The 116,353-nt window shown below is 40.8% G+C and overlaps 4 protein-coding genes across 11 annotated transcripts; 2 read left to right on the top strand and 2 right to left on the bottom strand.

The window, feature by feature from the left end:
* Nucleotides 1-477: 477 nt before the first annotated feature.
* Nucleotides 478-49,807, top strand: myo1ea (myosin IEa). Of its 2 annotated transcripts, XM_069174137.1 has the most exons (29): nucleotides 478-760; nucleotides 15,768-15,911; nucleotides 16,938-17,027; nucleotides 17,856-17,950; nucleotides 22,324-22,411; nucleotides 23,964-24,053; nucleotides 25,114-25,245; nucleotides 25,537-25,671; nucleotides 25,956-26,088; nucleotides 29,413-29,609; nucleotides 29,729-29,809; nucleotides 30,354-30,440; nucleotides 30,526-30,609; nucleotides 32,294-32,461; nucleotides 33,487-33,572; nucleotides 36,194-36,275; nucleotides 36,511-36,617; nucleotides 37,828-37,926; nucleotides 38,177-38,321; nucleotides 40,805-40,919; nucleotides 41,012-41,181; nucleotides 41,288-41,433; nucleotides 42,907-43,053; nucleotides 43,160-43,317; nucleotides 43,857-43,946; nucleotides 44,034-44,238; nucleotides 45,545-45,580; nucleotides 46,589-46,758; nucleotides 46,837-49,807. In XM_069174137.1, the coding sequence occupies exons 1-29, from the start codon at nucleotides 758-760 to the stop codon at nucleotides 46,911-46,913; spliced, it is 3,360 nt and encodes a 1,119-aa protein (XP_069030238.1). In that variant the 5' UTR covers nucleotides 478-757; the 3' UTR covers nucleotides 46,914-49,807. The 2 variants fall into 2 exon arrangements, with proteins under 2 accessions (XP_069030238.1, XP_069030239.1); XM_069174138.1 differs by lacking the exon at nucleotides 45,545-45,580.
* Nucleotides 49,808-50,479: 672 nt separating this feature from the next.
* Nucleotides 50,480-78,073, bottom strand: rnf111 (ring finger protein 111). 5 transcript variants are annotated; one of them, XM_069173736.1, is made up of 16 exons: nucleotides 77,991-78,065; nucleotides 77,613-77,675; nucleotides 73,107-74,066; nucleotides 69,295-69,427; nucleotides 61,478-61,632; nucleotides 59,604-59,798; nucleotides 59,041-59,405; nucleotides 58,208-58,451; nucleotides 56,782-57,145; nucleotides 56,563-56,688; nucleotides 56,277-56,394; nucleotides 55,668-55,748; nucleotides 54,562-54,657; nucleotides 54,192-54,278; nucleotides 53,689-53,792; nucleotides 50,480-52,031 (listed from the first exon to the last, which is right to left on the bottom strand). In XM_069173736.1, the coding sequence occupies exons 3-16, from the start codon at nucleotides 73,987-73,989 to the stop codon at nucleotides 51,914-51,916; spliced, it is 3,069 nt and encodes a 1,022-aa protein (XP_069029837.1). In that variant the 5' UTR covers nucleotides 73,990-74,066; nucleotides 77,613-77,675; nucleotides 77,991-78,065; the 3' UTR covers nucleotides 50,480-51,913. The 5 variants fall into 5 exon arrangements, with proteins under 5 accessions (XP_069029837.1, XP_069029838.1, XP_069029836.1 ...); XM_069173737.1 differs by lacking the exon at nucleotides 77,613-77,675 and having other exon boundaries at nucleotides 77,991-78,073; XM_069173735.1 differs by having other exon boundaries at nucleotides 77,613-78,065.
* Nucleotides 78,074-79,727: 1,654 nt separating this feature from the next.
* Nucleotides 79,728-91,624, top strand: sltm (SAFB-like, transcription modulator). Of its 2 annotated transcripts, none has more exons than XM_069174602.1 (20): nucleotides 79,728-79,872; nucleotides 81,015-81,102; nucleotides 81,211-81,266; nucleotides 81,970-81,997; nucleotides 83,349-84,063; nucleotides 84,660-84,703; nucleotides 84,848-84,957; nucleotides 85,054-85,203; nucleotides 85,321-85,433; nucleotides 85,513-85,664; nucleotides 85,769-85,869; nucleotides 85,978-86,034; nucleotides 86,145-86,299; nucleotides 86,404-86,584; nucleotides 87,832-87,956; nucleotides 88,603-88,776; nucleotides 88,969-89,271; nucleotides 89,376-89,514; nucleotides 89,936-90,090; nucleotides 90,181-91,624. In XM_069174602.1, the coding sequence occupies exons 1-20, from the start codon at nucleotides 79,738-79,740 to the stop codon at nucleotides 90,290-90,292; spliced, it is 3,093 nt and encodes a 1,030-aa protein (XP_069030703.1). In that variant the 5' UTR covers nucleotides 79,728-79,737; the 3' UTR covers nucleotides 90,293-91,624. The 2 variants fall into 2 exon arrangements, with proteins under 2 accessions (XP_069030703.1, XP_069030702.1); XM_069174601.1 differs by having other exon boundaries at nucleotides 88,960-89,271.
* Nucleotides 91,625-93,403: 1,779 nt separating this feature from the next.
* mindy2 (MINDY lysine 48 deubiquitinase 2) lies at nucleotides 93,404-111,636 on the bottom strand. 2 transcript variants are annotated; one of them, XM_069174603.1, is made up of 9 exons: nucleotides 110,649-111,636; nucleotides 110,201-110,258; nucleotides 107,006-107,070; nucleotides 101,192-101,350; nucleotides 100,542-100,644; nucleotides 99,179-99,321; nucleotides 98,075-98,248; nucleotides 96,758-96,946; nucleotides 93,404-96,202 (listed from the first exon to the last, which is right to left on the bottom strand). In XM_069174603.1, exons 1-9 carry the CDS (start codon nucleotides 111,558-111,560, stop codon nucleotides 96,014-96,016), a joined length of 1,992 nt encoding a protein of 663 aa, XP_069030704.1. In that variant the 5' UTR covers nucleotides 111,561-111,636; the 3' UTR covers nucleotides 93,404-96,013. The 2 variants fall into 2 exon arrangements, with proteins under 2 accessions (XP_069030704.1, XP_069030706.1); XM_069174605.1 differs by having other exon boundaries at nucleotides 93,404-96,199.
* Nucleotides 111,637-116,353: the final 4,717 nt, after the last annotated feature.

Raw genomic sequence — 116,353 nt, 5'->3', positions numbered from 1 at the left:
TTAGACTACAAAGCAGTATATAAAGTACAAAAAAAAGTTTCTCACATGAATGCATCAGTGATTATTGTCGAATAATATACTTTATTTTAAAATCTGCATGATGAACACTTTTATCTTGCTTTTATTACTCACTTTGTTGAACTGTTATTGTATAATATAAGAGATAATAAATAAGAGTACTGAGGACATATTGCACCACTGACAAATTCACATCCCCCAGGATGTGTTTGGGCTGTCAGTACTGGCCGTGGCAGCTCGGGTTTCTAAATGACTAACGCTGAAATATTTTTGTCCTCTGGTGTTTGTTGTTAGGAAGTGCTACAGCTGCGCATGCCCAGTGGTTTCGCTCCCAGTAAGTCATGAATATTTAAGTAGTGTCCGCGTTCAGCGTCCTTTGATTGGACCCTCGGGCTCAGTTTCCTGTGTTATGTTTGAGACTCAGTTTTCGAGGGCACTGCTCGCTCTGTAAATTCCCATCCAGCCCGCTGTTTGATCACTGCTCCGCTGCTGTCAGTGTCGGACTCATATCTGACTGCACAATGGACGGAGGGCACCGCTGACGAGCCGCATCCATGCTGTCCGGAGTTTATCGGGGATATCTTCTGTAAACTTGGATTTTCTTTTTCTCCTCTGGTTTTGGGTAAACAAGCAGACTTCTTTTGTTTTTGGACGTAGTGTGGACTTCACTGAGGTTCGCACTAGTACAGGATCTCCGGGAACACGACAGAGAAAGCTGCGACTGTTGTGAGGGCACAGGATGGTAAGTGATGTGTACGCTGGCTCAGATGTGATGGCACCATTTGTTTTCTATAATTATTATTATTCAAATATTTACCACAGGGTCGCTTTTATAATCGGGGGTCTGTGAGAAAACCCATGTAGCCTAATCAATATGTTATGAACAATATTTTGTTGAAATAGTCCCGGAATTAAAAGGTTTTTTTTATTTTTTATTTATTCGTTTTAAGGTTATTCTTGTGAAACTCAAGTCCAAAAGTTTCCATACTTTTACTTGTCGGGTTCCTTTATTGTTGCCTTAAGGAAAAAATAATTTGAGATACATTTTGGGTGATTTTTATCCATGTTTCTCACTAATATGAAGTAGGAACAATTACAAACAATCTCCTTCTCGCCTTCTGTGTGTCACTGTTATTCCGACAGACATAAGCTTTGTATGAGCTGTAGTGAAGGTAATTATTAAGCACTGACCCTGAGCAGTTGAATTTGACACCCGGAGATTTAATGTCACTTAAAAACATGAGTCAGATTATTGAAAACCAGTTGTTCTTGGAAGAAGAGGCAGCCAGGGAGCTGTCAGGTGGAGTATGTGCATACTGTTATGTGTGCAGCTTGTTGTGTGTCCGTGCATTTCACAAAGACAGGTTTTTCCTGGCGTCTGCATGCCATCCGAGCAGTAGACACACCTAGAGCTACAGAGGAGGTTGAATGGCGTCACCTTTTAGATTTTGACAACAATTCAAGAACTATCCTCTAAGGAAGAATTCCGACTTTGGCCGTAGAACACAATAATACAGCTGTGATACCGTTTTTAGCCCAATCTCCCTTCACTGTTAATTAATGCATCCTGCTTAACTGAAGGTGGTGTAATGTCACTCAAGACAACACAAAATAGAAGTTTGTTTGGGCTTATGTGAAGAAAAGTCCTTTAAATGAACTGAATAAGTGAACACCATTCAAACTAACCACTTCATCACGTGTCTGCAGTATGTCTCGTGCATTTCAAGACACCTGTTGCTTTGTTCACATCCACAGAAACTGTCTATATAAAACAGGAAGGACTGAAAGCAGTTGTCATTCTCCCATCCCATTGAACCTGTAGGTCAGGTTGCATCCAGAAAGACCAAAAGGTTGCATAATATGCATTCTTTCATGAATGGCTTTATGTTGATTTTAATGAGTGATGACAAATGGATACTATAGAACAAATACTCAGCCATGACATTAGTTATGAATTTAATGATGCTGAGGGACAGAAAAGGAAATTTGCCAAAGAACTTTTACGATTTCAAAATAAATGAAAAGCTGTTGTTGGTTTTGTCTTTGCAGTGGAGGTTAAGGAGAGCGTCAGCTCATGTAGACGGTAGGAGAGAGAAAATAGTCTGACTGTCATCCTAACTGTCTGGAATAGCAGACATCGTTTGCTGGTTCCTCCTCTGCCAGATGCGGAATAGCAAGTCGCTATGACAGCAGATGGTTTGCATTAGTTTCTCCAACAGGGAGGTGCGTACTCCCTTCAGCTTGGAGCTGGCGCTCCATTTTCATACCCATCTCACTGCTGTAGAGATTTGCTCTGGAATTCAAACCGTGTCTCTGAAAACAGGACGAACACCCGTTCTGTGGACCTGGGGAACTCGTTAGGCTTGTCGCTGTGGCTCAGTACGCTCACACACTCCTCTTGATCAGTTCCATACGTCTTTGTTACGAAGCCGCAGTGATGTTTTCACTGCTTTGCTGTTTGTGATGATGGATGTCATGAGTGTTGACTTATTTGACCATTGCACTTGTTGTAAATCCTTCTGGATGAGAGGAGCTTATAAATGTGTTAAACACATTGTAAATTCAAGTTGTCAAGTTTTTAAACTTGTCACTTAACCGTGCATTTGTCTGATTTTAAACTGTTTTTTGTATTTTCAGTGGAAATGTAACTTATTCACCACTTTTATTATTTCATCTTTCAGTTAATTGCAAGCAGATGTTTTTTTTTTGTTGTTGTTGTTTTTTTTTGTTTTTTTTACTGTTTATGGTTTTGTTGCACATTAGCACATTAAGTATTCATGCAACAAAAAGCCTTAGTAGTCTTCGGCTGATGGATGTCACACATTCAATTATTGACTCCGTCACTTACACTAATCTTGTGAATGGCCAAAATATCTTTTATTTTTCTTAAACTCAATTATGTAGCAATGCATCTGCCTTCTGTGAAACATTTTAAGGTTGAAAGTGAGTTTGACGGTGACTTACAAAAAGCATATTTTTATATCTATGTTCTAATTGTTTCTTAATGAAATCTAGTATTCTTGCAAAACTTGAACCCTGGAAGTTGTGAAGTGAGGACCACCCAGCAGTTTTATTTTCTTCCTTGGGACTTGGCTTGTTTACTGTGTTCCCTGAGCAGAGTGTGATACCCCTCCTGTGTCCAGAAGTCCTGTGCAGCTGCGTAGTTTGCCTCAACCTTGTTTTCCAAATAAAAAACAACCATGAAAGCTCGTTCAACATTATTGTCATTCATTACACAGCTGTAATATTTTCTTGAGTCATCATGGGGTCTAAATCTTAATTAGATTTAATGAAGTATTATGACAGTAATACCATTTTTAGTTATGCTCTTGGCATGGCATAGTCATGTGGTCAGTCCACCACTGTGTTCCTGACTGAAATATCAATAAGTATTTGATGAATTGCCGTTGAATTTGGAAAAGGTTTCCATGGTGCACAGAGTGTGATTCCTCTCGATTACAAGTATCCTCTGATTTTTCCACCAGCATTGCCTCTAAGATTAAAATTTGTGGGTTTTAAATTTAATGTCTCAACTATTCTGGATTAATTGACATAAAATTTGTTACACAAACTCTTTTCTGTGTCGGGATGAATTGTAATCTCTTTGGTGATCCCTGAACTTTGCCATAATCAAGTCAAAATTATAGTGTCCAATTTGGTTTATTAAGAAATTAAAAACGAGTAAAATTTCCATCAACTTCAGCTGTAATTTTTCTGTCTTGGTAATTAGAAAAATCTTTGCCATGCTAAAGCGAGATGATCACTGTAAACACTGATATCATCTAAAGTCAGTGTGCCAGTCCACCACTAAGACCTCACTGACCCTCTGGCATGACTACACTCTTCACATTTGAATGTAGACATTCAATTCTCTTTGTATTTGAGTTTCTCCTCTACATGTTTAAAGTTTCTGTTGAAATTATTGTGCTGTGGCCATGAAGAGTTGATGATTTACCTTTGGCATCTTATACTGAACATCATTGTCTCAAACATTTGAAAGAGCTGGAGGGCTTTAACCAAATTGTTTTGCTCAGCTGTTATTAGATCATTCTTTCCAGCATGAACAGACCCTTCTTTTACTTTAAAGGGTTAATAAAGTAAAGGATAAATGAACTTTGTAAATGCTCTTATCCATGTCAACATAATCCTGTAAGCACATATCAGTGTAATGTCCTTTGAAGCTCGTTTAGGTTAATTTCCCTGTTCTTACATTTTGAACCAAGCCACGACTGATCATGGCTGCATATTTGCATGTATGACTTCCTTCATTGTGGCCCGGGAACAAGGTCGGGGTCATGAGGCTGTGTTCCAGTTATCTGCTCTGATAGCATCCCATTGTCATTTTCCAGGCAGTGTCCAGCCTCTGAGTCAGTGGCTGGCTTCTAACTGTCCAGTGGAAACTTAATTTGTCTTAATGCTGTCAGATGAAGTAGGTTTGGCTTGTTGATTTCTATTGTTTAACCTCACTTCCTCTGTAGCTGTACTGGCACAGGAAAATCAAAATGCCGGCTTTAATCCAAAGAAGGATTTGTGATTTCATGGATGACCTCACAAGAAGCTGTATTATAATGCTTCAACTTTTTCTTGAAGCTCTGCTGAACTAAAAAAAAATGTTTTTAAATCCACCATCATTTAAAAAGCAACCTTTAAGGAGAGCTGTAAGGCATTTACATGACTAACTTACAATGATATTCACAACATATCACTTTGTATATTTTTAGGTAACAAACACGTGGGAAAATCCACAGAATTCAAAAGAAACAAGAGCTGAGTCAAAGCTTTTAAAAGGCTTGTCAGCTGTTGAATGGAAGACATGAACTAACTGGTGGAAACAAAGTCAGAATTAGCTGGTTTGAGGTAGTTGTCTTTTCTGGCATGTCTCTCATGGCAGAGCTGAGTCATTGCATTTCTCACTGGGGAATCATGCAGTGACTCAAGTGTCAAAATAGTATCGACTTGAACCCAATGATCATCCATTAGGTATTGTACTGCAACAGTTCATTAATGTAGGGGATATTCCAAAATGATCAACTAATTCCCAATCAGTTTAGAGTATTATTATTTATTGGACAACACATCAACTGGCTGGCGACTGTATATTATACAGTAGTTATAAATACAGAGTAAGAGCATTGCAATGCTGTCATGTAACCCCTTCTATTTGTATGAGAACAATATCACTCGCAGGCCAAACAAATATTGATTTGGACATTATCACTGTTGTGTTTGGCTGCTTCGTCAGTAACATCAGCGATCTGACAGGAGCCGTTCACTTGCAGCAGCTGGGGTCACTACATTTAAATGAATGAAGAGGAAATAAATACATTTCTATCTACATATTTTATGTTATTCATTTGATTAAAAAGCAGACATTTTCTGCAGTTTTGGGCAAATTCATCTTTCTTTAGGAAAAAGCAGTATGCTTGATGAACCAGTGCTGGCTGGTGCTCTCATTACCACACTTCAGTTACTTTCTAAGCTATCAGTGCATGAATTGAAACGCTGAGTCATTCATTTAGCTACATTATTAATGTGTTTACTTTAGTGGAGACAATATCTCTCATTTATCCTATGCATGCACCACATGCAATAAATCTTCAGCAGAAAACGCTAATGACCAGTCTGAAATATGCCATCCAAAGCTTTTTGTTTAGTTTCAGTTACTGCAAGAAAACAATATTGTTGACAACAATCATGCTGTTATATCACAGTTCTGTTTGTTCTCTTTGTAGAACAAACATGGTGAAGAGAAAGCTCAGGGCTGACCATGTCTGACCTTGAGCGACTTTTTTCACGGTGGCATGATGAACCTTTTACCACATGTTCGCCTTTCAGACTGTAGCAACACAGTACACAAGATCCAAACAGCTTTGGCATGCAGTGAAAGAATTCCTATAATTCAGTGTGTTTTTTAGAGATGTACTTCTGTTTTCTAACAACTGAAGTTAATTTCAAGTTTATCTAAAGGAGAGATATGTACCAAAAACAGAAACATTAGGCCTGCGGTAACACTGCTCTGATTCAGCTGGAAGCTCTCTTGGAGACATTGACTAAAGTGATTTGCTTCTCTCCGGGCACCTGTTTGATAGAGTGAGTTGCAACTGTATCTTCTTCGTGTTAGTACGTGTTAGAGAATATTTGTCATGTACAGTATGTATTGTTTTGAGGTGTTATTGTAGTCAAAAACAAACTGCTATTTGATACAATGAAAGCCATGTTTGATGAATTGCTGAAAAAAGCCAATTTAAAAGATTTCTTCTTTAAATGCCAGACTGACTCTTTTTCAGCTCAATATATTTGTCAAAACTCAAATGTTATAAGTTCAAGATTCTCCTCTTCTAAGAAGCTCTGCCAGGTTTATCTTCTGCTTTGTTGTAACACGGGGTTGACTGTCAAGCTTCAAGTTTCAGATTAAGAGTCTGGAGTTTGTGTTTTTACTTGTATCTGTATGTATTCAGTTAGGATAGATGCTGGTTTGGATATTACTGATTGAAACTTAAGATCAAGTTGTGGCACAAGGCATGGCTATGAATTAGTTTCCACTGCAGATAGTTTGTTTACGTTTAACCACTAATAAGGCTACTTGAAAAAGAAATCGCAGCACTTTCTGACATGTCTCTTGTCTAGGATTTCAGCCGAGTTCCACCCTAAACCACATGGTCTTTGATATTCTATTTTATTGGCACCCTTACTGCTGTTGTCATGTATTTATGAGACTGATTCAATTTGAGATGCTTAAAATCAGCAGCTAACATGTTTCCATAGTTTTATTGTACTTGGAAGAAGGAAAGTGCTGCCACTGAAAAGTTGGGACTTTGTGTAGCTCAGTTTGAGATGCATTAGAAGTCATACAGTATCTGTTTACACTTGATCATTATGTCCTTGTTCTGTGGGAGGTGCCGTGTTCTGTCCTGCCCTGCAGGCCCAGCATTGTAATGCCATCAAAACCAGCCACTGCTCATGTTTCCAAATCCTTGCAGAAAGATATATTTCTTGTATTATTCCCTTGCATGTGACCTCAAGCAGCTCAGATCCATAACAGCGTAAGAAATCATGGAAACTCAAGGCAGGCCTGTTAAGTTGCATTATTTATGTTGGTGTCCCAATTGCATCCAAGTGGCCGCTGTCATCTTTCAAGCTGTGAAGTGCAAAGATGACCCCACCATCTTCTGCTGCATGTGCAGGTGTGGATCATCTACAGAAAAACGTACATTCAGAATAACTCACATTTCCAAACATTTCATGTTTCCGCTGAATGCGCTATTCAGTGTGCCTGTATCTCCAAGCCTTTGCATTCACAGCAACTTATTATTACCACCATATACAAATAATTTCCAGGTCAGCTTTGATTGGAGAGGCAATACTTCACCAAACTCTCGTGAGTCTTGGCTTGTCTCGCTGCAGTGACTGCTTTGCTGCTCCTCTGTGTGTTTGGCAGTGACTCCAACAGAGGCTGCTGGCCTGGCTGTGATTTATAGCTTAAAGAGGAATGCCAAACATTTTAAGACTGAACAAATTGTTATATGTCTGTGTCCCAGTCCATGTGTTTGTATTTATACCACTTCTTCATTAAGTTAGATGTCAGAGACACTTAAATAAGCACTGTCACAGTGATGTCCGAGGCTTCTTCAAGTGAATGTGGAGCGATGAAGTGCTATAAGTTGGCATATAGCTATTCAACTTATGTTAACAGGTATGAACAAAAATTTAATTTTTTGTTGTTGGTTTTACTCACAATTTTCACATAATATTCTCTCAAAACAACCATCAAACACAAACACTTACAAAAAGAGACACAAAGGAATGACTGTCTCTAACTTCAAGCTGGGTTGCAGCTCATTTCAATAGTAAATATTGATTAACACCAGTCTCCCCCGTTTTCAGTTTAGAGTAAATTAACTTTTCCTCAAAGAATAAATTAACTCAGAGAAATGAAAGCTGGTTGCGTCAGTTTCGGTCTACACCTCAATCAGAGGTTGTTGACTTGGAGAGATATGCTTAAATCTGCTGTTATTTCCCAATAACATCCAATATTGATTCTAAACTGATGCTACAACAAACTGTCCATTGCTTTTATTTCAGTATTGCTATTCCACAAATTTACGATTTAACTTTTTCTGGCAATTCCCAGTTGAATCTCTAATGCTGGACAAAGCAGAGCGATGGATTTATGCTGTCAGTGATATTCAATAAGGAAAGTAAGATTACATTTTTTTTTTTTTAAAGTTAGCAGTTTATTCCCAAAGTGAATCATGTGAGGCTAGAGGCTTTATATTTCTCCATATAACCAGAACAGACGTTACGGACGTTTCGCCTCAGTCTGTTGGCAGGTGAAGTGACAGGTTGCCTCCTCTCATCCTTCTCTGTGTTGTGTCGAACCAACCGTGACTGCATGTTGGCCACAGCACTGCAAAATGTGGATTCACTACGAACAAACAAACATTTGTTAGTCTTTAACTCTTTGATCTGTAATGCAGCAGCAGAACCTGGATTTATCTTGGACAGCTACCAGACAAAATGAAAATCTATGTTTGTAATGTGTCTGTTTTTGTAAGTGTGTCTTTAGACTCTAAAGACACACTGGACACTCTAAAGTTTAGAGTGTCCAGACTTACAACCTTGTGAACAGTCTCAGTTTAGAGGGCGGGAGGCAGCAACAGTTTTCTGCTCTGTGTAATTCAGTGTGGATTTACTCTTTAATCAGGTTTCAGCCTCATCTGTACTTTTCAACTTCACTTTATGAGTGTGTGTGTTGTATACAGGACTCGGTGCGACCTTAATGAGCATCCATCCCTCAGATGTTCAGACCGGATCAGACTGTCTCACACTGTGGGTCATTGCTCCTCTGACACCACACACACTTTGCTGCGTCTACTGAGTGTATACCCTGTGTTTCATCATTGTTTATTTTCTGCCGCTACCTTGGAAAGGCCAGTGATCTCAGTCAGCAGTTTTACCCGCATCTGGCCCGATTACACACAGTGAGTGATTTTGGACAAAGTGCAAACGTAAGCAACAGAGACCAGGTGCAAATGCTGTTTAGAGAGTAATACCCCCTTAAGCTCTGTTTAGTTTAGATTAAACCAGATATGTTTTGGATCCTGACAAGAGATCTGGGAAAAACATCAACCCACACATTGCCAGCGTGAATGTGTGTTGGAGCTATTCCCTGACTTCTTTTGGTCCAGTTCCAGAGTGGACAGTCTTGGTAGCAGTACAGCCCTTCTAGTAGTTTGAAATAATATCCAGTAATAGTACTCGACAATTTAGTGACTCCCAACATTAATATCCAATGTTCAGTCTTCTTTGTTTTTGTATGTGTCAGACCTTGTACTGCTAATTATATCTACTGTATGTGTGCATGTACAGTTCTTTACAGCATACCATTTTCTGAAGCATTCTATAATGTGATGCTTCTGCACCTGTGACATTTCAGGAACTTTAGCAATTTCTGCAATGCCTCCAGAAAATGTCTTTAAATATGGCACAAACATTCACTTTGATTCAAGGCTGAACTGATTTGAATTTGGCAGTCAAAGGTCAAAGGTCATGGTGATTTTGTTTGTGGCCACAACTCAACCATTCATTTGAAAATTTGGACAAAACTTCACAGATATGTTTCATAGGATAAAAAAAATAAGTGATGACATTTTATATCCAAAAGGTCAAAGGTCAACTTGACTGTATCAACATAATGTTATTATGTTGTGTGGAAACACGTTTTCTGGCCATAATTCAACACCTTTACTCAGGAGCAGAAGGGTAGACTATGATAATATTTCACATTTGGTCAGATACTGAATTGGTGACACTAATCTTAACTTAACTTTACTTTGTCAAGCAAATTAAGTCAAGATTCAGTGTTCATTATGATAGACTGGATATCACAAGCAGTTCTTTGTGCATTGAATTTCAAACTGGACTGACATGAACTGCTGGCTGTAGCTGCCTTGAAGTCTGGAGATCACAAAAAATCCTTATGGTATACTTTGGAAAATGATTGCCAGTAGCATAAAGAATACATGATTTGCAGTTAGTGGGTTAAAACACACAAAACCACTAGTATGGTGCTTGAAGCCTGTTCAGCCTGCTTTCTGCACCAACACTAATATCTTTCTGTCAGAATATCATGTGTGCAGATTTGTTGGTGGTCACGCCACACTGTGATCTCCAGCAGGCATCAGGGAAGTACTGCAGTAATATCTCAGAACGGCCTCAGATGAGGTTGTAGCTGAAACTGAGCTGAGCATCTCATGACAAATGTATCTGCTGTGGACGAAAAAAGATCAGTGACCTGTTATTGATGTGATAACAAGTTTCCAGTCTGGTGTTTTCAGTTATGATGGGTAGGTGACCCTTTTCAACATTTGTACCACAGGTTGGGTCATTGATGATTTAAAAAAAAATGCCTTACTTGTTGCAGAGCCCATTAGAAACATTACAAAATGTTTGTCCAATTTATAAAATCCCTCTAGCTTCAGGTTACCAAAACAAAATTAATTCCATCGGCCCGGGAGTCTCTATGAAATCTCTTTGGACTCCATCATGACTGGAATTATCCTTAATTTGTGCTATAATTTGTGACATGTTTACCAAATTAACTTATTTGGGTCTTTTTGACTTCCCCATCAGGCTTTTCTTCCACAGTAATCCTTGTCCTGATAATAATGGACATCACACCTGAGTCACTGCTGCTGCTTTTTCTCAATCAAACCAAATACAAAGTTCTATCTCGTATGTGTATATGGTTAAAGGTGTTAGGTGTAGAGAGTCTTTATAATCACATTTTTTGAACATGATATTGTAAGGCAGCATTGACTTTAGAAATCAGGCCAAGTAAACTGGTACACAGCGGCACTGCTAATCTAATACCTGAGGGCTTATGAGATGTGGGGTCTCTCCTAAAGCAGTCTGCTTTCAGGCCAAAAGTCTTAAGTCATATCCACTAAAATGCTTTGGCCATTTTCCTGCAGTCACATTTAGTACGTGACCTACAGTATTAGTCCGCCTTGCAGCACTAAGAAGGCTGTTTTTAATCTAGATTTAGCTTCAGAGGCTTCAAAGAACATCCTGCAGTTTGTGCTTTACTTCATTAAAAATGCTTTTTCTAATCAGATGAAGACAACCAGGAGTGATTCTGTACAGAAACTCAACTGTTTTGTGGTATAACGGGCCTCCATATTTTACTTCTTAGTCATGTGCTTGTATCAAAGTTGCACCATTTCTCCAGACTTTCAGCACAGAGCGATAAACGACTATCGTTGCTTCTTATTTTAGAAGAGAGGAAAATGGCTTTGGTCTAGATTTGGCCCACAGGGCTGAGCAGAAACTTTATCCTAACACATGGTGGACTGTGTGTCAAACTCTGGCGTGGAAAAGGAAAATGGCACAGAAGGAAGAAATGAGGGGAAAAGTGCCGCTTATGATACTGAATCAAACCCAGCCATTTCCTGTACCCTGAGCCAGAGCTGCTCAGCACTCTCCATATATGGTAATGGTATTTGCATGGAGGGAAAGCCTGGGCTTATGGATCAGGACTGGTGTTGGAATTCTTTTGTATCCGCTTCTGGGAAAAGTTCTGGTTCCGTTTTGGTTTTGGATGATCTGATTGATTATATTTGATGAGAGGAAACTAAAATGCTGTCTTCTCTGGTTTTCTTCCTTTAAACAACTGTTGCTATATTATTGATAAAAATATCATTTAGATCCTCTTATCACCATGTTATCCTGTTGTCATATCTCATTTATTTACTGCATCTGTGTGTTGCTGTGCTCAGAGGGAAGTCTGCGGTTCCATGATGATGGTGTTGTTATGGCCACTATAGAATCCTCATTGTGTACCAGATGTCCCTTGTGTGTTTGTGTGTGTGTGTGTGTGTGTGTGTGTGTGTGTGTGTCTATATTTGCACACCACAGACCTACAATAACTCAGATTTCCTTTAATCTGAGCTCACAACAGTTTGTATAATAAAACCTATTTTAGGCAATCGTCAGAAAATATGTCCCATTATATTGGTTGTGCCTTGTTTCAAACCAAAACTTACATTTGTTGTGTAACCAGTGCAACATCTATACAATATGAAACTCCTCTTAAAAGCATTATTAAGGTTGTATTGAAATTATACATCACAGTGACTATAGCTTTAAAAAAATAAATACAGGAGTAAGGGAGCTGCTGATAACTCACTCTGTTATGCTTGTTTGATTACTGTGTCAGACACATGACAAGAAAGTTCAGAATTCTTTAAAACACTTATGTAAAGGGTAATGTCTGCATTAATATCTGCTCTTGGTACAAAGTATTACAACGCTTGTAGTTTTTTTTGTGTCTGGATTTAAACCAGTGGAACAGTTAAAATTTTTAGATCATTTCATGTTCATTAATTGTTTCTGATTGAAGACTTGGCACAGAACAGATCAATTTGTACAGGAAGTGACCGTTCAACCAAACAGCTCTACTGCAATCAACTGAGTATAATGACCCTGAACACCTGGCTGCTGTGCTGCTGAGTGGCCAGCAGCAGAGGAGTGTGATTGTTTCAGGCACCTCCCTGATGTCTTTGTGTGTATGCATGCAACCCTCCTCCCTTGTGCAACTCCTCCCTCAGTCCACTGCAGTAAGTCAGGATATTTTCTCAGTCCACTTGCCTCATTAAACAGAGCCTGAGTCAAAACAGATGAAACAATCCTCCAAATATTTGATATTTATTGTACCTCCTACGTCTCCAGCTTATTACCTCTCCCTTCTTGAATCGGCACGCTTTCATTCCAGACATAGCAGAGAAGTTAAATACAGCATGTTCAATTATTTTCATTTTGTGGTTGGGTCAGCACTCTCTCGCATCTGCTTCCCTGCTGAAGAAAAGTTTTTTTTTTTTTTATCTTTCAAACTACTACTTTTGATAGGTAGATGGTAGCCAAATTAATTCTAAAAAGAACATTTGAGTTTATCAGTATACAAAACATGAATACAGTAAAAGCTTCTTGGGCTGGTTCTGCACATTATTGAGTAATTTCAGATAAAGAAAGTCTGCGCGGAAGAATTAGCCTCACCGTGTTGGTAATAATGATACTGCATATCTGTATATATATATATGACTAGGTTATGGGCTTTTCTTGCAGGATAGTGCCCTAAAACATAGGGCCATGTAGGCTCATCATGTGCCTTGGTTCCCTCGAAATAAGGAATGAATGATAATGAATCTGCCCAGGAGGCATTGAGATCCAATAGCTCAGACCTCATTTGGAGGTGGACTGGGACGCATGTGGCCACATTTCTTTGACAGTGTGTACGCTAGCGTGTTGGACTTTGAAGGATCTCCTACCCAACTGGCATCCTTTGAATAAGTATAAGTACATAGTCAATAATACAGTCAACAATAAGAAGAAGCTAATTGAGTGGTTTTTTTTCATTGTCAAGCATCAGAGGGCCAGTAGGACTCCCTCCTTGTATTTGTAGAGCACTTATTGGAACAGTGTAGCGATTGTTCAGGTGTGCATCTGTCTTCTTCTTCTTCTTCTCAGCATAATAGTGAATTGTGACCAGGTGGAGCATTTTTGCCATCTACTCCTGTGTTATAGAGTCCTTATCTTCTAGCTGTGTGTCATTCAAAAGGTCCTTCCTTTAAATGTGTGCACTGGACTGAGTGCTTTAAGGACCCTGAGATTACATCTAATGCCTTGTTGAAAATGTTATGAATGACGGACTCTGTTCTTGGTAGACCTTTGAAGGATCACACTGGAACAGTCCTTTGTTGGATTTGGCGACGAAACATCATAGAAATGCAGCCTGCTAAAGAAGCATCCTTGAGATTAAGAAACATTCAACTGTTTTGGTTTCCTCTTCATCACTTTTCATTTTCACAAGTGAGACACATTCTAATGCTAAGTATAAGCTGACGTCCTAAAACTGTCCATTTGTGATCCGATCAGCCAAAAGATGCTTATGGCAGATGTGAACAGGGTCATAAAGAAGGCTGGTCCGAAGAAGTGGCTCAGGATCTACAGCTACAATGTTATAGTCCTTTCCCTTTTCCCTTTTGCCTGTAACTCTCTTGTTAAACATACTATTTGCTTTGTATAACACAGTATTGGATAATATTGAATGTGATATTTAATATTGTCATTCAGTGTGTCCATATTTTGATTCTACACTCTCCACTTGTCTATTCTGTATGAGAAAACACGAAGAAAAGGAATTTCTTTTGATGTTTCCCTATTTTCCCCTTTTAACAGAGTTTTCCCCTTTTTTCCAATGGGAGGAATTTAAGTGTTGGAACTGATACAGGTTTTAGAGCTCTGTAAGTTAAATTTGTGATTTTGTGTCAGAGAAGCTAAAATGACTTTAAAATAGATTTTTGGTGTGCTGCTTTGTGTTTTCCACCCCGGATGTTTGTTGCGTTGATTCCCCTGTTACTCTTTATGTCTGCCTTCTTCACAACAACTACTTAAACTCAGATGTTTAGATTCCCCCTGTAGGAAGTGTTTTTGTCCCTGAGAGTGACATCACCGTATCATCACTAATAAGGAAATAGGTCAGCATCTCTCTGCTGCATCCAAAAAACTGCAACACACCTTAATCTGTGTGATCTGAAGAATTAATCAAGCAACAATTTACTGCTTCCCTCCGAAGGGAAAACACCCGCTGAATTAGGCTGAAGGGCTGTTAACATTCCTCGCCATCTCCCGTGCTATAACCGAGTCTGTAAAGTGGTTTTAATTTTGCTGTTGTAAAGAATAAAGTCACCCTGGAGGATATTAAATGCTTCTGGCCCTCCTCCTTGACATAGTAATTTACAGTTAATTACTGAAAGCACAATGACTTTCCACTGCTTTATTTTGTGCTGTACTGTTACTTTGTGGTCTGTCATATCACCAGTTGCTAGTTTTGTTTCATTTAATGTAAACCAACTGTATTTACTGACTTCTATTCGTAGTTTTTGGTGTTTAAAGAGTGAACCTTTCCATTAACAACCATAGTATTCAGTGGAAACTATGTCTACATCTATACACTTTTGCTCCAAATATCTGGCTGTAGTAATATCACTGAGTGAGTGATTTATTTCCTCTGACTGTTGTTTAGATTGCAGCTCGGCTCCTTCCTCTCCCCATACTTCCCCACTAAAGAGGGAGGAAATCAAGAGTTAACTTGTGCATTAATGACTGTTCTGGATGCCCTTTGTAGATTTGAGTGGTTCTCCATCCAGGAGAAAGAGACTCACTCCTCACAACACATTGTGACCCTCGTCCACAGTAGCCAGACAATACTGACTCATAGCACATGATGAATGACCTCAGTTCTCCGGAGACTCGCTCAGCTAAAAGAAAAACAGGGTTGTCGGGAGAAACCAGAGTATTAGGATGTGGGCAAAAGTTAGGTCGGAGCATCTTTAACACTTGGACAAATAACACAAAGCACTTCTGGGAATCTGACCTTCCACTACTTCTAAGTAAACATGTCTCACCGTGTTGCTCGAATCAGAAAATGTGCCCACTTTGAGCTTTTTGTTGGAGTAATAATAACCGTTTTCCTCTCGGCTCTCATTTTGTCTGATTACCTCAGCAGTGTGATAAAACCACACTACCTCAGCCTTCTGAGTGTGCTTAAAAGCCACAGTTCATTTACTCTAGCAGGGCATTTGTGTGACCCTGATGTGAGACTCTCGATTTGTCCATGGCATCTCATTGTGTCTTTCTGAGTGAACTAACAATTGTACACTGTGTGTGTGTGTATGTGTGTTTTGTTGCAGGGGAGCCGGGGCCACTACCGGTACCACTGGCAGAGCCACAATGTCAAACACAGCGGAGTGGATGACATGGTGCTGCTCAGCAAGATCAATGAGGACGCCATCGTGGACAACCTCAAGAAAAGATACATGGATGACTACATCTTTGTATCCTTTGCTCACATTTGCAGTTCACAGCCCAGTGAGGAATAGCTGAGCCCGTCTCATCCCTGCTATTCCCAGAAGAGCTGAATGGTCATTCACTGTGACATATTAGCAGTGAGTAATAGGTCAGTGTTGGAAGGTGACACATTCCCCGAGAGTCGGCCATGAGCAGGGGGGAAAGGGCCTCTTTGTACGTACCCTCACCCAAAACTAAAACTCCTGCTCTTGCACCAAAGTCAGACTTAGTTATGTAGTTTTGTCTCACTGTGTTGCAAAATGTGAAAGAAAAGGTGTAAGCAGTAACGTATTACATAATGGAGAAATCAATTTAAATCAGAGCATTGCTGCTCTCTTGTAACTGTCTCAGGGATTTAAAATGATGTGCTCAGAAGAATCCTTTTCATACACTTTAACGCACAAATGCTTGATTCAGGTTTTTAAAGTGCAGCTGTGGCCACGCGCACACGTAAGCTGTTCATGACGTGAAATGAGATGAATGAATGAATGAATGAATAACGGCTTTGAGAAGAAATGCTGAATGTTCTCAAAGCAGCTCATTACATAAACTTCATCCACGCTCTGGCAGCGCTCGGGATTATGAAGTTCAGTAAATGCTGGCAGTTTTAGTTTCGACAGCTCTGAGTCAGGCCTTTGATTTTGGTCAATAAATAGCCGTAACTGTGAGGTCTCCCTGCCAAGGCTGTAGGTCACTGTGGGCCACCCACAATAGCAGCTTTATTTGCCTGAAGCGCCGTTTTGGCTTCAGTGCATAAAACCTCACAGTGTTACATGGCCGGTCTATTCTCTGTCATTTGTAAGCACTGGATACTTATTTAGGCTCAGGCCTGATCACCAAATACTGCACTGCTGCACTGTTGCACTCTCTTGACATCATGGCAGCCAAAGATGAAATCATTTCTGTCCTACACAGTTTTATTATTTCAAAGAGGTGATTGTAATGTGGTATTATTTGTTATTTACAGATGTATTTGTCTTACCTGTGTAATCTTTAACACATAATGTCAACAGACATACATCGGTCCTGTGCTCATTTCTGTCAACCCCTTCAAACAGATGCCGTACTTTGGGGATAAAGAAATTGAGATGTATCAAGGCGCAGTAAGTAGATCTTAGCTAATTTTAAAGGATGTGTGATACTTTAACTTATAAACAAACACATTTTAGAATCACTAATGTGTGATGGCAGTATCTGAGGGTTTAAAATGGTCACAGTCTGAAAGACAAAGGCTTTTGAAAGGAAATGGGTTAGATGCTGTGCAAACTTTCCAGCATACTAGTGCAGATGTTGCTGTCAGAAACTTGACTCTACCATTGAGGAAGCTTGGCAGCACCTTCACAGAACAGCCTGTTCAAGTCTGCCTCCTCTGTTGGCCGGCCTGTTGAGAGTGTTCTTCTCCTTAAGCCAGGAACACACTGAAAGGCTTTTAAAAGTCCGACAGACTGTGAAAACACTCAGCGTCACACATGCCAAATTTAACAGTTGACTTTTTCAGATTACATTTGTGCACGAGTGCACTGGGTTTTGTTTGCATAATTAGCTGATTCAAACTCCAGGGGAAAGTTCAGATTAGTTTCAGAAATTGTTTGTAGTAATCACAAAAGCACCACTTAACAAAAACATTATAAGAAGGCAAACGATAGTGACAGCAAAGGTGATTATTGATTAGAAAGCAAGTAGTTCTAATCATGTTTCAATGGTTTACATGTACTGGATCATCAACAGTGATTGAACATCCCCATAGAAAGTGGCAAATTTTCTTTTATGAGCAATTTATTGTTGGTTTTGGTCTTTTCATTAGATTTGTTTTCAATTTTAAAAGAAATTACAGTGTCACCAGACATGTAATTTATTTTTAGGATTCACTAGGACTCTGTTGCATTATATGAAAGCTGTTTGACCAATAACTTTCTTTTATTGACTCTCAGGCTCAGTATGAAAACCCTCCTCACATCTACGCTCTGGCAGATAACATGTACAGGAACATGATGATTGATCGTGAGAATCAATGTGTCATCATCAGGTAAGACTATGACATTCTTATCATTTCATTCTCTGCCTTCTTTGTGGCCATCAAATTATGTAACAGAACCTTTTGAAAGAGCAGCACTTTTTTAAATTAAATTCTCGCAATAATATGATTTAATAGGATTGTTTTGAAATTGATTGGTGATAAAAGTTGAAGTTTTAGCAACTTTCAGCTCTTTATTTCTGTGTTGAATGTCCCGGATGTGAGACAAAGGCAGGCGATAGTCATCTGTGCAACGTGATCTGTGAAACCAGAAAGCTAAACTTCTCCAGGCCATGATAATAAACGGGAGGAGAACAGACCGAACAGGTTCTACCACATCATTTAGCGCAGCTGACTGACTGACAGCAACGTGTTTCTTTGGTGTTTTTCCATCATGTTATTTTCAGCTTCAATGATGTGCAAATTAGGGAAAAAAACATTTCTAATGCCCAAACAGGAGAACAATGTGTATTTAACAGCTGGATCTGGCCTCTGTTAACTCAGGATGTGAGATAGAAACAACGCAGCTGTTACAGCGGCTATTTTTGAAGAACTTCCTAGTTTAAAAAATTTTTTAAAAAAAAGACCACCTGCATGATTTCTGTCTCAGACTCGCTTGCTGCCAGGATTTTTAGTGACATTTTCGGTGCTTTTACAGTCTGTTTTTGTTTGTTGTTGAATGTTTTGGAGCTACAAAGCTGCAGAGAGAAAAGTGTGGTGTCATGGTTGGGGCTTTATCCTATGCTGCAGTCATCTGAGCAGCGTGGTTACTATAGTGCTTACCTCATGATGAATGACCCCTGCTTCAGCACTTTCGTCCTGTTGTTTGGACAGCCAGCACTTGCTCATTCAGTTTCCAGCATAAAAGCTCTGAGGTGGATTTCATGATCGACTAAATCAGCAAACAAAAGCATGGAAGTGGTTTTTATGATGAACCAGGTCTCTGTAAACAAAGGTTGCTGTGAACTGCTGGCCACGCAGTGTGGTCAGCACCGGCCTGTGTTAACGCTTTTTCACATTTACTAAGAAAATGTGTGAAATGACGGCGAGAGAAATTCAGCATGAAGGGATTGAGCGGCAGTAAGTTTTCTTGCTAATCGGTCATCATGTGACTGGCTCTCTTTTGACATCTGGATCCAATATGAAAAGGCTGAATTGGAGCAGCAACAGTATGTCATTGATGTTATCAGATTGAGATTTCCAATTGAACTATTACATTGAATTCGGCTCGTGACATTTTTTTCCAAGACTTTTTTCATTGAAGAACCGCTCGCTTCACATCTGCTCCACCATAAATCACACCTGCTTTGTGAGAAATACATGACCTCTCAGATTTTTTGGCAGTTTTATACGATTTTGTGGCTTGAATTTCAGTCTTTCAGTCGACATGTCACAAGAGCAACAGCTCCTTAAAACTAATCCCACAAAAAGCAGACAGTTGAGTATTTGAGTCTTATTCCCATGATTGCTTTCTTTTATAAATAATTATCTGTGAGCTGATTTCCACACATGCCTGTGCCTTTCTTTTCACAGGTGCCACCAGAGCAAGTTGCTGCTATAATTAGACCAGTGTGAAAAATTAAAATTTAGGATGTTATTTACAGCGCCCGGCATCATACACTTAGGTGAACACTGTATTAAATTCAGGCTTTTTCATTCACATTAAATTTTACCTGCAATTTCCCGCCTAAATTAACCTGCTGTATTATGACCATTTGAAGCAGTCTTGTCATTGGGTGGCACATCATCGTACTTTTGACCTTCTGATAATGTCCCTTTGGTTTGAACATGTAAAACCTCCATTATATAAAAATAACTAGGTTTGCACATCAATCATCCACTTCTGTTTAAGGAATAAATCTATCCTGATGCAAGAAAAATAATGAAACAAGGCTCGATTATATATTTTTGTATAAATAAACAAAGGCCAACAACTACAGCCCATGTCGGTCTCACTATCTGTTCACTCACCAATTTTTATCTTGAATGTTTTTATTTTTATATAACAAAATGATCTTACCTGTGATCTGAATTGAAGAGTCCACTTCTGAATCTTTTAATCTTTTAAGCACATCTCATGGCCTTCGTTTAGTGACCGCGGATAGATTAGCTATCATCACATGACCAATTTATGGAACTTGTTATATGTAATAACACTTGGTCACATGGGGAGGGAGATGGTAACTGCTGTGTCTGTTGGAGTCACATGTGTGATGTGACCTCCTTGATTTGTCAACTGACTTTTGGTCAATGACTGTGACTCAAGCTAATTAACGAGAGCTGATGTTGTCACAGTTGCTACTTACCCCATTCATTCTGTCTTTTGTTCATGATGTAGCTGCACTTTTCTCCTTCCTCTCCAAGGAACTGAGGACAGCAACGACAGTTAGTTTAGGCTGAACGGACAATTGGTTGTGGTAGTTTGAAATGGCCCGCTTGGAAGCTCAGATATGGTATCATGATGAAGTGTCAGACACCTGAATCCCACTGGCTTCTGAGGCAGGTCAGCAAAGACTGAACTTCATCATGTATGTAAAATTAAAATATAAGGAAGTGAGGATAGCATATGGACTGAACACATGTGCTGCCAAACATATATTACAATAGATTACCCTCTTTGAAATCCCAGATGATATCAGTGTTCCTTAGACAATTCAAGCACACAACCAAAGATCATCAGACACAAAACCTCAGAAGTGTACAGACGTTATTCAATCACTAAATTGTTTAACCGAATGGTTGTGTATGATTAAAGTTTTTGACCTTAAAACACAAAGGCTCCGAAGCCTTGATTACATAAAGAAGTAGATGTTTTAAAGGCCCTGGGAACACAACACTCTCATATTATCACACAAGGAATGTTCTTGTACAGACTGCAACATACAACCACAACTAGTTCTGTGGGATTGCAGTAAACGCCTTATTAGATTCAAAACCACCCAAACTAAAACTCAGTGGTGACTGTGCATCTTTCCCACAGCTCAAGTCAGTAATCATTTATGAAAGTTAATATTTAAACCTCCCTGCCCCTGCAGTGCATTGGAGTAACTCTTGTCCTTGTTTGATTAATAAATGTCTGCGGAAGTTAACAATGCTTTCAGCATCTAAACTCCACAACAATGAGTCCTGCTCTTTTGGAGGCTCAAAATAGGACTCAAACTCCCGCTGCTGCTTATGCTGAAAATAAGTCTTCAGAGGGAAAACTTGCAGGAGAAACAATACTTTCAGAATGAGATCAGAAAGTGTATCTGACATTAAAAGTTACACTAAAAATGAGCTGATCAGCTTCTTGTTTACTTGACTCCTAGCCATGCAGTGATGAAGCCCAGACAATGCTGAGGGATCTGGTGCAGACCAGGAGGTATATAGGGGGATGGGTACAACCATATAGAGGCTGCTGTGTAGTAGAGTTGCTCCCATGACTTCCTCTGGCAGCCTCTAACAGTCTGCAGCTGTGTTTCTCAGAGTCTTTACGAATTTGACTCTACTTTAAGGCCCAGAAAGAAAAAACAGACTCCATCGTCATCTGCCGCCAAACCACATATGTTAAAATAAGTATGACCCTGGCAAAGTGAATGGCAAGGAGGAAAATAGACAAGTGTGGGGTGAGGAAAAGAGACCAGGGAAAAAAATATGTAAACAAAGCAGAATAAATGTTCTTACTACTGTAGCATTTATCTGCCCTGATGTGCTAGAGTCCGTCACTCAGCCTCTGAGTTGAAATGTGCTTCTAGTTGCACCAAACACAATTTGGTTGATACCGTAAACAGAGTTTATACAAACAAAATCTGCAGCTGGGACTTAACCTGTTTATTCAACAGATTCAGAGTGACTTGCTTTGGTGGAAACACACTCACACAAATGCAAACACTAACGCATACGTAAACCTCCAGGTTGGTAAACTGCAATAATCTTTACCCATTTTAAGTTAACATTAACTTCATGAATATGGTCACAAGTTTATTTAAATCAGGATTTTGATTATTTGTATGAAGAATTTGTTCAGTCCAGCCTGTAAGTATTTGCACAGTTGTATATCTTCTGTTTTTCAGGCTCCATGGTTTTGCAGTTTCAATTTCAAATGAAATTATGGATATTACATTAAAGTCTCTGTTTTTGTAACGAATGTCAGGATCAGTCGTGCAGAGAAGCTTTTTTGTAGCCCGGGCAAATAACAACTGTTGCTTTTTGAGACTGAAAATCCACATGCAGCTCTCATAACTTTCCGGTTCTCCCCACTGAATGGATAAAATATCATACAACAACACTGCATCTGCACACACATCTGAGCTGTGATCAGGTGTCCAATGCTGTCAGGTGCAGTTTTGTCTCAGAGGCTCTTATAGCATGCAAAACACGTGCTTAAGTTTTTATCTGTTTTTCAGTGGAGAGAGCGGAGCAGGCAAGACTGTGGCAGCCAAATATATCATGGGCTACATCTCCAGAGTGTCAGGGGGTGGACCCAGAGTACAGGTGAGAGGAGCTGCTTTTTCTCCATCAGGACAGTATGTAAAAGATGCATGAAATGCTTGAGATGCTTAAGTGTACAGATCGAATGATAACTCTCAGGGCCTTTTGTCTTCAAGAAAAATGAGCGTGTTTTGTAACAATTGCTGCATACATGCATGAAATCAACCTGTTACTACTTCATTCCTGCACTTATTCATTGCTCAGCCCCCCAATCCTTGTTTCACCATCCTCATCCTTTATACCCTATTATCAGCCCATCAGCAGCCTCTTATTCACCGAGCCCCCCTTCAGCCATCTGGCAGCTCCCCTAAACCAGCAGATGTCCAGTTCCTAAGCTCGATAAAGATCTAAAGTTTGATGAGAAAATGCTTGCACCATGATGGCAGTGGGATTTTTATATTTAATCCACACAGAACTGCTTCCACCAAGGCAACATTGGAAATCATTTTTTAATTTAACAGTGGAGCTGCTAGTCTGACTGGTTCAACTAAATTCCACATGTTATACCTATACAGCATTATTGTTTGTGTGTTCAGAGTTGCGAGTCACAGTATTAAAATCAAAAGCAAGCTATTAAAATTATTTACATGGTTCTCTTTGTTTAAACAAATGTGGCCGCTTCAATGGATACACACGCATATATAAGCATACTTAACAATTTGTCTCCTCCGCCTCTTCCAGCTCCGTGTTCAGCATCGCTCCTCATTCCCATTGTTCCCTTCAGCTTTGCACAAAGCATTCTTATGAAATGTGTGGACGGTGTGTGTTCACACATGTGTGAAAATAGTTTTGAACGGATAATAAATCCCTGCCACTCACATGTCTGTTTAGCTGTCTGAGAATTACCACTTTTTAATCATATCTGTTAATATTCATCAACAGTTATTCACAGTTATTTAAGTAAACATGTGTTTTAACATCTTGAGACCATGTTGGAAAAAGATAATAATGCTTGGCAGGGGCTGTCTCGGAGCAGTAAAATAACTGTACGGATGTCTGAGTGTGTAAAGTGCGGTGTGAATCTTTTCCTTTCATTCAGCACTAAGTTTAGGAACAACAAAAAATTCCCAGAAATACCGCATAACTTCTTGAAGGATATCTCTGTCTGCTGTGCAGATTTAAAACTCATGTGTTTCTGACACACACATGGCTCACTGGAAAGATAATGTCCTCCAGACTTTGTGTGTCTGTCTGTAGATGCACATATCTGTGTGTGTGTGTGTGTGTGTGTGTGTGTGTGTGTGTGTGTGTGTGTGTGTGTGTGTGTGTGTGTGTGTGTGTGTGTGTGAGAGAGAGAGAGAGTGAGTCAGTGTGTGTGAGAGTGTGAGAGTGTGTGAGTGTGTGTGTGTGTGTGTGTGTGTGTGTGTGAGTGTGTGTGTGTGAGTGTGTGTGAGTGAGTGAGTGAGTGTGTGTGTGAGTGAGTGAGTGCGTGCGTGGAAAGTTTCAGAGACATAGGCACCGTCCTGTCAGTGAGGGTGTGGAGTGTGTGGTGTCTCTACCTGCTGTCTATCGTAGCTATCGTAGCTAACAGCTCACTGCGTCTGTCTCCTCGCAGCACATCAAAGCCATCATCCTGCAGTCCAACCCGCTGCTGGAGGCCTTCGGCAACGCCAAGACCGTGAGGAACAACAACTCCAGCAGATTTGTAAGGATCTCTCAGTTGGCCTTTCCCCTTTTTGTGAATCAGAGTGCTAATACAGTGGCTCGACTCATAACTGGTTCTTGTTAAACTGAGAAAACATATGAAAGTCATTTTCAAAGATTTAAAAACAGAAGCAGAAAATTGAAAAGTGGTTTTGAAAATACTCCACATCTTTTTTTCTGTACTATCTTTGCATTCTAAAATAAGGCTAAACAACTTCAGGGTATTAAAACTTACAATGCAACTGTTCAGTTGTGCCACTCGCAGAAGACTACGAACCTCGAGGGCGAGTTACTGCGGGATCATTTGAGGACTCAACTTTTTTGTGGCACACCTTTGGCTCCAAGTCGAGAGTTTAGCAAACAAAAATTTACAGTAACGGCTTTTTTGTCTGTTTTCTGTTTTATTGCATGAGGCAGCAAACCTCATGTGTGTCCTGGTTAACCAGAAAGCACTGTAAGGACACACTGTAGAGAAAGACACACATGCACAACCACTGAGGCACGTCCTCTACCGCTTACCAAGAAACTTTGTCAGCAAGGACGTAAAAATGAAAGTGAGCTTGTTTTATTTTAGAAAATGTATTTCCTCAGAGTTTATTGGGTAAATGTTGAAGTTTGCATCCAAAGCAGATACTAAAAATATATTTTTAGATCCAGTTGTGGCCTGAGATTACTAGTTTTGGATAAATAGTGTCTCTGTTCAGCTTTGGCTCAACTTGACTGGAACAGATATTACATTGCAAGCTCTTTTGGAGACAACAGCAAGACAAAAAGCAGGATCAGATTTTTATATTTTTATAAATGTGTACATACACACACTCACTCACACACTCACTCACACTCTCACTCACTCACACACACACTCTCACACACACACACACACACACACACACACACACACACACACACACACACACACACACACACACACACACACACACACCATGAGCAACCCTTGAAGAGTCAGGTGTCAGTATTTTAGACCTTATTTCTCTGGCTTCTCAGCTTTATTGCAGCCAAGTTCAATACCTAAACAAAAAAAATGTGCTTTGATCCATCAGGGGAAATACTTTGAGATCCAGTTCAGCTCCGGTGGTGAACCAGATGGAGGGAAAATCTCCAACTTCCTTCTGGAGAAGTCACGTGTCGTCATGAGGAATCCTGGAGAAAGGAGTTTCCATATTTTTTATCAGGTGAGACTTATTTTCTGAGCTGAAGAGTGAATGGGACACATTTGACTCGTGAAAAGGGTCCGTGAGGGAATTTCAGGACACATTGGATTCAACGTGCCATTTGGCCGCAGGCAGAAGGTCAACCTGTTTTTATTGTGCACGGTTCCTGGAAAAAATTTGGTAGTTCAGTTAATTTCAATCACAGATGAGCACAGAAAATATATAAAAATAACACTACACATAAGAAATATTTATAAAAGCATATCTTTCCCAGTTGCGCACACAATCCGTCACGTGCTTTTTGCTCTACAGTTGATAGAAGGAGCCAGTGGAGAGCAGAAGAGCAGCCTGGGAATCACCAGCCTGGATTACTACACTTACCTCAATCAGTCTGGTTCCTACAAAGTAGACGACATCAATGACAAGAGTGACTTCCAGGAGACAATGGTAGGTCAGATTTCCTCTGTTTAACTGGCCGCAACACCCTCAGCGGTGTTTTGTGCGTCTGTGAATCTCATACCAGCCGATGTGGGTCACGGTCTTCTCTTTACATTCCTCTCTCTCCCCCAAGCAGTCCTCTTTTGTTTTCTTTTCAACAATCTCCTCCTGTTTTTGTTTACCAGCGAGACCGCAACAGGAGTAATTAGAGGACATGAGCGAGGTACCACAGGAGTGAGTAAACCCACACCGAGGCCCCAATTTAGCAGGATTTTCTCCCTCTGTTTCCCCAGCATGCTATGGATGTGATCGGCATCTCAGCGGGGGACCGCGCCATGGTGCTCCAGATTGTGGCCGGAGTCCTGCACCTGGGAAATATCAGTTTCAAGGAATCGGGCAACTACGCTGCTGTGGAGAGTGAAGAGTGTAAGTCGGCTCACAAGACAGATGAACGCTTCTGAGTTTTCTGTGATTCACACCGAAACACCAACATGGTCACGTTAAAACTTTTATGTATTTTGGGCTATTTTTAGTTTGCTGTTAAACATTCAGCTGGGAAGGACTGACAAAAATAGACCTTTTAGGACACATTTTTATTTGTGTTGGCAATTAATTCCTGCTGTCTCTGAGTGAAAACAAATCAGTTAAGTGAGCATGAAAGGGAAAGTTAAACTGTTTAATGTTCAACGCTCTGATAACCTTTCACTCCCCTTTCAAACGGTGATGTGGCTGTTCAGCTTGACAGAAATACCTTTGTAAGTTGTAGGTTATGGGAAGCAATTTTCAGGGAATTTAAAGCACATGGTATTCAAATAAATCAAGTATCAAGTTATATCCAAACAAGACTAAAAGCCTACAATTATGCAAGCAGCTGTAATTAAGATGGTCAGTGTTAGCTGAGCTGTGCACTAACATGTTAACACTCTTCCAATGCTAATGTTCATAGACAGTCTGTTTGTGATGCTGTGCTGCTAACGTCAGCCATTGATCCTACAGTTCATCTTCTGGGGATCATGAATGTCCGTACCAAATGTTGCGCTAATTCTTAGCTATCTTTAGATATCCTCCTTGATATTAACATCAACATTAGTGAGATTCATCATGAATGTCTCCACAAAATGACACAGACGTCCATCCAGAGGATGATGAGATATCTCAGTCTGAATTAAAGTGATTTATGACCATCATTGCCGCGCAAAGAGTCACATTCCTAAAAGATACCGTTAGCCTATAACAGTATTAAAGGGTGAAGGAGCTGATGTTCAGGTTGATGCCGGGCTGTGGCAAAGCTTTTCTTTCTGAATGTCTCTCCTCTCTTCAGTGTCCTGAGCTGCCCCTCTTGGGCTGGTTTTGGAGGAGATTTCTTTCTCACCACGTTCACTCCCTAAAGTTTTATTGTGTTAATGCAGGGCTGCAGCCAGCTATCTGGACTAATCCAGGCCATGCTGGATTACCAGGAAATGCTATTATTGCAGTTTTGGACGTATTTTGTCAGAGACCGAAATTACTTGGAAAAACACTTCTCCTCCTGTCTCAATTCTCTCTTTCCTCCTCCTGTTTCAGTTTCTCCTTTCCCCCTGTCTTCTTTCTCCTTTCTCCTTATTTCTCATGCTGTCTGCATGATGCAGATGAGAGTACAGTTCCCAGGGTACAAAGCCTTGGTTTGTTCTGTGCACACGTAACAGCGGTGCTTCATAATCTCTGCCTTTCCTGTTCCCCTCGCACATATTCAGCCATACTCCTAAAATTAAACTCCACCGACATTAATGCACACTCAGCAAGGAGAGTCGGCTCCTGGCGTTATACTGAAAGGAAAGGGGAGACAAAGAATTTGGACATTATTTGGTTGGTGACAACATTATTTGATCCAAACGATGACACGCTGTTTTTCAACAACCACCTTTCCTTGTTTCACTTTGAAATATAATGTGTTAATTAGTGAGCTGTAAAGGTGCCAGTAGGCAAGTTTTATTACCTCTGGGAAGAGCCAGGCTAACTGTTTCCCCCTGTTTCCAGTCTCTATGCTAAGCTAGACAGCTGCTTTTTGTTAACATGTAGCATATTCAGGTAATGTAGCATAGAGCATGTGTAGTGTATAAGAGTTTTAAAGGCGAGATGATCTTCCAGGAAAATCTCATTGTTCCTCATTTTCCAAACAATAGCAGGGTTCCCATGTTATCGTCACGTCTTTACTGCTTCAAGATTTGCCTCGGTTTCTTTTTACACTGCAAAACCTTGACCGAAGAACCCTGAAGCAGAAGCTAAGCAGAGTCAACATTGGAGACGGGAAATGTTGAGTGGCAGGGTCGTTGGTCCCGTCACATTTTACTGGAGTGAAGCAACATGCTCTACAAACCTGTGTCCTGACAACACTGCCGCCTTTTGCTCTCAATATCCACTGCTGCTTTGACTAACAAATTTCCTGCAGGAAAGCTTGTGCTTGTATGAGCATTGTTCTCAAAATTCCTGTTCACAATGTGTAAAAGCCTCCAGACCACAGTATACAATCCATACCTTTCCTGCCCAACACAAAGAATAACTTTTCTTCATGATTTAAGCAGGCGCATGGTCAGTCACACCCTAATGTCCCAAAAGGGGAGCTACTGCAGTGGTCTGATGCATTCCCAGACACAGTGAGTCTGGAGGCCTGAGAGCTATTTCCTTTTAGGGGAAGTGAGTCACAGTAATGAGGCAGGGAGGGGTCCTCAGGGGACAATATCAACGCCAGGTCGTGGCAAATGATCTGTAGCGTGTTAAATACTTTTTTAAAGATTTAGCCCTATTCTTCTATTTTGAAGTTCAAAGCTCTGAATTTTGTACAGAAGGTGCAGCTGTAGAGTCGCCACAGTTTTATGGCCTTACACCACAGTTACATTCATTGGGCTTATGAGTACAACCTTTTCAAATTCGTCAGATTCACTACTGATTGATAAGAATAACTGCAGTACAAAAGATAGATATAAGCCCTGGATTTGCTGCTGCGGTCTCTTGCTAAGGTCACATGAGGCTACCTTTCCAATGAGTCCAGTTCTGCATATTCATTTGCATACTTAGGTTCATAGAAATGTCTCTTGTATTTCAGAGCAGGACCTGTTACTAACGTTTTGCTTTGTTTCTTACTTTGTCATAACAGAGCAATAGCAGCCTAATACACCATAACAGTATGAAATACAACGATTATATTAATTTTATTAATCTGCTGTTTATTTTCTTGAGTAATAAGTAAATCAATAAAATGTCAGGAAATGGTAATTACAATTTCTTAGTGTTTTTGGTGATATCATCAAATGTGTTGTTTTATCAAACTCACTCCCAAATTCAAAGATATTCAATTTAAAATGATATAAGACAGAGAAAAGCAGCAAGTCATCCTACTTTTTGAAATTTTTGTGAAAAAAAAGCCTTTTAAGACTGACTCACTGATAAATACATTCATGGTCTGAGCTCTAAAAGAGGGCTTTAATGTCAGTGATTGCAAAAATACACATTTACACACTCAAAGTACCAAATTGCCAAACTGTTAGTGATGTTGGTGACATTATTATTGTTACATATTGCAACAAGCTGTTTTCTGTATTTAACTTCATGCCAAAGTATGTTCACTGTCCTGTGCTAACATCCAGTCATACATTTCTTATAATCAGTTTAGTCTGGACAAAAAACCAACAAACACAGATTGAGAGGAAAACAAACTTTTATAAAGTTACCTGCTTTTTCTTATTCGCTCCTTTCTCTCCTGTCTTTTCATAGTTTTAGCCTTTCCTGCGTTTCTGCTGGGAATTGACCAGAACCGTCTGAAGGAGAAACTGACGAGCCGAAAGATGGACAGTAAGTGGGGAAATGCAGTGGAGTCTATTGACGTGACGCTGAACGTGGAGCAGGCGTGTTACACGCGTGACGCTCTCTCCAAAGCCCTGCATTCACGTGTGTTTGACTACCTGGTCGAGGTGAGTTTACATATTTTGTCTTGCTTTAAAATTCATAAATATACAAAATTGCCAAAGATTGTAAAACTATGACAGCCTGTAATAAACATATTTGGGTAACAGTGATCCTTTGATTTCAGTCTATCAACAAAGCCATGGTGAAGGATCATCAGGAGTTAAATATCGGCGTATTGGACATTTATGGATTTGAAATTTTCCAAGTAAGTGTTTTTGGCGGGTTTGGAAGCTGACACATGGCTGCTGGAATTTTTATTCAGCAGCAACACATAAATTAGATTAACTGGTATTAACATTGAGCATTTAAACAGATTTAACACAAAGGATAACACTAATTCATAAAGTATGTGGATTAAGTCCCATCTCCTGATTGAGACAGCAGACTTCAACATGCTTTTCTAATCTGATTACTTGTTTGTTTTGTTTGTTTAATACGAGGTCCTGGACTTGTTGACAGGATTGAACAAACTAGATGGAAGTGTTTTTGTAATATTTGGTTTGCAAAGACCTCTGGATTCTGTATCTGCTCCTACAGCTTTATCTGTCTGTCAGATTAAAGGTTTTCCTTCTATAAACAATGTCGGAAAAGGTCAGCTTGGTGGCCGCAGGTCAATAGACAGGAAGATGCAAACCACCGTCACTTACAGTTCAGGTTGAACAAAGCCCACTGAGCTTACAGGATATCCGTACTCCACTGAAGATAGAGCTCATTAGTATGGATTTGATTAACTGTGTTGCTTTCATCAGAAAAATGGATTCGAACAGTTCTGCATCAACTTTGTGAATGAGAAGCTACAGCAGATATTCATTGAGCTGACTCTCAAGGCAGAGCAGGTAATGTTTCTCTCTTCTTTTTTTTAATTTTATTTCCTGCTCCTCTGGATGTTTTTTGTTCTGACTCTCTTTTCATGTCTTGTAGGAGGAGTATGTGCAGGAGGGCATCAAGTGGACTCAGATAGAGTACTTCAACAACAAGATCGTATGCGATCTCATCGAAAGCAAAGTAAATGACTTGATTTTATTATGTCATAAACAACATACAAAACACACAATTATTTCCAAAAAGAATTAGAAACAGAAGAAAATATACTGATTCAGACCATCACAGAAAATACATTAAAAAAGATTTTCTGAACAATATGACCAGACAGTCAATCAAACTTCTTTGAAATGAATTGGTATTATAAATTATTTATTTAATAACTGTTAGAAAAATCACTCAGAGGCTTGATTCAAAATCAAACACATCGGACATTTATTCTTGCAAGAAGGAGCAAAATACATGTACACTCAAAGAAGGATGTCCAGCATTGCTCAACGTCACTCCTCCGTAGGGCAGTGTGACAAACAGTTGACAGTCACCCCCATTCCCTTTGTATCTGCTTTTGTATGGTAATACTGAGTTGGTTGTAGGTCACAAGATAAGGACACAGGGGAGTCATAAATTAGATGTGGAAAGTAAAACAAAAGAAACGTTCTGGAGCCACTTGCAAATAAGATGAGAAACTTTCCGGAGCCACATGCAAATAAGAGGAATATATAGAAACTTTCTGGAGCCACATGAAAATAACATGAAACAATCTTATTTTCTTTCCATCAATAACAAACAGGCTAAAGGCTGAAAACATAAACCGGGATAAACGAGGATTAGATCAGTCATAATTTTTTCATGATAAACAGTTGTTGGTTTTATTTCCTAATATTGTAAACTGAGTTCCACAACTGCCTGCCAAGTTTCTGCTGTGTTGCCATGACTCGCAGCTTAATATCCTCCAACGTGCCGACATGTCTTTTAATTTGATTTATCTGTCCTACCGAGAGGTCTAATCCATGAAATCCACAACAAGGGCTTTAAAACAAGCCTCCATCTGAGAGGAGCGGGGGATCTGTATCGGTGCCTGTCAGTTCAGTTCTTCGGTTAATCCATTGACAAGTTCAAATGTGTCCTTTTAACACTGTTCTCTGAGACACTGTTTCCACTGTTTCTACTGTGGAGTCTGAAGTCCGCTGATCAGCTGTGGACATAATGGAGCCAAACAGGGCAGAGTGTGAGAGTCATGTTTAAGAAAGGCCGTGCTTAAGCAGCTCCACCGTTAGATTTAGATTTATATCATTTTTCAAATGCTTAGTTGATGTGGAAAAGTTTCTTCATGATCAGTTTTATATCACAAATATGATTTAATAAATGCAGTATGATTTATTATAGTAGCTGGAACCAACCTTTCTGTGATAATTCATCATGTCAAAAGCAAAATGGCTGCAAATAATCATTGTCATTATCAAATAATCAATTTTTGGATTATAAAATGTATGAAAACGTCCTTTTAATATGAAAATCAAACCCCTAAAACACCATGCAGATCCCAAAGCTATTCAATTGAGTCTTATAAAACAATCACACAACCAACAAGTGCTCATAAGTGCAGCTGTGAAGCTGAAACTAGTGATTTCTTCGCTTGCCTTTTATGCTTGATAAATGACTTAAAATGTTTGTTCATTTATCAAAGAGGTTGCTGAATAATTTTCTATATATTGACTTAATTGATTATGAGTTTCATCTCCAGTACCTCAATTGATCCTGCAGACCAAACAGAAAAAGATTAAAAAAAAAAAAAAAATTACATCGTCAGTCAATGTTTTAAACCCGGTGATGATATGACTGAGAGCTGTTTTCCCTGTGACCCCAGAATCCCCCCGGCATCATGAGCATCCTGGATGATGTGTGCGCCACCATGCACGCGGTGGGTGAGGGAGCCGACCAGACCATGCTGCAGAAGCTCCGAGTCCAGATCAACACCCATGAGCACTTCAACAGCTGGAACCAGGGCTTCATCATCCACCACTACGCGGGCAAGGTCAGCGCTGCACACATTTTCTGGGAGTTTATTCATCAGCTTGTTTTTGACAAACAGCATTCCTTTCTGCTCGAATTGGGAATCATCCATATCTCATAAACATAAACATTTATGGATATTAACAAAGAGAAAAACATCTCTTCTTACCAATGCTTCTATGCATTTTTCAACAAAACTGAAAGACTGCAACATTCAATATAAGGTTTGCAGCATCTCTGTGCACTTGTCTTTGCATGGTGTTGACTGTAAAAGAACATGTTACAGTCTTCAGTCAGCAGCTGACGGGTAACTTCTGGAAATAGAAACTTATTTAACGGTCCTTTTTTATGGTGTTGGTATAGGAGCTGTTCCTACCCACTTGTATGATCCGTCATAAATATCAGTTCTGCAGCTGGTGCTTTACTTCTGGAGTGTCTGTCGATATCTTTGTCCTTTAAGGATTTCCACTTCCACACTGACAGCGCTCGCTGCTGCACCTCCTGTCTCTCTTCTTTGGCTGGTTACGGCTGCAGCTCCCTCCGCACATGAAACAAGAACTAACAACGTCATACATGTTCATCAGCCTTCCTATTTTTTAACAATACAGTTAATTAGACATCCTTTTTTGCATTTATTTAGATTTTGGTGGTCTGGGTGGAGGTTGTCCCGTGTCATTCTCCAGATGTGTGGTGGCCTCAGCCTGGCACACATGCCACAAGCTTAATGAGCCGTGCCATAAAGACTTGAGGGGCTCCCATGACTGCGCTCAAAACATTCCTCCAGTCTCGGCCTACAGTAGAATAGAAATAACACGGTTTCATCTGTACACTTTTAAACTACTGATGCTTTTATAGGGACGCTAATCCGGAGGTGTAAAGTATTGGACCTGAAGCCCTTCATTTTTTTTCTGCCTATAAAATTCAAACCACTGGTCAAAATATCAGTTCCAGTTATTATTTTCACACAGGTGTCAAGTTCCATTTTTGTTGGTTGTGTTCTTTGATAATCATGACTCTTTAGAAATCCCTCGGTGTGCTTCCCTCCAGGTGTCCTACGACGCAGAGGGTTTCTGTGAGAGGAACCGAGACGTCCTTTTTACTGACCTCATTGAGTTGATGCAGAGCAGTGAAATGTAAGTAGCTCCTATTTGCAAATCATGTGATGAGGATTTCTATGGTGCGTACTTAAAGGGAGTCGTCTTTTGTGATGCGTATGTTTATAATTGAATACATCGAAATGAAGGCTTCAGACGCTCCAGTGCATCTGGGAACTGGTGGGACGTCGCAGAAGTGCGCAGGGCTCTGTTACGTTGTGCCCTCTGCCCCGAATCACGTCTGGCTGATGTCCCATTATGTGACTTTTTTTTGGGGGGGGCACCCAAGCTGCTCTTACAAAGCTCCTTGTGGGGCTGTGTGGTGGAGTCTGGCCCCCAGCGTTATGGTTTCTCAGGCTTTTTTTGTGTCAAAGTGGCCATCTGTGCAAACAGCCTGTATTGTCTGTGTAACCCCCGCAGGCCCCCTTTGTGTGCACGGTTTGTGAGGCGTGAAAGGAGGTTATGCCAAAGTCCCAATCAGACACGTGCTAAGAAATATGTACACCACTCAACATCGCATACAGACGCACAAACATATATATACACACACATTGATAAAAGAGTCTGGCGCAGTCATGCAAGGGCAGCATGAGGAGGAAGGAAGCCGCCTCATTCCTTTGAGCAGCAGCTCTGAATAGAGAAGAAAGGAATGAGCAGTATTGTCAGCTGGACAGTATTAGCAGACTCCTGGTGTATTTGTACACACGACCTGCTGGTCCTTTCTTCTGTGTCCAACGCTCGAGTCAGAAGTTTAAAACCAAACAAATATCAAAGTGGGAGAAAGCCAGAAAGGAGAAGACATCTAAAAGAAAAAAAAAAACAGCAACATGAAAAAGCACTTTGAAACAATAAAATAATAATCACTGAAGGTGGCGACTCGAGCAAGTTGAAATGCGCTGTAAGTCGAATGCTGAGCTGAAGTACGTGTCAGCTTTAGGTCAGGTCATTTTATGTGACTTTTCAAAGCAAACACAGCCAGCACAGTTCAGGTGGAGCCAAATACTTGAATGACGGATGTGCTGATCAGTGAAACGTAATTTTGGTAAATGGGTCAGACCTGAAGATTATGACTGTATTTTATTTTGATTTACCTGCATCAGATTATCTATAAAAGCCTTTTAAATGTGTAGCCTCTAAATAAACTGCTACATAAATAGGACATTTACTGCACAGCTGCTTAGAAAAACAACAAGATGCCATCATTCATTTTAATTAACAACAAAATAAAATGGTGACTTAATTTATTCTCTATGGAGAAGAGCTGAGCTGCTTCATCTAAAAGTGGGTGTAACACTTCTTTAATTCAGTAATGTGTGATCAGAGTAAAGAGGGTGTCTTAGTGAGTTTTGATGAGATGATTCATTATTTGATTGTCTTATTGTGGCTCAGTATGTAAGTGCAGATGCTTCAGATGTCACAATTTAAACAAACACAGTTCCCTTCTCCATATTATATCATGTTTGAAGAAAAAAATGAAAATTGATCTTGAGTGTGTGTGTTGCTGTAAATTAAATGTAGCTCAAAAGTACAAACTGTCCTTTGAAAGTAGATGCATGTCTCTTTACAGGAGAGAAATTTGATGATCTGGAAACTTCACAAACATCTGCTATCCTGAGCAGCAGTCAGACATCCTGCTGCAGGGATGACGTCATGAATCCACATCTACACATTAGAAGTTCAGGCTAGGTTAGGTCTTATTTGTTTAAACACAAATAAACTTGGGCCCACTAATTTTTGCTTAAGGGAGTGTAATTCAGCACAGGTTGATCACTTAATGTGTAGATATGAATAATTTGCTTTGACATCTAAATGGTCTCAAAGTGCTTTAACATGGCTTTCCCATTCACCCACTAATGAGACAGTTCACCATGCAAGGTGCTGCCATCAGGAGCACATTATCGGGAGGCAATTTAGGGTTCAGTGTCTTGCTCAAGGACACCTAGGCATGTGGACAGGAGGAGCTGGGGATTGAACCCACTCTACCGACTGAGCCACAGCCTCCCAGCTGCCATCTCCCTCCTGAATATCCACTCCACAAGTCAAAAGAAAACTGGCTCCATAATGACCCGCCCTAATAAATCCTGCAAGCTATCTACACTTCATAGAAAAAAAAATAATATCCCTTCAAGTGCAGAAAGATAAAGGAGGAAAACACCAGATGAAATGGGATCAATACTCTCAGGAAACACATGCGTATTGTTGACCTTTTTTAACATTCTTCCAATTTTCTCTCTTTTACGAGACAAAAGGTCAAAAGTCAATTGAAAGTAACTCAAAAAAATGTTCAAACCAAGCATTATGTCAAATAAAAGCATTCATGCCTCTCTGTGGCCTCGGGGAGATTTGCCTCACCGAAAGCTCTTTCCACAAGTACAGTACAGTACAGCACACACACACACACACACACACACACACACACACACACCTCTCTTGTTTTCCTAACCGCCCCCTCCTCAGACCGTCCTGAATGGTTCAGGAATTTAAACCGATGACCTTCGTAAAAGGTCCTCTGTTCTTTAATCATTAACTGCATTTTTGTTTTTGGTTGCCAGGGGAACCCAGTATTAACTTCAGGTCTCCAACACTTTTGTTTTTTTTGTTAATGCGAGGATGATACCCCTCAGTTCTCACTCAGTCTCCTCACCTTTGTTCTCTGATAGTGCCTTCATCAGGGCGCTGTTCCTGGAAAACCTCAATGCTGAGAAGAAAGGTCGACCCACAACTGCAGGCAGTAAAATAAAGGTGTGTTCAGTGAAGTGTTTGTGTGTGCTTGAGTTTGTGTGTGTGTGTGCGTGTATGTATCTTATCAGGGTCCCTGTGGGAAAAGACCAATGCTGAGATAATGTGTGTGTTTACTGTTCCGTGTGACCTTCAGCATTCCCAGCTGGAACAGAGGCCGGGATTCATTTTAGGTTTTCAGGACGTCATGGCTTGTCTCCTCCACGTTGTTGATGTTTGATCCAATTTCACCCTTCAGAAACAAGCCAATGATCTGGTGAGCACATTGATGAAGTGCACTCCACACTACATCCGTTGCATCAAACCGAATGAGACCAAGAAGCCCAGAGACTGGGAAGAGAGCCGGTAAGTCACTGATCCGCTGTGTCCGCTGTGCACGAGTCAAACAGTTCAAGACTAAGACCCATTCATCGAGTGGTTTCCTCCTCACAGGATTTACAACAGGCATTTAACAGCAGCAACGGCCAGTGACAAGGATTTACCTTTACATTCGCCACAATGATTTCTCCTTAAATCCTTGAAATAGCAGTTAACATGAAATGAAGAAAATTTGTAAATATTTTTATGATTCATAAAAAAGTATGAGATGATAGATAATGGATTGAAAAACTGAAATCTAACTCAAGAAGGGAATAAATGTTGCTGCTGGTGAAGGAGCTTGATCTGAAAAAACAGATAATAATGGCATTTTAGAACCATATTGAAAGTGTACAGAAGAAATATTCATGGAAATTGTTTATTAATTGATATAAGCTTTATTCTCGCTACTCACACTCCTGATAAAACAGAGAGAATAAATGTGGTTTGATATCCTATCAAATATCCATATCAAATCCATAACAACCCAAACCACAACAAACATTGCTGCCACTGATGCCTCATTCATGAGCAGCGGTATTACATCTTCACTTAATTCCAACATTTCCCAGCAGTTTGAAAGTTAGCTCATTGTTCTGATGGGTTCAGCATCCAGCCAATTTGTTTTTCTGTCCGTCTGAAGACGTGTTTGAGACATTTCCCCTTTCTTTATCCCTTTGTTTCATTTTTTTTCCCTGCCTGCAGGTTTTGGGCACTACATGTTCAGATTCAGAGTGATGTTGTATTGTTCAGAGCTTATGACCTTCCTGTTGTGAGCCCTGCGCAGGCTGACTCATTAATTAGCACCGGAACCACTGAGTTCACAGGAAGTGTGAGTGCGCTAAGTAGTGCTTCAGGTCTTTGTGTGAGGAAAACGTTAGCTAAACTGGCCGTTTTACATACAATGACCTGCAATCATCTCTTCCGCCAGTGAAGGGGATGCTTCATGAGCTGTTGGGGTGGTGAGGGGGGGATTTGAGTTGAGAGGTGATGAGAAAGGCAGTCATACTTAGCAATTATAATTTGAACACATTATGCGCATTAAATCAGGATATTTGTCACAGGTTTCTTCACACACAGTACATACAACACAAAAATATCATAGAGCAGAGAACAAAAACAAATTATGTACATCTGTACAGTGACACATTTTCCAGTTAATATCATATTGATGGTGAATCTTTTTTTTCTTCCTCAGAGTGAAGCACCAGGTGGAGTATCTGGGTCTGAAGGAAAACATCAGGGTGAGGCGTGCTGGCTACGCCTACCGCAGAGTCTTCAGGAAGTTCCTCAACAGGTATCCAGCCTCACACTCACAGAGCCGTCATGTTTGTTTCTCACTGGGATAGTGATGACACGACGGATCCACATTAGATTTGTTTCTCTGTCAATGTCATTAGAAAAGTCCGTGATTGTTCATTCAGTCATTGTTTTAGTGCCGTTGCTTTTAACTTGTGTTACATTATGAAAAAAAAACATCCAAACTCACACAACCTCCCTTTCCTTATGTAAAATACTTCATCACCGCTAAACCATTTGGTCCGCAGGTACGCCATCCTGACCAAAGAGTCCTGGCCAACGTGGCGAGGAGACGAGAAACAAGGCGTCCTTCATCTGTTACAGTCTGTCAACATGGACCAGGATCAGTTCCAGCTTGGTCGCACCAAGATCTTCGTTAAAGCCCCCGAGTCGGTGCGTCTCACCCCCGTCACATCTTCTGTTCTTTAGCTCGGTCAAAGGGCAAATCTTTATAATACGGCACTCTGTGAGAAACCTTCTGAGAAAATGAACTACAAGGCAAAAACTTTGAGGCCTGCAACTTGTGCCAATGTAAGTCTCACGTCACTTGTCAGAATGCAGCTGGGAAAGTCTGCTGTTAGCAGGGGGAAAACTGAACTCACCATTTTTACACTAAACACCATAAAAGGGCAGTAGTGTCCCAAATCATGCTCAAATCCTTGATGCAGGGGAGGAGATTGAACCCGACCCTTGTACCACGTCAGCAATGAGTCAACACTGCTCTGAAACTAAAACACAAGCGCAGGCTGTGGTTGCAGAGTTTGGGGGGACATCATAAAGGCTTGTCTTTTTCCACCATCGCTACTTTTTTTTTTTTCTTCATGGTCCTTATGAAAGCGGCACTTGTGCTCTCACTTATTAACATTTGTACACATCGTGCATGAACGAGCGTGCACGTGCACACACACGCACAGATGTATGTTTAGTGGCTCATACACAGGCATCTCAGTCTTAATCCAGACCTCACAGCTGATCCAGTATGTCTCTACTTATTTATTGCAGCCATGCACTGCCAGGAGCACACACACGCACGCACGCACGCACGCACGCACGCACGCACGCACACACACACACACACACACACACACACACACACACACAGCGGGACTGAGAGTCCAAGTCATTGAGGTGTGGTTATGAAACGTAAATATCACAGAGCAGAGCGTTGAAATGAGCTGCCAGGCTTCTCAAAACAAGCCTCTGTGTCTGATAAGACACTGACACCAGCTAATTAGTTGTATGACTGCAGTGTTTCTCTAGAGTTTGTTTGAATCCAGGCCAAATGTTGGAAACGTGATGATAGACGAGCTGATGGCTTACTGTCTTCAGTGCTAATGTGATAAATAATTATCATTACCGTCTTGGTTGGAAGTCAGATATTTGTTTGATAAAGATATTACGAAGTTTGAGGCTATTTTCTTTGACCGGCCACCGACTTTCCTACTTCAGCTGAACCAAAACATCACCTGCTGTTTGTTCTTGGGTTTGTCACATAGGAATTCAGTCACTCTTCCAGTGGAAACCACTGAAGCCTCAGTGATTTTGTGGTGTCGCTGTCTCAGTCGGTGACTCTACGCAGCTTCAGCCTTTGTGCATGAAGTTTGATCTGCTGTGTTGTGTCGTGGTCGTGTAAGTGGTTCGCTCCTCTTCCGTCACACTGATGCCAGGCCTGTTCCAGCGCTGGGCAGGATGTTTAGTCTGGCAGGGAGAGGGCACAGAGCGTGATTGCATGTCAAGAGGCCCAACAGGAAGTGACATAGACTGTTTGAGAAAACCGGTGGTCACAAAGTCAGACTTTACAACCAAAGAGTGAAATAATATTATTTTGAAAGTGTTGTAATTATTGTATAAATTACACAGAACCATATGGACTGAGTGGATAAGTGTTATACAGGATAAAAACATTTGCAATGTAATTCCAGTAAACCTAATAGCAAAATATCAATAAGATATCTTACATTAAAGGGCAGGTTTGCATTTTATTCCTCCCGTTCAAACTTATGGTGAAAAGTTCTCTTCCTAAAATATTCTGAATATAAAGTTCATGTGCAGTTAATATGACGCTTCAGCGGTTTGATTTAATGAAATAAAGCCAAAGGTCAAAGTTACTCTAATACAAAAAAATCCTTCTTTGCTCTTCTTTTCTTTTTTTTTGCTGCACAAAAACACAAACGGGGAATTTAGTAAAAAGTGACTTTAGAAAATACTTACTTGAGTTATCTAATTCGTAGTGTGGAATTAAAAGCTACACAGATGTTTGCACACAATGAGTTCTGTGGAATTTGTCACTTGCATTGAAATCACATTCAGGCAGGATATCTAAATGCCCTGTATGAACAAGAAGATTAATTTAAGTAACTGCTTTAATGTTTGTATGGCCACCTGACTATTGTTTTAAGACAGATTTGAAAAATTGTTTGTCGTGCTGTTAATCACATGGGATTCCCCGTTTCCAGGTTTATTTTAGTTCTACAGATGTGACGCAGCAAATGCAATGAAATTGATCAAATATTTCAAAAAGAGAAAATTAAACAAAGTGGCAAGAAAGCCATAAAATACAGGGCAGTGAAATAAAAAGGGTCCTCGTGTCCACTTTAGCTGTATGACTGTATCTATTCAAGTGCAAAACTATTTGATCACAACAATCCAAGCAGACAACAACACTGTCTGTGCCGTTGTTAGGAGGAAAACCTTCCTGCTTTCCCTGAAAAGTAATAAGACTGATGAGTAAAGTCGGCAGCGGAGGACTTCAGCTGTCCTCAGGCGTGTTCAGTACGTGCTGTCATTCCTTCCATTCAGTGTGTTTAGGTGTGTCTGTGTTTGGGCTTGTGCTCTGAGGTGTGTGTCGTGCTGAGTCTCTTTGTTTGTCCTCACAGCTCTTTCTGCTGGAAGAGACGAGGGAGCGCAAGTTTGACGGCTACGCCAGGACCATCCAAAAGGCCTGGAGGAAATATGTGGCCCGCAAGAAGTATGTTCAGATGAGGGAAGAAGGTGAGTGAAGTGACATTTCGCTGCTTCATTATCTACCTGCTCCTGTCTCCACATCTCACCCTCTCTCTCTCTCTCTCTCTGGGTTTGTTCAGCCTCTGACCTGCTGTTGAACCGCAAAGAGAGGCGGCGACACAGCCTGAACAGAAACTTTGTAGGTGACTACCTCGGTATGGACGACAGGCCGGAGCTGCGACAGTTTCTGGGCAAGAGAGAAAAGATCGACTTCGCAGACAAAATCACAAAATATGACCGACGCTTCAAGGTTGGTTTCTTCAGTGTGCAGCCTTTTTTTTTTGTTGTTGTTTTTTTGGGCTCAACAACGCACAAAACATTTATTATGTTGCGTGTTTTTTTTCTTCTATTTTTAGGGAATAAAGAGAGACTTGATCCTGACCCCAAAATCTGTGTACCTGATTGGAAGAGACAAGGTGAAACAGGGACCAGAGAAAGGGCAGGTGACAGAGGTGCTGAAGAGGAGGATTGATGTGGAGAAGATCCTGGCGTTGTCTCTCAGGTACAAACTGTCTGAGTACGCAGCTCCTTCAGACATCTCCATCCTTCATTATCTCCATCAGATACCGAAATAAAAATCCTTGTCAGTCCGCGGAGCTTAGCGCTTGTAGCTTTGTTTTACTCCTCCATGCAGCTGGAAAATAAAGTTCTTAGTTACTGTGTGAGTATTTTATTACTTAACATAGTTTAAATGGAGGCTCACGGTAGTTCAAGCAGGCACACAAGTCTTTGTTTTTTCACCACGAGGTCCTCATACAATGAACCAACAGATACAGTCCATATAAACAAATTTGAGGTTCACTCTATCCACAAGTCAACTTCAAGTGTTACTTCCTGCTGCTACAACCAAGATATTTTCACTTTGGTGTATTTCAGTAAGGAATACTCTTCCAGTATTTTCTCAGGTATGATCATTTAGGAGTGTCTCCAGCTCTCGGACACTCTCTGTCACGCTTCCACAGATCGGCTGTTTAGCCTCCTGCCAAACTAAACCGCATGTTATTGTTGCCACAAATGGTTACAACTTTGACGAGAGTGCCCCGACGACGTACAGTGGTGTAATTGTTTCATTGATATCTTATTCTTATCTCTGTGTTAAATGAGGCGCAACGTGTCGCCTGCCGGCCCAGGCTCCTTTGACAAAGAGACGCAAATGCCAACTTGGGACTCAACAAGTCAAATGAAAGAATAAAAGCTGACGCTCTGCTCTGATGAGTGCAGGCAGTTACCAGCAGTTTACCACTTGTTTTCCAAAACAAGACAATGGTTGAGGCTGAATGTCATGGAGGGGCTGACCATATAATCTAGACGCTGCGCTGCAGAAAAGTCATGAGTCTGCTTCAAAGCCACAGTCTGGATTTCCGATCACACAAGTTCTCATGTTCCTGTAAATGTCACACAAGGGACGCTGAAAACATGTGGAGTATATTAAAACTACTTGTATATGTTTGCGTGTGCAGGTCAGACTGAAAGCAGTTTTGTCAGAAACACGGACAGAATAAAGATCAGTTTAGGACAAATAAAAGAACAAAGTAAAAATAACTGACGGACTTGTGGGCCGTTTGTTGTTGATGTATAACTTGTTTCGGAGGTAGAGCTGTTGGTACAACATGTGCCGTATGAGTCGGTGGGGTAATACGGACCAGGTGGTGCAATGAGTGAAAGCAGGAGTTGTAAAAAGCTCATCAGAGAAGAAAACTCCACTTCACTCGGAGGAACAAAGTATCCTTGTGTGGGTTACGGGCACAAGCTGTCTTCCCTCTTCAGATGTGAGCTGCTTTGTGAGGCTCTCAATGCAAATGTGAAATCTGATTCTGACTCCCCATCTTAACTTCCTTCAAAGCACAACAGAGAGCAGATCAAGTGCCACTTCTCTGAGCTTACTCTTAGTGAGATTTGTTTCTTATCACATGTCATGTCAGACTTTTAAATGTCCTACAAGCCTCTTACTCAGCACTTTTTCATTTTTTTTCAGCACAATGCAGGATGATTTCATGATTCTGCATGAGCAGGAGTACGACAGCCTGCTGCAGTGTGTGTTTAAGACGGAGTTCATCAGCTTACTGGCCCGCAGGTTTGAGGAGAAAACTCAGAGGAAGCTACCACTCAAGTTTAATAACACGTAAGTAAACACAACATACTGTTGGAGATACAACAAACTAGACAAATAAATAACAATCGACTTAAAATTCAATCGACTTAAAATAATTGATTAATGTCATCGTCAGACTGGAGATGAAGTTGAAGAAGGAGAACTGGGGCTTCTTGAGCGGAGGCGGCTCCAGGCAGGTCATGTTTGTCCAGGGTCAGGGCGACATGCCTGTACTGAAGCCTTCGAGCAAATCTCTGCAGGTCAGCGTCGGGCCCGGCCTTCCCAAGAACACACGTGAGTATTAGCAGATGCAAAGTATGCAAGTGACCTGTTCTCACAATGAGCCATGATAAATATATCTGAGGTGGAGTCATGACTTTGACGTCATCAGACTCGACCAACACAATGAAAGCAGTCGATGACTCAGCATCCCAGTGTTCAAAATATACATTTATAATCTATACAAGCAGTGATTTCAGTGGCGCTTATTTTTATATTTTTGTGCACTTAAAATGTTATTTTTTAAGAAACATCTGTGTGGTATCATCATTTTAAAAATGATTAAGCATTCATGATTAAAAATTTTTTGAAGTCGTACTAACTATTACTCTTCTGGTTTTAATGTTTTAAAACAGCATCTACTTTGATAATAAACTCCCTCAAACACAATAGTTTTCTTTAAATATCAGCACCTTTACTTTTGACAAAAATGACTCTCAGCTGTAACGATTTACTGATTTATTGTTGTATATTACTTGTTAAGTTAATCTAAATGGCTTTGCTGTTTGTATGATGCGCTTATTCAATTTAATTTAATTTTGTTTCTCCTTTAGGCCCGACCAGGAAGAGCTTCAGTCAGAGTCGCTCCAGCATGTCCAGAACCCACCACAACATCCCATCACGAGCTGCACCGGGACCTCCAGGTACAACATTCACATCTCACAGTGTCCGAGCAGTTCGTCTTCTGTCCACGTCTAAGAACCGCTGATTCATATCATTCCTCTCTTTAGTTGCTCACCAGAACGGTGGCCTGAAAAACACCAACCACGTTGCCAATCAGAGGAACTCGCAGCATCACAGCCAGAGGCATCCGTCATCCAGCAATTCAACGCGCCCCTTCCTGCCCAGCAACATCAACCAGGTGAAGGAGCAAGGCAGCAGCCGGCAGCAGCCCAACCTGGACTGTCTTAGAGTACCGGATCAAGGAGCTGCAGGGTGAGAGACTGACCACAGACAGATCCAGAAACCCACACAGTCCAGGCAGGAAGAGACCAAACAACATGCACACACACACACAACATGTGATGGAAAAGGACAAATTGATCAGCTCTACATACTGCAGCAAATCATATCTGTTGGTTAGTTTCATTATGTAACCACAGTTCGTCTCTGTTAGGCAGTATGTTGTGATTTTAGAGACGGTAAACAGTTTTCTTCTAATCCAAGCAGGTGATTTCTTTAGACATTTTACATCTTAATGTTCTTTGTTGACAAATCACAGCTTGGTAAAAAAATCAAATCTGTCACATTAAAATCAGAAAATAAAAAGTGTGTGAGATCAGATGCTGATCTGTCATGAAGACAACAATAGAAACAAAGTTCCAATAAGCCCAGACCCTCTTTTCTGTTTCCTGTACAGTTCAGTTAAAAGATATGACTCATTTCACAACAATCAATTCATAGCTGACAAATGCTTCTCATTGTATTTGAACCTAATGTGACCCAACACTGTAGTACTGGGATTCAGTAATGCTGCGTTCATGAGCTGGGAAGTGGGAAAGTTCCAACCTTTGGGTGGGACAATACAACTGTTGAACTGGGGCTATCTGAGAAGGAAAGCAGGAGGTTTTTTTTAAAGCGCAGAGTAGGTTTGATGTCACTGACATGGCAGCGCTTATGGTGAAAGGAAAAGGTGTACTGGCTTCGAAAATAAGGTGAAATATCCAGACTTGATGAGCCGAGCTAGTTTGCTGCTGTTGTAAAAAAGGCAGGACATCAAAATGTGTAGATGTGCAGCGTATAAATAACACTGGGCTCCTCCTGAGCTCCATGTGGTCGCTGTGTTGCTTCATATTGTTTGTCACGTCTCTGTATTCTGACAGCCGAAATAGAGCAGATTTCCGAGGGGCGGTTGGGCTGCTTGTTTATTGTCATGTGAACTTATGTTGTCCTCAAACAGGAACTTTCTCAATTCCCAGCTGCCTGAACGCACAATTAGTCAAAGTCCTTTCAGAGGACGAGTCCCATCATTCTGTCCACTCTGTATTAATACATATATTATCTCACACACATCTGCTGAATACCTTATACATTATATAGGTTTTGTTTCCAAATGGTCGGACGCACATTTGCATCTATCAACAATATAGTGACCTGCCGACCTTCGTGAAGTGATAATTCAATCTCACCTCGCAGCACAGTTATAAACCTTTACATAGAAATGGACACCACTGACACACACTGATACACAAAGTTGTGTTGCTGTAATTTGACATAATTTGGATAATTTATTCTTTTGTAGCACTGGAGACAGACGGCCAGCGTCAAATGGAGGAATGTGAGTTGGAGTGTTTGCAGTGTTTTGGGTGGTGGTTCAGCAGCAGGGCACACTGATGCTTCTTCTCTTGTACATTTTAAAGTCCAAACTCCTGACTGTAGTACGCATCTAATATTTTATCTTCTGCTGCTGCTCAGTTACGCTGATATGAAAGGGGAATTTGTTTGCAGTTCCCTTTAGTTTGATCGATCTTTCATTCTGCAAAGAAAGATCCTTAAGAGTTCTCACGGTGAACGAATTCCTGCTGTGCAGCTTCTCCGTTGGTTCTTTTTTTTTTTTTTTTTTTTAAATGAAAGCTGCTTTCAGGAACACAGACATCACTGGAGGAAGTACATATTCAACATATTACATATGTATGAACTAACGACTACACTACCTGCTTACAGCTCACTGAAGTAATGCCATCAACTGTTCTGAATTATTTGATCCTCAGTTAGTCGAGTCGAGTTGAATAGTTGACTCTCATAGTCTTTTGTGTTGGTATTGTGTTTAAAGGACTAATTTGAAGGAGCTATTGACTTTATAAACAGTAAACGGCGTTTAACCAGTAAATGAATGTGCAGCATTATAAGTTGAGATCTAAAAGGCAAAGCTGACTCAGGATCAACCCTCTCTGCTCTGAAGGGCTTCACAAACACTGTTTAGTTTTGTATAGGATGTGCTAGATCACCATCTCGTTGCTGATTTATGAATATATGAATCTGTGGTCGCTGTCTGGTGAAAAACAAAAACTGTTTGTTTTCAGCTTGATTATAATATATCTACACAAAAATGAAACAATCTAAATACTCAAATTGAAACCGTGAGGTTTTCTTACCGTAAAACAGGATGGTGATCATGCATGTGCTTGTATTTTGGGATCTACTCTGAAACTGTTATATCCCATTAAAACCTTCAGTCTTTTGATTCACTGCAGCACAGAGAGCTCAATCTTTCAGTCAGGGTCTCCCTGAATGCATCTCACCGTGACAGTGGTGTGGTTTCTCTCTTTGTCTCATGACACCTCAGAGCCCACAGACCATCGGCCACCAGGCCTCCGCCGGGAGGAGGACGACCCAAGCCTGCACCCAAACCCAAACCCCAGGTGCCCCAGTGCAAAGCTTTGTACGCCTACGACGCTCAGGACACGGACGAGCTCAGCTTCAACGCTGACGACATCATCGACATCATCAAAGAGGGTAAAGCGCACAAAACATTTGTAGGCTTATTTTTCATCATTTTTATGGGCCACTGATTTAGTCGTATTTGTTGAGCAGATGCATCTGGATGGTGGACGGGCCGGCTCCGTGGAAAGCAGGGACTTTTCCCCAACAACTATGTCACCAAGATCTAGGAGCTGCCGGTTCACAGCACCAGGAGGCGAGCCTGCTGCGCCCCTGCCGACCCTCTCCGAGGACGGGACGGAGCTTCAAGTCAGAGAGAGATTGCACTGTCCTCCACTACTGCCTTCCAGTAAATGAATGTAACTCTCGGTTACACCACCAGACCAAAAGACCGTCAGGCTTTGAAGTGAGGCTCTTCTCCAAAGACAAGAAGACTGTTTGACCTCAGGGTCAGTTTTCCTCCACAGTCCCTTTGAGTAATGAACAAAACTATTTATTGTATTTATAGCTTTCCGTGTTCTCCTTGGTGTCATTTTACATCTTGCTAAAGGTTTGAGCTCAAACATTTTTGAAGCGTTGGAATGAAATCTGCTAAATCTGTGGGACTAGGCTGTTATTTTTTAACTCTCAACATATCAGTTTTAGATGAAGGTTTGATTGCTGAAGCAAACGTGGTTGTCTCGGTGTCAGAACTGAAGTGACTGCTGTTTTACCAGGAATATTTATTTTATGGTGTAAAACTGTAACTTCTTTCCACTCAGTAAATCACCACAGTGATTTTTTAATGATCTCAAATACCAAAGCAATACACACCATCAGTCTGTTTATTCAGGCAGTGCGGTAAAGTGGTGAATCACCTGGAAAACCACCTTCAGCTTTGTCTTGCTGTTGTTGTTTTTGTTCTCCTCTCACACCAGTATATTTTAGATTATGTATACTGTAACCGGAGCATGCTGTCTGTGGTGTATTAGCACTTTATTGGTACAGGTACTACCTTCGACACAGACATCGTCACCCGTTCACGCCACAGCCAGTAAGTCCAGTCTATGAAGGACCGATTGCCAAGCCTAGTTACTGAGAATAATTTGTTTACATGAAATGATAAAAAAAAAACAGGCATTTTATTTTAGATCTGATTCTGTATATGTGTTCAAATGTTAGAATTTAAATAACATTTTTTTTGTATTTTCTCTGAAGGATCTTAGTATGCTGTTTTTTTTTTCTCCCTGCTTTTGATACTCACAGGGCTGCTTTATTTCCAGCTCAGCTACAGCTACTTAATAACGGCTATCACGATGAGGGTGGACGGATTTTTGTTTTGTCAAGTGCAAAAGTTATTTTAGGTGAAAGAAATTTGTTGACTTTTTTTTCTTTTCATGGCACTACAATGGATTCCTTTTGCTTCTGCTCGACTGTTTCTGTTTGCACTGCTGTTGCATTACTTACACATTCCTTTTCTTTCTTTTTTTTTTTTTTTAAATCAAGTAACCACAATATGCTCCTGTCAGTAAAGACTGCTGGGACTTCTGTCTGACAACTTCTGCATCATCAAATACAGTTTGATCTTGGATGGTTTAAACATCCTTGTGCAATACACAACAGTAGGTGAGTCTTTTAATAAAGCATGTAATATTGCATATTTAACAGCTTTTTTTTGTTTTATTACCAGAGAACTCATTACATCTGATGTTAATGTTTATTACCATATTCACATGACATCAGGACTGCAGTGTAAGATTTTACTGAGATCTTTAGTTCAAAGTACTCCGACAGACACATTTTGACCCAATAAGTCAAATATTTTTTGGACTGAACGACGTCTTTTTTTTTCTACATTTGGTCATTTCATTTAACCGATGTTGGTCAAAGATATAGAAACAGTGCCACAAGGTGATTGTGTATGATAGAACTTTTAATAAGGGCTTTCTCTACATTGTCAGGAACAAAGTTCTGGTGAGAAAATCACTAAATTGTATTTTCGGGAATTTATACTATTCTTTATGTCTTGGGAGTAAATATGTCAAATTTAGGAACATTTTAGTCTAACATATAATACTATGGTACAAATATCCATATCAGTGTATATTGAAACGGTAAAATATTGACAATCTTGAGGACAAAAAGTAGAGAACATAATGTGAGTGTCCTCTGGTGATTGTTGGGATTGTCTTCGTCATTGTTTTAACTTAAACCTTGCTTGTTCTAGCTTTATGCTCCCACAATATTGGAGGCAAACATAGAAAGAGAGAATACATACCTTTCTCTCTTCTGATAAAGGAATTTTATTCCCATTGGACCAGACTAGGTATTATGATGGAAGACGTTTTTCCTGCCACAGCACAGGTGGAATTAATGAAGTTGACGAATGCTGTCACTCTCACAGCTCATCACATTTGAGTAGAAACTTTAATGTGTGCTTTTCCTAATCATGAAAAGTTCAAATGTCTACTGTGGAAAATCCATATAAAGCATCAGGTCCACCTGCATTATACAGTACAGACTGTAGTTGAGCGCACCATCATTTTCTGTGCTATATTACTGGCTTTTCACCGGCTGCTGCAGAGCAATAAATCCTCCTATGACATGCCACTGTGGTGTACCTGCAGCAGTGCAGGGAACCGTAAATCAAGATGAGATTTGCAGTCGTAATGGGACTTTGAACATCTCTCTACCCCAACCTGAAGCTACTCAACAGCTTTGCTCAACGTAATATACAAATAAGGTTTCAGCTGCAATCACATTAATTTGTAGGTTCGGTTTACGTGTTGGACTGTCTGGATAAAGAACACAATATACTCTAAATATTGTTTGTTTGTATTCATTCACTGACGTATCTTTGCTTAAAAGACTGTGGTACAACTCTTGTGATCTGTCTGGTGCTTCATGTCCACCTTGTGGCTACAGTTGGTACTGCACCTGGTCTTACTGTTGCTTTAAACTTCAGGATGTATTTAGTCTTATCTATTGAAAATCATTAACTTATATCCGGGGGTCATATCATATTGGGTCATATAAGAATAAATTGAGTCTTCTTAAGAAGACAGTGTTGCAAAAGAAAGAATCCTCCAAGTGTTACAATTGTTTTAGCAAAAATGCCAAATATATAAATTTTCTGCTTCTCAAATGTGAGAATTTGATGCATTTTTTTTCTTTATAAAAATGTAAACTCTATATATTTGGTTAATAGAAGAAATAGAAGAAGTAATCACTGTGTTGTAATCACTCAGCTCTGAGAATCCACACACTAGTAGTGGTGGAAGAAGTATTCAGATCCATCCATCCATCCATCATCCGTCATCAGGTGATTACTGGGAGAGCAAAGAACAAAAAACTTAAGTTCTGATCCACATATCTGTTTTCAGATTGTGGATTTTTTTCTTTTTGGGTCATTTTAACATTTAATGATGAAACTATGCGAGAGGTTTGGAAGTTAAAAATCACAGTTTGAAATGTGAACTCGACTGCACGCTGTTTTTTGTCAGATGTTGAAAAGGTTGGAAACCGCTGGTCATCTTTAACAATGTATTTTAAAAGATTGTTATGTTAGCCATTGTATCGAACCTTTATCTGAAAGTAGCTAATGGTAATAAATAATGTAGTGAAGTAGTAGTACAATATTTCCTTCTGAAATGTAGCATAAAGTAGCATCCAAAGGAAATACTCAAGTAAAGTGCAAGTACCTCAAAATCCTACTTAAGTACAGTACTTGAGTTAACGTACTTGGTTACGTTTCACCGCTGAACATCAGTATGAGCGCTTCGACAACATTCACCCAAAGAGGAAGGAAAGGACTCAATTAAGAGTTATCCAAGTTTATTAATATTATTTTTTAAAACTAATATAAATCCCACAGAATATGATCCTGGTGCCTTTAAGTCAATGAATGCATGGATACCTGCTTTAAGTACTGCATTTCAACACTCCATTCAAAATATGTTTTTTTGTTTCTTTTTTTAATGTTCATCAGAGTGGAAATACATGGCCTCGGCGCACTGTCATATTCACTACTACTCTTCTACCTTTTTCTCTCTCTTGTGCAAGTCTATGCGAGTGAGTTAGTCAACAGTATTAGTGTTTTTCTGTCCGCGGCAGCCAAAATGGACGCCGCTGCTCAACTACAGAGAGACAAAAGGGAGGGTGGCTAAAACGGTTTGAAGTGTGAGAACAAACAGTAAATATTGATCTGGAACTGAGCTGTGTATTTCCCTCTGAGCACGCGCGCACACACACAGGAAATAAAAAGTCAACGCCACTGCCAGTATCAAAATGACAAGTTGATCCCAGGTTGCAGGCTCGTGTGAAATTTCTTAAACACATGTGGACCTGAGATCCTCTGACAGAAACCGAGTTAAGCATCGCAGGCCTGTCTGCAAGGGAAGGAACCCCAACAAAAATGAAGAAAAGATTCACAGCAGGTCCCGACAATCGTTCAGTTTAGAAAGAACAGTCAAGAGAGGGACGCGACATTCTTTTTCTTGTTCTCTAAAATACATCAGATGGCGGTGACAACGGTGGTTTCGTCAAATGAAGGTGCTGGAGGGGGATGTGATCGTAGCAAAGCATGTGCATATTCTGGGAGTGAGGTGAACATCGGAGTTTATTTCCACTCTAGAAATACTGGGTGTGCACTAATACAGCAGCTGATCTGTTAACATATTTCCCTAGTTAGGAATGTTTTGATTTACTTAAAAAACATCTTTCACTAACAATCCACATCTTCTAAACATAAACTAATCAATACAATGATTGGTAAAATGAATCCTGCAATGTCTTTTTTTTTAAACTGGAGGTTGACATTCTATTCTAGTAAAGCAAGGCATTAGGTTTACAGAAATGCGTCTTTACTAGAGCAGCTATCCTCACCTGCAACTTGTTAGGCCGTGTTAAGCCCACGTTATATGTGCAAAGAAATGCATTGCAAGGAAACATGCAGAGAAAAACAAAAATGACACTTGAGGAAACAATCAAAAGCTACATAAAAGCTTTATAAATACAATAAAATCTTAAACCCTTAATGGAGAATTCTAGCTGTTGTAGTAATATGTGATAGCTGGCACTCTAGGCTCAATGCTTTTTTGTCAGGTGTTTTTTGTTAAGATTCATTTTCTCGTAGTAGAGCTGCGCAGGTAATTCATGCCATCTTTGGTTGACTGCAGTACTGAAGAGAAAATTAATATGATCTCAAAATAAATTTTCAACAAAAAGGGGTTGTTAGAAAAAAAAAACAGCATCAACTCTCAGCAGACAACTGCGCCTCAATGTCCACTCTGCAGATGGGGCACTTCTTATTGGTGAGGAGCCACTGATCCACACACAGCTGATGGAAGAGGTGCATACATGGTAGGCGTCTGCAGGGGAGACACAGCGAAGAGAGACATGAGGGGCTTTCACATGTAATTCAATTCATTTTTAATCCACCTGCATATACGGTGAGGCTGACTTCCAATCAGCAGTTACAGCGTGGTCCAGCTGCTCTGCTCTGCCTGCTTCTCTTTCACTAGTCGTTACTGTTGGTTCCCTCATTATCCCTGTTGTTCGAATAAAGAGGAAGTCTGGTTATATTGACAAATCGCATGAAAAAAGAAAATCAGCACTGAATTAATCCAATCTTTGAGTTTAGGGTTTATTCATCTGTATCACAGAGCTCCCACCAGCTACAGCTACCACAAACAAACACAAACACACTGGTGTTTGTTTTGAAATGATCCCACAAACATCGTCCTGCTGCTGTAAAAACTCACCAGCAAATACACCCGTTACTCCCGCTGAAGTAAAGTTTGATTAAAAGCCACACTGCTAACCTGTTTTAGGAAATTACTATTTGTAAAAATGAAACTATACGTTTGTGACCACATTTGTCTGATTCAGTCAGATCTAAGTGTTTTTCCTGGCATTGATTAAAAACTCAATTTATCAAAATTATGCATTTTATTCCAAGAAAAAAAAAAATCCCGACTCCTTAAAGTGGTTTAGTTTTGACTACATCTTTGTCTTCATTCAGTACGCTCGGATCTGTAAATATGCTGCAGCCCTCCCTCACTCAAACTCGCCAATGTGTAAACTCCACCCCAGAGGTTGATGGGATTGTGATGTATGAAACCCTCAATCTGAAAATTGAATCTGTTTTTTTTTTTAAAGGCTGTTAAGACTGTCACTGTAAAATGCAATGCTTAATGTAATGCACAGTCATGATGTTGATGGCTTATTTTGCTTACGATATGTCTTGTAATATATATTAAAAAAAAAACACCAAATGGAAAGTTAAAAAGTAGATTCTCATATGTGGGGGTCTTTGAGCCTTCAGTAGGAACCACTGGATTCAGGTCTGAGAGCCACAGACAAACAAATGGAGAGTTACAGTTAAAACACAACATTGTTGGTTTTAGTCTTTTCATGGGATTTGTAGACAATAAAACACAGAATACTTCCTGCTCCTTTGCTCCTTTTCTTTAAAAATGTCATTGAAGAGTCTTCAAACATTTAAACTCTTCATGTGATTTAGTTTTCATTTCCCGACTGTGAACAGACTGTTGTCCTCTGATCTTCATTCAAACGTTTCATTGAAATTGAATTCAAATTCAAGTGTAATTTATATACAACCTTCCTAAAATGCCTTCAGTTGATAACTTTAAATCTTCTTTTCTTTGTCTTTTAAAAAAAAAATTTTTTTTAATCTTTATTTATTAAAAAAAAAAAAATCGAGGTAAACATCAAACCTGACAAACATCTCCAACAGAGGGCAGAAAAATCCTCTTCAAAAACCTGAGTGAGTGCCAAAAAGCAGCTCCATGAGGCCGGTAATTTTAAGGCACTCTGGGATTTTCTGCTGATTACCCAAATCCTTTGGGTTAAAAAACAACAACAAACAACTCTCATGAGACGGCGGCAAAATAAAATAAGTACACCTGCCATCCCACCTGTCTGTGCTCACAGACACGCCCCTCAGCGTAATTGAACACACTCAAACCTGTGAGCAGCCCAACACCCAGGAGGGCAGACATTTACCTGACGTCCTCCCCCTCCTCCAGTATCGACAGGCAGATGGTGCATTTTTCTTCCGTGTCTTCATCTGCCCCCTCGTCTTCATCTTGCTTACCATGCAGCTTTCTCTGTTTGTGAGAAACATGTGGAAACATTTGATACGTGGCCTCGATCAGTGAAGCAGCAGATTTTTGTTTTTTTTTATCTTCCTATCAATTCACTCTCTGTTAAACTGCTCGACTAAAACATGTGGTAACATTACAAGTACATATTACATTTATTCCAAAATATAAATACTGCCCATAAAGAGGTTAACTAGAACAAACACTTCAACAACAAACTTTAAATTTGGGGACAGAGAGAATGGTCATTTTGTCCTGAAACAGAAAAACTTTCTATCTGCTGTCTCTACGCTAAACAAATCAAAGTTATTAGCCGAATTCCCAGGCCCCCAAGACTACTACTAACATCTACTGTACATGTGAGCAGAGACATGTTTCCAAATTGATTTGTTCATTATTTCTCACCGATTCTGGGGTTGCGTGCATATTTTTCCCAATAGAGGCCCAAGCTTCAGGTGTTAACTGTTGGTCAATGTCTCTCTCCAACACCTTCTGTATTGGGTGGCAGGGTGTTAGATTGCTCATTTAGATACATTTGGAAACCGCTAAGGAAACTTTTCCCCAACAAAATCTTCACAGCTGCAATCTCTGGTAAAAAGACACTACAGTATTTTCTAAATGTTGGCAAAACATCAGAACGTTTGAAATGAGCACAAAAGACCACTGCGCACTCTGTCCCAGAATAAACTGTAACAGACATGCACCAATATGTACAGCATCTTCAAATTGATCAAACAGTACAAACGAAGTGACACACACTCCGACAAGTTCTCACCTTCTTGTACTTGTGTGGGTAAGTGCACCTCTCTATGGTTCCCTGAGAGGCTCCTCGGTTCACAGTCCCCAGTCTTTCCTCTAAATGCAGCAGGTCCTGATGGAGGAGGTATTTAATAAAGACAGACATCAGACTGATACACACACGCCCTCTTTCTCTTGCTCTACATGAAACAGCAGTACACATGAGAACCTGGCTAAAGTTCACCTTTTCTCTCAATAAGGCCCACCAACACCAATGAAACCCTTTGACTCAATAGGTAATCTAAAATAACCTTGTTTCTTAAGATGTATTGATAGGATTAATATTTCAGTTGAGTCTATGGTTGCATGCAGGTGTGAATATACTGAAGGCAAAAAAAAAATAAATCTAAATCACTGCCCGTCTACTCGGCAGCATTAGGATTGGGATTACATAGTGACATTTAAACTGGTTAAGGAAATGGAGCAGGCACAGGCAAGTAGGGATGCAACTAACAATTAGTTCTTGATCGATTAATCTGATGATTATTTTCTTGATTAATTGATTAGATGTTTTTGTGAAAAATGTCGACCAGTGTTTCCCTAAACCGGAAGTGCAGCTTAAAATGTCTCATTCGGTCTACAAGGAGAAGATTTTCAGTTTATTATCATGGAGGACAAAAGAAATCAGAAAATATTCACTTTTAAGGAACTGGAATTAGAGAAATGACAACAATACATAGATTATTTAGTAGTTGGGAAATAACTTTCTGTCGATCAACTAATTGATTAATGAATTGATTGTTGCAGCTCTGCAATGAAATTCATGTCTGTCCAAAACAACTTTCACAGACGTGTTTTGGGAGCATCTTTGAAAATGCAAACCAGAGCTCAGCGGTCAAACCACCATCATCGGGGGGTAATGACCGACCTGCTCTGAATATAACTGAGCTGTGGCTGACCTGAGCTCTGCAACACATTAAACTGAGTGTGACGTGGTTAGAGTTGAAAACTCCCCAAAAAGCTGCTCAGTTAATACGCTTCTGTTGAGGGTTTTTTTTCTCTGAACATTTTGTTGAAATATTTGCTTGGTTTGTCTTCGGGCTTCTAAAAACACATTTCTGAACAAACAGAAACAGTCCTCACCTCATAGGTTCTTCCAAAGCCAGTCATTCTAGATGAGATGTACCTAATGTGCGGGTAGGTCACTTCAGATATGCCAGTGTGCTATGAGGAGGAAAGCAGAGCATGCACAGCACATCATGTTTAGTCCTGGGAAGCAGTGTACAGTTTCCTATGGTCTCACCAGAGGTTACCTATTATATGCTGTATGACAAACATCTGCAAACTCTCCGTTTCTCAGGACGAGGCGCATGTTGCCTGTAATCTATTTTCAAAACAAATCAGAAGGGCTTCTGAAAGAGTTCAAATGGTAAATATGTAACAATGACGGTCACCAGATGTAATAAAACTAATGAATTCTACAATAATTATATAATAACATCAGAAAACTGTTGACTACATGCGCGCTGGATGTGACTGAAGAATTCTGGATTTGTTGAGTGTGCACTTGAAATGCTCGATGAGCCACTATTAATTGCTAATGCATTATTCATGTGGTTCACTAAACCATCCTTGAAATAACGGATGTTATAAATAAGGGGCCAACACCATTAATCTCAGCCAGACTTCATTTAAAAGAGATTGGTTTTCACGTATGCTAATGGCTGCATGTGTGCTGAGGGTCTGTCTCACCATGAAGGGGATGGGGAAGTGGTGCAGTCTAGGGGGAGGGTGGTAGTGGGGCAGGTGGGAGTGCAGGTGCCCTGAAGGGAACGGTGCCACGGGTACTCCAGCCTCGATGCCAAGCTCCCTGTTGACAAACAATGAGGAGTCTTTATCACATCAATACTTTCCCTGATTGACCTGAAGATAGAACCGAGGAACTGCAGTCACATTAAACATTTACAAAATTGGATTTGCTGATATGAAACTTGGGTGGACTTGAGAAGAAAGGCGTCTTCGAGCTGCTGATACTCACCACGCTGTTCTCTGCTCCGGCTGGCGAGGATGGGAAGACATAGTTTGTGGCACATGGATGTGGTGACCGTGGCCGTAGTTGGGGTGCATTCTGTGGGGGTGCGGAGGCGGACGCTCATGTGCTCGTCTGCAAAGAAAAGGAAAATACAAGTTCCACAAAATGACGGTCTACAACTCTTATCTTTGACTCTAATCTGCATTGGATGGCGGCGGATCTCACGTGGGGTGCTGCATCATCCTGCGCCTCTGAACCTCCATCCGCTGCAGCATCTCGTGTTGATGGAGCCTCTGCACTGAAGCCCCCAGTGCCGGCATATGGTGCGGCAGGGTCTGGTGGTCGGTGGGAAGATGCTGGGCCAGCGGGGCACTTGAAGTCGAGAGGTGGTGGGTAGACAGGGGCGGGGGAGGGGCGGGGGGCACAGCATGACCCGCAGGGTGGGATGGCAGCGGTGGGTGAAAGGTGACAGTGTGGGGAATGACATAATCGCCTTGTGGAGGTGGCTGAGATGTAAGCTGGGGGTTCCCGTGGGAATGGGGACAGGCAGAAGAGGGCTGATGGTGCAGCGAACGTGTTAGAGAACCATCTGGGTTTGACAGAAGAGAAAAGGGGAAAAAGTAAGAGCAACATTGTTCAGCACAAAACAATAAGACAAGTCAAATGTTATATTCTCGTTCTTGTTAACAAGTCTCATGGAAAGGCTAAATCTGATCATGTTCGAGTGCGTCAGGACTTTCCAGCCTGCCGAGGACACAAGCCTATTCGTTCTTACTGAAGGTGTCATTTAAAAAAAAAAAAAAAAAATACATTGGTATACTCAAGAAACATGTCAACGACGCTGCTCATTGATGTGTTTTTAATAATTTCATTATGGTTTTGATTTCTTCTGCAGTAGGTTTTGGTCACAGATGTTTGTTTTATCAAGCTTTGGCTACACAAGAAATACTTGTTCCAAGGATCAATTTGGTTTTGGTGTTGATATGTCACCATTTCTTAAGAAAAGTCCAAATTGGAAATGTTTCTCACCTCAGGCATCAGTCAAATGTTGGCCGAAACGGTTCTTAATTTATACTTTATACCAGTGGACAAATACCTTTGTTCATCGAGTAACAGAAGATGCATTTGTAGCAGGATTTGTTTGTTCTTGTTAACATAAACATTGTATTTTGACAGGTTTCTGGCAAAAACAGAATTATTTGAGTTGTGAGTAATCATTTAAAAAATATTCCTATTTTGTTTTTAGTTCTTCTTGAGGCAGACTTCCTTGTCCGAGCAGCAGTGAAATGAGGAGTAGTGACAGGCAACAGAGAGCATAATCACCAGTGGCCACTGACTCTTACTACATTCCCACCAGGGAGCCTTGTCACACTCCATACTGAAATATTCTGAGTAGCAATTAACTTCTTCTGCCTGGTACATTTCCCTCAGCACTTGGCACATTAACCATCAGTCTCTGTTAATTACTATTAGCATTAGGTTTTAGGAGTGCATCTGTCTGCCAATTTTCTCTTGTACTATGGCACCAAAAATGAGTGAATTTTCCAACTACAGCTGCAGGCACTCAAAATTCAGATTTAAAACAACTTGGGGAAATGAAACCAATAGTGAATGTCTGATTTCCTGTGCTACATGACCGCAGTGTACTCACAAGATGGGTGCATGAAATGTCTGCATGGCTGGGGTTGTGTTTGTGGCTGAGCCACCATGGAGGAGCTGAATGAGTCCACCACAGCTGGCTGGCTGGTCCCAGGGGTTGCCTGGGAAACGTAAGCAGGAGGCCGTGAGGTGGAGCCGGGGCAGCACGGGTCAAAGGCCGAAGTGCTGCCATGAAAACTGGCCCCGTTTCCACTGCCCCGAACACTGCTGTTGCTCAGGTCCACTGGCAGAGTTTGCTGTGGGAGGAAGACAAACATGTGTGCAATGAAATCTACATGTATTTTTCTTCATAGAAAAAAGAAACTCCCGTCAGTAATTAGTGATGCATAGTGAAGATTTGACAAAGCAGAGGAGGAATTTAGCACTGAACTCATGCTTGCTATGAATCATAGCAAGACCATTCAAAATATGTTACTTCCTGTGTGAATGAAGTTTCTCACCTCATTCACACAGCATTCTATTTAAGGTTATAAACCGTGAAGGAATGTAATTACAACTTTTTCAGGTCAAGACGTGTGTGCCGTACTTCCAAATATCCGCCTGATAACCTCAATAAGTAAATAATCATCATGTGCTGAGAAAATAAAAGACTGTAACCTAAACAAACAGATGTCCCATCACCGTGACTGTGTTATTGCGTTTCAAAATAACATGTACCATGTCGACTATCTAGAGGATGCAAATGATGCAAAAATAATGACATTTAGATAGAGCTGTAATTTAATGGTCATGGAAATCGGGTTTATGTAGAAGCACTGGGTGCTGACATTACCCCACTTACAACAATGAATCCAAAAGTATTGTACAACTACAGTACGTGGATACCTGGTCATGGTAGTGGGCTGTGTTGCCGCTACTACCGCTGTTGCTGCTGCTGACAACAGCGCAGGGAGCGGGCAGAGCGCTGGGTCGCTCCACGTGGCAGCTCGGCTCCTGAAAGGGCACAGTGCCCGGGGGCTGCGGTGCTGGGTGGTGGACGTGGTGGAGAAAGTGGTGAGCGTTGCCGTGGCTGTGCTGAGAGCCACTGGTCTGGTGAGAGGACGACGCCTGCAAGCAGCTTGAATGAGAGTGGCTCAGGGACAGGTGACCAGGGGAGGGGCCTCCGCACGGGGAGTGTTGCTGACAGCAGGATGGGAGTCTGGGCATGGCTGTGCCTGCGTTTTCTCCTGCCAATCCTGGTCTGTTGTCATCTGATGAGGGTCAAGATATACGATTAGTCAATGAAAAAAAACAAATGAGATAGTAGGCTAGAATTTTGCATGGTTTAATGTGTAAACATGAATTAGCAGCTGAAAGGACGTGATCTCTGACCCACGCTGCCTCTGGGCAAGAGTTAAAAAAGGACTGGTCGACAGCAGCAGGTGACAGCATGCCATGTCCTGCCTTACCCTCTGTGGCTGTGCGAGCCGAGCCATTTGGCCTCTGTATGTGCATACTTTCAGGTATTGAACCTGGGCAGCTAGTGGAAGGGCCTGCGGCATCATTGAGCTCTGAGGTAGAGGCATGATGGGAAGATGATGACGAGGACGACCTGACTGTTTGAGGGTGAATACTGCCAGAGGTCGTTGGCACAACTGAGAGATCTGGGGAGAAAAAAAGAGCAGGTGATGTTTTAGAAAAGGCAAATTAATGACAAAAGTGCTCAGAGTGCTCTTTTTACAGAATCTATGCATTAAAAATGAGAAATAAAAGAGCACACAGCTGTTTGTAAAAAAAAGAAAAAAAAGAAGAGGTTTTCTTTCATTGACTCATTTCCGATAGATACGAGAATTACTAAAAAAAAACGTTTTGTTCTTTAAACATTTCAAAACAACATCTAAACTTATTACAAAGAGCAGTTTCTGTCACTGTGTCTGAGCCCAAATCTATCCGTGCTATTTATTAATTAAATTCCTTTTACGCTGTGTTGGCTTAAAAAATGAATTAAAAAAAACAAAAACACCTAGATGTATCAGCTCTGGTATCGACATGTAGTCTCTGTCTAGAAGCAGGATTTTCACAGTTCATATGACCACCTAAAATCCAACTTTACACTTTGTGTGCAAAAGAAGAATCCCACTGGAGCATGTGTGAGCAGCAGCAGAGTAGAGAAGCAGACCTTATTAGCATGCCAGTGTGTACACTTCATCTGCTTTTCATATTCACAAATTAATTTCCCCCCTTTCTCCTAAGAAATGCAAATACTCTAATGCTCAGCGCTCTACCGTGCTGCTATTCATCAAGGGCGTGGGCTGATCAGACTTACACAAGGCACTAATGGCTAAAATACATGGCTAATGTGAAAAGAAATGAGGTTAATATAAGTTAATGTTGATGGTTGATAGACAACAATACATAACTGAGGAGCCAATGAGAGTGAATATTTAAGGCATAATAATAACAACAAACCATGTTTATTTTACAAAATAATGTATCAAACTATTTATATCCATCTACATTTCAGAATCTCATTTTATGAAGGCTACGTCTCTTGCAAATGTTTACTTACTTGAGTCTTGCATAATGCTCTTGTCAGTGTTGTGATCATAATAACTAATGCAAGTTCATCCCGTATCTACAGTATTTGCAGAGATTGGCACGCAAGTTAACTTGAAGCTCTGCAACGACTCGGCAATTAAATCCAGGTTGAAAAGGACCCAAACAAAGCTCGATGTCGAGCACATGAAGCACAATCTTCAGATGAATTTTCTCACCTTGCATGAATGCGTGGATTATTTTTTAATACAATTCTATTCTACAATTCTATTCTATTTTTAATGTATGTCTACTGAAGGGATTGTATTTACTTTTTTCACTTCAAAAACAGACAAAATGTGCAATTTGCACTGGGATGTCCAAATTAGGAACGAGCGATGATTTTCAAATTTTCATTAAAGCATTGACAAATCTCAGTTTACACGACTATCTTGTTATAAAAAAAAATAAATGTTCTCTTGTTATTACAAGTGCCGAGTCGCAACGCATTACTACCACCAGAAGGTGGTGGTAATGTATCTTACAGCTGTTTGTCAACCACCATTAAGCAATAAAAGAAGAACATGCTACTACCAGGCTCAGGTACAAACAGCAGAAACATGCAAAGACAACTCCAACCGTCAAAAACCTTACGTGTAGAACTCCTTCAAAAAAATGAATGAATAATAGTTTTAATAATTATTTCCAGCGATGATTAAGTAGTATTTTTGCATAAAATGCCCATCCCTCGCCTGATCATTGGCATGCTGGTGTACAGAATAGTGATATTTTCTGGGTTCATCGTTACCATCTTCATCGACAGTGAGGTCCACCACCTCGCCAGCATTCTGACGCAGTGGCTGGATGACGGTGGAGAGCCTGTGACGTCCACGGGGCTCCTGAAGACGATTCTGGGAGCAACTATTAGCCCAAATCCTTCCAAGACCCCCCACTGAGCGTGACCTGCAGACACACAGACATTTAAAAGAAAACACCTGTTATAGCATACTGGAGTGCAGGACCACCAGGAATATTCTCAGCTCAGTGAAGCATTTGCTTCTTCAGAGCCAGATGCTCAAAGTTCATTTCCAGGACAGCAGCTGCTTGGACAAAAGCATGCTGGTGAGGAAGTAACAGCAGAGATGTGTGATAAAAGCAGTTAGATCTGGTCTTACTACACTGATTTGATTGCGTTCTCTAAAGACAGTGCATGGCAGGAGTATATTATCAAATGAGCAAACATACAAACATTTAAATTCCCTTGCACGCATCAGAAAGGCCTAATAAAAAGGTATGAGGAGTGAATACAATATAATCATGAAATGTTTAGATTGGCACACGCCTGTGATCAGGTATGTTTAAAGGGAATTAAGCCACCTGTGTGAAAACTTTGTCCGAAAATATAGCTTACTCTCTCAGGACTGCCATCACGGAGCATCCACATGCACCCCACCACTTCCATCTAAATCTTTCTTTTTTCCAAGCACCTTTCTTTTTCCTACATTTTGCTCAAATGCTCTGCACCTCTGTCGCCCTGCCTTTGGTCCTTTTTCTACTCTTCCTTTTAATTTTCTCTCTCAAAGCCTCCTGTCGCTCTACCCCTCTGCCTCTGAGACTGGAGTGAGAGGCCAGGGAATAGCCACATTTCCCTCCACGGTGCCGTAAAGCCAGGTGATCAGAGGGAGGAGGAATGAGCCCGAGGGACAGGAGACAAGAGGCTGCATGAGAGTGCCGTAAAGCTGGATACCATGGAGCTTTGTAGCGAGGGAATTTCACAACTGCTAAATGAGGGATTTTTTTTTTTTTTTTTTTTTTTTTTTAAACAGCAGCAGTGGGAACAGAGTATATCCAAGTGTCAATAGGAAAAATGCACTTCATAAAGGGTACAATAAAAGAAGTGATAGAAAACATGAATTGCATCTATTTCTGTCCTGCCTTAAAAGATGCTAAGTTTTTCTTTATGTATATATATATATAAAATACTATGTAATGTTAAGGACTGGTTCAATTATTGATAAATTCCTCATTATGCAGAATACTCATTTAAAGAGTCTGCTTTAATCAAATCCCCCAAAATGCAGAAAACTGCTGTTTGTGATAGGGAGGGGTGGGGGTGGGAGGTGGGGGTGGGTCCCATTAGCTCAGACTGTCTGCATCCACTTCAGTTTCCTGTGACACATTCTGCACAATACAAGTGGAAGAAGGGGACAAAGCTTATTAACTTTCAGACTGCACAAACCACTGAAGCAAACTTGTGTCCAATATACAAACACACAGATACACACACTCCCAACACTACACACACAGCAGTGAGGGTGATGTTGAGGAAGGTGGGGGGGGGGGGGGGGGGGGGGGGGTGCACAAGGTGTTTGTGTTGGGGTCTAATTGGACAGCCTCCCAGCTCTGGGTTGCTCCCAAGGAGCAGTATTTGCCACTGGGGATGAGTTCCTAATTAAGCAGACCTGGGATTATTTTGTAAATATCTGTTTACCACTGTGACCCCCCTGTGTGTGGGGAAGGGTTGGGAGGGGGGAGTGTTGGCAAAGAGGAAAACAGTATACCGTAAATATGAACACTATGGGAATGGACGGCTTGGCAAAGCTGCGGTTGTGCCAAGCAGAAGTGATATGAGCCAAATACCCCAGGGATCAGAAGGGAGCTGAGCTCTGTGCTAATGTGGAGGGAACTGCTGGGACTGATGCTATGGACAGCTAAGGCTGGGAGTTTGGGAATTACAGGGGAGGAGATCATACAAGGCAAGAACAGCAATGTGTACGAGTGGTAAACAATCTGAGGCGTCAAGCTTTGCAATGACAAAAGTATACAGTTTGTATTTGGTAATTTAGGATCTCTAACTCTTGGCACTAACACGTGGGACACACTGCCTGCATGGCGAGCGTGTGGCGGGTCGCTTGCATGTGTGCGTGTGTCTGCTGCAGTGCTGCAACTAGCAGTTTTATCCTCCTTACATTGAGTTTCCCTTTGATAATGGCCATAAGTAATCGAATGTTTGAGGTCTGAAAAGCCATAACAAATACAACGCAACGGAAAGCCTTTCACCTGTTAAATTATTGACACAATGGAATTAGAGCCTTCTGCTATAATTATACAGGACACATGTGATCACAGATCTTTTTCCATGTCTATTTTTGCTGGAAACCATGCACATCGCGTGTGAAAAACAGAAGTCGTGTCTATTGTCTAGATGAAGCCCTGCAGATGCGGAGCCAAACATGCATGTGACACAAGTATCTCATACAGGCTGTGTGGCCGCTCCAACCTGTTAATATGGGCGCCAAAATGAAAATCAAGATGTTCTATGAGTGCCACAACTTCCAGGAATCCTGAAGACAGAAATATAGTATGCAATGTATGTAAGCACAGAAAGTGTTATGATATCCATTCCCTCTCTGTGACCCTGCTAATATCCATGTCCTGAGCTGATCTGCAGAATGAGGACAGGGACTGATCAAGGCCTTTTTTGATTAATCCATGTCAGCGACATGATCCTTGTTTATTGTAACTCCCTGCGCTCTGGATAAAGCAGCTGCCAAATACAGCCCACGGTGCACTGTTGAAACACTGGAAACTTCTCACAACACACTGCTTTGCAAGTGAGTCAATTGTAGAGCCGCATGAACAAATAAATAACAGCCAGCAGTTCAAATCTGAGACAACTACACTGACAGCATGTCATTGAGCAATGGTTTGGGTTAAAAATAGGTGCTGCTATTGTTTTAAACCTGCATTTAAACATCCACATTTTGTACAAGGTAGAAATAAAACGAGGCTGTCCAAATCCTGTTCATGTTCGCTGCAGCAGTTACAGACTGACACTCTTCCATCCATAGATTTTATAGAAATGCTATTAGTCACTACGCAAAATACAAAAGGAAACCGTTGAAAGGAAAAACTATGATGCAGACTTCACTTTGTATGAATTATAAGCTATGTTCACTTCAGCAAAATAAGGATAATTCAGCTGAGACATGCATATTGAAGCTGGTTATAAGTAAATATGAAAGTGTACATGGGCAAAATTAAATGAATGGTATCAGAGGCAGCCAACTGACCGGTAAATGATAAGTACTTGATAAGGACACTCCTAAACATTACCAAAAAGGCCACGATACACTTCGTGTGTGGGTTTGTGTATGCAGACACACTGTGCCTATATTGATATGTAAACTTCATACAAATGCACATTCACAAACTGGACCACTGGCAGCGTTAACAAATATTTCATTGCTCATTGTGTTGGCCTTTGATTCTCCACCCTCCTGCTCCGATGCGGCCCATCCCCCCTTCAACAAGCCTCATCCCTACATTCTCTGGCGAGACAGGACATCTTTGAAAGTGAGGAAAACGGGCAGATTAGACAAGCTGTGACATTCCAAGGCACCAAGTATTCACCTCCACTAACTATGTTCAGATATTACTGATAGATGAATATGAAGTGGGTAGCAGGGGAGGAGAGATACAAAAAGGGGAAACAGATGGAGGTTAACACAGAGGCAGCGGTTTGTGAATGGAGATGCATAATCACCTACGTAGAAGAAATAGGACAGTACTGAGACAGGAAGTCATATGATGAGAATGAGGAAATAAGATTGTCAAAGGGGTGAGGAAAATGGAGGCGGCAGCACAGGATGACAATAGGATATGAAGCTTCTATAAAGGTATTGCTCTCACATTATCAATATTTAGCAGTTTCACTGTATTGTATAAAGCCATGGACTTTATTATTATTTCAATGAATTGTGCTGTACAGTTTGTTCAGGTGGATTTGTCACTAAATCTTTAGGGTTTACATTTCCTCAGTTGAGGTGGGGGGGAGTTACTGTTCGGATCAGTTCTGTACTGAACTAGTGGTCAGACATATCTCAGTGACTCAGGAAGTTTGTCAGACATCTTCTGCTTAAATCGTTCCATATCATGGAGATATCCATGAAGGATAGTTCATGAATAGTTGGAATATCATAAATTGAGAAGAAGAACTAAAAAAAACTAAATCTGAACTACCATTGTCAGGAGTTTTACAAAACTGTATACCTACTTCTTGCTAGTTTTGAAAGTACTACAGACTGTTTGTCAAAATAAATAAATAAAAATCCAGTCACGTGAAAGGCTTGAAGGTTGAAAAACACACAAAAAACAATATCTTGGAAAATGGGTTGCAGGAATGAAGAGTAAACATGATTTACAGTTTTATAAATCTGTAATAATAATCACCAAATGTATTTCATTTCCTGTGGCATTTGTTGATCATTTTTATTGGTAACATATGGTTTTAATATGTATGCCAGACAACAAAGTGACTTGCTCAAAGGGACTTTTTCTGTCCCCACCACTCAAGCCATTCACCGATGACACAGGCTAATTATGAACCTTTATTCAGACGATCAGTTAGCTTTACAGTATTTGTGATGCTTCTCCAAAGAGTTAAATAACAGAAGTGTTGCGCAGGTCCCCTTAGAGTGATGTGGTTTCATGGCTATAAACAAGTAGGCATGCAGCTCTGCTATGGCAACTTTCTCTGGGCAATGTAAGCAAAGCTATGGTATCAATGACCAGAGCAAATTAGATGAAGCTCTCCACCCCACCCAACAACTTATCTTTAAACACACAAAGTCAGCAGCCAGCATTTACCTCTTCTAGTTGTGTCCAAATGACTCCACCTACGTACACGCACTCTGGGCCTGATTTACTAAGATCTCAAATAAAAGGTACTAAATTGCGTGTTCCTTCCAAAAGTTTGCAAATTTTTGCACCCGTTTTGCGGGTGATTTACTGAGTAATTGCGTCATTGAAATCAGGTGCAAATCGCTGTATTTAAATGAGGTGTTTGGGTGTGTTAAAGTGATTCCAGCAATGGAAAACAGAGAACGACCATAAAATGAAAAGGACATCTGATCCCATTGAAATTAAGAAATATAAATATGACAAGAACAAAACGCTATATAGGAGATTATCAGCAAGAAAGTCAATACTGTGGGGAAAACAAAAAGGCAAAAAAAAAAAAAAAAGGCTTAATAATAAAATGTTGGCAAATAAAAGAGGAGGGACGGTGGATGAGATCCTCTAACAAACACGATCAGCAGGTCCAGATCTTTCTGTGATGAGCAGGTGAATTAGTTTCAGTGTCTCCTGAGTGCTCGTGAACCTGATGACACTACCTGTGAATTCTGCAGAACTCATTCAGGATGTGACAGCTCACCTGAATAACAGGACTGGTGGGATATCAAGCAGAGACACGCTGGAACGACCCAGAGGCAGCAAAATGCTGAGTTTTTGAATTGCTGGTATTTCGTGGCTTCTCCTTGCTGTTGGCTGTCAATCATCATTCAGATCATTCAATAACTCAGAAGTGTCATCGCTGGACAAGCGATATGTCTGAATAATGTTTGCGTCTCATCTCAAAAATGCTTAACGGGTGTAAAACCACGTTCTCTACGTATTCTTTGGTTTCCTGCGTCTCCTTCTCACCACAATAAAAGCAGCTGTCTCTCCTGATGTTCGTCTGATTAATATGTTTCTTTCAGTCCTACTAAAATACACATCAATCACTTCTCCTGTTTCTACTTCCAGGTTTAGTAAATATCATTGCGGGAGCTAAATTGTTCTATTTGAATGTCCCCTCTCAGTATTTTGCACCTTCAAGCAGAAACGCCCAATATTACATACACATGCAGGCAAACACGCAGAATGGACAACGTGTTAAATTACACATTTGAAAGACGCAATCCTCGCTGCACGTTGTTAGTAGATCAGCTTGGACATTTTTTTGCGGGCGGTTTGGAGTTTACACGTGATTTTACACATGCAGACCTTCAGTAAATCAGGCCCTAACACAGCTAATGGCCAAAGACAGGTTAAGGTCTTATTTAGGATGAGACATTTACATAGTCTTTAAATCCATAATATCAGTAGAGCCATTAATATAGGAATGATTATAACGGCACAACGTTGTGATCTATTATTGCTGTCTTACCCAGAAAATAAAAAATACAGTTTGCCTCCCATTCACCCAGTCACACATGCACTTACACACCAATGACGGCAGAGCTGCCATGCAAGGTGCTCGTCTGCCATCAAGAGCAACTTGGACTGCAGTGACTTGCCCAAGGACACTTTGGCATGTGGCTGGGAGGAAACGGGGATCAAACCACCAACCTTGTGATTAGTTGGCAACCCACTCGACCAAGTGAGCTACAGCCTGCACAGGACTGAGACAGCAGAAAGTACAAAGGCCTAAAACTAGTAGTTCCCCTGTTTGACAGTGAGCTACTCCAAAAAGACGAACAATGACAGTTGTCCCAGTGTATGATGTCACAAACATTTTCACATTGTAATATGATAGCTGCTTTAACTCTAAATATAATGTAAATGTTTAGCTCTAAAATGTATACTTTTGGTATCAAGGCCTCACACACTGAAAGGCTTAACAACCCGTTTCCTCCCTCATAATTCAAGTTAAGATATATACCAAAGAAGAGGTTTCATAACAGAAAATAATTCCAAATGGCCATATCTACTTTTTGAGCTCTTGCAGCAGCAGCATCCACTTCTCTACTGCATATCCAAATGGACCACTTCTTCCAAACTGATTGTTTTGTTGTTACTGCAGCATGCACTGCTTCTGTCTGTTGCTTGTTTGGGGGCACAATCTCCAGTGTGACAGGCTCACGAACACAATAAGCTCATAAACTGGTGCTCAATTAGAGGATGAGCGCTACTGACTAACATCCAAGTTTACATAGCGCACCACATGAAACGCTGACATTAGCAATGTGGCAACATATCAACTTATTATCTTATGAAAGCAAACAGACATAATATTATAGCAGTAAGCCACACACAAACAGAATAACTAATATGGCTTTCGAGTATAGGGAAAGCGGGTTCTTAGTCCTCTACAGAAAGAGGAAGAACACCACATGACCAATCATGCAAAAGTTACTGAGTTCTCCTCGGCCCCAGGCTCCAACAGACCCGACTATTCACAAGAGAAAATTGCTCTGAACAATTATGGAAATCAATAAAATTTCAGACACTTTTAGTCTGGCTGTTGATTGATTTATAGCTCTATAAATTAACTCCCTTATCAGTCTGCTGTTCTTTCATTTTTGTCCCACTGGAACTCCAAGCCAAGTTGGATTCAAGTTGGACTAAAAGCCATAAAACTTTATTGGGTCATTACAAAAGCATGTTGTGCTTTCCTTCCTAGAGATGTCACAATAACAGGAATTTGGTACTCAAACCGTTTTATATACAGTCTACTACGAGAATTGCAAGATTCTCAACACCAAATTTGATAACAAGTAAGAATATCAAATAAATGTATTTCAACAAGATCTACACGATCACCACAATTTCAATTTCAAGGTGGATGCTCACGATTAGCGTCACCACATGGTCACAGTCTCCCTTTCCATTTGATTCTTCCAAAATGTGTTTGAAAAGGACAAAAACAGTATTACATTCAAACCACATAATGGAAAATAGCATAATGTGCAGCCAGGGTCAAATTGATATTAGATCCTATTTTATTCCACACAACCTTAGGCCAAGTCATATCATCAGACACTTTATTTCACTGCTGAGGGAAAAAGCTGAGGTGCCTACCTGAAACCATCTCCGACCGTGACGATCTCCACCTCACTGTCCGTTGAGGTGACATTGATCTCCTCGCTTGCAGGGACAGCAGGAGCTGGAGCTGGAGATGCCTCAATCACCACCACGTCCTCATCCAGAGCACCTGAATAGACCAGTGGGAGTTAGTACCGTGCTAAAATACACCACACACGCAATCTGATAAGCCCAAGAAGGACTCACACTACCTTGAAGCAAACAGCAAACACATGCTGCAGCCTGCACTCAGATATGTTTACATATCTTTATTCAATTTTGACACTTAATTAACAAGGAGTCACATAAATTTAAGGTGACCCCTAGTATTAGAATTTGCTCGGTTTAATGCTGGGCAGAACTGAAAAGTCATTAGTGCTCAACCTTTCCACATCTTCCCTGTATTTGGTTACCTATGCAAAAGATGTCACTATCTCTGCTTGGACTAAATACCAATCCATTTGGATTCATCTGCAGAGGATTTTAGAGTGTATTAATGTCCCCTCTCATCAAACACAAGTAGCCCAGTTCATCATAGGCACTGCTAAAACAAGTTAGTCATTGCAAACTAATTTGAGACAAATGCATCATTCTCCTCAGCCTTCTTCATGCCTGTGCCATGGGGGGGGTAATGAGAGCAGTGCCTCCCGAAGTAGACTCTGCATTGTTAATAAATGAAAACACAGTTTGATCTATGGGTTTATGTTTCAGGGTTAAGTCTATGAAGTGGGGCAGATAATACACAGCATGCAGTCACAGACATTATAGGTTTATATGTGCTTACGGTCTCATGCCTGTTTCTAATTATTGTCACAATTTCTCTGTAAGTAAGAGTTGCTGAGTCATGCATCGGGTGCATGAGTCAAGCTTACAAATGGTTTCCCATAGGATTAAGCATTCCATGTAAATCTAATGCAAAAACCTCCATGGCATATAGCAGATGGCAACAATATCATCGTCATAGCACATAGCTGACATTGAGATATATTTGTTTTTTGTTACCAATGGGATGACTGAGAGGAAACCTTTTCCTAATGTAATCAATATGAGCACTGCTTTCACTTTATCTAGAATTGAGCAGAAAATCTAATCCACTGAAGTCTGTGGAAGCAAGTCAAAACATTTTAAAATAACTCAGACCAGACATCTTGAAGTAACTGGTACTTTACTTAAATTAGTGAGTAACAAAGCTTATTTGTGTAGTTTGTATGCAATGGGAGTATAGACTGGTTTTTTTTCACATCACAAAGTAACTTGCCATGCTAGTGAAGTCCATGATTCACCAGAGACATTTCTATTCTAACTGTCTCACGAGAGCTGCTGCTTAGCACCCTCGGCAAGTGTAGCTGCCTGGCACTCGGGTGAAGCCTTCATATAGTCACACAAACAACAACAGCTTTCAAGTTGGTAGACAAATGTAGCCAAAATGTGCACTGTTTAGCGAGGCAAGCAACACCAAGTATGACCAGTCCTAACATAAGTATATGTCAAAAACCGGAATGAAAATATTAAAAGGCCACGTGTGATCACTTTCTGAAGTCCAGCCAAGGCAGCTCCTTGATCAGCTGTAAGTATGAGGGCATGCAATATGCTTGAGAGTGAACAGCTGCTATCTATGATGCCACCAATTTAGTATGTCAATTGGTCACACTAAATTGGTCAGATGTGTGTTTAGGATTTAAAAAAAAAAAAAAAATCTAAAACAACGCAAGTGTAACATGCATTCAAAATAAATTTGGATGAGATATTAATATTGGTTTCCCCTCTTTCATATACTCAGTTGGCCTCATGTTAGAGGTGACATTAAACTGTTTCCTGCCTACATCACACCTACTCCAAACCTGGACATTTACAAAGCAGGTTTCATCACTTGCCTCGCTCTGTTGTAAACATGTGCCTTGTTTTTCCTCTGAGACCTACTGTTTTTATGCAAAGGCTCCTGCTCAACAGTGTCTGGGTTTTCTCCCACCTGCCTCTCACCACAGAGGCACAACAACTTACTTTCCATTCTCCCCGAGGGCCACAGCAGCAGAAATAATGCCGAGGCTGAATGAGAGAAACAACGAACCAAGGTAGAGGTTGGGCGTTTGAAGGGATCTGACTCTCACTCGCTGAGCATGAGAGCAGAAAGTTATGGTTGGAATTTAGAAATTGCATCAAGAGGGGACAGAGTTTTCCTTTAACTTTTGTCAGGTGCGGGACCCTGAAAAGCAGAGAGGAGTAGCTATTTTATCTATTAGAGGTGCCTCAGATTCTTATGCATGTTGCAACCTTGCTGAATTCAAAAACTGTAAAATGACTTATTACATTTTTCACCAACTTGTTTCCTTCCGCAGCAGACCAGAAAGATGGACTGAAACAAACCTGTAATAACTTGATCATACTTTAGTAAACAAGCATTAGTAGGGTTTTCTATTGTTCTTTGCCTACTTTAGCCATGCTGTGCCAAGCAGAGTCGGGAGGACATGCATTCCCACTACAGCCTCACAGTGGGGGCAAGCTGCGCTGCTGTGGTCCTTCTTGGTAGCATCACCAACCTGTCACGGTCTACAGCTAAACTTTTATATTAGTGCTGAAGACTCACGCAAAATCTGTTTGTAAAGTCTTTCAGTGCTCAGTACCGTTGAAGCTTCTACCTGAACCTCTGTGGTTTGGAGTTTAGTTGCACTCGTTCCTGTTTGTACAACAAGATGTGAGGCTGTTTGCTGCTCACCAATGTAGTTACCAAAACACTCACGCTGTGCATGTGCAGCTCAAACACCCCGGCTGACATAGTTTACAATCATCTCACTTCTGCTGTAGCCAATTAAATCCTGATTGTACAATGAAGGAAACATGTACCACACTGACAAGCGCTTTTGTGTTAAATGCTGTCATAGCAGAATGCACAACACAAGTTGACCTCTTCTCCAGCAGCAGCCTTTTCTGCTTTGCTTTTCAGTGCATGTTAATTGCACATTGCATCAACGTACTTCAAATAAAATATGTTAATTCATGCTGGAGTGCGTTATCTTGCAGCATTAGACATCCTGGTGCCTGTGAGCTTTTGAAGACATAATTTTTCCTTACTGTGATGGAACTTCTGTTATGTTATATTATATATATATATTATCCGTATATATAATATGTGGGATTTTCAGTTTAAAACATCGAAAAATACCAAAATTATCAAAAGAATGAGAAGAAATCGCGGTGGTGATGTTATGTAAAAGAGATCTATGTTTGTGTTGCAGACCTTTCTACCAAAATTATCATGCTAACCAGTAACCCCGGACCATACTGTCTGAGTTAGGGTTGGGTCGTGATTTTCACATTTTTGAACCAGGCATTCTGAGCTTGTTTGAACAGGTCAAACTGATCTTTTATCAGTTATTTAAAAAAGCAAAAGCAAACTTCTAACAGGCGGCAGAGAAAGAAAATGCTGAATTGAATCTAACCACTCATCGTGAGAGCTGGACTGAGGGCAGACTGGATGCTACGATGTCGCACAATTGTCACTTAACGTACAAAATGGTATCACAAGATGAGACCTACATATCCCAAAAACAATCACACAAATGACTGCCCACGCTGTGATGTAAATTTTACCTGCTGATGTTTATAAAAACCCATATTGTCTGAAAATAGTTAAATAAGGCCCACATGGACAAAAGCATCTCAAATTTTACTGAATTTTTCTGACTGTCCATTCGTAAAATAGACTATTCCGCTTTACAGCCTAAAACCTCACGCTGTAAAACAACACGTTAGGTACAATACAGAGATTACAATGCAAAGATAACTGTAACAGAGTGAGCGTTTGTAATTACCTGTAGCTGCAGCCGCACTGTTGGACTGGCTGCTGGTGCTGCTGACATCTACATACAGCTCATCTTCTGCCTCGGTGGAAGAGGGGGAGGACGAGTCACTGCTCAGCTCCTCGCTGGAACTACTGGTGCTATGGAGTAGAGCATACTTCCTACGTGCAATCACCTCACGTTTCTTCCTCTGCAGTAGTAGTCGCTCCTTTTGCTTCTGAGTCCGCTGACCTCCCCCAGGAGCCGTTTTCACAAAGCGCTTCCTATGCAGCGGCCGCCGGCTGCTCAGACATGGCCGCTTTAGCAGCACAGGCACAGGCTCAGCCTCAGACCGCACCCACTTATGAGAGCGATTCCCCCGAGTTCGACCCAAAACAGGGCGCAGGCCAACTCCAGTGGCTCCTCCTGTTGTCAGGGCAGGAGCCTTGTGTTGGCCCCCTGTTGCTCCAGCTTCCCCCTCGTCCTCTGAGCTGAGAGTGTCCGAGTCCCCAAATCGCAAGCTAGATGAGGGGGAGGAAGCACAGTCACTAAAAGAGGACTCGTGATTATGTTCATCCTCACTAGGGTGCTGTAAAAGTTCAACTCTGGGACGCTGAGGTGTCAGTGAACTCTCACTGATGTGGCCCTCCTTCAAAGAGCAGTCTGATGGCCCTGCCTGTTGGCCTTTTCTTTTCCTGCGCCCGGGGAGGCTCCGTTCTGAGTCTCTGTGTGTCCCTGTGTCCCTTAGGGGCCGATGCCTTGACTCACACAGGGTTTCAAAATCGCTACCTGCCTTTCCAATCACCTCCATGTTGTTAGGGAAGCTCTTGGCTGCCTCAATGGGCTCTGGGTTCACCAGTGGCTCCTTCAGGTGCTCCTGTCTGCTGGCGGCCTCAGATGGCACCTCACTCTTCATGGTGGCAGGTCTGTCCTCACAGGGCAAACACCAACTGCATTCGCATTAAGTCCTACGCCCACTGCATCTCGCAGAACCTGGAGAAAAGAAGAGAGGGAAGGAGTTACAGATGCACCATCCACTCAACAAAAAATAAAAAGCAAAAGAGCGTCCTCATCTAAATGTAGGTCTGAACTATGAACTAAAAATATTCTATGTTCTCATTCATTCATAAAATTAAATGCTGAAAATCTAAATGAAAAAGCAAGTCACCCACGGCCCATTGAAATATCAGAGATCAGGCCAGTTGCGATTATCAACTTCACTCAATAGACAAAATAAATAAGACAATGTGATCACATTTGTTTGATCAGACAGAGCTATTGAGCTGCTAAAGTGTGTTATAAATATAAATATATCTTAAAATCCAGGAGGCCATTAATATCACTACAAACAATATTTAAATTACCTTTACTAAAGCTAAATGTCTTTCTAAAACATTTAGCAGGGACAGAGGAAGCGGGAAACAAAAAGCATCAGACACTGTTCTCTTACAGCGGAGACCATGCTTTATCAAGGAAAGCCTATCGATGCAACCATGCAATCACAAAAACAACAACATAAATAACTATGAATCATTATACATATGCCTTCTTGTAGTAAATACAAGGCTATCTCAAAATGTAGCAAGAGAATTACAAGCAAACAGAAGTTTAACACCAAATTTGTTAGTATTTTACTGACCAATCAAAAACAAACAACACACCCAAACAATATTTCGTGGTGTTATGAGTAGAGCAATATGTTCATTCACTAAGTCATTTTGTTTGTTAGTACAAAATAAGACGGCGTTACCCGAGGCTGCTAAATAAAGAGAGAAAATAGATACCCACAGGCTGAGTCAAAAGTAATGGATGAGTCAAAGAGTGAATCAGACAAAATCAAAATGAGATCCTCAAGATTATATCCACCGTGAAAGAAAATCTCATGTTTATGCCATGAGTTTGAGAGAGTTGGAACTATGACTGCCAAGTATATTGCAAGAGAAAGAGACTCTTTAAGCAGTGGGAGACTTTTCACAGTGATGGAAGGTATCCCAGAACAACGCCAAATTCCACCATTTCTAAAAATTAGGCTACTTTGTAAATACAACCAAAAGTTTGTCTCCAAGTCTCCTCATGTACTTTCAGAGGCCACATGGCTGACTGCACCATTTCCCAGTCAACTGTGGTGTTTGCACTGACATGGATTATAACACTGGAGAACTTGTGCTTCCAAATTGGCAAGAAAGAAAAAGACTCAGTGCCATCAGCTGACAATAAAACTAGAAACTAGAACAATTTATGAATTTAGTTCTGATTGTAGAAAACCAAACATAAAGTAAATGACTTTCTTGCCAAATATATCACATATCCACTACTTGTATAGTGATGTAATTGCTATCAATGGTAAGATATCAGGATATCGCTGTGTGTTAGGAAACATTACCAGTATTTCAATGGAGTGTTATTCTTTTTTACCTGCAAATTACCCAGATTTGCAAAGGTATATACATAATACACCAAAGATCTGTAACACACCAGGTTTTGTATAACTGATAGTAATCCATTAAAAGATGCTTTGATCTTGGCCTACACCAATCAATATTTTCTTCTGTTCACAGTCAAGAATATATATGATTCCGAAATATTCCCAAACAGAAAGATTACAGTTGATCACTCTTAATAGGTTTGATCAACACTTTTGTCAATGTATCTATTGCAGATAGCACTTTACCACTAAGTAAGGGCATTGTATATATGCAGTAAATGCACTGGTTTCTAGCAAACCTTATGCGCTATATGCATGTGGTAATACCACCCACAGCAACGAGCCGACCACACTTATTGATATGATGAAACAAAATCATATAAAGCTATATCCACAGGGTACCTGGACCCTATCCAGCTGACATTGGGTCAATCACAAGGCCAAAGCAGAAGGACAACCATCCAAGCTCACATTCACAACTACAGCCAGTTCAGGATCTCCAATCAACAGCCGGAGTACCAGGTACTCAAACAGGCACAGGGAGAGCATGCCAACTCCACACAGAAAGGCCCCCAGCCAACCAGCAGGTTCAAACCCAGAACCTTATTGCTGTGAAGTGACAGTGCCACCCGAAAAACAAAATCCTGCTGCTATTATTTCAGTAAGTGATTTCAGAACATATTGCACCAACACTGTGTATGTGGCCATCTGGAAGTACAAGTGATGTAACACAACACGAGGAAAGAATACCAGTGTTGTGTTAGGTCCATCCATGTTGTTCACTGGGGACCACACAACTCATAACATTAAACAAAATGTGGATGTCCACTTCTGCTTATATGTCACTATAAAGACTCCGTCAAGATCGCCATGTCATTTAATCTGCATCAAATTTAAACTTCATATAAACAAAACCTGCCTGTAAAACATGGTGAAAATTAGATCATCCAACTACTGCATTTAGGATATTTTTAACATCTTCTATTTTGTCATTCCAGGTCAGTTGTTAGCAAATGTAAAAGTAATCATCTTTAATATACAGGATGAAGCTACAAAAACTACTGAAGAGGCCACCACCTCTCTGGCACTGTGAAAATGTAACACAACAGCATTCCTGATTGCATTATCTGCAGGCTATTTGTGTTGGACTGCATTATACATTTGTGCATGTTAATTTATGTTGCAGTGCTTTTCATTTACAAACAAAGAGATAGAGAAGGGGGGGGAATGCACCAAGCATTGCCATTGCATTCTTCATTCACTACCTATTTCACAACAGCATGCTGGGTGTCACTTGACCTGAAGATGGGACTTCTGTGAAAGAGGGACGCCGGCAGAGGTTCATGTTGCCATGGGGTGGTTTGCTCCCGAGTATGATGGAGCTTGTGGATTTGGTGAACTTAGCAATAACACATGCAACAAAGCTCTCTTTAGCCTTTATATACACCTCACTGATAAGAGAGGGTCCTTCAGATGCCACAGAAAGAGCTGCGCAATGACATGCATGAATTCAGGGGCCTCAGAGGGCAGCCCTGAAGGAACAAAAATCCAAAGCATCAAGGCTGAATGCAGATTTCTCTTTATGATAAAACAGAAAACGATCAGCAAGAGATAGTGCGTCTACTACCGGATTATCTCGTCTGAACTACTTATAAAGCAAAATATATGGTGTACCAGAAATGGCAACAGTAAAGCAGTTCAGGATGTACGACTGAGCCAGGAACTGATGAGCTCTAACGATACCCCGTGTACTTTCTGACTGGGAAACGACCACCAACCACTCAGATTAGGCAAGCAAAAAAAAAAAACCAACAACATACATTTATTTAGGTTGACAGTATCGAGCCTGAAACTGAGGCTAAGCATAGTTTCTACAACGTTTAACAATTACAATAAGCCCAGCTGCTGTCTGCCGGTGTCCCACAAACGCTGCTGAAGTGACTGAGGCCAGATAAAGTCAGGTTAAAAGATGAGCACTACATTAAAAAAAAAAAAAAAAAAAAAATCCAGAGCTGGTGATTATTCCGATAGAGAATCAAGAGAAACCAGACTGGACAGCTAGCCATGTAGCCTGACAAATACTCCAGACAGAAGACAACAAAGACAACACGTACCTGGGTCTAAGTCCGTTTTTCAAAATGTGTCACCGTCCTTTTTGTAACATACGAGGTCAAATCCTGTTGAACACAACGACAAACGTTGAAAACTGTCACTTATCTGAATGTCAACTAGGCAGGCCTACACAGAAATCGCGACCCGAGGACGGCAGTGGCTGCGATTGTGAAACTGACAACAGTCCGAGCTGAGCGGAGGCGAAGTCGACGGCAACGGGCCCTGGATGGCTACGAGCTAAGCTAAGGCTAGCTCCACTTCACTCATCAAATACTCGATTATATTCAGCCATTTTGACTCGCAAAGGAATCCTATCGACTTTCGAAAGGTATCACGCCCTCTCCGTTATCTCTCTATTTGACAAGGTAGAAATGTCTCACTATTGGCCCTCGACGAAGTTCCCATTCCTGCTTTCCGAGGCATCCACTGTTGTTTACCCAGCAGGTCGTCTGACTGTTGGCTGCCAACTGCTACAACACAGTCGATATTATTTGAGCCTCACGGGGGCGCCAGATCTCCGCCAGTTTTCAGCTTCTTTACGACAGTTTACGACTGCTTGACATAATCGCCTTTACTCTTCAAAGCAGTGGTAATGATAAAAAAAATAAAAAAAAAATGCTCAGTGTCACCTTGTTTTGAGTCAAGAAGAGATCATAAGAACCACTGTGTAGTTATAGGTTTGTACTCCTGTTACTGATCATTCTGTAAATCTGTGCATTATTATTTTGCACCTTCCTTAAATCCTCGATTTTAAATACCAGCACGCCCACTAGTGGATATGTTTGATAAACTCAAATAGAAGATTCTCAAAAAAAATTAATTGCAAAATTGATATCAGCAATGGAGTTATCTTAACAAGAATCCGCGGTGGACGTGAGAAACCCAATGAAAGGCAGACATCTCATTATCTATACTGGCACTGAGACGAATGAATAATCCCCCAAACTATAAATTATTCATAAATAACATACAATAACAATGCCTATCCAGACTGCAAGGAGTCATTATCTGAGATGAGGGTGATGGTCACTTTTGAATGGGTGAGATGCTGCTGCTGAAAATCGATGGTACCACCCATACACTGACTGTTTTTTACCCGCTATCATGAACATACTACAGAAACAAGTTAAATTGAAATTGCCTTCCTTCATGATAAATACAAGCACATAAGGTAATAATGTTGTACATAAAGAGTTCTAGTCCCACCTGCCTTTTGTTAAATGGTGTGAGGATAACTTCCTTAATGTATATCACAAACTAAGAAACTAATCATTGATTAAAAGTACTAACAAACCAAAAGCGAGCATTATACATTGTGTGAATGTTAAACTTCTAGACACATATAAGTATTTAGGAACAGTGTTCAAGTCTCAACACAGAGTCGGTTGTAAAGTGTTGACAACAAAGAACTCACTGTTAAAACTTAACTCTTTTTTTTGTCTGTGATACCATTAACGGCACTGCCAAACACTTTGGATGTGGTCCTCATGAATGTTTGTGTGTGCTGACTTTTGCTGGAACAATTATTATGCCAACTACAAATACAATGATATTTAATTAGCACATGAAAATTGACAAATTACACAACAAAATTGTTGATGTATTTATTTTGTAGAATATAAACTGGTGATGTCACAGTATGCTATGCAAATTCAGTTCTTGTTCAGTTTAAGTAAGATCGCCAAATTTAGGGCGGTGCATACTGAGTTTGGTGTGCATGTGAGATGTATCGCTCATGGTTAAGTGCAAAGTTATGGAATTAAAATGTAATTGTGTCTCTGGCATGTTACAGTGACAGCAAGTCTCTCAGTTTTGCCATTTATCAACCTGCTGCATTCTGCTATTTATTTTTTTTACCCATTAAATGACGTAAAGTTAGACAGTGAAGTGTCTCAGAATTAAATGAATGACATTTAAACGGAAATTTGAAATACAATTGGTTCCCGGAGCAGGTTATGGACATATTCTTTCTCTTCTATACAGTCACTGGCTCAGTAGGTGCCTTAACACTTGGTGGCGTTGCGATACAGTCTATGGTTGCGATTTATAACGACAACCACCAAAACCAACGAAGAAGAAGCTAAGCAAACAGACTGCGCACGCACACTCCAGTAATCTTGAGGTAAAATGGCGTCGGGTGCCATTTCAATGGAGTCCAAGAGGATATCAGAATTACGAGTTGTTGATCTAAAATCTGAGCTGAAACGAAGGAATTTGGACACCTCAGGTGTAAAGAGCGTTCTTCTTACAAGACTGAGACAGGTAATTTAAACAGCGCTAACTCGTGTGAAAATGGTGAATAAGCTGGGATACACGATGCAGAGTGGCTAATGCTAATGCTAACCAATGTTGTTTAAGATGTTCTTTTAGCGTAACAAGGCAGGTTTAAACTGGTCAATGGCTTAGTTTAGCGTTGGCTGTTAAACTGCACCGCGATGTAAATAGCTACACACATACACCGGTCGGAAAATAAGTAATGTTATTTACTCGGGCTTGAATGACTACCGAGAGAAAGTGACATTGTAATGTAACGCATTATTGAACATTCACCTTAAATCATGAGATGCGTCAAAACAAGACACGAAAAGCCTGCGTGTTTGTCTGTGCCTCCAAACGACATTTAAATGAGGCTTTCTGGACGCTTTGAAGCTTCACGATGTCAAAACTGTGGACCACTTGGCTGAGATGCTTATCTTGCAGTGTCAGATTGGGCTGATTGCACGTGACCGACATCAACTGCTGAGAAAGAGGTGTAGCTCTTATTGTTGGATGCGTGGAGGTCCGCTCACATGCTCATATTGTGAATTTAAATCAACGATGTCCTGCAATTTCTTCGATTCACAATTTTCACATTGCACCATGTTGCATTACGTATATGAATTTAGATTAAATGTTTTCATCTTATGAAGTCGTAAGTGTAGATGAATCAAATAATAGATATCGTTTAGCTTGATTGTCGATTTAGTCCAAATTTGGGAGTGAAAATGTTTTTTTTTTTTTTTTGAATGCAGTTTTTAAAAAACAACACTGTCCAAACATTTTGGATTGAAATTCTTCTGTTGTCTCAAAGAAATGCATGTTTCTATTCTGATCTTTAATCAACTTTTGCAAAATAAAACCATTAATCTTCTGTCCTAAAGTGCAATTTGTGTACCATCAGCAGTTGAAATAGAATCAGCAGTGTGTGACTTTAATTAGTGATAGCTCAGGCGTGCACATTATATGACACAGCAAAAACAACTTGCCCCTTTTTCTCAAGAGTGATGTGGTGAATTGTGGATCCATTACGCTGCTGCAAACGTGGCTAAGGTCCCAACTAACTGCATTCAATGATATTTTGATCATATCTAGCTCACATTGTGTGTGAACCAGTTTTTTTTCATTAAATAACTTTTTTTTTTTAGGCTATTGAGGATGAAGGTGGTGACCCGGAAAACATTCAAATCCAGCTTTCAACTGATGCATCAACTCGGAAAAGTGGAAAAGCCAAGGGTAATTTTGGTTTTAATTTCCTCTTGGAGTCAGGTTATCTAAGAAAGTTCACATGTTGTTCAAGTTTTTCATGCTGAATTTTCATTGTTTGTTTATTTAATCTTTTAGGGAAAAGAGTGGATTCAGATGTGGACACCACAGCAGAAGAAGATGTTTTGTCCAAGGTGACTGTGCCATGCGTTTCTGTTGACCACAGCTGTTGCGTCTTCGCTCTCTTTTGCGAAAATGTCTAGATATTAGTATATAGTATGGCATATGAAAAAAATCAGCAGTGACTTGTTTAAGTGTGTGCTTTAAGGAATGCTGTTCCCATGGTTAGTTTCAATCCAAGGCAAACCTGAATTTATCTAAATTTTGGGCTCCCCATGGGAGGCCACATGAACATATGTACATTCTAACAAGCATCACAGTCTGAAAATATGTTTGACAGGAAGCAGTTAAGATGCTTGTAGGTCAAACTTAGAAATGTTGTTTACCAACTTCTTCCACCTGAATTCAGACCTTTTCCTCAGTCTTATTTAACATGATAATTCAATACAAAGCCACAAACTTGATTTACACTGAAACTTCCTTCATGTGATTCTGAAAAATGATTGGGAAAAGTTGAGACTCTGAATTTATCAACACACATCTTGTAGTTTTCAGAGGAGAATTCTGACTTTTGGAAAATTAAAAGACTAATTCTTTGAACTTTTATGTGGGACTTGATATAGGGCCCATACATTTATAATATGTACACTTCTGTACAAGAAAACCATCAAAATACTTAAAACAATTTCTTCTGTATGCATAGCTGTGATTAACTTTTGTTCTTGTGCATGCTGCATTGAAAAAATTGTTGACTCACCTCTGTGTTTTCTCTTCTAGGAAAATGAAGAATATGAATCAGAAAAGGGTATGTATGCCGGTACACTAATGGCCCATGCTAATATTAGGTTGTTTCTTTTTTACAGCTAACACATATGATGACAAGAAACTCCTGGTAGAAAGTATAACTTGTATCTAGTGGTATTTCATGCCACTCCACTACCTAGGTCACAAAAGGTCATCAAATGGAGCAACAAAGATATGATTAATGGAGACATTTCTGAATTACGACTCAAGGTTTTTTTGTTGTTGTTACACACATTAATTATTGGATCTGGGTTGGCTTGATTTAGGTAACCAATTTCCTTGGATTACTCATCATATTGTAAAGATATTGTTTGCTTCATTGGATTTCCTCTGGGATTCAACCTTCTACATTCCCCAAGGAAATGAAGAATTTACAAGCTGACGTTTGGTTATGTCCAATGAATTGGAAGAAGCAGCAACTTCCAGGATTTGAGGATCATTGTACTTTCCTGTTGACATTGTGATTGGGAACATGGTGGGACCGACCAGTGAGAAGTGTACTGGGTAAATCTGAATACTTCACACCCTTTGCCACAGGAATCAGGCACCTTTATGACAGGTCCTGTCAGGAGAGACGGCCTGTTAATGAGGTTGGCATTTGGATTAGCTCAAGGACTGCTCGACTCCTCGAAACACTGTGTAGATGCAGAGGCCTTGTGTCGGGAGGCAACAGAAAGATCAAGAGACTTCATAAATTTGGCGCAGATGTCTTCCATGAAAAAAACTGATGTTTCCCACACAGCTGACTGCAGCTGCAGCATGATGTGTGCAGTGAAGACATTTTACAAAACATACAACATGGCCTGAGATTGGCATGGACAGACCGTTTCACCGTTTTGCACACTGTGTGTACTGTTCACTGGATACATGAGAGCAGGTTGGATTTGACGATTAAATATCATTTTGATGACGTTAATTGATGAAGACATTTTGAAGGATGTTGAAGATTTCCCCCAAAATTGAGGCGACTTTCCATGGACTGGCAAGCTGGAGATGCATTTTACATAATGGAGAACACTGAAGGATGAACTGCTGAGTTTTCCGTCTCATTGGGACTTTGTCAAAAGATTTGCTTCTGGAGAGTTGTCAAACATCGCAGGAGGCATCTGGAACTTCACGTTCACGATGAATTATGGATCAATACTTCACATTTCTCAAGAGAGGAAGATCACGGAATCATCCCCCAATTTCAATGAAGATTGTGTGTTTTGTGTCCTCCTGTGGTGTCTACGCCCTCGATGACCATTAACACTAAATGTGCTTTATATTCTACTTTTTAAGTCAAGTAACATGCGACATGTCAATGTTAAAAGTTGTGTTTTTGCCATGTTTATCCTTGTTAAATCCCTCAGATGTAACTGATACAGATGATGGTACTCGTGAAAATTCTAAGCCTGCACCATGTGAGGACAGCCTCGCTCACTCTGAGGCTGAGCCCGAATCAGAAGCTGTGACGGCTGAGGCTGATTCAGAGCCTGAGACTGAGGCAGACGCGGAGGCTGACCCGGATGCTGACCCAGAGGCAGACACAGATGCAGACGTGGAGGCTGACCCAGATGCAGACGTGGAGGCTGACCCAGATGCAGACGAGGAGGCTGACCTAGAGGCAGACGTGGAGGCTGATCCAGAGGTGGATGAGGGCGCTGACCCAGAGATGGATGAGGAGACTGAGCCAGAGCTGGAGACCGAACTGTCTGAGATGGATGCTGAAGCCATGATTTCCTCTAAAGAAGCCGAGGATGATCACCTGTCCGTCTCAATCCCAAATGAAGATGCCATCACCCTAGATGTTGATGGCGACGATCTCCTGGAAACAGGTAAACATGTGAAACTTCCAGATCCAGAGGCAGAGAAGGGCACTGATGAGCCAGAGGCCTCTGCTGAGACGGGCCCAGATGATGACATGAAGGCGGAAGAGATCGATGGTAAGAAAGAGGATGGATCCCGAGGTGAGCCCATGAAGAAAGACGGCAGAGACGCCTTGAAGAAAGCTGAAACGGGAGATAAAGAAAAGGATTCTGGGAAGAAAGGCCCCTCCGCTACTGGGGCATCAGGTCAAGCAAAGAGGTTTGTCTTTCTATGTCAGTTCTTTGATACTACTACCAAGTCCAGCTCACTAAGAACGCAACATTGTGGGTAGCCTCAAGATTTTTTTTTTTCTTTTTGCCATAAGGGAAATGTTCACTGATGTACCTAATCCTGCCATTTACTACTTTGGTTTATTTCTCTGAAGTTGGTTAAATTGTGACGTTAACCAGGAGCTGAGAAAACAACTTTTATTTTGTTACTTTGACCTTCACACCAGTTTTAAAGCCTTTTCCAGTTTCTACCCAAGGCACTGTAAAAGAGCATTAGTCTCCGTGATGACAGTTTTTTTTTTCTTTTTGGTCAAATGATTCACTGAAGTTGAACAAACCTCCGAAGATTTCATTGGTCCAGGGAATAAATTGGCTGACAACCTGACCCATCTCACCACTGGAAAAAGCAATGACGCCTTTGAGCCATTGGTTCAGATCCACGCCTTGCCTAAAGGACTTTTTTTTCCCCCTCAACAAATCAAAATATGTTGTTTTGCTCTGCTAGATGTATGTGCGTCACTTCACATCAAGGTTTTATTTACCTTCCCTCATTTCCTGTTTGTTGTTGCAACATTTTCTTTGTAGCTCTTCTGGAGACAGAGATGGAAAAGCTGCAAAAGATGAAAAGGGTAAGATGTTGTCCAAAGGTTTTTTAAAAAAAACCCAGAAAGCACTTTTCTTGTTCCATCAACATGACGCAGGTTTTTTTTTTTTTTTTTTTTTTTTTAATCATCAATTACTGCTAAATGTGTTGTGGGTAATGTTTTTATCAGGAGCTGTCAGCAGCAGCAACAGCAGCTCTTCTCGTAACATATGGGTGAGCGGCCTGTCTTCAAACACCAAAGCAGCTGATCTAAAGAACTTGTTTGGCAAATATGGGAAGGTAAATAATCTGCAGGTTTTTGGGGTTTGAATTACTTATTTTGAAAAAAATCTGAGGAATTTTATACTCCATGTTACAGAAAGCTGTTTCCAACAGGTTTTAAGTGCCAAGGTGGTCACAAATGCTCGCAGTCCTGGTTCAAAATGTTACGGCTTGGTGACAATGTCCTCCAGCACAGAGGTGACGCGGTGCATATCCCACCTTGACTGTACGGAGCTCCATGGACAGCAGATATACGTTGAAAGGGTAAGTTAGGACACTGATGTTGAGTCAGAATGGTTTTTGAACTGATCTGATGCCGCTCTATTCATGGAAGAAGCTGTGGGCATGTGTCAGTAATATTTCGCTGTCTGTGTGTTTCAGGCCAAAAATGATCCGTTCAAAAAGGAGCCCTCAAAGAAGGAAGCAGAGGACAAAGCGGGTTCCAGCAAATCAAACGATAAGCGCAGCTCCGCTGGGACAAAGTTAACTAACAAGTGAGTGTCAGGAAAAGTTGAAATGTTAATCCTCTGTTGACCGAAACACAATTTAACCTTTTGTTAATTTTGCGTTTAGAGCACTACCGTCTCACAAAAAGGAAGACAAGAAACTCTCAGAAAAAGACAAAGATGCATCCAAGAAACAGGAGCCCAAAAGCGTGAAATCTGAATCCGTTTCATCGAGCTCAGGACCAGATTCTTCAAAGAAAGATGACAGAAAACATGGCCGTAGGTTTTAGTCCTCTTTTCAACATTTTCATTTAGAGAATCAAGTGTAGTTTATTAATTGGCAGGTTTCTCTTCTCTCTGGTTAATATTTGCTTGTTTTCTAGGGGCAAAGAGTCCAGGCAAGATTATGATGATCGATCACACCAAGGGAGATTCAAATTTTGGCAAAATGAGACCTTTCAGAAGGGGAAGGTATTTTGATAAAGTAAGAGCTTTTATTTGTATTTGATTTAAATATGTTTCTTTATTTAAAAGATATTTTTAATTTGTTGTATGAGGATGTTAAATGAGAGTCTGTTTGCTAATTTTTCAGCCCTTTATCAACACCAACATTCAAAGACGGCCAAAATGGTTGATTCCTCCTGAAGAGGTATAAAATTCTTGGTACTATGGACCTACTCTATATTGTACTATTTGTGTTTAACAAGTTTCATTTAGTTGTTTTGCTTTTTAACTTAAATTTCTATTTTCCCCTCTCAGTTGGAGATGATGAAGGACAAACAGCGTCCTTTTGTTAACAGGGTGGATGAGAGAGACATCTTGCCCTTTGAGAAAATGAAGGAGCAGAAGGAGCTGAGGATGCGTGAACGGATGGCTCGTCTGGAACGTGTCCGTAGAGCCGTCGAGTTGCGCAGGTAGCCTAGAACAATTATAGTTGCCACGTGTAGTGGGCTTAAAATGAAGAGTTCCCTGGATGTTTTGATTGTTGTTCTAAGATGAGGGATTGTTTTGTCTTCAGGCGGCGGGAAATCGCAGAACAAGAACGGCGGGAGCGGGAGCGTGTTCGTCTGATACGGGAACGTGAAGAACGGGAGAACCTGCTGCGAGAGCGCCAGAGACTGGAGATGGAAAGACAAAAATTGGAAAGAGAGCGCTTGGAAAGGGAGAGGCTTGAGAGAGAGAGTCTGCGTATAGTGCAGGTACACTGAGCATGAACAAATTCCCCCGCTTCAGACTGCAACCGTATTCTTTTTTTCTTCTACACAACACGAGGGCAAATCAAAAGGTTCCGAGACAGGAAAAAGATTTAACCCTAAAGAAGTAATTGGTACACATTTGGTCGCTCGATCATCATCAGTTCCTGAGTTACTCACATTTTGACGAGTGCGTCGTCGATTCCTCCATGGACGTGACCAGACGGCGCATGTCAGATTTTGTATCAAACTCTGGAAATCGGCAACGGAGACTCTTGCAATGCTTCAGCAGGGCTGCGACCATGAAGCAACGAGCCTGGAGACATCTTCTTAGTGACATTCACGTTTCCGAAGGGCAGAACGTCACCGTCCAAAACGGAAAAAAGCGCATTAGTTCAGGCGACCAGGCGGGTTTTCTTTGACATTGGCGGGGCTGTGAGCCGTGAATTCATCCCTACGATGATCGGAGTGAAACCACGGAGCTCTGCTGGGATGTTCTGAGGCGTCTGATGGAAAACGTTGAGTTCAAATGACCCAAACTGTGGCGATGGCACTGGGTTCTCCAACATGATGATGCGCCCGCTGACCGCAATGAAAAGGCACAAGTTTCTACCCACAACAACACAATCGTAGCTCCTCGCCACTCCTACTCACCAAATTTGGCTCCCTGTGACTTCTTTCTGTTCCCCAGAAATTGTTCACAAGCTTTGATGATTGCTTTCTGATAAAGTTTCAGGTGCGTAAAACATCGCCGACACATCCGCTCCAATGCTCACAAAAATGTGTTTACCTCGGGAAGTGATGATGATGAAGTGACGAAATTTGTACCAGTTACTCATCAGGATTTTATCTTTATCCTGCTCTGTCTATGTCATGGTGCTGGGCTCCGTGGTGGCCTCTGAACTTACTGATTTACCCTCGTAAACATCATGGCTTCATCAAGATGCTCTGTTTTGAATTGTGCTGGCTCTTGTGTTTCCAGCAGTTGCCTCAACAAAGTTAAAGCCTGATACTTTAAACCTGGACCACAACAGGATGTGGCCTAATCTCTGCAGAGATTTTGCTCTGCAGCTCCGTTTCCAATGAGTTTGTGATGTAAAGACAGCACTAGCCTGTTAAGTGAGAAAGACGAAGAGATGACTTGTTTATGAAATAATTTTTAGAGTGGTGTTAAAACCGTATGAATCATATTACTCCTTGTAATAAAACGATTTCCACGTCTCTCTAATCATTTTTATTATTGCCCCTTTCAGGAAAGGCGTAAAGAGGCCGAGCGCATGGCACGTGAGCGAGAGGAGCTGCGGAGGCAGCAGGAGCAGCTTCGTTATGAGCAAGAAAAGAGAAACAACCTCAAGAGAGGCCGTGAAGTGGATCACGGGTATATGCAATTTTTGTCCATAAGCAGTTTTACGATGTGGTGAGATTATGACCAGAATTTTTGGACATTTGTGGGTTTCAAACTTGTATGGTTGCAGCATTTAACCCGGACCTTTAATCCAGCGATATATATTGCCTATGAACTGGGAAGTCAAGTAACAGGAAGGGAAACGGAGATATCTGTCTATGCGGATCCAGAACACTCTGCAAGAGACAAATTGTCATCATTGTAAATGAGAATTGGTTCTCAATTGATATTACCTGGTTAAATAAAGGTCAAATAAAAATATAGGTCAAAATTTCACTATGAATATTGGTGAATAAATAGATTTTTTTTTTTTTTTTTTTTTTATTCAAAGGTCATTTTTGTTCATTTAAAGTTTTTGTACCAAAGCTAATTGCCCTTTTTGAGTAAATGTACAGTATGTTTTTGAACCGACTGTCTGGAAGTTTCACATCAATTGTGGTTCAAGATATCACTTTATTAATTAATCATTTAGTCGTCATCATCAGTTATGTCATTGTTTTTCCACATACTTCCCATCCATGATATTGTGTTTATATAGTGACAGAAAATATCACGTACTAATACTACAGTATGACCCAAGCTCATGACTCATGAGGGATGTCGGTACTTCATGTTTCAGTCGGAGAGACAATCCCTATTGGAACGGCAACAAGAAGATGCAGTCCGAGTCTGAGGTCCGTTTGAACCAAGGCTCCAACTACAGCCGGCAACAGAACCGCTTTTCAAACTTCAACCCCAGAGAGAGAGGTCGATTTCCAGAAGCTGCAGCCGTACAGCCCAACACGTATGACAGGTACAGGGTGTTTAAACTGAAGCAATTTAATGAGGATTCAAAGGGAAACATTTACTTCAGTTTGCTAAAGAGGGTTTAATAGGATATCAGAGCAGTCATAGACTTGTGGGTGATGTGTCCGTACTATTGCTAGTGTTGTTCTCTTTTCTGCCAATCACATTTGGTTCCTTTTCTTGTTTCGAGACGAAACAGGTTTGATGGTGAGCCAGATGTAAAGAAGAGTCGGCCTGCCCCTCACAGAGAAGCCGCTGGCTTTGATCGCTACCCCAAGAACTTTGAAACAGTCCGCAGAGCTGAGCCACCTCCTCCTCCACGCACTGAACTGCGGGACACCGACCGCAGGGACCGAGACGAGAGACGCCCCGCGCCCATGCACGACCGCCCTGTGGGAGCAAGAGCCACGATGCCTGGCATGTCGCACAACCGCGCACCCAGGGACGGAGGGCATGGATGGAAGAATGATGGAGGGATGAACTCCAACAAGGGAGATATACGGTAACAAAATCCAGTTTTTTTTTAAATTTTTTTTTACATGAAGCATGATTAGTTGACTGTTGTTTTTGAGAGCTAACTTGAAATTGTCTTTGTGGGTTGAGCAGAGGACCTATGCGCATGCGTGCAGAGCGATCGGGCAGAGACGGTCCAGGTCCTGCACTTAGAGGAGGTCCCTCAGTCAGCCGGGGAAGGAGCAACTTCAATGATAGAGATGAAGGCAGATCCATGGTGATGAGCAGTCAGGTCAGCTTATCCTCTGAAATAAGAGCTTCTCCTAAAAGTCTTAACATTAGTCAGACAGAAACACTATCTGCTTCCATTTGGATCTTTCCCCATTTTCGATAAATCACAAATATTCAGGGAATCCAGTCAAATGTGAGGATTTGCTGCTTTACTGTCTGTCCCATTTTCTGACAATTCTGAAAAATTCTGACTCTGACAATATAATTACAGTATCACTGTTGAAAGTAATCCTTTCTATTCTGCTGTAGAAATAACCAATATTCTTCATTGATGAAATATTGGTGTTTACACTTGTCAGACTCGTTAGATTTTACTCCGTGCGGAGGTATTGCAAACAAAGTTTCAGTCTTTAGTCAGAGTTCAGACATATATTTCCCATTTCATAGAGAGCCCTGACTCCAAGTCTCCTCTGTCTGTGCAGCCTTTCAGCTCCGGCCGCCAGGTCGTGGTGGAACGTCACAGCAGGGACCAGGGACTGAGGAAGGAGTGGCACGGTGGCTCTAGCTCCCAAGGCGGGGGCTTTCCAGACAATCGCAGGATGGGAGACACTCGGGGCAGCATGATGGCTCCCTCCAGGTATATCAAATATGCCAACAAATGATGAGGAAGCTGAATAGTGTGCCTCGCTCGCAGCCCTCTCAGACATTACCTATTGTCTCTCTGCAGTCACTCCTCGTCCGGAATGAGCCGAATTGTACAGATCACCAACAACTCCATTCCCAGCGGTGGCACCGTGGGTGGATTCAAGCCCTTCAAAGGAGCGCCGCGGCATTTCTAACCACAGCCAAATTCTGCCACTCTGAAAAACCGGAAAATTAGAAGACTTTTCTGAACTCTTTATTTTTTAGAATATCAACTGTTTTTGGTGGCACGTTTCTGGCCATATGGTTAATAATACCATTTTATTTTGTATAGACAAGTGTTTACCTCAGTGTAGGGTTTTTCCTGACGTACTGTTACCATCAAACAACCCTGTGCACAAGTTTTAATATTGATATATATAGGAAGATATTGTACAGCCGTAGGTCTTTGTAACAAGTTTTGAAGTGATGGTACAACTTCTCTTACTGAGTGTTGTATATACATTTTCAATAGCTTAGCATCACACTCAGATTTCCTGTGTAATATGTCTTATTTTAGTGTATTATGGAACTCGATGACAGGGATATACTAATTTGGATGTTTCCCTCAGGAATCAGATGATGATAAAAGTTTTTTTTTTTTTTTTTTTTTTTTTTTTTTTTTTTTTTTGTAAAGCCATACTTTGTGTGGATTTCCTGTTTTTGTTTTTTTAAGATGAGCGGGATTTGTTAAAACATCGATCTATAAAATAGCCTGCATTTTCGCAAAAATCTCTCATAGCTGTCACCTTCCAAAGTTTAAGTATCTACAGGTCTGAGTGCCTAAAAGGACCATGGGACATTATTTTATATTATAGTTCAATTTGAGTCTGTTAAATATGGTTCTGGTAGTTTGGGCGTTTCAGTCCGATCTCAGCTCACTTTGACTTTAGTGGGATGCTTATTACGTGGGCATCATTAAACCCTGTGATACTAACGGGAAGGACATCGATCGCAGCATGTGGAATGTTTGAATCTGGAAAATGTGGTACACATTAAAAGAAATGTGGCGTAGGAAAGGAAACTTACTGAACACTGACAATTCAGAGGAACAGGCATCGTGTCAGCTGTGACTCAACCAGCACCTTGCCTCTGAGGAGGAACCTCTACACTGTTAAATCTGTCATTTCAGAGCTATTTTTTGTTTGTTTTAATTTCACTTCACACTTGTCAAGCTTGTTGATCCTGTTACAGTTGGACCATTTGTGTACATCACGCATTCTTTACCCACACATAGGTTGTAAATGGTTTATGAAGTTTAATTAAAATATAAAAAACTGAATTTGCCGATTGGTTGGTTATGGCTGCTTCCTGACTCCAAGGTGAATCCTTCACCCTAAACCTTGTGTAATGACGCATTTGGAAATCTCACGAAGCAGCATCAAAGGGAAGAATTTAATTTAAAGTTTCTTTTCCTGATGTAATGTGCATTTTTTGATTTTCTTCATTTTCCTTCAATGTCTGGCTTGAAATATAAGTTTTAACGTGTCTCTTTCCGTACTCGTTCCGTGCCGCACAACTCACTTGCCACTATCTGATACAGTGTCCCTGGGTTTCCATGGAGTTTGCTGTGGCTTTTGCAGTCATTTGTGGTGTCTCAGACATGTATTTACACTGTCAACACATGAACGTCATCAAGTTCGGAGACATTTCGAGGACATTCAGACTCAATTTGTAACTTGCAGAATTCTGTCATCACATTACAAGTTCTATGTATGTAGACGCCCACAAAATATCAAAACCTTCATCTGAATTGTTCCGTTTCAAATAAAGGAAAAAGTAAATTGCAAATTTAGCACTTTAAACTTCTGTCTATAATTCTAATTTAGTCTTGAAGGTGATTAGGACTCAATTCAAACAATGACAACAAACCAACAATTGATCTTAATCTTTTATTATCCTGGTAACTTCTAATCAGGTTGAATGTCCCTCGTTTATAAGGCATTTGTTATATATATATCACCATATACAATATGTGACTGTAATGTGAAAGGCTACATACATTATTTGGTCATTTATGTAAATAGATGAACATTGAAATCAACACAAATGAGTAACCTCCCGTATTCACAAACACGTTCCTTTTGCTTGTTTTGTTTTACTTAAAATATAAACATAATCGGCCTTATAGTGAAAATTATATTCTTGGGGTAGTCAATGATACAATTTTACTCCGCCTAGCTTTTCAGTCCACACTATACATGCATCACAAAGTAAAATCTGGGAGTTTGATATTGCATGAAAGAAAAGATCTCCCTTTCGATTGTTCAGCAGTGGATGAGTGTCTCAAACAAGAATTTCCCTCTGCTACATTAATGAACACTCAAGCCTTACAAAGCAGCCTTTTCCCATTTTTTGTTTTGTATGTTAGTTAAATGATGGATTAGACTGGAGAATGAACTACCTGAATTAGGGGTGCACCTACACCATGTTTTGCTGATGGAATCGAGTACCAGTTTTTTTTTTCCTGTCTACATGTTTTCTTCTTCACTGTGTAGAAAAACTGCCTTCGTTGGACAACTCAAATGACGTCCATCTGTATTTTCTAATCGTCTGTGAGCTGTGTGCAGCTACTCAGGCTTTTGTACTGGCAGCCTTTAAGTCTGGTATAGGTGGACCACTAACCTGAATATATCAAATTGCAGCAAGTTCTATTGAAGTGGTACTACCTTTTAACAAATGCACTCTTTCTTTTGAAGCCAAAACATTTAAACAGCCCTTTCATACTTTTACAAATTAATATTATTCAGCTGGCTTAAGAGCAACTGCTACCAACAGGAAATAATTATTTTGGCCATTATTCAGTTTTTTTTTTTTTTTTTTTTTTAAAAGGTACCCAAAAAACAATAGCACTCTTGCACAATTTATGTTCTGTAGAAAATGAGGTATGTTTCTTTTCTGTTAGTGCATATCAATGTAACAGTGCAAAACCAATTACAACAGCTATATGTTCAACGATCACCTTGTCAAAATACTAATTGTACAGCATTTACCCCACCATCACTTTTACAAGGCATACAAGAAACCACTTTGAGACATTGAACACGATATCCTTCTGATCAATTCATCATAGGAACTAGGGTGAAGCAAACACATTACAACAAAAAAAATATCAATTTCTGGTAATCATGACTACGAATAGCAAGCTAATGCACAGTAGCAAATCTGAAATAATAAAAATGTGCAGCGTGTGCCACTCAACACTCTCTTCACCCGTACAAACACCAACCAACGTAAACATCATCCAAATCAATTCAAACTTTCCCAAATGAAGATTTTTAAACTGGAATGTTTAATCAACATGTTTGTTTGATGGGCCGAGACATAAATGAGGTGAAACGCAAACATAATGAATCCCCCCCCCTAAAAAAAGAAAAAAAAAGCACAATGTGGCCAGAAAGCCTCCTCTCTGTCTTCTTCTTTTACCTTTTGATTACATATTGGTATTTATGCTGCAAGAAAAATAGTGTACATCATAATGTTTATTAACCCTGTCCACAGAGGTTTGTATTCTTATTAGAAACAGCTAATTAGTTGGGTTGGTTTTTTTTGTGTGAAGTTTGACAATGAGGTTCTTAAATAACATAGTGTTAAGTCTTTCAAAGTGTCAACATAGTTGTGTGTGTGTGAGTGTGTGTTTACATACATATATACTTAAAAACGGAGTAAGTGACTACAGGCCGAGGAACTGTGCCATTAGAAAGTGTACTATTTGAAAAGACACTCAAGGATACGTCCCTTCAAAAAAAGGCCTGAGAGTAGTTCTGATGTTCATGTGAAAAAAAAACTTATGGATTGTCTCATTCTGGTATCACGCCCGTTTCCTTTTGTCCTATAAAATATGTTGAAATGTTGTAACACACATACTGAATATATATATATATATATATATATATATATATATATATATATATATATATATACAAAACATAGCCTTGTTAGGGCCAAACAAACACGGAGCTCAACCTCCAGCCATCACACAAAGCCCATAGGAAAGGTTTCCCACACAGTAGGTAGCCTGCTGCCTCCATGTAATCGTCCCGGCCTGACACTCAGTTTGTTCTTTCAGAACAAAATAATGGAGACCACTTCACCAGCACTGCAAGGACCTCCTGTGACAACCATCTCCCTCAGTCTGCAACAGAAGGCTCGAGTCAAGGCATCCAACTGGAATGTATAGATAGAAAAGTTTCTCCGGAGGCAGTCCCATGGTACAGTGATGGCCCAAACCACGAGCTAAATCCATTATAAGAATGCATTAGGTAAATATGTACATCATGTGTTTGCATGCTCAATGATGCAGTAAAATGCACACAGGTTATCCTATACCCTGTAGGACAGCTCAGTTTGTGATCTTTTGCCATTAGGCCTTACGATCCATAAATAACAGATGAACTGACCCCTCTCTGAAGCTGACAGGCGGGTTGATGGAAAATAAGAAGGTGGCTTGAAAAGGTGAAATTGACTTAAAACAAAATAGTGGAGGGCAAGGAAGAACATCTACACAGCTACAGCATGAAACAAGGCAGGTTCATGATGAAGTAAATGGAGTTGAAACTCATGTTAAATTAAAATACAGGTTTGAGGAAAATGGTTTTTGTTCACAAATAATAATAAAACTTCCCTCATTTTAGAGAAATGTTACATGTGCAGTACTGAATATATTTTAAATTGTGACTGCAGTGGAACCAAATCCACGGCAGAGATCATGATAGTTCCTGCACACACACACACTAACCCTCGTAAGGAAGCTGCCAGAAGAGACTGCGAGAACGAAAAAGGGCCTTTTCGAACTACAATAAACTCTAAACTGGGTTCCATTCAATAGAAATCCAATCTGCCAAAAGCGAGATGTATCTCAGAAACAGCTGATTCAGTTTGACTGTCCCGAACGTACTTTTTCTGGAATAGAATCGCAACAAAAAAAAGTGTCCAAAATGTGTAGCTGAACTAATATATGCATACAAGATTTGGCTATTCCCAAACTGAAACTTGTTACATCAGTGAAGCTCAGTAAATGAGACCATCTATACCACACGCCATTATACCACATAGCATACATGTACTGTACACACCATACACATGAAAACAAGCACACATTCACATTCAGACGGAGCAGAATGCAACACTGCCATACTCTGGTAAGGCAAATCTGAACAGGACAAGCTGTGATGAGTATTGTTACGTAGCTACAGTACCTGGCAGCTATCTGGCGTTAATGAACCCTTAGTACATCGTGTTTCAGAGGGGACACGAGTGGTGTGAAAGAAAATCCCTTTTGGCTTACAGAAAAACTAAATAAAATCTTTCCCAAAAGTTACCTGATGTGAATCTTGGCATCAACGGATGACTTAAAAAAACCAAAAAAACTCAACTCAAAACAAAAAGTGGATTTTTCTATTGTTTTGTAAATATTGAGGCATAAAAAAAAAAAAAAAAAAAAAAAGCTTATAAGCTGCACTACAGAAGAATAAATGAAATGATTTGTTTTAAAAGAACATAGTGAGAGGGTGACATTTTGTTTCTTCTTTTGCTATAAAATATACCACCCCAGATAAACTTGACCCCACATCACAAATATAGTGCACTGTGCAACTTGTAACAAAGTTTGGCCGACTTTTATGAAAGATAAGGGGTAGTTATTGTTGTAGTGTCCCTTCCTCTGATGTCCAGGTTCCACTGAGGATAAAGGATAGCAGGCACCAGTGGTTTGGGAACAGCAAATCCTACTTTATCACCTCCTTCCCTTGTTTGTCGTCAAGCCGGGGGCTGCGCGTTGTGTGTCCAGTCCATTGAGAAACAAATGCTGTCCCCTTTCTCACAGATAAGCAAATGCACAAAACACTCACACGCACACTCACACAGACGCGCGCTGTATGTTACAAAATAACACATTTGTCTTTATCCTTCGATTCTTTCTTCGCTTTGCGCTCCCCGCTACACGACTGTTTTCCCGGGCTGGTTGTGGCTCCAGCTGCTGCTGCCGTCCCGGCGCCGGCTACTGCTCCGCCGGCGCCGGGACCTCCTCTGTCCGCATCGCCTCCCTCGACGGGCTCCTGCTGGCCCTGCTGCACAAACACGGCAGAGATGAGAGAGGGAGCAGAGGAGTGCAAATTTACAGTCCGCACAAGGCTATTTATTGAACTGGTGAATTCATATCAGCCAAATATGAATTTGTGGCTTAAAAATGGGCACATTGTGGAAATCGGAAAAAACAACATGTAAACTATGGTTTAGTTTACTGTTTTGATGATGCCTGATGAATTATTGTTATTGAATCATTGTTATTGGAAATCCTTTTTATTAGTATTCATTATTGACACATATGTAAAAAGAACGCAGTAACAGGGACGAGTTTTATTTTTGTCCGTTTAATTTCTATTTTGTGTTCAGAAATACATGATAGGAAAAGGCATGAATATTTGTTGGAATAAGTGATTTATCCCTCTCTCCCTTTTCATCGTCAGCTCCTCCTTTACAGCTCAAACTCTCTGATGCAGACATCCATCTGTTTCCAAAAGGCAGCATCTTCCCTCTGTGGTTCATTAAATGCCCCAGATTTGTTCTAACTCTTCTGCTTCTCCCCCCTCCCTCCCTCCCTCAGTCCCATCCTCCCTCCCTACCTGTGCCTGTGCTGCTGCCGCCGCCGCCTGCTCCTGCTCTTGCTCCTGGTAGTACTGGGAGGCTCGTCGGTCCTCCTCCTCCTGAAGCTTTTTCGCTAGCTCCAGGTCGCTGATGCCTTCAGGGAGTTGCTCCCACTGCAGGTCCTGGCTTTGCTGCTCCTGCTGCAGTGACAGCGCCATCAGATAATCCTGAAAAACAGACACACACAAACACACAGGTTAAGACTTGATGATCTATGGGCAGAGCTGTCATTGTGATGTTTAAGTATAGTTATTGTGCTCTGATTGTGCAACAGCTGAACTTGGCTGTTCCTCAGCTAAGCCACACATAAGCACAGTCACAATCCACAACTCCTTACTTAATAATGGAGCTCATTGTGTCCGTCTTCTTTAATTTTCCATTCTTGCTCTCGTTGTATTATTTTTTAGTAATTAACTGTGGTGTGATAAACAAACTTCCTATAATGTTTTATATTCAGTGTTTTCTTCTCCATGTCATCACAAGTTCCTTCCAATTTAACTGAATTGATTATAAATGCATAAAATGCCTAAATATATTTTCCTTATTAAACCTATATGGCAGATAAGGAGGGCTCGGCCTGAGTAAGCAAGAAGAATAAAAAGTAACAGCCCCTCTGCTCTTGTCTAGTCTGTGTGTGGGAGCGAGACAGATAGTCTGTCAGCGAGGTGTGTTTGGTCCATGTGGGCCAGCTAACAAGAACACCGCTGTGAAACCAGTAAAAATGCGTTGAAGACATAACCCGACGCTGTGATAAGGGACCACTGTAGTACAGTGAAGCATGGATTAGAACAGAAGAATGCACCATGCAGCCCTGCCCTGTGGGTGTGTGTGGGTGTGTGTGTGCGCGTGTCTGTCTGTCTGTCTGTCTGTCTGTCTGTCTAAGGGATTGGTGTGGGGAGCAATAACACATTTATTATTTAGGAACTTTCCTTTTTTTTTTTTTAGCATCGCATGATGCAGAGTTAATTTAATGTCTTCATGACGATCATCTGTAAACGGATGTAAACTGCGACTTGCCTGGTTGGCGGAGTCGTACAACAAGAGGAGGTCATTCTAGTTTTGTTTTCTGTATTCAGTCTTTTTGACAATCTGGGTGTTTCCTGGAAATTGATGTCATGTGAGAAAAATAATTTCTGTTCAGTAACTTAAAAACAGAGTACACACGGAAAGTAGAATGAGGACCAGTATGCCATTACTGGTTTTGCATTCTGTCTTGTCATTTGTGGGACACTGATTGTGTAAAAGCGCATAAATCATTACTGGTTTATCTAGTCTTGCCAGCTCAGTGCTCAGACCTGGTCTATCTGATCCTGCTGGCCGCGGTACACAGTCTCCGGATCAGAAGGAGGCCGCAACCGGAACTCCGAATCACAGAAGTTTCCATCTCCGTCGACGTTGTGCAGACTCTCCCAGACGACCTTCTCCTCCGTCAGGAAACCTTGGTCTGTAACCAGGAGGTACAGCTGGCCCTAGAAAACAACCACATCTGCATTCTATGTACACATCTTAACAGTATCACATTATATACAAACATACACTGCCCATGGAGTACTGTTAGTACACACATTAAATCTTAACACATTTACGGTTGTTTATCATGTGTGACAGTATGTCCATGTAAAAGTCTGCATCAGAGTGAGCACAAGACAACTTCAGCTTGTCTGAGGGTTATGGGACACATAGCACAGCTTTGGTTACATTGGCAATGATGGTATACGACTCAAAATGAAAGTAAGCACACTCACTTCCCCTCCTGTGGATAACAGGAAAGGTCTGCTGCAGTTATATGGCAAGCCAGCTGTGGGTAGGAGCTGTTACAGATGGGACCAGTATACATATGTATTGAATAGTGGGTCATTTTGATGGGTCTAATATTGTATACCTGCTATGCATAAATACGTAGCTTTCATCAGAAGTTATGGCAAAATCTGTGTCATGGAATATCAGTGTGCGAAGAAAAGAAATGAGGAGAGATTTTCGGAATCCAAATAATAATTGCAAACACTGAAACGCCATTAAATATCACTCAAAGGCTTTTGTACGAGAATAAAAAAAACAAGTAAGCAACAGAACTATTTCTTTGTGAACAGACAAGCATCGGATTAAAGCAACCTCACAACGTTTAGTTCACAGACATAAACAGAGTGCAGTCAGTTTAACCCTGCAAAACTAGTTAAACCTAAATCTGTAGGAATAAGGAGGGAAACAGAAAGAAATCTGATTACACCTGGTGGTCCTACAGTATGTCACATACAAACCCCAACAAGTGTCACTGTCACTGTCCTGAAGGACAGACAATAACATGCACTCCTGACGCATTGAAGTTTAAGCTCCACACATGCATATCAGTGTAACTCGCGTACAAAATACCAACAGTTGCAGTACTTCTTAGTGTTTACCTTGTATTTGATCATGGTGCTGAAGTGGTTATTCCTGAAGAAGACACAGAGCTCTCCCTCCTGTACAGTGGATGTGAGCTCACATAAGCCATGGTAGGTCAGCTGAGTGGCTGTGCTGTTGAGAAACTGCTCCGCTACAATGCCTACGAGGAGGGAGAAGGGGAGTGAGAGACACATCGTAAAACAGGAGGAGAGATTGAATTTGTGATTGAACAGCAAATAAGGAAATATGGAGCCATTCTACATGATTTTAAAGTATCTTTTTGTCCCTGTATTTTGTAAAGTATACAGACAGATTTAAATTTCACTAGAAATGGAGTCATATTATGTTTCTGGTAATTATGATCCTTTTGTTTTATAATCTGTGAGTAATTAAAGTAGTTCTTGAGATTTGTCTATTATTTAACTCGACTAAGGACGGTGCAAACGTAACTTTCATTTGTTACTGTAGATGAACTCTTGCTACAGATATTTTCTTCATCAGACCACAGACCGCTGGATGAGTCACATACATTACAATCAAGCGATCCCTGCTCATTCATGAACCTTGGTCACTGTTTGGAAAGCTTTTTGGAAAACCTGCTGTAATGTCTTTAGTCATTATTTTAACTATTCCGAGTCTCTGCTGCGAGACCTGCTAACAGTTACTATAGTAAACCCAAAGTCAGCTGAGAAATGGTTGGACATCTGATATCTGGAAGAGAGAGCAGTATTCAATTTGGAGCAAACACCCACAAAAGCAGTGATGGAGCAAAACCCGAGAATGAGCCACAACTTCCAGAGACTGGTGGAAAAGAAACTAAGAATTTAATATTTCAGCACCATAAAGCTTAACAACAAAACTCAGAGCTGTGATTGGTAGCATCGGCATCAAACCGGCCCTCAAAGGACTTTCCGGGCTACAAATGCAGAAATACAATAGAAGGGAGCCCGTGTCCCAGATCAGTACATCATCTGTGTCTAAGGCCTTCATGTGTTGACTTGGTAGCAGCCCGGCTGACAACTACTCAGGCAGTTCAGTGTAGAATGAGCAAATAATTAGTTGAAAAAGTTACTGACAGCTGGAAAGAAAACTGTGAGCCGAGGAAGTAGGTCATTTGATGGGTCGTCACATGTGCTGTATGTCCTAGTTTTATTTAAACTCGGTCTGTGGTTTTGTGCAGCATGCGTTTGTACTGGACAGTCCAGTAAACATATCTCGTAAGAGCCACTGAATTACATTTAAAAACATTTTTAAATCTTTTTATTTTTCACCGAATCTTTTTCTTCACCTCCAAGTACCCAAGGGAGACGGGGAAGACAATCTGAGACAGGAGGGACAGTCAGGCAGGTCACACATTAGTAGTGAAGAGAGAGCACTCACCTTCCCCTGCCAGCTCGCTGCTGTCCGACTGTTTGCAGGATATTATCTTCTCCACCAGCTGGTTGTAGCTGCAGTTGCCCACTGCCTTGACAATGTCCTGCATCTGCAAACAAAGATAAAAACTGTAGGACAGAACATCAACCAAGCTTTGGTGCCATTGTACTGAAAGCCACAGAAGATTCATTCAAAATTGAACTAAGACTGTTACCACGTCTAAACCCGATTCGTTTTATGTGTACTTCATGTAAAATCAGAGAAATTGATTAATGAACCCTTACTTTATCCCAAAAGATGCACTTGAACAGCGCAGTAAGACCATGAAAACCCCCAACTTTATTCAGAGGGGGAGTCATGTCATGGCCCTATACATGCAATGAGGTTATTTATTCTGTTTCACACTCTTTCAAACTAATCACAGGCAATGTACTCACACATTGACTCTTATTCAAATATCTATTACCACCCTTTCTTTGACGTTTTTGATATGTAAACACATTGTGTGTCATGTCTGTTTTCACACAGCCATGAACTGCAAGCAAGAACTGACTGGTGGAATATATCAGTCTTCATCGTGTACGTGTTGGGGACAGACAGGTGAATAAAACAAGCAGAGTTTCAGGCAGGTCAAGAGAAAATGAGGTCCAGCCCACCTGGGGGTCAACCAGCCAGCCGTGGTAAAGAGGGATGTCCAGCAAATCAAACACGATGCATTCTGGGGTGTACTCAAAGACTCGCACCCCTGTGAACTTCACGTTCACATCCAGACCCGTCTGCAGCTTGTGCAACACTGCCATGGCATCACTCATGTTCTGGAAAACAAAAAAGGATACAGATTCCTGTTAACAACTCTGAAAACAGCAGCAGAGTGAAAGAAGCAAATTAAAAGACACATTTGAAACATATATATATATATATATATATATATATATATATATACATATACAGTACTGATTTATGGACCTTTAAATAAACCATTCGCTGCCATTTATGATTGTATAAAAAACTACAAAAACACTCATGTCCTCATTTGGTTTTGTCATATTAGTCTGCTTCATAGTTATTTTACTGACTGCAGTTGAGTTGTTTTTACATTTACTACTTTACTGTATTGCACAGATTAATGGCCGATCAAACTCCAGCCACAGGAAGAAAGGGGACTTTCTGCCAGGAAAACCTTTGATATTACATTTCTGTGTCAGCTTTTAGTCATCATCATCATGAGACATGACATTTCCCTTTGATAATATTAACAAGGAGTGGACAGGAACACAAGACAGTTTAATGCAATTGAATATCCCTTTAATATTCACTACCTTTTAGACTTTTGGAGCATTTTTGCTTTTTTTTTTTAAGGGTTGGGAAATGGGGACATGAAAGGAGATGAGGGGACAGAGAGAGAGTCGGGATGGCATGCAATTCAAGTCCCCAGCTGGATTCAAGCAGTGGACATCATGATTACACAAAATGCCAAACCCCTACCTAGCTTAACAGACCGCCCCACAAATGCTCAATTTGTTCTGCCGTCATTTCAGACAGATTATTAAATTCTGCAGCACTTTTAAGGGTGTGGTATGTTAACTTGAGTTGTATTATATACAAAGTACCACAAAAATCTGTGTCCATCTTTACTTTACTTTCTTGAGGCTTTAACATTGACTTACACAATCATTCCAGATTTTAGCAAACCACTACAGTGCTCATCCTGCAGTTTCAATTGACTTATATCTCTAGTTTAAGCTATAAATAGTCAAGAATGTTGGAGGACCTTATCGCTAATAGATGAGTCATGTATTTTGCTAGATTTTGGTAAGTTAATGCGGTTGGTAATTTCAATTTTGAATGGCTTTGCCTTTGTTAACGTGTCATGTCTTTATGTCAGGATGATGGATCACTATAGCAGAAGGTATACGCTGACATCACTTTTTCATATGATACCACCCCAGGTATCAGTTGTTTCACCTGCAGAGCATTTACGAATGTCAGTGTGTGCCCTACCATTATATTGGCAGGGCGTCCCGTCTGAAATAAACCAAGAAATACGAACCAACTCGTAGAACTGCAGTTTTGTCCTGTAACTACTATTTATTCACAAACTTCCTGTGCAACCGTTTCATTGCAGCTCGGTATGAGAGTCGCCCATGCATTGTTCTGTCACTGACAGTCGTGCCAATTCGTCTGTTTCTCTGCTCCGCTGAGTGTCAGTGTTTCATGAAGGGCGGTGCAGACCCTCAGCTCACAGAGACCCATCCCGCCCCGCCAAGGCTGTCTGACTGGGGGAAACACTGAATGTCATTAAAATAAATGTACCACCAGCATCCTGCAGGTTTTAATTGCACTGCTTTTAATTGTCTCTGTCTTTTTCAGTATTCATGTGCTCAATGCTGCTTTTTCCTATTTACTGAGACAAAAACATTAGAAAAGAATCTCAGAAAAAAAAAAATCTAAAAGTCAGTAACAATCTTTTGGCTGCAGAAAAAAAAAATCCATTCATTTGAATCGGTAACTAATTGGTTACACAGAATGAGCCGTTTTCAATATGTCTATTATTTATTCTTTAACAGTAATTGACTATCTAATTATAAAACCGGCCTTTCACTGCACTGTATGAACATTAGCAGAAATACTTCACATACATAACTGCAGCACACCTGAGAACCCACTGAAACAGACTAATTCTTGCATTCAGCCTCAAAGCAATGTTTCCCAGCTGGCTCTGAACCTCTGCTGCCATTTCCCTCTGAGATCAAGATGAGCCTCACAGCTGAGCCCTAAGACTCTATTATGAGTGTGTAGTTGTAAGTGACTTCCATACGATTTCAACTCTTTCACAATACATCACGAGAAACCATGAAGATACAAGAAAAAAAAAAGAGCCCAGAGAAAACGCGATATCCACCAGATGCCTGAGCGATAAACTCGAGCCTATAAAGCAAATTTACTTTCCGTTTACTGACTTTAAATAGGGATGGATGATTAAATTTAATTGTTTATTGACTCTCAGGTGTATCATAATTGTGTCATCATAATCATTTGAACAATTCTGGTATACAAAATAATGAGTCCAAGCCAAATCTAACAAAAACCCTCTGAATGAGTTGGGGAAGTGTTTATTTTGGAGATTTTTGTTTGTTGTAAAGTATAATAGGAACACAGTTCAATTTGCTACACGTTAATTGCTTTGTAGATGATTTTGTCTACATTTTCATAATGCTGCAAAAACAGTCTTATTATTATAGTTAGCTGCATAGTTAGCAATATAAACTCATTTATATTGCTCAGCTTACATTGGCAGAGTGGTCAAAAACACCACTACTGTGAATGTGTCTTTATTTGCCGTAATTTATCGCAATCCCAATGTCTACATATTATGATTCATTTTATTTTACTGTCTTGTCATGTGCAATGACGAGAGCAATGGTTTCAAATGTCGCACAGTCACTCCAAAATAAATGTTCAAGTGTTAGCAGTGTGTGGACTTTTCAGTTTACAGCAGATATACTGTATGTCTTATGAGCAGTGAGCTGCTCCAGCTTTGACGCTTGGCGCACAGAGTTGAGGTGAAAGGCCTACAGTTGGCTCATCTGAGTGCATGGATTAGGACAGTTATGAGCAGCAGTGATGGCAGGATTAGCAGGGCTGTGTAATGGACCACAGCTCTTCACTTTAGGGCAGAGTGCTTCTACAGTAGATGAGCGCTCGTAGATCAGATGATGAGCACTGCATCATTCACATTCAGCTGGGCTTGTGTTGGCTGTAACATTAGCACAGTACTGTGCTACTCTGCTGGGGCCTTTCTGTGTTTTTACTCACACTCTTCAGTGTTGGTATGGAAAGGAAGGACTCTCTGCTTCTCTCTTGGTTGATTTTTACCCCAAATTTGAGCAACAACAAAACCCTGAGTATATCTAATTAGGCAGTAGTTGACAGAATATGGTGCAACAATGCCAAGATGAGGGATATGATTCCTACAAGGATTTCTGATGGTCCCAGTTGATAACAACATGTAGAAGTGCCTACATTAAAACATAATGCAGCCAAGAAATCAAACTATAATTTAAGTGCCACACTGTAAACACGTATGTCATGGAAAGAAGATTTGGTGGGAATGATTTGCTTTCCCCATGTTGTAACCGGAGTGTAAAAACCTCAATGTTACTGTTAAGCAACACAATATATCATCTCCTGCTGGTAGATTTACACTATCAAAGGTTGATTTTTATTTGGTTTCAAAAGGAAAATCATAATACTGAATGCAACTGTCGGATTTATGTCATGTGCATGCATGTTGATCATATTTTATGAGTCTGGCTGCAGGCATGTCTATAAAACAGCAGATCTATGAACCTAAAAAAAAAACATCAATCAATGCAGGACAATATCAGTGGGAGCTATAAATAATTAACAGTTTACATTACTGTAATGTCCCACAATGTGGGTCATATGTTTATAGATCCTGGCAAACATCAGTGGCTGTTACTGCTCTACATTTTTGTTGTATGTATCATCAAGCTAATCTAATGTGTCTAATGTTTGCCAACATCTAATTAGATACAAGAGGAGGACAAAACAACAGTCAATATATAGTAAAACACAGCAGCACCACTAACTAAGATCACAGAGATGAATCAACTTCTTTCTAATAGAGTCAGCATTAACTGATTACAGGCTTTAGAAAGATAGATTGGTAATGGACCTTGTGTGTAGATTCATTTTAAATCTTATAATAAGATGGTTCCTGTTTGAATTAAATCAGTGTTAAACAGCACAACCTGCACAACTGATAGCAGTCTCTCCCACTCGTCACCCATTCAGTGATTTGCTCTGCGTACAGGCTTTTTATCATGTTTTAGTCAAAGTTACTCTATCTGCCTGCTCATTTAGAGAAGAATTTAAGGCACCAAACAGATATGTATGAAAAATGTGTATTCATTTATCTTCAAATAAGCCAGTGTTACGGTCATAGGACAAGATTGTAATGCTTTACTCAGAACAACAACAAAAAAAAAGGTTTGTGAACATTGCCATTAATGCGAATGACAACATGTTAAAACAAAAGACATTTCTTAAACACGATAACCCATTACCTCCCACGAGTGAGCAGTCAACATGGATGAATCACCTTGTTGAGCGGCGCCCACTGAGACAAAGGCAGAGCAAAACTACACTCACTTCCTCAGCCTCTCCAAGTAAATATTTAACAGTAGCTAAAGAGGAGCTGTGTAACTGCTATTTTAATCCTTGCACACTCCTGTGACAGTTGACGTTTTTAAAGCTGAATTTATAAATAGAAATACATCTATGCACTTCTACAGTTCTTTTTAAAGTCAAGACAAAACATTCACATTTTATAACAATCCTACAGGCTATTGAAACATTTATCTCCAACACATTAAAAATGGGACGTGGTTTGTGAGACATGCACGGACACACTTGCGCTCTCTTGAACCCCAGTTTCCAGCATCCCAGAGCGCTTGCCCACTGGAGTCTCCACATAGTGTGTCAACAAACCACAGCACAGACACAGACGGCACACGGACATGAGGACACCCACATGCAAAACGACTCCCAGGCCAGTGTCTAGGATTAGACCACCATAATAACTAGGCAACACAAACTCCAGCCACTCCCTTACTTCAACTTTGCATGCTGAAGACACCGCTGATTCATTTAAGAGGTTATATTTCAGCTCAGCTTAAATTTAGACACACCGTTCCTGTGAGCTTCTCTGAGGAAACTGCACATTATTTTTGTTTCTGCTCTCTGAATGAGGGACAAGTGTGGCTTTAAATCATTCACAGATGTGCTGGTGCTCTGCCACGCAAGAGCAGCAGAGGCAGGGCCCCTCCCACACCGTAGGCAGGCATGGAGATGGGAGGAAGCAGGAGAGCTGGAGCTCCAACTCCAAGTGCCACACACGCACGCACGCACACACGCGCAGCCTGAGTAATAGCCGGCAGCTAGCCATGTGTCTCTAAGCATCTACCGCCATGTGAAACAACATAATCTGACACTCCTGACCCTTGTTGTTCTCTGGGCCTTGCAAGATACATTTTATGTAATCTATAGAGCAGTGGAAAAAACACAAGCTGCAGTTTTATGTGGTTTGCAATCAACTTGATGCTTATTTCCATATTGTGAAACATCCGCTGACCTCTGCTACCTCAATGCAAATGTGAGCTCCATGTTAAACTTGTAGTTATTATTTCGACAGCGACAGGGGGGGGTGGATGGAGGGAGAGAGAGACGGGGGAGAGGGAGGGAAAGAGGAAGAGAGATAAAAGCGAGAGGGAGGGGGGCGAAGGGGGGAGGAAAAGAGAGAGAGAGAAAGAGGGGGGGGGGCTCATCCCAAAAGCCCTGTGCTCCTCAAGTACCATGAACAGTCAGCAGCTTATTAATACACACACATAAGCAAAAACACACGCCTGTTTAATGATGAGAGCCCACGGTGTGCAGGCAGACTTTACCTGCTCATAGTTTAGCCGCTGAGCCTCCGATATCTCTTTGGGTTTGGTTTCCAGAATGTAGTCACCTGCAGAGAGACAGAAAGATATGCTGAGCCAGATTGTATTGAAGGAGCAAAGGGACAAAGGCCTCAATTGTCAACGATTATCACAATGAGTTTAAAGCTAAAGCATTCGAACGTAATGTGACAGATGCTTTAAAATGTGTCTAATGCCCATCGGTGGGTTTCAACACTGGCCAGCTGTTTCCCCGAGAAGAGGCTGTGCCAGATATGTAGGATCAGTGTCCACGGTGGTGTCACCTGAGAGCTTGGTCGACTCGTCCCTGCTGCTGCAGCAGAGGGCACAGACTGGCAGATGTCTGGCTCCTGCCGTTTCGGCCCAATCAGCGCTCCAAACATGCGGCTTTCTTATCATTAACACAGCAAACCCCGCTGCCAAGTCTTTACGAAACAAATCTAGACTTCACAGTGCATCCATAGTGTACGCCGCGAACACAGCCGACCACAGCCGACCACAACATCCCTGGCCACATGTTTGCTTTTGTTGGTGTTTGTTTGCCTTTCTTCTGAGTATAGTATACTACTGATGATCATTTCAAGTACCTCACACACGTTGAGGGGAACGAAAAAGCTGTCTCTCGCCGTTGCTGTGAAGGTATTATTGCAGTTATTGCCTCTCCTCACTTTTAAAACTGATGTGTACGTATTTTTTACAAGCATTAATTTATTAGGAACTGGCGAGAGTATAAGCTGCACTGTCAACACATACTTTTCTTGAAAATTACTCAAGAGGAAAGTCATCGACCATTTTATCATCAACAGCTGCATTAACTAAAAACAAATATGCATGAAGACAAAAAATAACTGCTTTCATATGTATCCTGCTCAAGCTAATAGAAGTAGTGTGATATATCCAGAGTAAAGTTCTTTATGTTCTCTTTCTTGTGATTAGGGCTTTATAATAGAAATGACTCACCACCAAATTTACTTTCTTCATCTGCATAGTGAGAAATAACTGCTCAATACTAAACTTGGCTTTCTCAGCAGAAGAAATGTTTCTATGAGCCAGTTAAGGCCTTTAAGTTCTCTTTTCTCATAAATTTGTGTGGCCAACAAATTATTTACAAACCTAACTAAATCCAAACTGTTGCACCAGTCAGGCTCATGAGCTCTGTAACCACGGTCTGCTGTTATAAAACATGAACTTTAACTTCCCAACTGTCTGGGCAGATGTTTGGACGAACCAACAAACTGCTTGCAGTGTTACGACTGCCTTTGACTTGATTTCTACACTGTCACCATAGATGAAGATTTTAGCGCAAGGCAAGATTTTTTTTCCAGCAGGAGGCCGGCCAGCTGAGTGGTTTTACTACAATGTGTCCACAACAGGGAAAACCCCTCACTGCTCTCTACAATCAGTGAGCTGTTGACTCCCCTCTCTCTCTCTGGTACTCCCTTAACATCTGTATCTGTCTGCCTCTCCCTCTGGATCACAGGCATGCTACACTGCTGAGCTGCTGAGTGATGACCACCAACCACTTTAAACTCCACTTCTGAGCTTCATCACCCTTTCTCGATGTGTTAAGACAAAAAGAAAGGGAGTCGAGTCGAGCGGAGGTTAGAAGTGATCCAGAAGCCCCCAAACACTCATCCTCCCAAATACCAAACAAATGAACACAGCTTGGATAAAACTTCTTTTTTTTTTAACTGCAAAATTTAGTTCGTTTTTTAAAGTGCGACGTTAGCCAACATACACAAACAAGTCAGAGAAAAATGTACAGTGCTGTGATGTGGATTATTTGAGTGTGGATGCCAGTCTAGTCAGGACTGGACAGTAGTGGAGTGTAATTCAGGTACTTTTTACTCGAGTGTCTCCATTTTATGCTTTAGACTTCTACTCCACTACATAGAGTCAAATACTGTACTTCTACTCCACTAGATTTGCCTGACAGCTGTTTACTGGTGACTTCCTGCCCAGTGAAAACCATGTATCTCCAAATTTGATGACTTTAAATATATTTTTTTCCTGATAAAGTAAAAAGTTAAATGTTCTTTTTGTGTTGAGAAAATTATCCTCCTTCTTAAGATAGAGAAATTATTTAAAACCCCATTTGGATTTGCTGAAAAAAATTCATTGTTTTCAGAGCTTGCTGACTTAAAAAATAGGTCGTTCTCACAGGACAGTGATGCTACAAACATATGATAATCTCATAGAATATGATGCATTAGTGTTGGCTATCCAAACTATCCAACAGGGTACAAAGCTGTTAAAATGATCACAACCTTAGATAACCACGGCACCCATATTAATCCAAACACATCATACATAACACATAACAGTAAAACACTCACAGGGGCCATTTTCTTCATACTGTGTACTTTTCTTTTTGAGTCTTTAAGCAAATTATACATATAATACTACCATACTTTTACTTAAACTTTTGAATGCAGGACTTTTCCTTATAGTGGAGTATTTTCATAGTGTGGTATTAGTACTTCTACTTAAGGACAGGACCTGAATACTTCTCCCACCACCGCTGGCAGCTCTCCCTTCAAAGAACTCCTGTTAATCAAACACTATGCTTCGATTCTGAAGGGTGATTTTGGTTATAAAGAACCAGAGAGGAGAAATAGCTCCGGTTTCCTTTGCAGCAGCAGAAGATTGAGTGACAGGGGATTCCCCTGTTCTGGTCTCTTTCCCTGTTGACTCTGGCAAATGTACACTAAATATCTGACCTTTAAATATGGAAACGCTCATTAGAGGGAACATGAAACACAAGAGTGTTTACTAGGATGGTGAAACTCGGTGGCGGTGGCTTTATGGACTACTCCGTTTACAAGTATGGACCTCAAGTTAGTTGGACTCTATTAAAACAGCCCCACATGCCACTACAGTAGTAACCTACTTTGTACATTTGATATTTTCTAGAAAACAGGCCATTATTGTACATGGTACATGTTAGAGCAGGTAAGAAAAAAAAAAAAGCCAAGCACAGGAGGTTCAGATTCAGTGAGGTAACATGTTTTTATATTAGAAACATTACATTTTTATTTTGCACATTAATTTGATTTTGTGTAACAGGTTTAGTCAGGGTTTTAAGTGCAGCTCCCAGTCCATTTTGAGAACTATCAAAGTCAAATCAGGCTCCTCTTTCACAAAAGGAAAACTCTGGGTTTAATAGCTTCAAACACTCACCAAGATACTCCATCAGTTGCTCAGCAGTTATTATTTCCATCATAGGTGGCATCTTAACCTGCAACAGAGACATATGTTCATTAATATGTTACCTATTTATCAAACAACCTCCAACAACACAAGAACAGGACAAATGGTCATTAACTGGCAGAGCAAAACATCCCTTGCCGTCATTCAACATGTATGAGCAGGTTGAAATATAATCTCATCTGATGCGGAAACATCATATATGAACATGTCCTGACAGAAATCATTTTAAAGAGGAAGTGCTGAGGGATGAGACTGTACTGTTGTGTTGTTAACCAGCAAATTGACATGTTAAATCAACTCTTACAACAGATGCTCCTTGATAAAATAAGTGATGAGAAAGCTCAGAGCTGCCTGAAATATGCCCATTTCTATCAAGTTAGAAGTAAGTTTTTATTGACCGATGCTCATCAGCTTTTACCTTCCACGCAAGCAGAAGGACATTCATAATTGCCAGTAATGGACAGGGGCCGTTCTCGTTCTGGGTGATGATCGGCGTGTTCTCCTCCCTCCATTTGATCCACTTAATGTGGTATATGGACTGGCCGGCGGCCCGGTCCTTAGCACACGAAATCTTTGCCCCATCAGCCCCGTACTCGCTCTGCAAGGCCAAAGCCAGTCCCCTGTCCTCCAGTCCCTCACTGTTCAGGTCGGAGCTGGGGCACGAGTTGAGGTTGGAGAAGGACTCCAGTGAATCTATGCTTCTGGACTCTCCACCGAGGCTGGGATCGGGGTCACTCCCACTCGGCAATCCTTCCGACAAGGTGTGATCACCGGACAGCCCCGATTTGACGTCTGCTGTGATTGCTTTGTCCGGACACAGATGAGTCGGTTTGGCAAGTTTTGTCGGTTCACTTTCTCCACAAGTCAAACCCTCAGCAGGCACAGCTGTGCTCCCTTTAGCGGGAGGTGAGCACGGGCCGCCGGGTTCGTTGTTTACTAACTTTGAGGCACCACCCTGGCTGTCTTCTGCAGCCAGCACCGAGTCATGTCCCATCCCGTTACTGATCTGATCACCGGACCCCGACCACGATCCGCTAGCCCCGGTGTCTTTCTTCTTGTCCTCCTGCACAGGCAGGACTTCGATCACTTCTGGCACGTCAGAATTCCCGGCAATGGAAACGACATTAACGGCGCTGGGAGCACTAACATGAGTGGTGCTGATATTACAAGTAACGTCAACCAAAGTACTGAGAGCAGCCTCACTGTTCTTGCATTTGTCGGCTGTTCCTTTCACTCCGCCGACAGCCTTAACATCGCCCATTTTTCCAGCAATCGTGGCACACAAAGAGCTCCCGTCGGTGTCTCGATGCAAGTTTGCATTTTTCTCCATTTCGAGATACAGCCTGTCGACAGATTTTAGCTAAATTGCAGCAGCAGCTTCGGTCCCAAAGACGCCATGACAACTCTACGAGTGACGTCATCAGAGTGAAAAGCTTTCAGGCCGAGCAAGGGGGCGGTAAAAAAAAGAAGCAACGACCAGGCCGTGATGCGTTTGGGTTAGTTCGTAATCTGGGGACTCTAAAATGTATCGCTCCCATGCGAAATATTATTTAAATTAGATATATTTCTTTTACATTATTTAATGACAGAGTTGACTAAATGACATACAAACGGCTCAATTTAGCTCCTACTTTTTTGATCCATCGAAACAAAAGCAAATGAAAACACATTTTCCACTCCAAAACCTACGTTGTATACTCCCCAAACTCAGAGATGAGATTAGATTGAGTGTTAACAGTTTATTAACAAACACCTAAAGGTAAACGAACCAGCTCTAACCAAATATGTAAAGATGGTTGCATCTTCAAAGCGTTTTAATGTTGAAACAGCCTCTTTTACGAGGACTCCTGAAGGTGAAATGATTAAGAACCTGCCGTCGCCGTGACCGTCTTGCGTACCAGTGCACGCGCATTTGAGAGGCCATAATAATCTCCCGTAGCATGACCTCCCGAGTCCCTACCACTTTGGATATAACAAGGCTGCTATTGACTGTGAGTTTAAAGCATTCATGTTTTAAACACTTGAAAACAAAAGTAGCCTATAAAAGTACCCCCGTATAGTTAGGTTTCTAATTTATACATATGTAATTAATTGGTTCTTTTGGACATCCTACTAAGTATCCGCCCTGTTGTAACCATTATGTGCTCTTATCTAAAAATAATAATACTAATAACTTTTTGGGGGATTAAATTCGTGCAGAATTGGTTGGGATCGGGATGCAAGAAAAGTCATACAACTAACCGTCATTTGACAGTTTATTTGGCATATGCAGTAACACTTTGAAGACACTGGGTGGCAGCAAATACTCGACCGAGCAGTTCCCTGGGACAGCACCATATAGTGACAGCACAGATTAAATGCTTCCCAGGAGAAAGTTGAAACATGTTTAGTTTTTTTCATTAGGGCCCGAGCACCAATGGTGCAAAAGCCCTATTGTTATTCAAGCGATTATTCTTCTTCTCCGTAAACAACTGCATTTTTGGAGGCTTCATCACACTCAAAAACTCATGAAAGTTGGTACACGTGTCTCTCCCGGCGAAACATTTCTTATTTCAGTGGAGCAACAGCACCAACCACTGCACCACCTATCTTTCCAGGAGTCAGACAGCATCGTGACAAATCTTTGGCTCACTGCAACATATAACTCCACCGTCCACAAATATTAAATCAAAGGCAACCAATATTGCCGCAGACATTCTTTGGTTAATATATAAACATGTTTTCAAGGGGGCCTGCAGTGATATTAAATATCTTCCTGTAATGTGTATTGTATGCAAAACTTTTTCAATTTCTCCAAACGTTTCAACTTCACTAAAAGTTGAATCACCACCAACAGGCCAAGGTGGAACTTGAACCATTAATATCAACCTTGGTGAAGTAGGATATTTGACCTGTTGAGTTAACCAGACTGTCGGCTGAGTCTCTGGAAGCTCTGAGTGAACTCCGTGAAACACTTTCTCCGCTGCGACTCGGGTTGCAGGTTTGCCGGTCTGGGATTTCAGATTTGCGTTGTAAAAGCAGTCGTACTAATACCAAACCAAAAGTCCACAAAAATAAAATACCTAATACTCAAACAAAAACTAAAGGGTGTGACTGATTTCTGTCCGACCTACCGCAAACGTTTCCCCCCAAAATCCCATTAATACATTTTAATGCTATAGTATGACTTTTTTTTTTTTTATCATGTTTTGGACATGACTTTTTTTTTTTTTCATATTTCGGACGACAAAGTCTGACAGAGTGGTGCAGTGGTTACACCAGTGGTTAACACCAGTGGTTAACACCAGTGATTAGCATTTGCCTCAGTGAGAAGTAACTGACACACATGTCATTTCAGAAAAAAGTCTTGCTCCAAAAAGTGATAAAAAAAAAAAAAAAATTCATACGGTATGTCGTCCGAAATATTCAAACAAAGTCATACTATAGCATGTCATCCAAAAAGTGACCCAACCAGTCATTTTAGTATGTAGTATATATTGTATATAGTATATAGTATAGCCAGGTTTACAGCCAAGTTTGATGTTTCGCCGTGACACAGGAAGTTGATGTTGAAGGTCAAACGATGCTCCAAACCTCATGAAACTTGCGTCAGGCACCAACTTTCATTTGTTTTTGAAGATGTTAAAGCCGCCAAAAAAAAGGCAATTTTTTTTAAAAGAAGAATAAGAAACGAGATTGAGAAAAAAATGTAAACTTCAAGGGGGAATATGCAGACCCTCGTGTGCTGCACGTCGGGGAGCCGGCGGCCCCGAAACGCAGCGTGCGAGGGTCCGCATATCACTGCTTGCAGTTTTTATTTTATTTTTCGAGTTTTTAAAGCTAGGTAGGAGTCATGGTTCTCAATGTTACACAAGGTGTATGATCTCAATTGTTGAGGAGTGCAGTGTAACATACAGTAGGATATAGGCCTTCTACAATTACAATAATTTAATGAAAAACGTTTTTTTATATATGATGTTAGCCATTCTTATTCTGAACTCTCAATAAGTGTGATGATTTCAGAAAAAAGAGTTTGTCTCTATTTTAATTTTGAAGTAGGCAATGGAAATTGCTTCAAATAGGTGTCAATACCTACTTGTAAGCCATCAGCACATCTGTCACAAGCATGACTTTGCCGTCTTCTAAAGCGCCTGACCTGCTGTGGGTCCACAAAGACAGACACAAGTGGCTCAGAGGACCAAAACCATGTTATACCATAAAATGTATTGCGTCAAAACACTTGCCTAAACCCAGCCAAGCACGGCAGTCAGCTCAGAGAAAGTCTAACAGTCCAACAAATAGATTATTTGTGTGAAGTGAAGGCACCGAAAGAACTTTGTGGTTTAGAAAGGAAACCAAAGCAGGAAATCAATCTTATTGAACACTCTCTGCAATGTCAGAGTCTCACAGCTTTTAACTTTTTGAACACTTCATTACTGCTGTTGTCTTTGTTTGTTTACTTACTACATGTCTACATTTATTAACTGTATTGTTTGTATTTGTTTTCTTTCCCCCCTCGTTTCATGTACATGCAAGTTGTCCCTGTTGGTATTTTAAACTATTACAATATAGTGACCTTTCAGTGCCAGATATTAAACATATCAACTTCCGAGAAATGTGTACTAAATGATGCTCAGTACGGCCAGAATATTTCTGCTGAGATGGAAAACCATGGTTAACTACTCAGTAATAATATATTTTTATTCACACAGGCTGTTCTAACGAGATGTACAGTGCATCCGAAAAGTATTCACAGCGCTTCACTTTTTCCACATTTTGTTATATTACAGTCTTTTTCCAAAATGGATTAAATTCATTTTTTCCCTCAAAATTCTACACACAATACCCCATAATGACAACGTGAAATACATTTTTTTTGAAATTTTTGCAAATCTATTAAAAATCAAAAATGAAAATATAACACGTACATAAGTATTCACAGCCTTTGCTCAATACTTTGTTGAAGCACCTTTGGCAGAAATTACAGCCTCAAGTCTTTTTGAGTATGATGCTATAAGCTTGGCACCTATTCTTGGGCAGTTTCTCTCATTCTTCTTTGCAGGACCTCTCAAGCTCCATCAGGTTGGATGGGGAGCGTCGGTGCACAGCCATTTTCAGATCTCTCCAGAGATGTTCAATCGGTTCAAGTCTGGGCTTTGCCTGGGCCTCTCAAAGACATTCACAGAGTTGTCCTGAAGACACTCCTTTGTTATCTTGGCTGTGTGCTTCGGATCGTTGTCCTGTTGGAAGATAAACCTTTGCCTCAATCTGAGGTCCAGAGCGCTCTGGAGAAGGTTTTCATCAAGGATGTCTCTGTACATCGCTGCATTCATCTTTCCCTCCATCCTGACTGGTCTCCCAGTTTCTGCTGCTGAAAAACATCCCCGCAGCATGATGCTGCCACCTCCATGCTTCACTGTAGGGATGGTGTTGGCCAGGTGATGAGCGGTGTCTGGTTTCCTCCAGACATGACGCTTGGCATTCAGGCCAAAGAGTTCAATCTTTGTTTCATCAGACCAGAGAATTTTGTTTCTCATGGTTTGAGAGTCCTTCAGGTGCCTTTTGGTAAACTCCAGGTGGGCTGTCATGTGCCTTTTACTGAGGAGTGGCTTCCGTCTGGCCACTCTACCATACAGGCCTGCTTGGTGGAGTGCTGCAGAGATGGTTGTCCTTCTGGAAGGTTCTCCTCTCTTCACAGGGCAACGTTGGAGCTCTGTCAGAGTGACCATCAGGTTCTTGGTCACCTCCCTGACTAAGGCCCTTCTCCCCCGATCGCTCAGTTTGGCCGGGCGGCCGACTCTAAGAAGAGTCCTGGTGGTTCCAAACTTCTTCCATTTACAGATGATGGAGGCCACTGTGCTCATTGGGACCTTCAATGCTGCAGACATTTTTCTGTACCCTTCCCCAGATCTGTGCCTCGATACAATCCTGTCTCGGAGGTCTACAGACAATTCTTTGGGCTTCATGGCTTGGTTTGTGCTCTGACATGCACTGTCAATTGTGGGACCTTATATAGACGGTGTGTGTCTTTCCAAATCATGTCCAATCAACTGAATTTACCACAGGTGGACTCCAATCCAGTTGTAGAAACATCTCAAGGATGATCAGTGGAAACAGGATGCACCTGAGCTCAATTTTGAGTGT

Source organism: Embiotoca jacksoni, unplaced genomic scaffold (genome assembly GCF_022577435.1).
Source record: "Embiotoca jacksoni isolate LCO1_2020_lvr unplaced genomic scaffold, fEmbJac1.0.p SCAF_6, whole genome shotgun sequence".
Classification (NCBI taxonomy): domain Eukaryota; kingdom Metazoa; phylum Chordata; class Actinopteri; family Embiotocidae; genus Embiotoca; species Embiotoca jacksoni.
This window is presented reverse-complemented; position numbering and strand designations above follow the sequence as displayed.

Bases quoted from the DNA above. Each gene is read 5' to 3' on its own strand.
- myo1ea (XM_069174137.1), top strand. The intron at 29,610-29,728 runs GTGAGTTTACAT...CTTTGATTTCAG, and splicing joins TGTTTGACTACCTGGTCGAG to TCTATCAACAAAGCCATGGT. The intron at 37,927-38,176 runs GTATCCAGCCTC...TTTGGTCCGCAG, and splicing joins TTCAGGAAGTTCCTCAACAG to GTACGCCATCCTGACCAAAG.
- rnf111 (XM_069173737.1), bottom strand. From the start codon at position 73,989: ATGAAGAGTGAGGTGCCATCTGAGGCCGCCAGCAGACAGGAGCACCTG. The intron at 55,749-56,276 runs GTGAGACAGACC...TCCTCCTCATAG, and splicing joins ACTTCCCCATCCCCTTCATG to CACACTGGCATATCTGAAGT. The intron at 54,658-55,667 runs GTGAGGACTGTT...CTCCTCCATCAG, and splicing joins GCTTTGGAAGAACCTATGAG to GACCTGCTGCATTTAGAGGA.
- sltm (XM_069174601.1), top strand. From the start codon at position 79,738: ATGGCGTCGGGTGCCATTTCAATGGAGTCCAAGAGGATATCAGAATTA. The intron at 84,064-84,659 runs GTTTGTCTTTCT...TTTTCTTTGTAG, and splicing joins GCATCAGGTCAAGCAAAGAG to CTCTTCTGGAGACAGAGATG. The intron at 86,035-86,144 runs GTATAAAATTCT...TTCCCCTCTCAG, and splicing joins GGTTGATTCCTCCTGAAGAG to TTGGAGATGATGAAGGACAA.
- mindy2 (XM_069174603.1), bottom strand. From the start codon at position 111,560: ATGGAGAAAAATGCAAACTTGCATCGAGACACCGACGGGAGCTCTTTG. The intron at 110,259-110,648 runs GTAAAAGCTGAT...TCTCTGTTGCAG, and splicing joins TCCTTCTGCTTGCGTGGAAG to GTTAAGATGCCACCTATGAT. The intron at 100,645-101,191 runs GTGGGCTGGACC...CTTTGTTTGCAG, and splicing joins GCTGGCTGGTTGACCCCCAG to ATGCAGGACATTGTCAAGGC.